Genomic DNA, 108,733 nt, shown 5'->3' with positions numbered 1-108,733 from the left:
TGCGTGTGCGTGTGTGTGTGTGTGTGTGTGTGTGTGTGTGTGTGTGTGTGTGTAGGTGAAGAGAGAGATGGGGTATGAAGTCAGAGCAGGCAGCTGTAGTTGGTGATCAGATCAGAGAGGGAATTATCAGTAAAGTTGTGACGTGTTAATGTAGAGTGTAGTGTTACATATTTCCTGTCCATGCAGTATTCAGTTACGTTCAATATGAATAACCCGATTTCTCTGTGCTCATGTAAACACCATAGGATAATCAGGTCCATGTAAATGCACTCTCAGAGTTATCTATGACCAGGAAATGTCCTCAAGTGCCACATAAAACTAAAAACAAGGACGAAGACAATGCAAGGCAAATGTATATTACACCTTCATAACATTACAAAAAACAGAGACGTGCCTCAAAAAGATGCAGAAAATATTGTCCATGCTCATCTCACTGGTCAGGCTCCGTCGTATCTTAGGGCGCACTCACACTGTCCTTCTGCACCATGCCCCGGGCTTTAGGGTCCTTGTCCCCCCTCCAGTCCCGTTTGTACTCACACTACCTGGGCCTCGCGCAAATGCTTCTTGCTGCTCATACGTCATCACGCCGTAACACGTCACACGCATTGATGACGTCATCACGATGCGTCACTTTGTTTACAAATCTTTCCTCAGACCTCAGAGTTTTTGTGCGTCTTGTCGACTGTTTTTGAATCTTTTCATCGACCAAATCTGCAGTAAACACTCCACCTCCGCATCACACCAACGTGAACCTTTCACCACCATTGTTGTTGTTGTTAAATGTCCGCGCATGGTCCCTCCTTCTTTTTTCTATGTCCCAACAGGCGCACATAAATTACGTCAGAACCGCCGTAGGCCTCATGCTCATGCTCAAACGGCCTGCAGTCCGCAGTTATGCGCGGAGCGGTTGCACTCACACTGGTCAAACGCACTAGGCTTTAGCCGAAAAACCTGTTTTGGCCCGGTGCGGAAGGACAGTGTGATTGCGCCCTTATTGGTCAGGCTCCGTCGTATCTTAAAGAGCTCATAGTACCGTATTACCCGACTAGATCGCTGCGCTCTGAGAGTGCAGGGCTACTCGGCGTTCCTAGAGTCTCCAAAAGTAGAAATGGAGGCAGAGCCTTCAGCTACCAAGCTCCTCTCCTGTGGAACCAACTCCCAAGTGCTGTTTGGGAGGCAGACACTGTCCCCATATTTAAGAGTAAACTTAAAACTTTCCTTTTTGATAAAGCTTACAGTTAGGGCTTAATAGCCCTTAATTCTGCTGCTATAGGCCTAGTCCGCAGGGGATAATACTGTTCCTGATACTCTGAGCTTTGACCCTCTCTATCTGTGTCATTCACGTCCCATTAATTCAAGGTACTAACCTCACTTATTCCCACTATACATGAAATGAAATGGAATTGAAATTGAATCTCAAAACTGGAAAAACCTGCCAGGAGGACTCATTTGTGCTTAAAGAGCGTATTAAACTCGCAGTAGGACGCAGGCGTAACTCTGAGGAAAGTAAAACAGTGAAACAGCTGGGAGACCATTCTGTTTGTCCTTTGGAAATTGACAAATAAATACCTGTCTGTGTGCACAAAATCCATCTTCTCCTCTGCAAGTGCCGTGATGGAAAATAGATTTTGTTGATTGCTACGGCGTAACAGATAGCCTCAGCCAGCGGGGATGACCTTCACTTTATCAAGTCTTGATCTCAGTTGTGACAATGGACACATCGCTTCAGACCACAGGATCAATTTGTCCCTGAGTTCATTTTGATTTAGAAGGTAAATAACAGTCATGTAATTATCGTTCCTATCAAAACATGCCAGGATGGGGAAAACGATTGATATATGGATTGGAAATTCCTTTGGATTCATGTTGAAAATAGAAAATCTATTTCCTAGCATGCTAAACTGTAGGAGTAGATGAAGCACGAGGCACTCAGCTGTACTTGGATGGAGGTGGGGGCCAGAGCAAAACCTCTGCGGTGTTGTCAATATATTGACGGAGGTGTTGGGGCTTACTAATTAACATATCAGATATAAAACAGCTTAGCAATGTTGGTTTCCGGAGAACACCCACGCAGACACAGGGAGAACATGCACACTCCACACAGAAGGGCCCCAGCCAGAAGACCTTGAACCAGAGACCTTCTTGCTGTGAGGCAACATTGCTAACCACCACACCACTGTATAGCCCCCAATGCTGTATAATTAATAAAGAAGAACCAGAATAAATGGTTGGAACCCGACTGTTACAGATGCCTCCGCACAGGCGATGAGATCTCACTGCATGGTTTCATTAGTAAGACATTACAGTCACCTGGGCCTTATTTCAGGAAGCAGGATTAATGAAAACTCTGAGTAGGTTAAACATGAGATGAGGGAAACTCTGGATTTTGGGTCCTAGAAAGAAAGATAACAAAAAATATCTGGGCCAGTTACCATGGTTACTGACTCTGTGCACCTAACCTGCTCCCTGGTAGATTTCCTTCAACAGAGTTCTCCGAGTCTCCTCCCTCTGACAGAGACGGACACACTGTTTCATTTCTTCATCCATTCAGTCAGTCACTATCACGGCCCATATTGAAGCTACTCAGGACTATCTAATGCTATCGTTTCTATGTGCCGTCTGTCTCTGGAAGTAAATCATCGGATTTTGAAATGAAAAGCCATCGAATTTCCTGCTGAAAAAAGGGCCCAGATCTCAACCCAATGACACACCTTTGAGATTTTGGAGCAACGTGTAAGGGCGCACTCACAGTGTCCTTCCGCACCGCACCCCGGGCTTTAGGGTACTTTTCCCCCCTCCCTCTCCCCCCGCGCCCCAGGCCCGTTTGTACTCACACTACCTGGGCCTCACTCAAATGCTTATCGCTGTCCATAAGTCATCACGCCGTAACACGTCACACGCATTGATGACGCCATGGCGATGCGTGGCTTTGTTTCCAAATCTTTCCGTAGACCTCTGAGTTTTTGTGCGTCTTGTCGACTGTTTTTGAATCTTTTCATCGACCAAATCTGCAGTAAACACTCCACCTCCGCATCACACCAACGTGAACCTTTCACCGCCATTGTTGTTGTTGTTAAATGTCTGCGCATGGTCCCTCCTTCTATTTTCTATGTCCCAACAGGTGCACAGGAAATGACCTCAGAACCGCCGTAGGCATCGTGCTCGTGCTCGTACACGTGCGCGTGCTCATGCTCGTACATGTGCAAACGCACTCTACAAAAGCCCACCTCTCTCAGACGGGCCGCGGAGCGGGTGCACTCACACTTGTCAAACGCACTAGGCTTTAGCCGAAAAAAACCTGTTTTGGACCGGTGCAGAGACAGTGTGAGTGCGCCCTAAGACAACACTCTTCAACACAATCATCAAAACACAAAGGGAGGACATGTCTTGGAGAGATGTGGCTGATGGGGTAACAAAACTTTACCAACCTATCGCTAGTTATTTGGTATAATTTGGGTATATACTGTATATTTTTACTTTAAGCAACTTTTGAAAATAGGTTAGCCGGCAGAAGATACCTAAATATGCTGCTAATCAACCTTCGTCTTTACGTAGTTCTATTCTTCTTTTTAGTTCGGACACTGTTTCCTTGCAACTGTTCTGTGTCTGTTCGAGTAAGGGCATGCCGCTCTCCTGGGTCAGCTGGGTGACTGCAGGCCATCGCTAACTGCTGCTTTTTCCGGATACACACTGTTCACTGGAGAAGCCTGACTGTATATCCAGCTGTTGCCACACTGCGTCTCCATTCTGCTTTGATAAACACGGTGTGCGGTAAAGACGCGCTTCAGTGTGAGTGAGAGGGGTGTTATTCTGCACAAGAGAGTAGGACAGCTTGTTGAGAGATGAGTGGAGGAGGTAGACTGTAGGAATCGGGGCTAATGAACAATGGACGAAACACAAATGTAGGGCACACATACAAAGATGATAGTGCCTGAGGGAGAAAGAGAAGGGAGCTACGAGGGACGAAACAAGGACAGATGTATTTCCCCCTTTTTCACTCACATAAAAGGGAACTTTGGTATTTTTCAAATATTTTTAAAATAGGTTCAGTATTGAGCTGTCGTCCATTTTGACAGCATGCATCTGCATATAAGGTTGCAGGTTAATAATATCATTAATAAACAGAAAGAACAGAAATAGCAATAGGAAAGGGCAAAGTTGGACTTTGAGGTATCCACACTGAAACTGGAGGCTGCGTCATTATCGGGGCCAGTGAGCAAATGTGTGTGTGTGTGTGTGTGTGTGTGTGTGTGTGTGTGTGTGTGTGTGTGTGTGTATGTGTTTACATGCAAGCTAAGCCTTGGGTTTGTCTTAAAGGGTCAATATGAAGTAAAGAAACTTTTCCCATTTCAAATAATACTGTTATCGGCCCTGCACAGAGAAGGGTACCCGTTCATGCGCTGCCTCCCTTGCAAGCAGATTATGCCAGTCTGTGACTGAGTTTTTGTGCGTCTTGTCGACTGTTTTTGAATCTTTTCATCGACCAAATCTGCAGTAAACACTCCACCTCCGCATCACACCAACGTGAACCTTTCGCTGCCATTGTTTGAAATGTCTGCGCATGGTCCGTCCGTAAGCCTCGTGCTCGTGCTCGTTAACATGTGCACGCTCGTGCTCGTACATGTGCAAACGCGCTCTACAAAAGCCCACCTCTCTCAGACGGGCCGTGGACGACCAGCTGAAGGCAGGTATGAGCGGTTGCGCCGTTAGAGATCACTATTTACAGTGTAGCTGCAGTATATTGTAACTGTTGCAAATTTAGGACGGGGACAAGTGAATTTAATGACAAGAAATTATATGGACGTTACGGTTACATTTGGCTTTATATCAAGATGTAAAGAATACACACTGAATGAATGCATGGCTGACACAGTTTGTGTCCACACACACACACACCATGTAATCTGTGTCCCAGTGTTTACTTGAAATAATGATGAGGCTGTGTTGTCTAGACTCAGCATGTCATGGCACTGCTATTGGCATATATTCATTTATTGGCTTGTTTATTTATTCATTAGTCTATCTTTCTGTCTCAGGAGTCTCTGCCAATTACTGTGACAGTGCACTCAGCATAAAGTCTGAGTCCACAGAGCAGTTCCTCTACAGACTTGTGCAGACATACAGTATCTTGCTGCTTCAGCAACAGCAGGAAAATAGTGTTTGGCGTAACATTATAAATGATTTGGGAGGATGGTTAATGTGTGTGTGTGTGTGTGTGCGTGTGTGTGTGTGTGTGTTATTAAGTATATTAAGTAGGATGTGTGACCTCCCGTCAGTGATTGGTGCAGCGGCCGGCCCCTCCCGCCTCCTGGTCCTGAGTGGAGCAGCGGCCTGCAGCAGCACCTAACCTGACTCTTCCCGGATGACTTTTGTTCCGCCTTGCCTCCGTCTTGACTCCGTCTAGCTCCACTCAACCATCTGGATTTGCTTCATAGGAAAGTGATTTCAAATGGTCGAGCCAATCAGAACCGCTGGGTGGGGTTTTATAGATGTGACGTGTTGTCCGATCTAAACACCAGAGAACGGCTCTGAAGGCCTTTGGTGGTGGAAACCATTTTGGCTGTTCTGTTTGGCTTTTCCCTGCGTCACTCATCAGCGTCACAGGTTGGTTTCAACGTGAGTGGTTGAAGTAGGACGTCAGTAAAGATGATGGACAAGTGTTTTTTTGATAAGACCCAGCCTCCTGCAATCCCTTTCCTATCACAGATGGATGAGTGAAGCAAGGCGGCGTCAGGTTAGCGGCGCCAACCCTGACAGCGGAATCCAGCAGCGCCTGCTCACCTGGTAAATAGCCCGTGTTTGTCACTGGGCTGGGCAGCTGTGATTCACCTTGGTCAGCTCGTCTCGCGCTCTGTTGTATTCTATGAATTCTGTCGTGTGCTCATAATTGATTATCGTACTTGTGCCGCAGAGATTTAAGATTTAATAACTGCTCTAGCGTAGTTAATCGGTTGTCTAGAGACAATAGGGATAGGGGTGCCGCTCAACCTGTGTTTTGTTTTGTGCTTGTTTAAAGAGGTTTTTTTCAGTTATGTTGGTTTGATGTTTTAGTAGCACCTGTGGGCCCTTTTCTTCTGTTGTAGTAAATCAATTCTACTTGATTTGAACAGTATCTAATGGGTTGTGGCCAAATGAATATTACAGCTAGATAAACTGGGATAAACTGAAGCAAATTGCTGTTGATTCACGGGTCATGTCACATGTGAGGGTGTTCACGGTTATCCTGATAATTGAAATTGAACCTATTGTTAACCTGTGAATGTTCTCATTTGTCCAGGTCATCATTATCCCCAAAGCAATTTCAGTCAAAAGCCACTTTGCTTTTGACTTTTTTAAACACAATCCACAATAAAAACAATTGTTATCCCATCCCTTTTCTGCACATAACCTTTTCAACATCTGCCCTCTGGAAGTGTGCACCAAAATAACCAGCACAGTTTCTTTCCACATGGCATCACTCGATTGTGCAGTTTGAAGTCAACTCCACTGGACACATCACAATCGGTGGAGTGAGTATATTATGGGTGTTGGGAAGTCCTACTACACATGTGAAAGAGTAACATACAGTGAAGCCTTTAATGGTTCCATAGTGGGATTGCTGCCACGCCATAAAAAGCACATTAGAAAAAACATATATTGCCAGACATGCATCTTAAATACACAAAATAAGATAGAGGCAACATGGACAAGGCTTTGTAAAGTATGGATAAAACTGAATTGACAGGGCTCTGTGTTTCTAATGAGCTCTCTGGCAAAGAGGATTAAGTTATCAAATCAAATCAAATCAAATCAACCTTTATTTATACGGTGCTTTTCATACAGAAAAGTATCGCAAAGTGCCTCAAAGAGACGTACAAAAGAAGAGAAACATCAAATCAAATCAGGAGAAGAAAGTGAAAAGAACCCTCAGTCATGCACAGAGACACACACACACATATATATACGTTCATACACACATTCACACACACACACACACAGCCACACTGACACACAGACACAGAGACACACACGCCTACACAAACACTAGCTGTCACTACAGAGACATGGCCGGGCAGTGAGACCTGAGGTACAGAGGAGTCTAGAGGAAGCTACACTTGGGGGGGGGGGGGGGGGGGGGGGGCAACCACACCGGGAGAGATCACAGTCCAAGGTCACAGGGAGCACCGCCACAGAGACCCCCCCAACCCGGGCAGACAGGAGCCTCCACACCAAGGTGCAGAGCCATCTAGTCGCCCGGGCCGGAACTGTCCACGGGACAACACCCCCCCCCCCCCGTGGCCGGACCAGAGACAACTCCCAAACTGGCAAGTTATGATGAGACAAACCTGTCGCCATGTTGAAAGATTTAGTTACTCTCAGGTTCGTTGGTGAATACCAGATTGAGTTTTTCATGATGAAATAATTTTTAGGTATCAACCCCAATGCAAGCATTTAATTGTGATTCTCATTGATGAAAAGCCATAGTAAGTCCTCCACACAGTATATAAACGAGGGCTTATAGCCCAATTTGGATGTGGACCATACTCCTATTTCCCCAGTTTGTGATCAGCAAGCGTAGACTTTTGAATTTTTAAATGTGTTAGAGACTTTACTGATGCTTTTCCCTGCACTGGCATATCTAAAGTATCCCTGCTGTATTTCTCTTTCCCTTAACATTATTCCCTGCAAAAAAAAGACATGAATACACAATTTTTAAGCATTGTTATTTTGCCTTTGTGTGAGTGAGAGAGAGAGAGAGAGAGAGAAAGAGAGAGAGAGAGAGAGAGAGAGAGAGACTTCCTGTTGTACTGCGACACATACACTGATCTCAGAACCCTGATATACACTAAAATCACAGGTTCAACCCCAGACATCCCCAAACTATCAGACCAAGAAAAACTACAACATTTACTGGGAGAAAAAAGTGGCACTGCTGTAGATGCAGCAAGATATGTGAACGCCTGCCACAGGAGAAGAGACGACCTGCACAACAACACCTGGCATGATTTCCTCCACATGAGTTGACCTGCACACTGATATGCTGCTTATTATTGTTATTGATATCATCATTATTATTATTATTGTTGTTGTTGTTATTGTTATCATCATTATTATTATTATTAATGTTGTTGTTATTGTTATCATCATTATTATTATTATTATTAATGTTGTTGTTATTGTTATCATCATTATTATTATTATTGTTGTTGTTGTTATTGTTATCATTATTATTATTATTGTTGTTGTAATTATTATTATCATCATCATTATTATTGTTACTTTTTTCTGTAATTCTGTACGCTTTGGCAATATTGTGAACCACAGTCATGCCAATAAAGCTTGTTGAAATTGAGAGAGAGAGAGAGAGAGAAAGAGAGAGAGAGAGAGATCCAGATGAAAAATGCATGCCTAGTCACATGACCCGCAGCTAATCAGGAAGTGATAAGAAGTTTGCCAGTTCCAGTAGTCAGCACTTGCAGATGAAAGAGCCGGAGGTAAAGTTGAATCACATTGGAGTGTTGTATCGCAACTGCATGTTCATTCAGGAGGGAGGTTTGTTTGCTACACTGTAATTAAACACAATTTGAAAAGCTTGAAGTTTTGGATTTGGTAATATATTGTTATATTGATTACCAGGATAGGTGAGTGGGGTATATTGTGTCAGGGTATTGGCTGACAGCGTGTACAGGTCAGGTAAACAGTGATCTGGCACTATTGCTGTTGCAGAGAGGGAAGCGAGAGAGTGGGTCCAGTGATCTGGAGGCGAGTGGGAGAGAGGAAAGCAAAGAAAGTGTTGATAAATAAGATAATAATAATGTGAAACTGTGGGTGCACAGGGTAGTCCCAGGGGGAACGGTCATAAAAGAAAGAAGAGAAATACTGGTTGATTAGAGAGTGGGGACAGGTTAGCACTGTCGCCTCACAGCAAGAGGATTATTACTTATTACTATAATCATTATAGGGCTGCCCCCTTGAAGCCTTGAAGACTTTTCATTTGAAGGGCCAGATACAGGAAGTCGTGACACTCACTCACTGTCAGTTTTCTTTTTTAACACAGCAGCTCCCTTGGCTGTACATCGCGGTTGGACAGTTAATAGTTAATAGCCAATCATGTCGGGAAAGACCCTCCCTCAGTCATGCACAGAGACATACACGAATATATATATACGTTCATTCACACATTCACACACACACACACACAGCCACGCTGACACACAGACACACACACTCACACCTACACAAACACTAGCTGTCACTACAGAGACATGGCCGGGCAGCGGGACCTGAGGTACAGAGGAGGCTAGAGGAAGCTACCTTTGGGGGGGGCCGACCACGCCGGGAGAGATCCCAGTCCAAGGTCACAGGGAGCTCCCTTGGCTGTACATCGCGGTTAGACAGTTAATAGTTAATAGCCAATCATGTCGGGAAAGACATGATAAAACATGGGATCACTTTGAAAAGAACAAGAATGACCCCAAGAAGGTCACATGCAAACTTTGCAAGAAAAACAATGTCTATCACTCGTCCACAACGAACATGACCTTGCACCTTAAACATGTATGTAACGTTAGACGAACATGATAGCTACCTGAACATTGCGGCCGAAGTTTGAAAGCAAAGAAAACTGCATTGATAGTTACTCTCACAGTCAATAAGCAGTATATAAAGACTATAATATTTGAAAAGCATAAAATTAGGAATTCAAAAGAAATGTACGTATGTGTGTGTTTGTGGGTGCACGTGCGCGTGTGTCTCAATTTTCATTGGAGGGAATATTACCCTTAACAAATAGAAAAATGTGCAAAATATAAGTTGTATATATACACATAAAGAATGTATCTGATTTACTAAACTTGAGTGACTGCATATATTGTGCATAATAAAGAGCAGCTGTCAGCAAACAGCAGCACAATCCCACTATGAGCAATACAATGAGGAGGGCTCATCTCAATGACTTTGTTGACATCAAGCCATTCTGCATGCCCAGTTCCCTAATGGTGAGATTTAATGTTGGCAGATGGTATTGGCACAGAGGTGTCAGCAGTCAACAAAGCTCTCTGTACCTAATTGTGTTGCCTAATCCTAACCATGTAGTTTGAATGCCTAAGCATGTAGTTTCTTAGGCACTCTCTTTCCTTGGCTCTCGGTGAAGGCAGTCGCATCTTTCTCGCTCTCCCTCCCTCCCTAATCTTTCCTGCTTTGCTTCTTTTTCTTGTCTCATACTTTCGAGCCTCTCTCCGCATTGCTCTCCAACTTAAATCCAACTTAAATCATAGAATTGGTCAACTGGTCAACTACAGAGTGCTACATATAAGAGCTTTTTTTCCCCATCTTCTCATCTTCTAAACCAAGGTGCAGTCGAAAGAGATGCTTTTTTAGCCTGCAGCGGAAGATGTCTAGACTTTCTGCTGTCTGAATGTTGATGGGGAGCTCGTTCCACCATTTGGGAGCCAGGACAGCAAACAGTCGTGACTTAGTCGAGTGACTCTGTGTTCCTCTCAGTGACGGAGCGGCAAGTTAATTTGCAGATGCACAGTGGAGAGGGCGAGCTTGGGGGGGGGTAAGGTTTAATCATGTCCTGGATGTAAGCTGGGCCTGATCCATTAGTAGCACGATAAGCAAGTGCTAGTGTCTTTAAACGGATGCAAGCAGCTACAAGTTGCCAGTGAAGGGAGCGGAGTAGCGATGTAGTGTGCGAGTACTTAGGTAGGTTGAAGACCACTAAAGCCGCTGCATTCCTAATGAGCTGCAGAGGTCGGATGGCACAGGCTGGTAGACCAGCAGGAGGGAGTAACAGTAGTCAAGGCGTGAGATGACAGGAGCCTGGACCAGAACCTGTGCTGCCCTATGGGTCAGAAGAGGATGTATCCTCCTGATGTTGTGCAACATATATCTGCATGATCGCGTTATTGCAGCAATGTTGGCAGTAAGGGAGAGTTGGTCGTCAAGTGTCACACCCAGGTTCTTTGCAGTCTGGGTGGGGACTGCAAAGAACCTTGTCAAGGGGGATAGTAAGGTCTTGGGTGGGAGAGCGACTCTGTCTTGTCTAGGTTGAGTTTCAGGTGGTGTGCGGACATCCATTGGGAAATGTCTGTCAGACAGGCAGAGATCCGTTTTGCTGCGATTGTGTCGGACTGAGGAAAAGAGAGTAAGTTGGGTGTCATCAGCATAGCTGTGATAGGAGAAGCCATGTGAGTGAATAACAGAACCAAGGGAGATGGTGTACAGAGAGTCTATAACAGAAAGAACTTGTAGCAGCCTTGAAATTATAAGACCAAATGAATCAATTAATTGGCAATAAAATCAGTGTGGCAATGTCGATGTGTTTACAGCTCTCAGTTATTACCTTGATGTGAAAAATATCATAACAACTATTATGAAATAGGTGAGAAATGAGATCCAAGTTGTATTGATGAAGAGAAATTGACAGAGAGGTGTGTGAGCAAACTGCATAAGTGGAGCCAATCGTGGTCTACAACGTGTGTGTGTGTGTGTGTGTGTGTGTGTGTGTGTGTGTGTGTGTGTGTGTGTGTGTGTGTGTGTGTGTGTGTGTGTGTGTGTGTGTGCATACGGTTGCAGCAGCCAATCGTGGTCTCACTGTGCAGACGCAGAGGCTGCAAGCTGGCAGAGCAAGAGAGAAAGAAAATACAAACATATATTATATACAGAGAGAGAGAGAGAGAGAGAGAGAGAGAGAGAGAGAGAGAGAGAGAGAAGGCAACAGAACAGAGGAGGAGGGGACAGAGTGAAGAGAGAGAGGTGGTGACAGACTGAACAGAAGCAATCTTTTATTCTCAGTGCTACAACCAGAGGGAGAGGGAGGGAGAGATATACACTTGCTTGTCCACAGTGGTGGGCACTGAGTGGGATCGAGAGAGCGCGAAACAGACAGATGAGAGTAACACAGCATGAGGAGGGGTACTCTGAAAACATCCATCTGCCCGAGGTAAAGACCATCACTCCATCCATCTCTTCCTCTCTTTCTCTGTTTTCCTTTCATCTCTTTCTTGGTCTCTGTCTTCATCTTTCTTTCACTGCTGCTTCAGTGCTGAGGAAATGCTATTAAGCTGCTGCAGCTGTTTCTGCTGAGTGTGTATGTGTGTGTGTGTGTGTGTGTGTGTGCATTATTTAAGACTGTGTATGCGTGTAGATGAATAGAAATCCCGTAAAGAGCTTAAAACTCCATATGTGGATCTGGTGGCTTTGGCCAAAAAAGATATTATTTATATGATTGCAAATATGCCCTCTCCACACCCAAACACACACACACACACACACACACACACACACACACACACACACACACACACACACACACACACACACACACACACACACCCAAAGCTCTATAAGCCCGCTGTATTGGTGGTTTGACTCCAGGCAGAGCAGAGCTTAACAGAAATCATTTAAACAGTGGATTCAGATCAATTAACTTCTGCAGACTTGCATGCAGAGCAGGCAGCTGGATGAATGCAGACTTTTAAAACATCCACCCATTATCTGCATTTTTTTAAGCCTATAAGAGTATGATATTTCTAAGCCTTAGAGATGGTGTCCCATCTACAGAGATGGGACTTTTCCCAGGGATGCAAAGCAGTAAAATGTGTAAATCACTTGGTAAATCATGGTTTGGCTTTTCATGTGCAAATGCAGCCGACTTAGACTAACTAAAAAAGTTTAATAGAGCATCTTTTGCTCATGTGATTTTGCCAGTGATCTCTCAGATGATGTTGTCTGTACTGTTAAGTTCATAGTTACTCCTCTATTCATACAATCTTCCATCCAGTGTATTGCTCCGTTCTTTACTCAAGGAAAACCAGACTACTTCTTATAGTTTAAAATGTTTATTATAAAAACAGCAAAGAAAATTCTGCTTGGCCAAGGACTCTCTCTGGGGTCAGAAATCACAGTCATCCTGGCTTTCAACCAAGCTGTTGCTGCAACCAATGAGCCAGAAAGAGCCCAGAGCCCTTCATTCACAAATAACTTATACAGCAATAAAGTTCATTGGGTTGTTGTGATTGGTTCAGAATGTTGCTGAGGTAGTCCCTGGTTCAGGTTTTAGACTGTCAATCACTACCAGACTGACTCTCATTCCTTCACAAGTTGAATCTCCCGCCCTCTGGTCACGCGGTTCCTCTAATAAACCACCAATTCCTGTAGAACACTCTCTACTCTAAGGGCGCACTCACACTGTCCTTCTGTACCGGGCCAAAACCGTTTTTTCAGCTAAAGCCTAGTACGTTTAAGCAGTGTTAGTGCACCCGCTCCTCGCATAACTGCGGACAGCTGGCCGTCCACGGCCCGCTTGAGAGAGGTGGGCTTTTATAGAGCCCGTTTGCACATGTACGAGCACGAGTGTGCGCGTGTGTACGAGCACGAGCACGAGGCCTACGGCGGTTCTGACGTCATTTATATGCGCCTGTTCGGACATAGAAAATAGAAGGACGGACCATGCGCGGACATTTAACAACAACAACAATGGCGGTGAAAGGTTCACATTGGTGTGATGTGGAGGTGGAGTGTTTACTGCAGATTTGGTCGATGAAAATATTCAAAAACAGTCGACAAGACGCACAAAAACTCAGAGGTCTATGGAAAGATTTGTAAACAAAGCCACACACATGCGATCAATGCGTGTGACGTGTTACGGCGTGATGACGTATGGACAGCAAGAAGCATTTGCGCGAGGCCCAGGTAGTGTGAGTACAAACGGGCCTGGCGTGCGGGGGAAGAGGGAGGAGGGACAAGTACCCTAAAGCCCGGGGCGCTGTGCGGAAGGACAGTGTGAGTGCACCCTATCTAACTTCCACTTCCTGGGGCAGATCCCTTTCCTCAAAATAACCAAGGCACTTAAAAAAAAAAAAACTTTTTCTTATGAAAAACAACAAAATTAGAGAACAGTAACCATTGTGTCAGAAGAGAAGATTTCAACAGTGTTTTCTTCTCTAGGATTCAAACATGAACAGGAAGTGTAGAGGCCACAGCTTTGAATGACTTCAGCACATCTGAGCCCACAGGGCATTACTAGTTTCTCACACTGCTCTGCTTTGATCTGCGTCCATCCTGACTCAGTCTCTTCCACAGTTCACTAACTGCAGTGGGTTTTCTAGACATTACTTTGTTGCCAAGGATTTTCCAGAGATTCTCTATGGGGTTTAGATCTGGACTCTGACACGTCATCCTCCGAATTCAACTGACTTCTTTACACACTTTGGGTTCAGTCTTTCCCAGTCCGACGCTGAACATAATGTTTCCCATCAGACCCAAATAAACTGAACTTTAGCAATGTCATGTCGTGGTTTGGGGGATGTTTTCTGCAGCAGGAGTTGGGCCTATTGTATAGCTACATGGCAGGTGAATGCAAATATTTATGTAAACCTCCTTCAGCAACATGCAATTGTCACTGCAATCATCTCCCAATCAGCTGCAACAACACACACAACACTTTTTAAGTGGTATTTGTTATAGCAGGCATGTGCTCTCAATTAAGGGATGGTGAACAACGCAAGCAACAAATATTAGAGCTTTCTCTGCAGCTACATGTAGTTAACAGCAGCACATTTTGGAGCCTGTAGTAGCTGACCCAGAAGTGTTGGTGTCAGACCACTGAAGAAGTAGAAAAGACTTTCTGAAAGAAGGCGGTATCCTGAGCCGATCTGCGGTCAGACTGCTAACCCATAAACACGTTTAATTCGTTATTTGAGACTTTGGTAATGTTTAGCATGAACATCTGACATTATAACAATTCATACATGACAGAAACTAAGACAAACATAATAGATCCCCTTTAAAAATATATTGTATTTCCTGTTACTTAGTATAACATTACATATTTGGATCCAAATGATCTTGTTGATATCACAGATACATACAAATCATCCACATCATCATCACAATGATGACCATCACAATCACACTCATTAATAACGGAGAACAGAACATTTAAATGCATGTGGCTGAGCATAAATGTGTGTAACCTTTATATATGTTGAGATAGACAGACAGACAGACAGGTAGACAGATCGATGGATAGATATATATACTGTGCTACAAAGAGAATATTAGACATGAAAGGCAGAAACCTTTTCAGTATTCAAGTCACAGCCTCAGCGTCCAAAGGTCCGCTGTGTATTCCCCTCCAATTAGCATCATAATTAGCAACATTGAATGCTAATCCACGTTTAATTGGTTTTGATAGATCTCCAGAAAGCAAAGGAAACTGCTTCTGCCCTTGGGTTGGAGCAGTTTCACTTAGTTATACTGTTTTATATCTGGGTGTTTAAAGGGTAGGATTAGTCGAACATATCCCCTCAAATAAAGTTCACTGTTTTAAGTACAGGCAAACTCTAAAAGGTCACAGTTGATTTTAAACTGTTTTATTAAATATGATTATTTTTCATTAGTTTTTCCCTTTCAGCTGGACACTGAAGATCACCAGGCTTTGTTTAAAGTACAGAAGGTTGTTGAAATGTATATATGTACTAGTGTACTGTCCATTGGGAGCCAAATTGCTTGGCTCCCAGCATTACTACTTGCAGAGTTGTTGGTGGCCTATCTGTTTGGAGCACATGGGTTTTCCGAATGTTTGCCCACCTGGGGTGTGCTGTTTGCAGCATTCTTGAGAACTGCAAGTGATCACCTTCACACTCTAGACTACACTCCCTTGGGTCCTCAGCAACACACCTGCCAAGTGTAAAGCTGATTGAATTAACGGTTCTCGAGACATGTGTAGGACAATTATGCTTGCATACATACACAGACAGAATTTCCTTCCTTTATAGTTAGATGTTGGTTGTGCCTTTAAATGGATACAAATGTTGCTCAGTTAATCTTACTGTCCCCATGTCCTTCCACAGCGGTACATTGCGATGATAAACAGAGGTTTAAGTTTTAGCTGCACTTGATAACTGTAGATGCTAAGGGTCGTCCTCGCCGCAGCAGCCAGAGTTTGATTCACACCCTTTGCTGCTTCGCTGCAGTGTCATTTTAATGGCGTCAAACGCTTATTAACTAAAGAGGGAAATTCTGCTGATTTTCAACCAGCGATAAGATGTAGGATTGCATATTCCCTGCATATTACATATTCCCCGGATTAATGAGGAAGGCGGAACCATCGAAACCATCACCTTATCGTGGTGGAGAGGTTCGTGTGTCCCTGTAGGTGGGTGCCTCGGGAGATACTGTGGGAGGTGCTGCAGGAGTATGGGGTGAGGGGGTCACTTCTGTGGGCCATCCAATCTCGGCAGTAAGTCGGATTCGTTCCAGGTGGGGGTTGGCCTCTGCCAGGGGTGCGCTTTGTCACCATGTTCAGAGTCAGAACTAAAGATGGGACAGGTCTGTTCTGTGTCCCCAGAGTCAGGACTAAACATAAGACAGGTCTGCTCTGTGTCCCCAGAGTCAGGACTAAACATGGGACAGGTCTGCTCCGTTTCCCCAGAGTCAGGACTAAACATGGGACAGGTCTGCTCCGTGTCCCCAGAGTCAGGACTAAACATGGGACAGGTCTGCTCTGTGTCCCCAGAGTAAGAACTAAACATGGGACAGGTCTGCTCTGTGTCCCCAGAGTCAGGACTAAACATGGGACAGGTCTGCTCTGTGTCCCCAGAGTCAGGACTAAACATGGGACAGGTCTGATCTGTGTCCCCAGAGTCAGGACTAAACATGGGACAGGTCTGCTCTGTGCCCCCAGAGTCAGGACTAAACATGGGACAGGTCTGCTCTGTGTCCCCAGAGTCAGGACTAAACATGGGACAGGTCTGCTCTGTGTCCCCAGAGTCAGGACTAAACATGGGACAGGTCTGCTCTGTGTCCCCAGAGTCAGGACTAAACATGGGACAGGTCTGCTCTGTGTCCCCAGAGTCAGGACTAAACATGGGACAGGTCTGCTCTGTGTCCCCAGAGTCAGGACTAAACATGGGACAGGTCTGCTCTGTGTCCCCAGAATCAGTTCATTTGTCATTCTACTGTTCTTTAAAGGCTTCCTAGTTTTTTAGTTGATGTGTATATACTGTATGTGTATAGGTTTGTACAAGCTTTTGCTTTGCCTGTAAGGTGCTTTATAAAAAGTCATTATTCTAGACAGTTAAAGCTTTAAATACTTCATGTACAGATGTGGCCGTTTGGCCCCTTGACTGTCAAATGTATTCATCTAATTGTAGTAATTTGGCAGTTGTGCATACACAATGGGAACATGAGCAGTATAATAGGCCTTGACAGAATGGCAGCCATCGAAGGAAAAATAGCATAACTTAACTGAAAGTTATGTAATCTTTTAGCGATAATGTGTTTCCCAAGACAGACAGTTAGCATGCGTTAATATTTGATGGAGATATAATTTATTTAGTTATACTTCATTCAAAACTAACCCTTATTAGCTGAAAAGATCAATTATAGCATTTCAACTATGGAGAATCTACCAAGGACATTCCCCTTGTCCTTGTTTTGTTAATATTATCAGAATCAGAATCAGGTTTATTGCCAGGCAATTTTCATTGCAAGGAATTTGACTTGATTTGACGGTGCCTACATAAATACAACCATGAACACAAGCAAACTAAACATATGGCATTGAATTATATACATGAAATATAAGTGAGTGTATTTGCATGACCAGTGCAGGCTACGTGGTCTCATGGGAGGGCGTATTAATAGCACGCCACTTTTAATGACTTTTCGCGTGCATGTCTACGCATATTAAGCTTATTCGCGTGTCATTTAACGCCCGTCATTTCAGCCATCCTTCACATGAAATATTGATTTAAAAACAACGCTCTGACAGAAAGCTCCACCACTTCGTATTTCTCCGCAAGTTGGCGGAGAAATACGAACACGTGGGTTTTCCCTCTATGACATTTGTGCGTAAAATGACAACGCCATCTCTGCACAATACAAGTCAATTGAGACTAAATGGCGTGAAATGACACGCTAAAATCATGAAATACGTTGTAATTATACGCGAGATGGCTTGAGAAATAACGTGTCATTCACACGCCTTTTGGTGATACCAGGCTGGTGCAGGTGGTAGTGTGCAAGTTTAAGTGTCCAGTGAAAAGGGTGTTAATATAACACCTGTGATCTGCGTACGTTAATATAACATGTGAGTTCCAGATGTCGTTAATATAACGAATGACCGTTAAGTGTCTTTAACAGAATTCCAAAGCCTGATGGCCGAGGGGAAGAAACTGTTCTTGTGGCTGGGGAGGTTTTGGTTCTGATGGACCGCAGCCTCCGTCCAGAGGGGAGAGGGTCAAACAGGTAGTGTCCAGGGTGGGAGGGATCAGCAGCTATCTTCCCTGCTCTCCTCAGGGTCCTGGAAGAGTAAAGTTCTGGGAGAGGTTGCAGCCAATCACCATTTTCTGCAGAACGTACGAAGCAGCTGTTTTAATGCACCTCATGACAGTAACAAGATTGAGCAAATTCACTCAAACATCTAAATCCCAACATTTATTTCACTGTGGAACTAAAAGTCTAATTTTACTTATGGAGAGGAAACAGTAAGCAAACCTGTATGCTATCATTTCAAGAGTAATTTCCACCAGCACACCCTCATCTTGTATATTTCATTCATTCATTCATTCATTCATTCATCTTCAACCGCTTATCCGGTCGGGGTTGTGGGGGGTGCTGGAGCCGATCCCAGCTGACATCGGGCGTGAGGCGGGGTCCACCCTGTACAGGACGCCAGTCTATCACAGGACACATAGAGACGTACAGAGACAGACAACCATTCACACCTACGGGTGATTTAGAGTCATCAATGAACCGAACACCTGCACGTCTTTGGACTGTGGGAGGAAACCGGAGAACCCGGAGAAAACCCACGCAGACACGGGGACAACATGCAAACTCCACACAGAAGGACCCAGGCCGGGATGCGAACCTGGAACCTTCTTGCTGTGAGGCGACAGTGCTAACCATTAAATTGTTGCCTGGTAATAAACGTTGTATTCTCTCTTTATTATAATTATTTCATTCTAAATCAATCACACAAAACCGAGAGGGGGACGGAAAACAATAAGAATCATTTCTGCAGAAGCGTCCTCAGCCAGGCTCCATCACCGATGAAACATTTATCTCTTGCATATTGTTTATGCTTTGTTTGCTTGTAGATGAGGCTGCTGCAGTTCTGGCAGGTGCACTAGTTTAGACTGAAAGTAATGCAAATGAATCCTGCAGGTTTCATGTTCAGTACATTCAGTCAGTAAGGACAGAAGATCCAAAACAAGCCAAACAACAGGCTCGCTGGCTCAGTTATTAGCAGCATTTCTCAGTCGACAGACCAGCACATTCTTTGACAGGAGGATTTGAAGCATTGTTAGCTGCTGTTGTTCTCAAGTGTCCTTTTGTGCTTGAAGTATGCTAATGAAAAGATCCTGAATATGAGACGCTCCTTCCACATTCGTTTCTTTCTCCTTTGGATTGAATTCTGAGGCCGTCGGAGCAGAGATTGTCTCGTCATACTGATCCTTTGTAATAGTGACACATGCAGAGCTATTTATTTGTGGTGTTCCTCTCCCAGTTTGGGCTAGAGTGTGAGAAAATATTAAATATTTAGAATATGAAGGGACATCACACACACGCCTGAACATTGTGTAGTTTTAAACACAGCAGACTTGAAATGTAACACACTACTCTACACTAGAGAGGGTACATGGCGTGGCGAGTTGGCGAAATGTGTCAGGCTCTTGGTACTTGAAATGTAATGACGCGGCGTGTTGTGACATGAACATGGCATTGTTCATGTTAATGTCTTGATTTCAGGGACGTGCTGCTTGGCTCAAGGGATGGTAGTGGTCGTTCCGTCAATCCACCTCTTCAGACTAAAATATCTCAACAACTTTTTTATGAAACAAAATTTGTATTTAGTATTCATCAACAACTTAAATACATACATTTTTCTTCTTTTTCAGCTGTACTGTATCAACAGGGGTGTCACACTGATCCAGTAAAGAGTCGCTGTGGTTGCAGGATTTCCTGCCAAAGCAAGAACACACCTGATCCAACAAATCAACTGTGTGAAGGCAGACACCTGGATCAGGAGCAGCCCTGTACTGGATCAGTTTGACACCCCTGGTATATGGCATCAGTACACACTATGTTTGAATAGTAAACATGGAACACAGGAGCCATTTCTTAATCTGCATTCTTGTCTGTACTTTCCACTTCAACAGTCCGCATCTGGCCAAGTACAGTCCAAATGCCGAATGAGACTTGCTCCGCCCATTTTGTTGAGGATGCATCGGAAGTGATTTGTGTGGACACCCAACTATCCAAGAATGCATTTCACATTAACAGCTGTACTGCGTCCAGCCGTCCTCCGGAGTGTGGACTCCCGAGTCGAACTTGCCAAGCCTGAACTACTAAGCCAAATAACTGGTATTGAGGAATGGCTCGGCTGCCGCTGCAAGATTCTATGTGCGGCTTCAGAATTGTATTAAATGTCATTAAGTCAAAATTACACGAGTCTGCAAGGGCTTTTAATTTGACACAACAGTGACGTCATATCAGTGCTTGCTCTAGAACCTGGGAGACGCAGACAGGAGAGAGGGCATGAGGCCTCTAACCAACAGGGGCTATTTTCATGAGATTCATTTGCATTTAACATATGATCCATAATCCATAATGAGACGTATCCTGAAAAATCTTTAATATCTTTAAAATCCATCCTCAAAAGTTACAAATGCAAAATCACATACCATTTTCATGTTGTTGTTTTTTTCATTTTTTCACTGTTTTATTGCTGATTCAATCCATCAGCAATCAAACCGTACACTATTGGTTCTTTCATCAGTATTATTGTTGCTAAATATGGTTAAATTCTTAATAACAATGTAAAACTTAACCCTGAACCACCCTACTGCACTCGGAAGCATAGCTAATCCGTATGGCCATATCGATGTCAGTCGCAAAAAGCCTACACACTTGCTATGAAGACAACCCATGAATTTAGAAAACACACTCCCGTCTGTGTATTTTTGGAAAGTGATTACAGAGATCTCTCATCCTGTTCAAACTGGCAAATAGTATCGAGCTATAATTTAATAGGCTTAAGATAAATTGACGAGATCGTCTTTAAGGAGAGCTTGGCGTTGATGCTTGCTCTACTTTTACAAAACAGTTCTCAGAGATTGTTTATTTAAACAACATTGCTGAGTGGTGCAAGTTTATTTAAATGAGCCTTCCCCCAACAGAGAGATTTCCATATTGCAGGCCTGCCCAATCCTGGTCCTGTAGAGCCACTGTCCTGCATATTTTAGGTTTCTCTTTGCTCCAACACACCTGAATCTAATGATGTGCTCGTTATCAAGAGGCTGAAGCTCGTCACAGGTTTGAAAGTTGTTAGACTCAAGCGTATTAGATCAGGGAGAAACCTAAAACATGCAGGACAGTGGCCCTCCAGGACCAGGATTGGGCATCCCTGCCATAGAGTGTGCTACTGTAAATGAATGTGGCCAGGCAGAGTCCGTTCATGTGTAGTGTAACTTTGTTCTTATCAGTTCAAAACTCTTGGTTCATGGATTTTATCTTCTCTGTTTCAGGAAGCGGACACCTTTGATGAGCCCCTGACCCAAGAACCAGCTTTGACTTTCTGCTTTAAACATGAAGAAAATTGACTTCAGCTTTTGGTCGTACAGTGCCGAAGCATAGGTTTGCAATGGACTTTACTTGCTGTACCAACTTCCATGTTGATTTAAGATACAACCATGTTTCTGCTCTGAATTTTTCAAAGTAATCCATTGGATGTTTGAACAACGTTGGGAGGAAGAAATCAACATATTAAGAAACATCTCATGTCCACACAAGGTTAATCCTACTGAACAAGACTATGGAGTTCTTTTTCATTTTTCTGAGGGAACTGTATGAAAGGATTATTTGGACTGCACACTGTGGACACTTCTGGCTCCCCAGTACTCTGAAAAGGACTGCAAACATGTGTGTTTGAGTGTATTCGTGGGTTAGTACAGGTGGTTGTGTATGACCAAAGTGGTATGACACAGCGAAAGTGAGAGGGGAAGACATTTCCGGACCGTTCTTTCTTTACAATGAGAGTTCCAGCCGGCGTGGCTGCAATTTCCCGTATTTGTCCTGTAGTGGTCTTCCTATGTGTTGTCTCCCAGAGTTGTTATGGGACCCAGGTCGATCTGAGCCCCCACACTAACAGCCTGTACCCAAATCCACGGCTCAAGTCACTTCCTGAACCAACTCCACTGCCCAGCTCCAGGCCTGAAAAACGTATGTCTCCACTGACTCCCTCCAGCAAGAGCCAATGGAGCAAGTCTCAGTTAAAGCCTGGGCTTGACACAATGTCCTATCTTACTGAGATCCAGAGGGTCAGCACAAACTTGCCATTGGCCATTTCCCCGGCCACATCAAGCTCAAACAGTAGACTCAAGCTACAGCATGCACCCAAACAGAGCTCTAATTCAAGGTTTCCAATGCAAGGGTTGGCGTACAAATCGAACTGGAATCAGGAGACAAGAAATACCTTAAACAATCCCAAAAAATCTACTCAAATCAACACCCAAACCGACACAAAATCAGGGCTGCAGGCACTGTTGCGGGCAAATCCCAACACATTATCCAACTCTAACGTAGTGACCAGGCCAAAGACCAATTCTGAGTTAGTACCCGACACTAAAGGACCTTCACCACCTAGTCTTAATCAAACGTCTGACTCATCTGGTACAATGATACCCAGTACCTACTACAATGCCAGCCCTGCTTCACTATCCAATCCTAAATCCCGGACCAACTTCCGACATTTACAAATAAATACAAATGCAAAATCCGACTCCAGAGCACCCACAAGAGTACAAAGGAACGAGGACATCCACCATAAGCCCAAGAGAGGCTGGATCTGGAACCAGTTCTTTGTTCTGGAGGAACATATTGGACCTGAACCTCAGTATGTCGGAAAGGTAGGATATATTTTGTTTTTCTTCCAATGCAGTTGATGGATCCACTTAGTTTTCCTGAACCTTCTTTTCTGAACACATGTTGAGCAGAAAGCATATACTTGGTGCTTGTTTAATGCATTTTAATGACATGTCCTGAGCTTGCTCCTTCATCTCATCTCTCATCTCATCTTCAGCCTCTTATCCGAGGTCGGGTCGCGGGGGCAGCAGCTTTAGCAGGGGACCCCAAACTTCCCTTTCCCGGGCCACATTAACCAGCTCTAACTGGGGGATCCCGAGGCGCTCGTTCATGTCTTGTTGAAATAATTACTATCTTGAGAACAAAATGCAACTTTTAGTGCCTTCAATTTATAACCTGACTCTGGCCAGATGAATTTCGATCCGCTTTGCTTCACTCGTCCATCTGGGATCGCTCAACTGGAAGGCAATTTCAGGAGGCTGGGCTTTATCAAAAATCCTTGCATATGATTGGATAAACTACTTGTCTTCCATCTTTATTGACATGCTACTTCAACCACTCACATTTAAACCAATGCTGATGAGAGTGACAAGCAATAACATCGTTTCCACCAACAGAAGCCTTCAGAGGCGTTCTCTGGTGTTCTTTTAAAGAAGAAATGGTCTCATGGATGAAAAAGCAGCATCAATGTTGACGCCTGCTTCCTTGATGCGAGTCGCCATTGTTGTCTGAAGTCCTTCTGCAATGCTCGGCAGAATCTAGATGGAAGCAAGTTGGAACGAAGGTCATCTGGCGATAGTCAGGTTATGCAATTTACAGCAGTGTGAAGCTTATGCACTATTCAGAATACAGTATTTGAAGGGACATACCATATGTTTTTGTCTGATTATAGCGTTTTGCATAAAAATTCTTTATGAAGCTTAATTTGTAACATCATTACATCACATTTCATTTAGCTGATGCTTTTGTCCAAAGCGACTTCCGATAAGAGCATTCAACAATTAAGGTACAAAGCAGCAGAGCAAGAATTAAGTAAGTGTGATTGCTTCAAATAAGCATATCTACAGAGTGCAACATATAAGTGCAGGATGTAAGTACAACCTTTTAAAAAATAATATTTAATAAGCCATCATCATCAGCCAGCAACAATATCATTCATTTGGAGTCATGTTTCAGGCCACCTGGCAAACGTGAGCTCAATATTCACTCCTTCTAGCTCTGTTTTGATCTCGACACAACCTTGGGGAAATATCTGTCTCACAAGCGAGTCTCTAACTGTGTGTGTGTCTGGTGTTTGGTTCTAGTGTGCAGTTTGTTTTTCGCTGCTTGCCGTGGCCCAAAATGACGCTATGCGAGCAGTGAGAGTGAACCAAAACAGTAAAGTTGCAGACTGGACTGCTACACTATCCTATTATTATATTTGATAATTAATGACAGAAGTTTTTTCTGGAGAACTCACAGTCGACCACTTCTGGCAAATCAGTAATTTAACTAGAAGTGCAATGATGATTTGTAATAAACCCTGTTGTCCCCATGATAGTGACAGGGTAGAGGCTTAGGGCGCACTCACACTGTCCTCCTGGAAATGTTAGGACCAGCCACAGAGGAACAATCAAGGAAATATGCCTAAACCTTTAATCAAAAATAACTAACCGGGGAAGTCTCTGTCTGTGTGAATCTGAGGGAGGGATTTAGTCCTGCTTTCTACAGAACTATGAATATGAATGTAAAAAACAATAAAGCATGTGTGGTGTTCAGATAGGATGGCTTATCCTGGCAAATGTCAGTCTTTTTATCGCAAGACACAAAATTCCTTTGTACCAAGTGTCATGAAGTTGTTGTATTTCAGTTATTTAAAGGCTACATGTTCTTGGGCGGGAGAGGATGTTTAAAGGGTTGGTAATCCAGTTAGTGGGAAAAGTCATTCAGCGAAGCACATTTTGCTGGAGAAACACTAACATTTAACTTCATGTACTTCACTTTTCAATCTAAAAAAAGAGTGGTGCATGCTTTTCACTTTCTCTGAAGTATTTAGCAAGGCTAAGGCGTTATTACTGCAACCTCACCGTCCTTATGATTGCCCCATTGAGCTGTTGCCCGGGTCAACCTTTCCTACTAGTCGTGCCTATAACCCGTCAGGGCCAAAACGTGAGGCTATGGAAACATACATCAATGACTCACTTAAATCAGGGATCATTCGTCCTTCTTGATCCCTGAGTTTTTCTTCGTGGCCAAGAAGGACAAGTCGCTAAGTCTCGGTATTGATTACAGTGATCTTAACAACATCACGGTCAAGAACAAGTACGCCCTCACTTTGATCATTTCAGTGTTCGAGCCGTTGCATGGGGCAACGGTTTTCTCCAAGTTAGATCTCCGCAACGCGTATCATCTTGTGAGGGTAAGGGAGGGGGACGAATGGAAGACCGCATTCAACACTCCACTTGGACACTTCAAGTACCTCGTCATGCCGTTTGGTGATTTTACTGTAAAAAAAAAATTGTGATATAATATTATATCCATATGGCCCATCCCTAATATGAACACATTTGTATTTTATATAACTAATTGATCAAAACTCCCATATCAGGGTGTGTTAAACCTGCTTTTTGGAACAGGTCCCTGGTTGTTGAGAGGACTGGACTTATATTAGTGTTTCAGTGTTGAAGATGTCAGCCAAGAGGCTTCATCAGTCACTCAAAGGCATTTTAACCTCTGCCAGTGGTCCACACCTTGATGTCACATATCATTGATGTCACATGTGGCGATGCAGTAAATCATTCAGGGGCTGTGCCTACCGAGCCTCCCTGTCCTCTCTTCACTCCCAGTGTGGTCACAACACAGAAGATGAAGACAGAATATGAAATGGCAGCAGCACTTAAAGCTATGGTTTTATTTTTTTAACACAAGGCAGCCTTGCTCGCTTCACTCACAGATAAGACTGAAACAGTTGGCACCATTTCTCCTGGAGAACCACCGCCTTCCTCTGAATGGCTCTTTAGAAGTACACAAAGTGAAAGAGTCTTTAGACAGGGAAAGTAGCAGCAGAGCAGGCGGATGGAAAGAGAAAAAAGTACATGGAGAGCTAGCGTTGTAAACATTTAGAGTTCAATTCAATTCAATTCAATTTATAGTGCCAAATCATAACAAAAGTTATCTCAGGACACTTTACAGAGTAGGCATAGACCCAACAATATCCCCCGTAGAGTACAGTGGCAACGAAAACCTTCCCTATAACAGACAGGAACGTCAGACAGACCCAGCTCTGTGGAGGACGGACATCTGCCTGCACCGGAGAGAGGAAGAGGAGAGAGAAAGAGAGAAACACAAAGAAAGACAAAAGACAGAGAGACTGACACACTTCCAGAGATGCAAGCAGCCAGCGAGTAACAGTAACTATAACAATATCTATAGTAATGTGAATATGACCCACATGTTATGGCGCTCTACACAGCAGAAGAGCAGGAACACACACATCTAAGGTGACAGAACATGAAAATGATAGTTCAGTCCAAAAGTACCTACGGGCACCTTTATGGCAGCTATTTTTAAGCCATTTGATAATGCCTCAAATCTATACACACTTGGAAAAAAACATCTGAGAAAAAAAAAGTATCCTGTAGAGCTTGCATCTTATTTTGTATCTAGTTGTTCTGTCTTATTCTGAACTGTCTTCATCTGATTCCAGAACAATGTTGAGGATGACTCATTTCACTCCTGCTTCCTAAAAAGAGGCAAATACCGTCTGATTTGAGTCACATAACATGGGTCGGGTAGGAATTTGTCATAAACAGCATTACTAATCTCGAATAGGTACTATTTTCGTTTAACGAGGCCGGAGTAGAGTTCACAAAGTGAATGTTTAGCTGTCCAAGGAAATTTGGAAGTAAAAATGCAAATTGAGGACTCCCAGCAATGCCAAATGATGAGGTCTTCAAGTCTCTGACCTGAATATTAGACCAAAAGAACGTTAGTCAATTGACCCTTCAAACTCGCCTCCCTTAGGGCGCACTCACACTGTCCTTCCGCACCGCGCCCCGGGCTTTAGGGTACTTGTCCCCCCTCCCTCTCCCCCCGCGCCCCAGGCCCGTTTGTATTCACACTACCTGGGCCTCGCGCAAATGCTTCTTGCTGCCTATACGTCATCACGCCGTAACACGTCACACGCATTGATTGACGTCATGGCGATGCGTGGCTTTGTTTCCAGATCTTTCCGTAGACTTCTGAGTTTTTGTGCGTCTTGTCGACTGTTTTTGAATCTTTTCATCGACCAAATCTGCAGTAAACACTCCACCTCCGCATCACACCAACGTGAACCTTTCACCGCCATTGTTGTTGTTGTTAAATGTCTGCGCATGGTCCCTGCTTCTATTTACTATGTCCGAACAGGCGCACATAAATGACGTCAGAACCACCGCGCGCTCGTGCTCGTACATGTGCAAACGTGCTCTACAAAAGCCCACCTCTCTCAGACGGGCCGTGGACGGCCAGCTGGCCGCAGTTATGCGCGGAGCGGTTGCACTCACACTGGTCAAACGCACTAGGCTTGACCCGAAATACTTGTTTTGGCCCGGTGCGGAAGGACAGTGTGAGTGCGCCCTTAGTTACTGTTGCAAGGTTTTCACTGATATTGGTGAGAGATAACCCAAAGGAAATAACAGGCACACTATGGTGAGTGCAAATTAAACGCTTGGGAGTTGAGATGTAGTTTTGTTGGAATGTCATTTTCAGGAGAGCAGGCAGGCGGGTAATATAAGACGAGGACAGTGTGTCGGCGTTGCTCCACCATTGTATGAAATGTGAATGGAAACACATCCAACACAGAGCGAAGGGTCGATTAGATTTATTTCAGGAAAGGCATAGTAGTAGAAGAAGCAGTAGTTGTAGAAGTAAACTGTATAACGTTTCATTCCATTAGCGCAGCTTGAAATGAGCTCCTGACAGAAGATGGAACAGCCCTCACAGGAAGTTGCATTTACGCTGTCCAGACAGAAGATCAGGCCAGGAGCGGGAGGATAATTACCATGCTACAGCCCTAACAGAGTGTGTGCATTAATGGTGTCGTGGCTAGAGTGGCCAGTGTTCCTCCTGTCCAGTTGCCAGCCCAAAGCAATGAGGCGGCTCTAATCTGCTCTGACAGAGACATTGGCCGACATTGACACAGCGCTCTTTATGAAGGTGAGGACTTGACCCTGGAGGGTTCAAGTGTGTATGTGTGTCTTTGCATGTGTGTACTGTATGTGATCGCGTGGCTTATTATGTGGCCGGCTCACTGAAGGTGGAAAGAGATGTGCTTAAGGTGCAAAGAAGCACACAGGAAGACAGAGTCAATACACACAGTCAAAAACGGAGCTCCCTGGGGCGCACTGAGTCATTGTTCTGTAGGGTGCTGTGACAGCTGAGCTACGCTTTTTCTCACTGTGATGAAGCCTCGCTTTCTATCGATTGCTCTGAGCAAAACAACAGGGAGGTGAAAGTACAGGCCGAGCACCCACGACGCAAACACATGCACACACACACAGAAACTCATATAGTGTGCACTGAATTTGACTGATGGAGAAAGTAATTCTGCTCGGAGGGAGGTGGTAGAAAAGCACAGGTGAGGTAACGTGAGTAAAAAATAGTATAGAGGAAAGGAGCAAAGGGGGAAGCTAGGAGGAGGAAAGAGGATTAAACACTAAGCCAGCTAAATACGAAAATGTCCACACCAGTGTTTTTAGGACATCTTTGCAAAGACACCTTGGCCCCTAAACGTTGTATCTTCCCACTAGGAGGACTCCTGAACAGTACTGAAAGTTCCTCGATAAGAGTGATTTCTTCAAACCTCTTCACAATACTGCTATGACCAAGTGACCAACTGATTGGCTGTCCTGGATCTTGGGCTGTCGTGGGTCTCTTGATAGAAATACAGGAACAAAAGCGTTCATTCTTAAAGTTCATCAGTGATGCATCAAATATTTGAGTTTGCTGGGATCCCAGTCTGTCTTTTTGCCTGTTTTGAACAGAGACCTACTGTAGCGAGCCAGCTTTACCCAGCATGCCCTTAAGCGTTTTAACTACTGTTTCCTCAGGGCGCACTCCCACTGTCTCGTACCGTGCCCCCCCTCCCTCTCTCCCCACGGGCCAGGCCCGTTTGTACTCACACTACCTGGGCCTCGCGCAAATGCTTCTTGCTGTCCATACCTCATCACGCTGTAACACTTCACACACATTGAGGACGTCATGGCGATGTGTGGCTTTGTTTCCAGATCTTTCCGTAGACCTCGGAGTTTTTGTGCGTCTTGTCGACTGTTTTTGAATCTTTTCATCGACCAAATCTGCAGTAAACACTCCACCTCCGCATCACACCAACGTGAACCTTTCGCCGCCATTGTTTTAAATGTCCGCGCATGGTCCCTCCTATTTTCTACGTCCCAACAGGCGCACATTAAAAGGACGTCAGAACCGCCCGTAGGCCTCGTGCTCGTGCTCGTACATGTGCAAAAGTGCTTTACAAAAACCCACCTCTCTCAGACGGGCCGTGGCTGGCAAGCGTGTCGCTCCTAGGCGCGGTACGGTTGCACTCACACTGGTCAAACGAACTACACTTTAGCCGTGAAACCTGTTTGTGCACGGTACAGATGGACCGTGTGAGCGCTCCCTTAATCCCACCTGCTCCAGCTGGATCTCTGACCATTACTTCCCTTCAGTAAAATTCTAGGTAGGTAGGATTTTCTGTTTTCTGCTATTTTACACTTCTGCTCCACTACACTACAACAAGGTTATTTAAACTGCAGGTTCTGGCACATCCGTAATTGATCAACCACGAAGCCGCTGTGGTTGGGGCTTGGTTCACACTGCTAAAAATATGAGGGACCATGTGGCTCAAACCAGAGTTTCACACTGAGTGCACTCACTCCTGTGCTTAGAGCTGTCCACCTCAGCTGATCACTCAGGACGGATGTTAGAAACAGGTCTGAACTAAGAGTGCACGCAGCTTCAGATGGCGCCAGAGCAGATCTGTGCATCTCTATTTGCCAGTGAAGCTAATTCTGATTCTTTGGTGTCATACCAGTCCAGAGTCTTTGATCTTACATACTCATCAATAATAATTCTCGGTGTGCATGAACTTTGTGGTAGTTGTTACCCTTTGGTTGAATTAATTTGAAGCTGTCTTACTAATGGATCCGTTACGCTGGAGCAGCATTACTGCATTTCATTTAACTGTGTCATCGTCACCTGAAGCAGCACTCCTCTCCCTCGCAGCCCGTTGCATTTCTTTTACTTTCTAGCACCGTGCTATTTTTGGTTTTAACACCCAGTTAGTGTGGACGCACTCCAATAGGCCAGGCAAAGGGATGAAAGGTGAGAAATTGTGAGCAGAGGAGAAGTGAAGACAGCGAGAGGAATGTTGGCCAGATTTTGAGAGGGTGAGAAAGCAGATGGAGTGAAAGGAAAGGAGGACGGATGAAGGTGAAGAGAGGAGAGGGGAGAGTGGATGATAACAGGAAAGGTGATGAACTGAGGCAAGAAAGATGGCAGCAAAGTAGAGATGAAAATTGAAAAAAAAGACTTTGACTCTGAAGTGCAGTGTCATCACTCCTTTCTCTCCTGGTATTCATCTCTAGTGGATATTTCTATCCCTCTTCCTCAAGTGCCAGCATATCAGTTGCTAAGCAATGAAGCAGAACTTACTAGGTAAACCTGAACACGTCCCCAGTCTTACTCTCCTTCAACTCAATCCGGCTGTTAAGTCTGACGTGACGCCCTTTCAAAATAAGACTTCCAGGTCCAAACGCTCCGTTGAAACAAAACAGACAACAACGGCCTAACGTGAACAATTACGATCACCTCTTTTGTCAGTTAAACTCAATTTCAATCATCAACAATTCCCCCGTTAGCAGCAAGAAGTCACACTATCCTTAATTCAAAATAGTACTATTTATTATAGTTATTATATACAGTATTAATCCGGCAATCTTGTGCAAACCGTGGCAACGAACACCTTCCCTATAACAGGCAGGAACGTCAGAAAGACCCAGCTCTGTGGAGGACGCACATCTGTCTGCACCGGAGAGAGGAAGAGAAGGAGAGAGAGAGAGAGACAAAGACACACTTCCAGAGATGCAAGCAACCACAAAAGTAACAGCAACTATAATAATATCTATAGTAATGTGAATATGACTTATATGTTATGGCAGTTAATACAACAGAATAGTAGAAACAAGCACAGCTAAGGTGACAGAATATGACAATAATAATAATTGTGGTGGTAAATATGATCAATGATGAGTAGTGGTGATAACAGCTGTGATACAATGAGATTTATTACAGGGCCTGTCGGTAAATAAATTACCTTATTTTAAGGTTAATAAAATGGACTCAAATTCATTAATATGCGGATGTATTGCTACAGATATTCCTGTAATTTTGTCGTAACATCATCCATTGATATTGACAATTTCGGAGAAACTCTCGAGTGGATAAACACATTTATTTCTTATAATTTTTCCACGGCAGGTAAACATCGTTATCTACATGTCATTATATAACACATTAACAAAAATGATTTCAGTCAAATATGTAGCTTATCTATATCCTAAATGGAAATTATGGACATTTTGATTTACATACAGAGCGGGTAAGTGGAATCAGATCATAAGTGGTCACTAAAGATGCATGTGGATAGGCTCGTTATACAGCTGATGATGCACTTATCCAGCTCTCTGGAGCTTTCCACACTGCTCCAGGGACCGACGTTGAACAATAACCTCATGTAAAGGTTAATAAGATGGGCCCGAATTCATGAATATGTGGATATAATGCTACAGACATTCCTATGCTTTCCTATAAACTATCAGCCGTCGATATTGACGATTTGGAGCAGCTGTGAAATGGATGAACACATCAGATGATAACATCCAGGTGGGAACAGCCTCTTTTATGCAATCTGGCACCTTATTTGCATTCAAAGTTAAAAAAAAAAAAGAAGATATCCCACTGTAAATCAGTTTACGTTCAGTGTTTATTAGAAAATGGTCACTGATATACAGTAAGTCATAAGCAGAGGTGTCAAAGGAAAGATAACTTCGGAGTCTGTTGATACTAAAGTATTTCAAAATCTTTCCCCGGGGCAAATTTAGAACCAGGTTCCGGTTCCCGTCCCTAGTAATGAGATCTATTTTTAATGTAAGGAGTAGAAAGTACAGATAACTGCGTGAAAATGTAACAAGTAGAAGTAAAAAGTTTACTCCAGTAAAAGTATAAATGCCCAAAACCTCTACTTACGTAAGGTAACAAAGTATTTGTATAAGTATAAGTATTTACTGTATATATATATATATATATATATATACACTGTGTGTATATACCTTTTAATTTACCTTCCCATCATGGCACCACAGACTGCGTCTTGTGTCATCCCTTAGTTAGTTAAAGAACATTACTTATGAATGAATGCAGCGGCCCTCCTTGCTCTGCAGTGAGAGAAGCCCTTAACATGGTTAGTCAGTAATCGGGCCCCGGGGCTGACACATGTAGACATTGTAAATGGAGAAGAAAAACTAGTGTTAGCTTATCCACATTTTATGAGAATACTGGTTAAGATTTCAGGCTCACTCCAATATTTAACACTTTGGCAGAGAAATATCTCCCTGCTTTCTCTTTTGGTATCGCTGCCTTGTCAAACCCTAAATACTGTAGCAGTACTTACAACTGGGATCATCAATTCAATAGGCACGAATGATCTGTTAATGGCTTATTCATAATAACAGGGAGAGAAAGTATGGACAACAGTCAGAGTTAGTCCATGAAAGGAGGAACCATGCGCGGACATTTCAAACAATGGCGGTGAAAGGTTCACGTTGGTGTGATGCGGAGGTGGAGTGTTTACTGCAGATTTGGTCGATGAAAAGATTCAAAAACAGTCGACAAGACGCACAAAAACTCCGAGGTCTACGGAAAGATCTGGAAACAAAGCCACGCATCGCCATGACGTCATCAATGCGTGTGACGTGTTACGGCGTGATGACGTATTAGCTGGATTAGTCGCCAATCCGATCTTCCTTATATTAATCACTACAAACAACTATTACCACCACATTGCCTCTGTATCACATACACACACACACACACACACACACACACACACACACACACACACACACACACACACGCAAACACACATGCAAACACACACACACACACACACACACACACACACACACACAAACACACACACACTAATCCTTCCTCTCCCTGCCTAACTGGGACCTATCTTGTCAGATAGCTGCATCACTGCTGTAGAATCGACCTTTCCATGAAGCAGCGTGCTGTAATTTGGGTTAAGTAGAGCGGAGGATACAGAATGTTTGCTCTAATCAGGATCTGTAGTTCACAGTCACATGTTTTTAGTTGTGGAGGAGGGTCAGGAATGGTTGACTCGCTGTATTTGAAGTGAAATTCCAGCGTAAAATCATCCCAGGGTCTTTTTCGGCAAATACACTCAAATAAGCCATCGAGTCAGTTTTTTTCATGTAACAACTATTAATGGAGAATACCCGGACAGTCGCTAACAGTTATTACTGTAACCTAATGCGGCTAACACTGATTAGCTCTGGGTAGCATGGTGGACGCATTCAAAGGTCTTTTTTAACCACTAATTCTGCTCAAAATAACACCAAACCTCTGCAGTAGCATGAGAAGAGTCCTTACGCATAAAACTAAGCACCAACAACGTAGCTAGGGAACCCAGACTTTATTAAAACAGTGTTTTGAAAGACATAGCTACTGGCCCCTGTACCAGCTCCTCTCATAGTAAAGTCCATTCAAGTAGATTACCAAATGCAATCCAAGCCGCCTCGGCTGCTACCTGCGATTGAACCGATGATCAAAATTGTGATAAATGTGATCGAGCGACACAATACTCGCGTTCCAGGCAATTTAATCGCCTCCACCGCTTTTGGTCTGAATGCACAGTCATACGCAGGACTCAGAAACAGAGCAGTTGAAAGCAATCAATCCTTTACTTTGTAAGAAGTTCGAGGCAGTATTCAGTAACAGAAGATCAGTCAGCGATAGTGTCTGAAGCAGGATAGAGAGAGGCAGGCGAGACACTAACGCTAAAACTGAGTAGTACATTGGACAATCTGGCGAAAGACTGGGGGAAATGTCTGCTTTATATGCAGAGGGAGCTAATAAGGGAATGGGGAACAGGTGTGCATGTGAGTGAGGGGGTCTGGTAACTGGCAATGGTGGCAACACTGAGAGGAACTACTGGGCAGCTGGGGAATGGGAGGTTTCTGTAATGAAAGGAGAGGCTGATAAAATCCATAGGCCATGTCGGGTTAAAACATGGGTGTCAAAGTGATCCAGTAAAGGGCCGTGTGGCTGCAGGTTTTCATTCCAACCAATCAAAAACACACCTGGTCCAACAAATCAACTGTGTGAAGACAGTTCAGGTGATTGAGTAAGTCCAGTCAGGTGTGTTCTTGCTTGGTTGGAGTGAAAACCTGCAGCCACACGGCCCTTTACTGGATCACTTTGACACCCCTGGGTTAAAAAGTTAATTGAAAGCCCTGGTCTGTTCACACCCAGCATTAGAACGTAGTGATGGGAATAAGGGCTCTTTGATGGGAGCAATGTTCAAAAGACTGGCTCATCTTTCTTTTTTAAAATATTTCTTTAAGAGACAGACTTACTACTAAACTGTGGACATCGATCTGTCGTTGTGCGCAGACACCTGCCTGTCACAAATGTTGGGGAAAAGTTTCAATACACAGTAAGTGAGTTACTTTGGTGTGTTTTGAGTGTACAGGCGGTCAGCTTCTGCTGTCACTGTCACAGCCACAGGAGGAGGGGGAAGTGCCACAGAGTGCTGGAGCGATCATTCACAAAAATACAACACAATAAAACAATAACATAATCCTAACTAATCACATTCAGGCAGAAAAAAATTGAGTCAATAAAACATTCAACAGTAAAACAGTAAAACTTGAATTGAATACAAATGCAAGAGACTAGCTGAGACCTCCATACTAAGCTGCATGTTATACAGGCTGATGGATTAGGGAATTCAAGAGTTCTTGTATCTGCTTGTTCTGATTTTATTTTGTAGCAGTCTTTTTTTTAAGGTGTCTGGTTGAAGCTGGGGCGACACGGTGGTGTGGTGGTTAGTACTGTCGCCTCACAGCGAGAGGGTTTCAGATTCACATCCCGGCTGGGGCCCTTCTGTGTGGAGTTTGCATGTTGTCCCCGTGTCTGCGTGGGTTTTCTCCGGGTTCTCCGGTTTCCTCCCACAGTCCAAAGACGTGCAGGTGTTCGGTTCATTGATGACTCTAAATCACCCGTAGGTGTGAATGGTTGTCTGTCTCTGTTCGTCTCTATGTGTCCTGTGATAGACTGGCGTCCTGTCCAGGGTGGACCCCGCCTCACGCCCGATGTCAGCTGGGATCGGCTCCAGCCCCCCACGACCCCGGGATAAGCGGTTGAAGATGAATGAATGAATGATAACACCTGCTGTCAAGAACAAAATGGAAGCCTCATGCCCGATGTCAGCTGTATGCAAATAAGCACGTAGTTAAGACACGGCTAATACAGCAGACGTTACAGTTGGTGTATTTTACAGACCTAAAAATTGAGGATATTCTCTTCGGGCATTATTGTCCCCGGGGACGGCCAGACAGGTTTCAGATCTGTGCAGAGCGCTTGGCTGTTGGCTCTGTTTGTCCCCTAAAACGATAAGCAGGGGGCCAGGGTTGTTTTTCTCACTTACATAGGCTGCTGTTGGGAATAGAATAAACTGACGTTAAAACTGTGGCATCTGTTACACAACCTTCTTTCATGTAAAGCAGATGCCACAGTTTGTTTCCCTGATGCTCCTGGTGAACTGTAATACCCAGGATGTGCTCACAGAGTCAGTTTTCAGCGAAGCACAGGGCAGCAGATCTGCAATCGTCAGCAATCGCTCTGTTGAGGAGCCTCAGTTCTTCCATCTTATTTTCCAGACAGCAGACATTGGCCAGATGGATTGAGGGGAGCGCAGTTTGAAATCCCCACTGGCTTAGTTCAAGGAGCGCTCCAGCTTGTTCCCCGTGTCTGCATCTAGATCCCATAGAGAGCTACGCGTCCTCCAACTAAAACTTAGAGTACAAGTTTCCAAGTAGATGAGAAAGGGTTCGTTATTTAAATTTAGAATCAATGCAGCAGAACCAGAAATATTGTGCTTTTTCACAAGCATTATCCACAATGCAACTCAGCGTCAAGGGTTCAGTCTGATACAGTATACGGGTGTGTTACGCCAGTAGCAGCTAATGAAACCTTGCTACGTGGTCTCATGGGAGGGCGTATAAATAGCACGCCACTTTTCATGACTTTCATGACTTTTCGCGTGCATGTCTACGAATATTTAGCTTTTCGCGTGTCATTTAACGCCCGTAGTTCCCCAGGGTTAGGGTTAGGGTCAGGGTTAGGGGTTAGGGTCAGGGTCAGGGTTAGGGTCAGGGTTAGGGGTTAGGGTTAGGGGTTAGGGCATTTCACGCCCGTTATTTCAGCCATCCTTCACATGAAATATTGATTTAAAAACAACCCTCTGACAGAAAGCTCCACCACTTCGTATTTCTCCGCAAGGTGGCGGTGTATATGTAAAGTTTCAGTATTCTTGAAATTACAGAGTGTGAACGCCCATCCTCTCTCTGATGGCTGAGAGGGTCATCCCTTTGGCCTTCATCTGGACAACCTGCTATCTCAGGGTTTCAGTCACCTTAGAGCAGCTCGCCATCTTGCAAAGTCCCCAGGAGAGCTGCAGATAAATAGGGTGTGTCCAACAATTAAGTAAATAGTCACCAGGTGCAGATTAACACCAATAACTAGGAGGGTTCTGAAAGTGCTTTTTTACAACATAAAGGTTTTTGTTGAAGTGCCTTGGTTATTTAAAAAAAAACATTCGAGTACAGCGTCGGTAGAGGCAGCGATATTTTATCAAATTATGAACAGTAAAAAATAACAGTCTTTAGAATAAATCAAGAATAATACTTTGTTCTCTAATTTTGATCTCCGCTGCATGTAGGCCACAGCGTTTGCTGCAGCACATAATACAACTCACAGCTGAGCAGAGTCAAAGTATCAATTAGTATCCATGGTGACAGCACGTCCCTCTGATTCCCACAGTTTACCTGTTCATTTATAGGGACACTCGTGCAGAGTGAAGTATTATAGAGAGGGATCTATTGAGGGAATGGCCTTTGTTTGAACATATTTGTTTTACGTTCAATCCATTAAAAAACCTGGAAAACTGCCAGGAACTCTGAGGGCGCACTCACACTGTCCTTCCGCACCGCGCCCCGTGCTTTAGGGTCCTTGTCCCCCCCTCCAGGCCCGTTTGTACTCACACTACCTGGGCCTCGCGCAAATGCTTCTTGCTGCCTATACGTCATCACGTCGTAACACGTCACACGCATTGATGACGTCATGGCGATGCGTGGCTTTGTTTCCAAATCTTTCCGTAGACTTCAGAGTTTTTGTGCGTCTTGTCGACTATTTTTGAATCTTTTCATCGACCAAATCTGCAGTAAACACTCCACCTCCACATCACACCAACGTGAACCTTTCACCACCATTGTTGTTGTTGTTAAATGTCTGTGCATGGTCCGTCCTTCTATTTTCTATGTCCGAACAGGCGCACATAAATGACGTCAGAACCGTCATAGGCCTCGTGCACGTGCTCGTACACGTGCTGAGCTGGCCGTAGTTATGCGCAGAGCGGTTGCACTCACACTGGTCAAATGACTAGGCTTGACCCGAAAAACCTGTTTTGGCCCGGTGCGGAAGGACAGTGTGAGTGCGCCTTTAGAGGAACATTCACATTATGTGTTAATGTGTGTGTGTATTCACTGTTAAATTCATACACAAAGTGACGCATCACCATGACGTCATCAATGCGTGTGACGTGTTACGGCGTGATGACGTATAGGCAGCAAGAAGCATTTGCGCGAGGCCTAGGTAGTGTGAGTACAAACGGGCCAGGGGCGCGGGGGGAGAGGGAGGGGGGACAAGTACCCTAAAGCCCGGGGCGCGGTGCGGAAGGACAGTGTGAGTGCGCCCTCAGTCAATACTGGGCTATGCTAAGCCTGGAAACGACTATATTTTTTGCGTGTGTTGTTTGTAGACGAGATCTGGAGTGCTGATGTTAATTGCATGAATCATGTTAAAGTACCTTAACCATGATCTGTCTGCTACAGCCACTGCTGCTGAACTGCTGATAGAGGTGGTCATCTGGTCAAACACTAACTTTGTATCCTGATTCATTTACATATCTCCATCTATATGTTGAGCAAATATTCTTCTTCCTCTCTTTCATCAGTTTAATAATGGTTTGATTGTGGTTGTGTGTGTTTCCCCATGGCAAACATGAGTCAGGATCTATCCTCAGCACATTAGGCTGTCAGAGAATAAAACAACTTACATCCAGCACTGAATGCAACACACCTTCCTCTCCCTCTTCCTCTCTGCAATGCTCTAAATCACTTTGAGTGTCAGTGTGGATTTATGATGCCACTCAATTATGTGCCTCTCTGGGTATTTTCCTTTGTGTTGGTGTTTTCTGTGTGTCAGTTGTTTTTTCTGTCAGTTGGTGTTTTTCAGTCCCTGAGGGGTTACCTTCACCTGACTCGTCAGCTGGTTCATTACACAGAACCATCTGAGAAGCTGTCACTGGGAACTCTTTAGGAAAAGGGCAGACCCTTTCAAAACTCACTTGGCAGGTGGTTGGATGAACCATCCGTCTATAAAACTCTTGCCAAAGTCAGTTTGGAGAAGAGGGAAAACATATTTTTCACTAAGAAAAGCCTTCAATGCCAAAATTTAGCTCTGATAAAACTGATGCAATTGCAGAGGACTGTGTTGTTGTCACTGCCTGCTCCCCCCTCGCCCTATTAGCTCCTCACAGGACACTGATTGGCTGGATCACCATCCCTAATCTATTTATGACACAAACTTTTCTTCGTCGTTTAGCAGGGGACCCCAAACTTCCCTTTCCCGGGCCACATTAACCAGCTCTAACTGGGGGATCCTGAGGCGTTCCCAGGCCAGTGTGGAGATCTAATCTCTCCACCTGGTCCTGGGTCTTCCCCGAGGCCTCCTCCCAGCTGGACGTGCCTGGAACACCTCCCTAGGGAGGCGCCCAGGGTTCATCCTTACCAGATGATCCTGAACCACCTCAACTGGCTCCTTTCAACGCAAAGGAGCAGCGGCTCTACTCCGAGTTCCTCACGGATGCTGAACTTCTCCCCCTCTCTCTAAGGGAGACTCCAGCCCCCCAGCTTTCATGACCACAGGTGAGGGTAGAAACCAGGACTGAGCGGTAGATCCAGAGCTTTGCCTTCCTCAGCTCTCTTTTCATCACAACGGTGCGGTAGAGTGACTGCAGCTCCGCCCCCGCTGCTCCGATTCTCCGGCCAAACTCACGCTCCATCGTCCCCTCACTCGTGAACATGATCCCGGGGTCCTTGAACTCCTTCACTTGGGGTCAGGACTCATTCCCTACCTGGAGTAAGCAATCCACCGGTTTCCTGCTGAGAGCCATGGCCTCAGATTTAGAGGTGCTGATCCCTATCCCGGCCATTTCACACTCGGCTGCGAACCAATCCAGTGAGTGCTGAAGGTCACTGACCGAACATGCCATCAGGACCACGTCATCTGCAAAAAGCAGAGACCAGATCCTCAGCCCACCGAACTGCAACCCCTCCTGTCCTAATATACACGATAGATTATAACATGAAATGACACACGACAATAATGAAGGGGCATGGTAAAAGCTACGATATGGAAATGCAATTTCTAATCATACCTTTATGGAAAGTAAAGTTTAATATCAAATAACCAGTGGTCACCAGTTCTGCTCATTAAAGTACCAACAACGTCATCTCACCAAACCCAGCTTTGAAGGGGGATCCAAGAGGAAGGAGGTGCATTTCAGTACTTTCTGCGGCAGCTTTGAGTTAGGTGGATGAAAGAGTCAGTTGGTCTGTTCTTGCGAGCTCTTGGTAAAAACTGGATTTTGATATAAACTTCAAAAGAGTCACTTGCGCTGTTGACAAGACTAAAAAGGGAGAAGTCTGAGGAAATCATCCGAGGAGATATTCTAGAAATCTGCAGAGACAGCTTGGGTCTGCTATCGTTAAGTCCAAAGGTGGGGCCTGGATATTGAGATGCATTCATTTCCCCGCCTAAAGTGGGGAAACTCCCTCTTTCCTTTGTCTCAGAAGACAAGAGATCAGTTTTATATAAATATACAAATCAGGCCAAGTGTATGCATTTAACAGTGAATACACACACACCATCGAGACACATATATCGTGTGTGCGTGCGTGCGTGCGTGTTTGTTTTTGTAAATTCCACTTTGGCTTGACTCACGACTCGTGCGTGTGTGTGTGTGTGTGCGCGTGTGCGTGTGTGTGTGTGTGTGTTGGAGAGATCAGTTAACTACATGCACCCTGTTCAGGGAATACACTTGCTGCCAAGAATTAAAAAGAGCTGCAGTGAGTGTGTACAAACTGTCTGTTTGTGTGTGCTTGATATCTTGCCAGGCGAGCGTGTGTGTGTGTGTGTGTGTGTGTGTGTGTATAGGCATGTTCTCAGACGTGTTCCTGTTTGTCTTCAAGTTTCTTACTGAGCGCTGCTGCCAAACATGGCTATCCAGGCTGGTGATGGCTGATATATCTGTTTGATGTATTCATTCATTTAGCTTTTCACACTCACGGAAATACATATTCACGTCTGGGATCTCTCTCTCTCTCTCTCGCTCTCTCTCTCTCTCTCTCTCTGAAATGCAGCGGCGTGTTTCTGATGTGTAATACTGATAATCACTGATACATGTCGTGATAAGACCATCCAGTAACCTGGCATTTCTACTTGCTTGCGTTGTATCTTATCATCGGTGACACGAACATCAATTTGCAGGTCGTTCAGAGAGGGAAGGATCTCTGGAGTTTTTATATTTTTTGTGAGGGAATAAAAATGGATTTGTGAACCTGGACAGGGCTACAGCTCCACCAAGAATAACTATAGTCTGATTGTAGCCCCGCCAGGAAAAGATCTGACATTTGACGGACAACATCCTTTTCTCTTATTCAGCTTCTGTTTCCCACGTTCTCCAATTCATCCGATCCAATAAAACTCCCTTTTGTTAGTGCGACTTTTTTACAGGACGCACAGGAATCACCGCAGAGGTCACGCTTCTCACACAAGACGTAGAATCTTTGGCATGATTTCATAAATCAGACCCAGGAAGGAGCTGGCTGAAACGCGTCAAAAGCCTTTTTAAAGACAAAGACCTACCAACGACTAACGATTATGAAATGTATTACAATTGTTGCCAACAGACACAACTAAATATTATCATGAAGGGGCGGACATATTACAGTTTCAATGCATCTTGCTCAACGTCTGGCAGGTGCTGAACATTAAGCAGCTAAAGAGCCCGGCCATGTCCGTAATGGACTTACATCCGTCAGGCCTGCAGGAGCACAACTCTGCTCTGAGTCTGCTGATGTCTAAATAAATTATTGTAAGATATAATATGGCACATATTTTTGTGTGGTTGACAGCTTGTTGTGGGGTTATATTGCCCACCAGTGGCCAAACATCAATTCATCTAGCTTTAAATTACTTTAACTGTACTCAGAGTACAGCATAAAGCCAGTAAATATGCAGTAGGTAGGTGTATTTGTACTTATCCTAAGTAGCTATCCAGCTGGGAGTGGAGCATCCATCATCCTGCAGTACACGCACACACGCACGCACACACACACACGCACACACACACACACACACACACGTGTCTTTAGAAGTATTTTTCTTCCTGTTTGTTGATATCTATTCAACATCTTGGGTGCTGCACTTCTGGTTATTTTTGCACTCAGTGGGGAACGTTTCTCATTGCACGAGTTCCCGCCCGGCTCGTATTACTGACGCAGAAGTTCTCTGATGACTCTGCGGTTGTCGGCCTCATCAGCGATGGGGATGATGGGGAACTAAACCTGTGCCAGCTGAACCACCGCCAGATCATTTTGGGGAAGACTAAGGAGCTGGTGGTGGACTTCTGCATGTGTCAACATCCTCCACCCACACCAGTGAACATCCAGGGGGTGGACATTGAGACTGTGGACTCATGCAGGTACCTGGGTCATAAACAATAAGCTGGCCAGAGCAGACTATCTGCTGAAGGGACTCAGGTCCTCAGGAGTGCCCCCTCACCTTCTATGACTCTGTGGAGGCATCAGCCGTCTGTTCGTTGTGTGTTGTGCTGGAGCAGCAGCATCACGGAGGCTGCTGACAGGAAGAGACTGAACAAACTCATTTAAAAAAAGCCAGCACCGTTCTGTGGTGCTCTCTCCACCCGGTGGAGGTGGTAGGTGACAGGAAGGTGATGGTGGAGCCAGCATCCATGTGTTCATGAGACACTGACATCACTGAGCAGCTCCGTCAGTGACAGACTGAGACACCTGCAGTGTGTGAAGGAGAGGTACCGCAGTTCTTTCCTTCCTGAAGCTGTCAGACTCAACAAGCAGCACTGCTCGCTCACACACACACACACACACACACACACACACTGTTGACTAGTGTGTTTATTCAATTCAATTCAATTTTATTTACAGTGCCAATACAAAACAAAAGTTATCTCAGGACACTTTACATATGAAGTGGCTATAGACCACACAGATCCCATTCACAGATTCCCCACCAGCTGTTCAGCAGTTACTTTAAGAGGCCTCATAAATAGGGAGGATTTCAAAACCAAAGCAGGGGGTCTGGTTTCCCACCAGAGAAATGTGAGTTTCAGTGACTTTTAGCATTCTGGTCACTTCTAAATAAGAAAAAGCCTGAGCCGGCTTCACTTCCTGAGGAGGCTCAGGTCCTTCGGGTCATTTTCACCTTTTATTGTGGTTGATGTTCCATAAATAGCCTCCACATCCGTCCGTGTCAATACTGGCTTATGACTCTGAACGTCCCCGGTCTGATAAACGACTTTGTCAACACATGTTGGGGGCGCGTTGTTAGGAGGTGATAGTGCTGGTGGTACATTTTCTATATTGTTAACCAGAGCAATTAGGGCGCACTAACACTGTCCTTCCGCACTGGGCCAAAACAGGTTTTTCGGGTCAAGCCTAGTGCGTTTGACCTGTGTGAGTGCAACCGCTCCGCGCATAACTGCGGCCAGCTGGCCGTCCACGGCCCGTCTGAGAGAGGTGGGCTTTTGTAGAGCGCATTTGCACATGTACGAGCATGAGCGTGCGCACGTGTACAAGCACGAGCACGTTGCCTACGACGGTTCTGACGTCATTTATGTGCGCCTGTTCGGACATAGAAAATAGAAGGAGGGACTATGCGCGGACATTTAACAGCAACAACAATGGCGGTGAAAGGTTCACGTTGGTGTGATGCGGAGGTGGAGTGTTTACTGCAGATTTGGTCAATGAAAAGATTCAAAAACAGTCGAAATTCATCACTTCATTGATTAATTAAAGATTTATATTTTGATTTCTTCAGACTTCACCTTCAGGGGCACCATGGTGATTTTATAGTAGTGGGAAAGGATTATAGAATAAATCTTACCTGTAAATATCTTGGATTTTTATTAAGAAATGAATTTCTTTATTTTGTATCTCTTCTGATAACTCAGTGATCATGGCTCTTTGCATCAGACAGGATAAGGGATTGCAGAAAACAACTTGGGTTTTGTCATTTTATCTTCTATATCTATTCAATAACACAATTCAATTTTATTTACAGTGCCAAATCACAACAAAAGTTATCCCAGGACACTTTACAGAGTAGGTAAAGACCACACTCTATGACTTATTCATAATTTACATAGACCCAACAATTCCCCCATTGAGCACAGTGGTGTTGAAAACCTTCCCTATAACAGACAGGAATGACAGACAGACCCAGCTCTGTGGAGGACGCACATCTGTCTGCACCGGTTGAGGAGGAAGAAAAGAAAAGAGAAATCAGATGGCTAGAGAAAATCAGCAATAACAATAGGAATTAAAACAGTTAATAAGCACAGTTGTTCCTATGCTGTTGACTGGTAAATACTGGGTTCATTAGCTGGTAGAGCAGTTGGCTTGTTGCTCTGACTCCTGTCTGTTCTGCACACGGATGCTCGTGGGCTTTAGTTAGCCTGCCACACCTCCCTCTATGTATGATGTTCTAGGAAGCAAAGTGAAGTGAGAGCATCTGAGACGAGCACTTGAAGCCCTGTGAGAGTCGCATTGGAGGGCGTGCAGTGGTCAGAGGTGTGAAGCCTGGATAAAGGTGGTGGCAGGTGCACAGCCTGTCTGGTAGCATGAATGTCAAAGGTGGGTGTGTGTGAAAAAGATCCACTGTCAAAGCGACTGGGAGGTGGTCATTAAGAGCCACAGTCTCGAGTGCAGGACACTGAGCGTCACTGGCTTGTGGAATGGCTACGGGCAGTGGTCAAGAAATTTGTGTCCAGAGCTTTAAGCGCTTGAAGTCAAGCAATGCTTCCAATCGCAGAGCCATACAAATGGACTTGTACTTATATATCGCCTTTCTAGCCTACTGACTACTCGTCGCATTCACCCGTTCACAAAGACGTTCACACTGATGTCAGTGGACATCTACATACCATCTAATCTAACCATTCACACCACATTCACACACCCATGCACGGCACAGGGGGCATTTCGGTGTTTAGTGTTTTGCCCAAGGACACTTTGAAAATGCGGACTGGAGGAGCCGACATCGAACCACCCTTCTCTCGTGTGGATGATGACAAGCTCTACCTCTGAGCCATAGGTTTCTATAGCAATACAAACCCAAAATGTAATTTATTAATTTCATTGCGATAATTATGATGAAAGATTGCCAAAAAAACGCAATCAAGAGGCCAATTTGTACAAAAAGTCTTAATTGCTGCTTTGTCAAGTCTGTCCGCAAGACAGCAAGCAAACGACTTTTGAAATGCTTGTTTTTTTAATCAAGTTTGGATCAGTCAGTGCTGTGCGACGCAGGGAAATATCAAGTGTGCTGAGAGTGAAGCAGTGAGGAGACCATCCACACCACAGCCAGGTGACGAAACAGGAAGCTTTAGGCAGCTCTTTGTCAAATGTCCGCTGTGTTTGACACAGTAAGAAAGGTTCTTCGTCCCAAATGCTCTGTTATATATTTTCTCTTTTAGGACGATGTTTTTACACAGAGAAATATTTGAAATACTTGATATTGATGATATGATATTTTTGCCATATGGCCCACCTGTGCAGCCACAGGGCCATGGATAGGGGCCAAGTCCAGTTCTGAGGACCGCACTGCTCGAGGCCAAAGACGGAGAAAACCTGGAACTCCACACAGAAAAGCCTCTCTACACTACAATTCTTGTTGACACAATGATGCACTAATGCTCTATAAACTGAATAAAGTCTATCAATTCAGGGTCATTATGTCTCTGCTCTCATGTTTAGTGATGGAGAATAGTGTAGCATGTCCTTTCAATCCCCTCAGAACCTGTTTAAATGAAAAAATGTGGCCTCCTGCAGCCTACGTGCTTTCTGATTCTTACTTCACACCGTCACATGCTTTTGTCCTTCTAGCTGGAGAGACACGCACAGGGGGAAACACTTTAGCCTCAAAATGTCAGTCGCAGCTCCCTCTTCACCAGCTGCTGCTCTGTAGCTGCATTTGTATCCTCCTCCCCTTCTTTTCCTTGTCTTCTCCTGTCTCCTCTTCTTGTTTTAAATGTTTTATTTTGTGCCAGGGAGATGGATGTTCTTTGTCTTTACACTGCAGCTTTGTTCCAGCTCATACTGGCAGTGTTTTTTCTCTCTGTGCAGCACATTCGCGGTGCGTTGTCACATTCTGTTTCATTTTATGGCGCCGACTGTCAAGATTTGCCTCCTTTGACTCATTGTTCTCTCCAACAATGTTTGGGGAAAGCACGGTGTGAGGAGGCATGCGGATTTGAAGCAGATTCTCCTCGTGGCCTGGATAATATTCAAATCATCAAATAACTCCACTCCAACTCCCAATCGCAATCGAGTGATTGTTGTTGAGCTAGAAGCGTCACAGTCGGAGAGAGATGTGGGCGACCTGATCAGATACCCCCAGAAGATTTAAGGGTCCCAGTGGAAAAGAACAAACAAGTCATTTTTGCCATTCATGCTGGAGTTTTATCCACTCATTGAATGCATGGACACAGTGGAAAAACACAACATTTATTATGACCTTATCTACAGTACGCAACTTTTAAGCACCATTACTGTGTTGACATAAAAACTTTTCTCCAACTTGACAGGATAGATGACAAGAGTGGTGTGTAGTGATTAAGCCACGGCCTGCATTACTTAGAGAATTAGCTAAGTTTGGTGAAAGGGTTCCTGGTTTGAATCCCTGCTGGGGCCCTTCTGTGTGGAGTTTGCATGTTCTCCCCGTGTCTGCGTGGGTTTTCTCCGGGTTCTCCGGCTTCCTCCCACAGTCCAAAGACGTGCACATGCAATTGATGACTCTAAATGCCCGTAGGTGTGAATGTGAGTGTGAATGGTTGTCTGTCTCTATGTGCCCTGGTGTCCTGTCCTGTATGCTGGCGCCCGATGTCATCTGGTATCGGCTCCAGCCCTGATAGGAACAAGCGGTTGAAGATGGACTTCTTGCATCCATCACAAAGGCTGTGATGATCACACCATTACCCATAGAAATAGAACTGGACAGAAAGATGAGCTGTGGTCATTTGACGAATACACAACAAAATGGTGATTGTTGTTAGTTTGGGGTTGTAAAGTGTGTTGTAGCTCGCCGGTAAGACAACGGCCCAACGCAGCTCAGGAGACATTCTCCGGAGTGGCAGGTGGTGAGGAGGAGGAGCTGAAATCCTGGTGTAAAATCATCCCAGGGCAAGTTGGGTCATCACATAAGCACATGCTGTGAAAACAGCCTGTTTAACATGGGGGTCAATGAGAATTTTCTCTATTATGAAACCTGCCCCTAGTGGACACTCAGAGAACTGCAGTTTTTGACACTTCCTGATTGGATCAACCAGAAGTTTGTTTGATGCTTGGCAACAGTACAAATGGGAATGTCCATCTATGGTCTGGACCTTGTCCATGTTGGGATCAGAACAATGAGACCTGAACAAATCACCAAAGTGTTTGCTCTTTTAAATGTAGATGAAGACAACAAATAAAAATGTATGCTGTTAACCTGGTCCATTTCATTTACTGAAGCCCAGAGCACACACACACAGTCTGACGTACTATGATACCAAACTTTACCATGATACTAAAATACTATGTATCACTGTGTCTCACTATGCTGCTCAGACATGACAGAAAGCAGAACGTGGGCACAGTAAATAGAGTCTCCTGCAGCAAGACGCGGCAGTATCCAGATGACAATCAATGCAGAGCATGCAAACACAACAAGGGAGCACTTAGAATAAAGTTATGAAAAACAGGATAGGCTGATTTGGGGAATCCATAAAGCAAGGATGATGATGACAGTGTGGGCCCAATATGCTGCAGTTAAGGTTTCCAGACCCTATAGAAAGCATCTATTTTGGGGTGAAGCATTGCAGTCCATAACGATGTTGTGCCATGACTTCTTTTTTGTTGGAGCAACCTTCTTGATCCAGACGAGTAGAATATTCTTTCTAGCAGCAAAAGTTAGTATATGGAAAAGTCTCCTGTGCTTACTGTCAGTGATGTGATCATCCGGGAGACCAAGTATCAGGCGCATAGGGTCAATCCGTATTGAGACACGCAAGCTAGCAGTTAGTTCATTCGCAATACTAGACCAGTACATTTGTAACTTCCCACAAGTGATCACCAGTCTCAGCAAAGCAGGGAATTATTAGCGTCCATTTTGTTCTTGACAGCAGGTTATCATTCATTTATTCATCTTCAACCGCTTATCCCAGGGTCGGGGTCGCGGGGGGCTGGAGCCGATCCCAGCTGACATCAGGCGTGAGGCGGGGTCCACCCTGGACAGGACGCCAGTCTATCACAGGACACATAGAGACGAACAGAGACAGACAACCATTCACACCTACGGGTGATTTTAGAGTAACACGTGCACGTCTTTGGACTGTGGGAGGAAGCCGGAGAACCCGGAGAAAACCCACGCAGACACGGGGAGAGGCAGGTGTTATATGTTTGGGAAATACAATTCTGAACTGTATGGATTTGGTGCAATTACACACAGAGATGTTCATGGCCTGAGACCAGACTTCCCGCCAGTCAGCATCATCTCTGGCAATACCAAGATATTCTCCCTTCACCTTTAATTTGCTCTGTGGCACATCGAGCTCAGGAATACGGCATGTTCTGGAACATCTTCTGTCACGCTCTCCTTTTTCTGTATAATGTGACACTAACTTTAACTTCTCCTTCCCTCATTGGATAGCTGCTCCTCTCTTTGCCTGTTCCTCACCATTAACTGACCACTCATCCTGACACTTGGCTATTACTCTGTATCACGTACATGTCAGACACTTTGCTGCTCCCTCCCTTACTCATTTTTCTCGTTCTTACATCCCCAGCTGCACTCCAATTCTGACAAGGGTGATGATTCTGTGAGCTACATCCTGTCTGGTGAGGGCGCAGGGTCTGTCTTCCTCATTGACGAGACAACGGGTGACATCCACGCAGCAAAGAGCCTGGACCGTGAGGGCAAGTCCCAGTATGTCCTACATGCAAGGGCCATCGACCGGCAGACAAACCGCTCCCTGGAGGCAGAGTCAGAGTTCATCATCAAGGTCCAGGATGTCAATGACAATGCTCCAACATTTCCTGATGGACCGTTCTCAGCAACTGTGCCTGAGATGTCTGATGTTGGTAAGCCAGGAGTCTATCACACCCTTTTTCTAAAAGACACTGACAGAAAAGAACAGAGGGGGACACACAGGGGTCATAACATTAATAATGGTTAAGTTTTAGGGCGCACTCACACTGTCCTTCCGCACCGGGCCAAAACAGGTTTTTCGGCTAAAGCCTAGTGCGTTTACCAGTGTGAGTGCAACCGCTCCGCGCATAACTGCGGCCAGCTGGCCGTCCACGGCCCATCTGAGAGAGGTGGGCTTTTGTAAAGCGCGTTTGCACATGTACGAGCACGAGCGTGCGCACGTGTACGAGCACGAGCGTGCGCACGTGTACGAGCACGAGCGTGCGCACGTGTACAAACACTAGGCCTACGACGGTTCTGACGTAATTTATGTGCGCCTGTTCGGACATAGAAAAAAGAAGGAGGGACCATGCGCGGACATTTAACAACAACAACAACAACAACAGCAATGGCGGCGAAAGGTTCACGTTGGTGTGATGCGGAGGTGGAGTGTTTACTGCAGATTTGGTCGATGAAAAGCGACGCATCGCGATGACGTCAATCAATGCGTGTGACGTGTTGCGTGGATGACGAGGGAGGGGGGACAAGTACCCTAAAGCCCGGGGCGCGGTGCGGAAGGACAGTGTGAGTGCCGCCTTAGGATGAATATGAATAATGAGCAGAACACCGCCATCTAGTGTCTCAAGATCGTAGTCGCAACAACAAAAAATAATTCCAGCAGTCGGGTTGCCAGGTTTGTTGCCGATTGTGTCAGAGATCAGCCTGCTCCATGTCAGTGATGAATCAAACAGGGTAACCACTAATTGGGACTAATCAATTAATTTGACAACAGTATTTAACGTTAGCTAGTCTTTGTGTGGTGTGTAAACGTTTAGCTAGCTCTCAACTCAACATGATTCTTGTTTCTGTAGCAACAACAGGCAACCCTGGCAACGCCCAACGCTATTGTCTGCTACAATGGAAACAGAACGTGACAGAGAGTCATTGTCAAACCAGTCAAAAAATGTTTAAATATTAATTCAGACTAAATATATGTTTTTATGGAAGAGCAATACTTTCATTCTGTACCCCCTTTTTTCCAAACAAACCTCTGATTGGTTGTGGGTCTGGATGAGTTGGACGTATTGTCAGTGATTCTGTTACTGTATTAAATATAGCTGACATAGTGTTTTCAGAAACATGTTTCGAGCTATAAATGCTTAATTGCAATACGTTAGCAGAATGAGATTGCCAGATGCCGCACCAATCAAATCACCGGCAGAACCAGGAAGTAGGTAGGTCTCGTCAGCAAGTCCTGCTTAGCATAGATACACAGATACACAGATACTGGAGGAGGCCGTAACGGATCAGCACTGTCTTGCTTCAGACACTGATCAGAGTTTCCCTCGGAGTCTACTCCTTGGCTCTCATTAGTTGCCAGTCTGGTGCAGTGGATGACAGATGACATTAGTAGCAGACAGAGAGGTTGAGCAACATGCATTTTCCACAGGGCATCTGTCTCATCGTGCTGTCAGCATATAGTGACATTTTCAGCAAAATGAAAAAACAAAAACATCGCCTATTTTCATAGAAATGTGCCCCGAATCCAAAAATGCTGTAAATGCTAAACGTCTACAAAAGTGAGAACACAAAAATAAAGAAAATACTCTACATATACTCTGCACTGTACTATAAAAAGTTAAAACTGCATACACAAAAGTGAAAACACAAACTTTTAGAGAAATGTGCTTCAAACTGAAAATGCCAAACCTCATGGAAAAGACGTGAGGATGGTGATAGACCAGTTCCTCGGGCAGATTCAGGCCATTTTGAGATAATTGGCTTTGGCTGGTGTCTGCGCTCGCAAGGCTTATTAACAAAAATGTCTGCAGACAGCCTCGTCAGAGTGGCCTCTTTATAGGCGTCACTCTGCAGACGTCATGGTGGCAAGTCCTCAACCAGCTAAACTAGCTACCAACCCCTACTGCCAACGAGTTAATCAGACGTGTCATCTGGGATGATTGTGGGGTGGTAACTGAAGTTGATTAGGCGCCGTCACCACGGAGTCACAACCTACAACTAGATACAGACGAAATAGAAATAATGCAGATAATAACGTTAAATAAATGTTCATTTAAGTTCAGTGTCTCTTATAAAATTCAACACTATATATCCGCCTTGCTCTCTAAATATCACCAGCCATTATAAAACTATTGACATGCATTGACCCTTATACAAACACATATGAAAACATAACTAAAGTCAATGACAACAAAGACACTTGACAGACTGGGGCTAATCTCACTCTCTCTCTCCCTCTCTCTGAGTCCCTTTCATCGCTCTCATGACCCCCTCCCACTCTGCTCTTCATCACCTCACATCTCTCATTCATTTCTGAACCTCTCTCGTTCGATTGTTGCTCTCCTGTGTTTCACGTTTAACACTTTAACTCTGTTTAACCTGCAGTGTTCAAGGGAAAGTCAGCAACAGTATAAAACGACATGTGAACAAACAGATCACTGCTGTGATTGTGAGGCTAGTTGTCAGGATTAGCATGCTAACTCCGTCATCTCCACCTGGACTGCACACTGTGGTGACAATAGCCGCACTTGCACCATGACTTGCAGTACAGTTTGCTCGCTATGACACATACACTAGATGCTAATCTGGAGCAGTGGGAGGATTAGGGCTGTGAGGGCCGGTGTTTTACAGTTTATGGGCATGGTACTGTGTAGAATATCAGTTTAAATCATTGATCATAAATGCTGCCAGCACTTCACTCCTGGAGCTGGTGTAGTCTCCGCTAGAGACACGGAAGTGCCTGCACTCGACTCGCCGAGTCTGTTTTGTTTTTCCAAACTTTATTTCATATCATAGCCGGTGTAGTCTCTGCTAGAGACACGGGACTCCCTCTCCCGCTAATGTGGCTAACTCTGTAAATGTCACCCAGATGGACATATGTCCCTCCCTCCAACGTCACATCAATGCCCTTTTTTGGTAAGAGGAACAGGCCCTGGCGGAGAGGCTACGTCCATTTTTTTATACAGTCTATGGGCCGACGATATATTTCTCCCTTTTCCCAGATGCTCTGAATAAGTTGCTAACGTGGTCGCTAGTCACTTTTTATGAATAAGTGTCTCTTCTTCTCCGTTGTTGGTGTATTTCTGTGGCAGTTACAGCACAACACCCAGGACTGGCATGTGTCCTACTGCGTTTTGAGTCAGTTTCACTGGATTAATGTGGACGCAGATATTTCTTGAGTCGAGGCCGTGTGGACAGAAAACTATAAAGAACGATATAGAAAAAATAGTTTACTATGGCGTGGACGTACCCTAACTGTCCCGACATAAGGGCTTTACAGCTAAAGAGGCAAGGGGCAAAACTTCCATAGAGAGGGAAGTTGAGACGGTGTCAGGTCAAAAGCCTACCTATCACAGGAGCATCGATGGCGTTGACCACGTCTTGTATAGTAGTAAATGTAGCTGTCAACATAAATCTAGTGAAGTAAAAATACAACAGTTCACTAAAAATAGACCTAGTAGTACAGTAAAATGGAAATGCTGAAGTACACTACAACTACCTCAAGGGATTCTCGTGTGTCAGTATCAAACGCTGATGGTCCTTTCAGACCAAACGTGGCGACGGCTACACTGCGCCCTGAAACCAATTATTCCCAATGACTTGTACTGCAACACGATGGTTTTGCTGCACCAAGCAAACTAAAACCCAGTGATAAGAACATTGTTTGTACTCAAAGAAGATGTATTGGTTAGTGAAGGGTTGTAAACACTCCAGAAAGCTTAGTTTAACATGAAGTGAACATTTGGCATCGTCTTGCCATGAGAACAAAAACAGGGCAGGTCTTTGATGATAAACGAGATGGATAAAAGCTTTGGCATCTCCTGTCTGCACCTACATGGTCAGGCTAATGGGCTGTGGCACTTTACAACAGCATGACTGACCACGCACACACACACACACACACTGGGTTTTACTGCAGCTCATAGTGCTCATTCATGGGGGAGTTTCGAGTGTCACATTTACATAGAAACTCCTACTGTTGAAGAAAAGCGATCGTGGCTTGGTTTGCCTTTCAGATCCCAATCCGAGGCCAGTGTATCAGCAGTGACATTGACATTATGGTTAGTTTTTGGGCTGCCTCGGGATCTAATGTGTTTGGGATAATGTTTTTCTGAGCATAGAATGAGATGTTAGCAGGACCGGATGGGGATAATGATTCAGCAGTCCAGGCCTCACACATCACGTACACCTGTACAATCGATTGCAGTTCAAAATAACAGCTCTACCAGAAATCCTACAACGTACTATACAACATTTATAATGTTCAGTTTTTGTTGACATTGTTTTAAATGTGAAATAAATAGGGATGACACCCTCAGTTCCCTCAGACACAAGAGACGAGATATTAACACGATTTTAAACTCTAGGTATTTTCTTTACAGCGCGGTAGATTTTAGCGGAGTGCTGTGTGTCCTCGCCTACTGCGGTCACGCCAGCTACGCTTCTGAAAGGCTTAGTCGCGCCATCTTGACTTTAAAATCGTGTGCCTGTCTACATCGCCTCGTACACTAAAGCTTTCCGTACACCTGTCCTTACTTCGTTGTTGTTTTACTACATTATTTTTTATGATCAAAACATATTGATTAAACAAAGTTATTGCATCAAAACCTACCATCCATTCAAAATCAAAATAATTTCTGCATAGAAAAGAAAATTAAACTTCTTCTTATCCAGATTATTGTTCTACATGATCACAACCACCTCTGTGGTCCTTTATTATATAGGACAGACATGAAATGGGGTGAAGAAGAGGGGGGGAGACATGCAGCAAAGGCCTGCAGGTCGGAGTCGAACCCACGGCTGCGAACCCTACGGCAACCCCGTGACCGCAGGCTTTGACTGGTGCTTGTGTTTGCCGCAGCTTAGCCTACGTTACTCAAGCCTGTGTATACCGCACCCTCGGCTCAGGAGCTTCAGTCACGGCAGAGGCCGTCTGTCTCCCACCTCGTCACATACGGAGTATTCGAGCTTGTCATGTTATGATGAACAACAGAGGTGGAAACCAAATGCACGACTCGACTCAGGTGATTCAGTTCAAGGTGATATTTATTGTGACCCGGTGAAAGTACCACGGTGAAGGCAAAGCTCAGAAAATAAACATGTCGGTAAAGGATATTTGTCGTTTGTGTAACACAAATTTACGGATAAAAGGCACAATAATTTTAGGTGCCCGGTCCATATTCCAACATTAGGATCCAAGAGAAAAAAAGGGAGCCGCTAACAGAGTTAGGTCTACCGCTGTCTTAAATTGTGTCTCGATCAGGTCGCTGGCATCGCACTTAAACTCCCCTCAAAAGCAACACTGATTGGATGTTCACTTGGCAAACAGCTCCAAATTTTCTCCATCGCACGTTACCAGACTGATCGGCGAGTAAAGTACAATGGAGCATGCAAGATCAGGATGGTCTTACGAGGCTTACCTGTTAAAGTTGGATAAGGCGTGTCCAAACATTTGATTACTGGTACTTTAGATCTCATGTTTATCTTCTTAAATCACCTGAAAACTACAGCAGACTGCTAAAACACACAGACCTCCTGTGAAACAGCCATGTCCAGACGCATTAGCTGTGATGTACAAGTAATGTCCAGGTGTGTACATAACACATTAGGCAGGTTTACACCGCCTGCAGGCATCATCATCACTTCATCCATGGACTTGAATATTAAGCAGCCATGTGGAACACGCAGTCTCTTCACAATATGATTCCATCAGACCATATATCTAAACTGTTTAACCCAGGTCAGCACCTTTGCACAGTCCTATAATGTTTTACGGACATTTGTAGTTCACGAATAAGATAAAACATGTAGTTTATGCTGCATTTTGCTGAACTTTACCTATTTTACTTTACTTTATTTCCTAGAATTTGTCAGTAGTCCTGAACACTCCCTCTGTCCCTTTGTGATGGCCAATGCTTTGGGCTGCTCACTATCTGAGCACTTATTTGTTGTTATTTGTTCACTCTTTGTGCAGGAACGTCAGTTTTGCAAGTGACAGCCTCTGATGCAGATGATCCGACCTACGGGAACAGTGCCAAGATAGTTTACAGCATCCTGGAGGGACAGCCCTACTTCTCTGTTGACCCCAAGACAGGTAGGAGCTGCTTCTGGGTTCACTTTAATGAGAGTAAAAACAATTACAGCAAACAATAAAACTCAACATGCAATAATCAATAAAATCACGACAAAGCAAAAAAATATTCACACTAAAAACCATCACAAATGCATCTACATGTAGCTTGTATTGGACTATACTCGCCTAGTGATATTGTCATGTAAATATGTGTGTCGTCTGCGTAGCTATGGTAAAATGTATGGTTGTTTTTATGATCTGATGCAGTGTAAGCATGTAGATAAACAGAAGAGGCCCAAGAATGGAGCCTTGGGGAACTCCACATGTAATGTTTGCCCGCCCAGATGTGTAATTACTTCAAGTAGGACTCAAACCATTTCAACTCTGTGCCAGCTAGTCCCACCCAGTTTTCCAGACTGTCCAGTAGTATGTTGTGATCATCTTTGTTGAATACAGCACTGTGATCATTGTTTGTGGTTAAGTGGATGTCATTGAAGACCTTAACAAGAGCCGTCATGGTGCTGTGGTGTGGTCTGAATCCTGACTGGAAAACATCGAACCAGCCAATGATTTTACTGAGAAATGGGAGGTTTGATATTGGTCTATAATTGTTCACTAGTGTAGAGTCTAAATTGTTCTTTATCAAGAGAGGCGTAATAACAGCAGTTTTCAGGGCCTTCATTGCAGGCCCTGGCGGAGAGCAGTTCAGGGGCTACTGACACAGGAGGGTTCGTTAACCTGTCGACCGTAAAAAAACAAGGCACGTGCATTATAATTGTTTTTGGCAACGATGTCAGAGCAGAAGGATTGTCTTGCATCTCTCAGTTTCAAGTTGTACATTTGAAGTCTTTCTTTATAGACGTCATAGTGAACCTGGAGATTTGTTTTTTGGCAAACACCCCAAAACAAGTTAACTGCTATTTGAATGCACCCTGTGCCATCGACATGCATGTCAAACCTCTATCCTGTTGCTAGCACAACGACCTGTCAATCACAAGGTAACCAGGCTCTTAAGTATCCCCTGCTTTCTGGTCTATTTGACTCTAAATGGGACCATAATTGACTAAAGGAACATCATGCAGCATTGAAGAAGACTTAACACTAGTGGTTGAGACCATAAACTCTTTAGGAAAATGTTTACTGAGGAAATAATTCAAGTAAGAAGTCAGCTCATTTTCTCATTGACTTTTATACAATCACACTAGTTCTTAGAGCCAGTGAAGTCGCCCCCTGCTGGGGTTAAAGGGGATGCAGGTTTAAGGCACTTCACTTTTTAGGCCTGGAAGATTCAAGATTCAAGAAGCTTTATTTATTTATCCCGAGGGAAATGATTGTGCAACAGTTTCAATACAAAGATGGGAAAAGATCAGAGTAACAATAAGCATAAAAACATAATCAAATCAAAATAGAGCTAACATCAAATAAAGTGTGACAGAGAGCAACAGACATTGTGGTTAACATGTACGCAGCGTGCAGTTTAGCAGCAGATTGAAATAAAATAAGTACAAACTAAATAAGTGAGAAGGAGCGATAAGTGAAAACATTGTTAAAAATGATCATCTCTATTACCGGTACATACGGTATATACGGTATATTATGGCTGGGAAACTGCCAGGCTGCTTCAAAGCAACAAAAAGAAACATGATTACACCGGAAGAGAAAAATGTCTTCCATTAAGTCATTACAAATCGTCATCATCCCGTACAATCAAAGATGCTGCAGGGCTACTTCCTTCCTCTCTACCTGAAAACTCCAATCCTCCTGCCACCAGTGGCAGCACTGACTGTTTTTAAGATTTCAGTGACTTTGTATTTTTAACATTCTTCCCGTTATGAATTCATGAATGGATCAGTGACTTAGATAGCCAGCCAGCACCGTGACATGTAGTTTACAAAGTCCTGGATTGGGGTGAGTTATGACTTATCTTTGGACTTAGTTATGACTTATCTTTGGACCATGAATGGAGCGTGGACTGGTGGCTGGAGAGGTGCCAGTTCATCTCCTGGGCACTGCCGAGGTGCTGTTGAGCAAGGCACCGAACCCCCAATTGCTCGGGGCGCCGGTCACTGGCAGCCCCCTCACTCTGACATCTCTCCTTAATTGCATGTATAGGTCCTGTTTGTGCATGTGTGTGTATTTCTGGCCTGAGTGTGTAACATGATTAATAATAAGAGTGAAAAAATTCAATTTCCCCGTTGCGGGATAAATAAAGTAATTCTTCTTCTTCTTCTTCTTCTTCTTCTTCTTATAATCAGAAGTAAATGTCAGTGTTGTTTTATTCCTTACTCACATTTCATAATTAACTGGATTTGCCTGTGAAATACTTAGTGCTCTACCCTAATGCATCAGGGGATTACTCTCCACTATTACTCACCTCAAATTGAATTATATGCTGTAGAGTTTCACAGGATACACTGCAGCTGTTAATCCACACACAGTGGAGATACGAAGAGAAGGAAACATTGCTCATATTTTAATTAAAGATAAAAATGATATATTTTCTTACTCTCAATGCTCTTAGACACAGCAGTGAGCTAAGTGCATGGTAAATCACATTACTGCTGCTGCAGTTGTCATGTCAGAGCAGACAGACTTCAGAAGAGAGACTGTATGAGAAAAGCTCTTGTCCCTGTACCTCAGTCCTTTGGATACTGTTGTTGGCCATTTGCTGGGATCATTCAAAAGATCCTCACCCTGCTCGGATGCTAAAATATGCTGTTTCCTATGGAGCAATGTTGCTGCCTAAGTTGGCAATCTCCTGACTTGCTCTTGGACTTGACGGAGGATTTGAAGGCAGGCTAGCGTCTGCTCTTGTGGTGCTGCTGCTAGCCCCCACTGTTTCTCGTTCTGGAGAGATGCCAGTGGTTGGTTTGGCAATCTCCAGTCATGGTGATAGACTAGCACCTGCTGTCTTCTGTGGATCAGCGTCTGTGGTAGTTGTGGTAATGCTAGCAGGACTAGACGTCTCTTGTTTTGGTCAGAAGACAAGAAAGGTGCTGTACAAGTCCATTTACCATTTAATGTTATGACTGTAGTAACAACTGTGCTTCTGTGGTCTCCTCCCTGGGGATCCCTAAAATAAACAAATACCCACATTTGCAGCTATTTAAGTTATTATCTACAGCTGTTAGGAGCTAATACTCATTCTAGTCCCATTCTATAATTAGTTTATTTTCAGTGAAACAACAATAAAACATTTATTTTCATTATTTCTGCCAGTAGCAGAATCCACCCGTCCCTGAGCTTTAAGTACACGACAGAAGGCAGAACCTGCGTAAACAAGAACTGTGAAGATTACATCTGATTGTTGTTGTTGTGAATTCATCACTGCAGCTTTGTGCTTGAGTGTCTTATCTTTATTTAACCAGTCATCCGCAGGAGTACGTGAAATACAGCAGCAGTCAAAACAATGCACCCAGAAGTACAAGGTTTATAGATTCAGCTCTGTCTTCGTGGGCCTAGGAGGGAAACGCATACAGGGAATTTTAGCTTTTAGCTTTGCTGTTTGTGTTGTTAGCTGCATGTTTATATGTAAGTACACTGGGCCACCTCCAGCTGTATTTAAGAAATCGTCTTCTTAAAACCAACTCACGCAGTTTGCAAAATACTCTGACATTCACCAATGTTTTTTTTTATTATTATTCTAAGGGCGCACTCACACTGTCCTTCCGCACCGCGCCAAAACAGGTTTTTCGTGTCAAGCCTAGTGCATTTGACCAGTGTGAGTGCACCCGCTCCGCGCATAACTGCGGTCAGCTGGCCGTCCACGGCCCGTCTGAGAGAGGTGGGCTTTTGTAGAGCGCGTTTGCACATGTACGAGCACGAGGCCTACCACGGTTCTGACGTAATTTATGTGCGCCTGTTCGGAAATAGAAAATAGAAGGAGGGACCATGCGCGGACATTTAACGTTCATTGATTACTCTAAGAATTGCCCGTAGGTGTGAATGGTTGTCTCTGTTCGTCTCTATGTGCCCTGCGATAGACTGGCGTCCTGTCCAGGACGGACCCCGCCTCACGCCCGATGTCAGACCCGACCCCGGGATAAGCGGTTGAAGATGAATGAATGAATGATTGAATGAACAATGGCGGTGAAAGGTTCACGTTGGTGTGATGCGGAGGTGGAGTGTTTACTGCAGATTTGGTCGATGAAAAGATTCAAAAACAGTCGACAAGACGCACAAAAACTCAGAGGTCTATGGAAAGATCTGGAAACAAAGAGACGCATCGCGATGACGTCATCAATGCGTCTGACGTGTTACGGCGTGATGACGTATAGGCAGCAAGAAGCATTTGCGCGAGGCCCAGGTAGTGTGAGTACAAACGGGCCTGGGGCGCGGGGGGAGATGGAGGGGGGACAAGGACAGTGTGAGTGCGCCCTTAGATAAGAACAGAATCTACAGTTTCAGTGCTGACGTGTGTAAAATAAACGGTTAATGCATTTTCTTCAGTTATACAGTTGTACAATGTTTTAGTTTTTACATTACAATCATATTTGCAGCAATTATATATATTTTTATTATTATTATCATTATTTCACGAAGCAATATGGTCTCTTAAAATAAAAACACACTCTCCAAAGTAGGTCTATTTTGGGGCTTTTCAGCCTTTATTGGAGAGTGGAGCAGAGTGACAGGGACAAATGGAGAGAGAGAGAGAACAACATGCAGCAAAGGGCTGGATTCAAACCCACAAGGCCAGACACAAGGACAGACATTCTGCTAAATAGGATCATCAGCACGAGCTTTGAAACCACAGTGGGATTCATCAGTATAAGATCAAGTCTACGGTTTAAGAGCATGTCATGAGTCTGGGGTTTTTTTAATCAGGATTCATCAGAAGAACAAATGAACAAATCAAAGTCAAAGTCCTTGTATGTAAATGGACTTCTGACTACTCAAGGTGCTTTCACAGTGTTTGTCACATTCACACTGATGACAGTGGACATCTACATATCATCTAATCCAACCATTCACACCACATTTACACACCCATGCGCAGCACGGGGAGCAATTCGGGGTTCAGTGTCTTGCCCAAGGACACTTCGACATGTGGACCAAGGAAGGTGGGGAGCAAACCGCCAATCTCTCGAATGGAGGACGACCCACTCCGCCACTAAGCCCCACTCTGCCACTAAGCCACAGTCGCTTAGTGTGCACGTAAATGGTCAATAAAGATGAAAAACCACAACAACGATTGGGTGTTTATTATGGTATTAAATCATTTGCGCTGGATCATTTCCCTGGAGGGAGGTTAAATGATATAAAGCAGCTGCCCTCCCTTCTCTTGCCACAAACATACCTGCTCTCCTCTACCTTGTTCTCTAATACCCCATTCCTCTTCTCTATCTCTCCCCGCTCTTCCCTCACCCTCATCCCATTATTTTCTTTGCTCTCCCGTCTCATTGTCAGCATATGATTGCTTTTCACCTGGAGGGATTTAGTGATTTGCTCTCTTTTGAAGCCGTGGTGCTATTTAGGGAATCAAAAGGTGCGATTCACAGAGAGAGGATCCGTTAGGACTCCAGAGCAAAGTCAGACACAGTTAATGTCTAGGTGGTCTACAGAGACTCCCCTAGGGTCAGTGAGAGCTCATGCACACGAGCATTCAGAAAGCAAGATAACGTCACACACACACACGTACACTAGTGAAGTACTGGTGTGCGTGTGTGTGTGTAGTTTTTAGTAGTAGCCTAGTTCTTCAACTTGAACGCTGTTGCATGTGGACTTGTTAAGATGTTTGAGACAGAGAGGAGCGCCTGACCCCTTTACGACAACCCTTCATCACCCCCCCCCGTTACCTTGCCATGTAGGCCTCATTCCCATCCTCTTACTGTTATTGTGTCACAGCTAGTAGAATAGTTGTGACACAGGCGGTTGAACTGCAACTTTCAGCACAATTTCTCTGCATTTTAAAAAGTTGAATTCTTGAATTTCTTAGCATTTGTTGTATGTTGAAAAAAAAATGTATATATATATTTAATAAATATGCCATTGGCCTAACATTGACTTCACCTCAGTTGTTTGTGTGTGTGTGTGTGTGTAGGGCGGGGGGGGGGGCTTCATCTGCATTACTTTCACAGTAAATTACCGGCCAATTGTAGCACGACTTCCACAGTTTACATTGTAAATTCACAGTAAATGAATGTCAACCTGTACATTACTTTCACAGTACACACTGTAAAAGTACAGGGCCTTGTTGTAATGATGCACTGCACAGTAATTGCTTTAAAGCTGTAAAGTTACTGTGTACAGTTGTGCTTTTACAACAATGCATTGTTGTAATATCACAGATGTGAAGTTACAGTAATTTGCTGTGAGTATATTTCACAGTGTATTGCTGTAATCCTTACTGTGAAAGTAATGCAAAACGTATCCAATTATTTATTGTAAATTCACAGTGAAAACAATTACCCTGTAGTTATCATGATGGAAATATGACTTAAAGTAGAGGAGGACCAGTATAAACTTTTTGGAGACATGTTTGAACTGATGTAGTTCAGGTTGTGTCTAAGCCGCACACTACACAGAAACTAGAAGATGTTATCTTTCACACGATGCCTCGCATTGATATTGGCTTTACACAACCATTCTGGCACTTGAACTCCTTCACTTGGGGAAAGGACTCATGACCGAAAGAACGAGGTCGTGGGTACAAGCGGCCGAAAATGTGTTTCCTCAGGAGGGGGTCTGGAGTCTCCCTTAGAGAGAGGGGGAGAAGTTCAGCATCCGTGAGGAACTCGGAGTAGAGCCGCTGCTCCTTTGCGTTGAAAGGAGCCAGTTGAGGTGGTTCAGGATCATCTGGTAAGGATGCCCCCTGGGCGCCTCCCTAGGGAGGTGTTCCAGGCACGTCCAGCTGGGAGGAGGCCTCGGGGAAGACCCAGGACCAGGTGGAGAGATTAGATCTCCACACTGGCCTGGGAACGCCTCAGGATCCCCCAGTTAGAGCTGGTTAATGTGGCCCGGGAAAGGGAAGTTTGGGGTCCCCTGCTAAAGCTGCTGCCCCCGTGACCCGACCCCGGATAAGAGGCTGAAGATGAGACAACCATTCTGTTATATTTTATGTCAAATAGGCAAAAACTCCCAATGGAAATATATTGTTTATGATCCATCTGTCATGGAGCAGAGTTTCCCTTAGTGACCACAAGAACATTAGAAGGTAAATGTGCAGACAGAGATCATCTGTGGTGCTTTGAGTGATTACAGATGGGATGCTTCTCTCTTGCAGTAACATTTCATGGACGGACAAGTTAATTTTTACTCTAAAATCTTGCCCATGCCAGCTTTAAAACCCAGTGTAAGACTCTCACCTGCTCTTCATCTTCGTCAGTATGATAAGCATGACAGTTCTCCTTTATACTATACACACACACACACACACACACACACAGACAGGAAATTAATTCTCAGCCTTGGCCAGTCTCTGCCAGTGTGTCTCCGAGGTAAGCTGCTGAATGCTAAATGCTTGTTTAACATATTGCGGAGCATCTCTCTCGACAGACGGATGAACTCAGTGGTGCAGGCTGGTGGGAGCACAACATGTTTGCTGGAGTTTACTTGTAGTTGGAGAAGAAGGGAGTTGACGAAGGAAGGGGATTAAAAAGAGAGAGGAAGAAGTGAGGGGCAGGAAGCTGTGATAGGAGAAGGAGAACACAGGGTAAAGGAGAGGAGGATGATTTTTGCAATATTTTAGGGACTGTATGCTAATAATTAAGGGGGGGGGGGCGAATGTCCAGTTCTAAACAGAGATGGGAAATATGTGAGATTCAATTCAATTTTATTTACAGTGTCAAATCATAGCAAAAGTTATCTCAGGACACTTTACAGAGTAGGTAAAAACCACACTCTATAGCTCTATGACAAATACAATTGTGTATCATCAGCATAGCAATGAAAATGTATGGAGTGCTTCCTTATAATATTTCCTAAGGGTCGATATATAAGGTGAATAAAATCGGTCCAAGGACAGAACCCTGTGGGACTCCATGACTGACTTTAGTGTGCATGGAGGTTTTGTCATTTACATGTACAAACTGAGATCTATCTGACAAATAAGACTTAAATCAGCTTAATGCGGTTCCTTTAATGCCAATTATCCTGTCTCTGTAGCAGGATACGATGGTCAATAGTGTCGAAGGCCGCATTAAGATTTAGTAGAACAAGCACAGAGACAAGTCCTTTGTCTGAAGCTATTATAACGTCGTTAGTAAGTTCTACCAGTGCTGTCTCAGTGCTAGATCAAAGGCCCGGCCCGCAGATAGTGGTGGGAAATACAGTCGAGTCAGGGTCGGGCAGAGAAGCTAAATGCTAACCCAATCCTAGTAAACAGCGGCCATGCTGAATGTTAACTTATATCAATGTTCAATGAGTCATCATATTTATTAAATATCACGGTGGCATGTGTCCTCACATTACAACACCTAACTTCACTGTTGTCCTGCTCTAGGTGTCTATGGAGAGAGAGAGAGAGAGAGAGACAGAGAGAGAGAGAGAGAGAGAGAGAGAGAGAGAGAACGTTCAATCGCTAATAATTAGACTCTTTTTATTGATATTAATTAACCATCAGTGGACTGTGATGAGGAAAACAAAGTGCACAGAAGTGATTGCTGTCCTCTTATGGTATTTGGCAAAACGCACCTTAATGACACACGGCACAAAACCATCTTTATTTAATCCAATTTAAGAAAATAAACAGATTTAAGTGGATGAAAATGAGTTAAAGAGGCTCTGCCCTGCCTTAGGCATGAAGAAAATTAGCTTTTTTAATAAGGGGGATACATAAAGACACAATCCCAGCAGCTGCATGTGCTCAGTGTTTCTTTCTTTGCATAACACAAAAAGACACCCCATGTTGTCATAAGCTGCACCAAACATTCATTCTCTCTTGCTCTTATCTGTGCCATGCTGATATTACACAGTCGTTTCCTCTCTGTGCGGCTCTCCGGTGGCCTTGGAGAGGAGGCCCAGCTCTGTGCCTTCATGCTTGTATGAGCACATGAATTATCAGGAGGGGAGAGGGATGGCTAACCTTGGACTTTCTGAAGTGGAGAGAATCTCAGGATGAAAGCCAAACATTCAGAGTGACAAAATGGCTGTGTGTGTGTGTGTGTGTGTGTGTGTGTGTGTGTGTATGTGTGTGTCTAACGCCATGTAAAATGTCCTGTTAATAGAACGTAAGGGTTCTCATAACTTATACTTCAGGAGCTAATATTGAACTTTTTACACCTTTTTATTAGTGCCATGAAAAGGTATTTGCCTCCTTACAGGTTTCTTCTGTTCTTGCGTTTTTGTCACACTGACATGTTGATATCACACAACCTGAGTAAATAAAAAAGGCTGTTTTTAAGGGCGCACTCACACTGTCCTTCCGCACTGCGCCCAGGGCTTTAGGGTACTTGTCCCCCCTCCCTCTCCCCCCGCGCCCCAGGCCCGTTTGTACTCACACTGCCTGGGCCTCGGAGAATGCTTCTTGCTGTCCATACGTCATCACGCCGTAACACGTCACACGCATTGATTGACGTCATCGCGATGCGTCGCTTTGTTTACAAATCTTTCCGTAGACCTCGGAGTTTTTGTGCGTCTTGTCGACTGTTTTTGAATCTTTTCATCGACCAAATCTGCAGTAAACACTCCACCTCCGCATCACACCAACGTGAACCTTTCGCCGCCATTGTTGTTGTTGTTAAATGTCCGCGCATGGTCCCTCCTTCTTTTATGTCCGAACAGGCGCACATAAAGGACGCCAGAACCGCCGTAGGCCTCGTACACGTGCGCACGCTCGTGCTCGTACATGTGCAAACATGCTCTACAACAGCCCACCTCTCTCAGGCGGCCCGTGGACAGCCCGCTGTCCGCAGTTATGCACGGAGTGGTTGCACTCACACTGGTCAAACGCACTAGACTTTAGCTGAAAAAACGGTTTTGGCCCGGTGTGGAAGGACAGTGTGTGTGCGCCCTTAATGATGATTCCATTTATTAAGGGGGAAAAAGCTATCCAAACCAACCTGGCCCTATGTGAAAAAGGAATTGTCCCCTAAACCTAATAATTGGTTTTGCCACATCTGCAATCAGGCGTTTGTGATAACTCTCACGTCGCTGTGGAGGAATTTTGGTCCACACTTGTGGCAGAATCGTTTTAATTGAGCCACATCGGAGGGTGTTCAACATGAACGGTTTGTTTAAGGTCATGTCACAGCATCCAAGTCCAGACTCTGTGTGAACAAAAAAGGCTGGAAACGCAACAAACTCAAACATGCAATGGACAACAAAGACACACAAAGTACTGAGATAGTGTTTGTATTTCCACTTGACAGCAGGGGGACGCGCTCACTACCTCTGATGGTGAGATAATGAGTCAGCACAGAGCACTGGAGACTCAGGGTGTATGAAGACTCCCCACACCTGGGCTTAATCAACGCCAATCAGTGCCACACACACACACACACACACACCTGACTGCAGTGAGTTGATTCATTCACTTCTGAAAAAGAAAACAAGAGAAATAACATAGTAATCCTGTATGAAGCTGGGGTATCAGAGGAAACTACGGAGGATCTTCAACAAACACTGAATCCCTGTGTATTTTAAACCCAGTAACACTCAGACAGAGACTAGTGCATCCCAAGGACACACCACACACCCACTAAGTAATCTGGTTCATGATGTCTAATGCAACAGTGAATGCAAAGATCTTTACATTAGAGAAACAAAACAACCACTGCATAAACGCACGGCCCAACACAGGAGAGCTACCTCCTCAGGCCTGGACTCTGCTGTCCACCTACATCTCATCTTTATTCAAAAAAATGTTTTATTGACGTTTGCAGATAAGAACACAGAAACAGGTACAACACATGTACAGTATGTCTGCTTTAAAGTGAAAAAAAAACCACTCTATTCACTCTGCGTCAGTGCTTCTCTGAACAGTGCTGCTCATATGACATCAGTAGCATGCTCCGCGGCAACAACAAGCCAGATTGCCCGCCATTAAACAGAAAAGCCACAACAGAACAAAGGATATGTCTGATGGTGGGGAACATTGACTTATACTGTATGTCTATGGCGGAAATTTTCAGCCCGCATTTGAGGTCGAGCTAATTAAACACCTCGGCTTCTGCAAGAAAGGTATAAGCTAGATAAATCACTCCTTGTGTGTAGGGTTTGTAAAAAGTCAGATTAAATACAGACCTGGGTTATACAGTGTAGATATAAGCCATTATTAAGTAGCCATGTGGACCACTGAGAGAAAAGTCCACCATGCAGTCCCCTTACAATATGATTTCGACCAGACACTGATCCTGATCCTCACCTTCATGTCCAATATCCAGGTTTTATGCAATTTCGGGAAGAACCAAATAACGTCCCTGAATGGTATCGAACCCATAGGAAATGATACTTATCGTATTGTTTTAATCAGAATCAGAAATACTTTAATAATTATTATTATTATTTTCGTTGCAAGCTCCAGCTAAAACCGTATCGTTACACCCATAGTTTCTGCTGAAGAGTTTGATAGCTAAAAAAAAAACTTTACCTGATCAACAACATCATGACTTTTAGCTATTTTCCTGTACCTTCAATTTAAAGGCTTAGCACCACGTGACAAACAGACAAAGGCGCTATACATAGTGGAGCATTTAGCAACTAAAGAGCCAAGAGACAGATTTTTCTCAGGAGTTTGTGGAGACCAATCCAGAGCTTAGGAGAGTGAATATTAGACTTGCTTTCAACAGGTAAACACAAACAAAACCCTTTATTTCTGCTCCATAACAACTTTTGGAGTCATTCTGCCCCAACTGGCCAAAAATGTGAGATGTTTCCATGTAACATCAACAACAATTACAGAGAATGAACGCCATAGAACTCTCTTTTATTTTCTAGTTGAAGTTAGTCATAACTTGCTTACTCCAGGTCGGGAATGAGTCCTTACCCCAAGTGAAGGAGTTCAAGTACCTCAGGATCTTGTTCACGAGTGAGGGGACGATGGAGCGTGAGTTTGGCCGGAGAATCGGAGCAGCGGGGGCGGAGCTGCAGTCGCTCTACCGCACCGTTGTGACCAAAAGAGAGCTGAGCCGGAAGGCCCAGTTAGAGCTGGTTAATGTGGCCCGGGAAAGGGAAGTTTGGGGTCCCCTGCTAAAGCTGCTGCCCCCGCGATCCGACCCCGGATAAGAGGCTGAAGAACCCATTACAAATCCATGTACATGTGACTGTACTATAATCAGGACTATATGTGACAGTATTCAACAATTTATTTCTAGTTTGGTGGTGAGCAGAAACCACCGCAATGGTCCGGTCCCCTGAGTGGCATATGGGCCTGAGAGCTCAGGTGCATCATGTTCAGTACAGTATGGAGGATCAAACTGCTCAGTCTAGTGTGATTGACCATCCCTGTTTCTTTCTAACCTCTCATCACTGCTACAGTCAGATTATGTTGGGAGACTGCAGCATCTTTGCTTTTTACTACATTATTTATTACTTTAATTTGATATTTATGTCTAACTTTTAGTTACATGCAAATAGCCAAAGCAAACCTAATCATACAATATAATGTAGAGAACAACTTCTGCACATTAAATCACACTTTTTCACCACCACCCGCAAACAATGGTGATCTACCGTGACTACCTGCTGCTTCACCTGGGCAATGCAGGAGACAGACGAAGCGAGTCGCGGGTCGGAGTCGTGGTCAGGCTGAGAAAATATGAGAACCTGCCTCCTCTCCTCCGTATTCTCCTGGCGAATGCCCAGTCACTGGACAACAAGCTGGATGAACTCCAGAGCAGGATGGCGTTTCAATGGGACATTTTTAACTGTGGCCGACCCTTCGGCTCCAGACTGCTGCATTGTTCCACACAGACTCTCCATTCATAGCCAGAACAGGACAATAACATCCCACACACACACACAACACACACACAAACACAATCCTATGCTGGATGCTTTATTCTTTCTATGTGTTTTTGTAGTCAATGCTTGGGCTAAAATAAGACCACGTTGGCTATGTAATCGCTGACAACTTGCACCATGACTTGCAAAATGACTCCGGCTCTCAGCATTGACTCCTTCTCCCATTTATCTAGTAGTGTGTTCTGTAAGCCTAGCTCCAAGGAGGTGGTGCTAACATGGCTAATTCAGTAAAACTCAGCCAGACAGACGTATCTCCCTCCCCCCAGCGTCACATACATGCTCTTGTTTGGTAAGAGGAAATGAGGCGGCTTCAAAGTCTGACAATATGGCGACTCGAAGAGGCGAGTACCATTGGATCAAGTTGAGAGATCGGACCTCGACGGAGAGATACTTCCATTTTTTATACAGTCTATGGCAGAAACAGGAAAACCCTTGAGCCCTTGCAGAAAAGTTGAACCATTGTGAGTACGCTTAGCTTTAAACCCTTTGCTTTTTGATGTCTGTCGGTCTCTCTGAGCTGAAGCGGAGAAAAAAGATTCCTCTTATCGGCCTTCTCTTACGCACTCGCCTGTGTCTGTGTGTGAGGGATTACAGCTAAAACTGAGACGAGGCCATGCCAAAGAAAGCGGAATTTATTATGTCAAGCCTGTAACCTTCCACGATACACAGTCAAAAATAATTCCTTGGTACAATCCTTGTATTATTTGTGCTAAAGCGTGAAGCGAGGGGAGGAATGTGAACAGCTCATGGTGGTTTTACTCTGCTGGTGCGGCCGGTTCTGTGTCATGCTGTCAAAAAAGACTGAAGGTGGGATTTAACTGAGACTTCTCAATACGTCCCTCCCAATTACATTCAGTACCAGCACAAAATGATTGGTTTTGGCCTTTAAAAAAAACCTTACCTGCGTGAAAACTAATTCTAGGAGTCTGAAATCGTGTGTGTCCCTGACAGCTAGTGTCTGCCTCCATCTCCGTCCCTGTAACACAGAGGCAGGATCCCTCCGGTGCCTCTCGCCTGTTCCCCATTCTTTCCACTCATTGTCAAACTCTCTACTTCCTTTTGTTGTCTCTCTCTCTCTCTCAGTCTATATGTGTGTCTCCTCCGGTCGCTCTCTGTGATACAGGGGCATAATATGTGCTGCCTGTACTGTCTGCCTGCACCGGGTTCTGTGCTCATTCTAAAGGGGCTGATAAAGCCAGATGGCGCTCTGCTTTGTTCGCCTCTGAAGCGACTAATGCAGTGGAGCAGAGCCTTCAAGCTAAACACTGTCTGTATCTCCTGAGTGTGTGAGTGTGTGTGTGTGTGTGTGTGTGTGTGTGTGTGTGTGTGTGTGTGTGTGTGTGTGTGTGTGTGTGTGTGTGTGTGTGTGTGTGTGTGTGTGTGTGTGTGTGTGTGTGGTGGGGATTCTTTCCTCGATAGAACCCTTATGAGTTCAGACCCTTTTAGGGCGCACTCACACTGTCCTTCCGCACCGCACCCCGGGCTTTAGGGTACTTGTCCCCCCTCCCTCTCCCCCCGCGCCCCAGGCCCGTTTGTACTCACACTACCTGGGCCTCACGCAAATACTTCTTGCCTGTCCATACGTTGTCACGCCGTAACACGTCACACGCATTGATGACGTCATGGCGATGCGTGGCTATGTTTCCAAATCTTTCCATAGACCTCTGAGTTTTTGTGCGTCTTGTCGACTGTTTTTGAATCTTTTCATCGACCAAATCTGCAGTAAACACTCCACCTCCGCATCACACCAACGTGAACCTTTCACCGCCATTGTTGTTGTTGTTAAATGTCCGCGCATGGTCCCTCCTTCTTTTTTCTATGTCCCAACAGGCGCACATGAAATGACGTGAGAGCCGCCGTAGGCCTCGTGCACGTACACCTTCGCATGCTCATGCTCGTACATGTGCAAACGCGCTCTACAAAAGCCCACCTCTCTCAGACGGGCCGTGGACGGCTGCAGCTAGGTGCGGAGCGGTTGTTCTCACACTGGTCAAACGCACTAGGCTCTACCCAAAAAACCTGTTTTGGCCCGGTGCGGAAGGACAGTTTGAGTGCGCCCTAAGTGTGAACATTTTGCAAAGTGAGGTCATTTTGACCAGTCTTCACTACTTCAGGCCACGACACACACTAATGTGACAAAAAGAAAAAAAGTGTGACATACACATACATATATATATATATATATATAGGAAAATATGTGTTTTCATAATGCTAACTCTTTGTGTAATTATCACCAAAGGTTTGTTTAAGCATCATTCTAAATGAGTTAAAACGGTGCATTCAATGGCACACGACCATAACCAGAAGAAGCATACTGTAGTTGTGGACCAAAGATTGTAAGCAACCTTACAAAAATAGCTCCATGAAGTTTTCTCAAATACTGATGTGGTTGTTCTCTCTTCATCTATACCTCAGGTATCATCCGTACAGCGATGTCCAACATGGACCGTGAGACCAGGGACCGCTATGCTGTGGTGATCCAGGCCAAAGACATGGCGGGCTCGGTAGGAGGACTGTCTGGATCCACCACTGTCAACATCACCCTCACTGACGTCAATGACAGCCCTCCAAAGTTTTCACAGAGTAAGTGATCCTTTCTGACAGCAGCGGGTCAACAAGTGTTGCCTCTTCATCATGCTTCAGCCCTTTCTCCACCTGCTTTAATCTCGGAAAATTCCCCTTTTATTTGATAAAAATATCGAGACTATACATAGATTACACATCAAGCCCCTGCCAAGTGATCTGATTTAAAGTTATTTGTTGTGAGTGGCTAATTTACGTGACAGGATTATCCAAACACAACATACGCACATGGCTGAGGCGTTTAATTTATTTGAACAGCTGGCAAAAACATTTGAGCTATTACTCTACCTTTATAACCCTTTAATGGTTTCTGTGTCCTGGAGGAAACAAACAGTTGACAGCCTGTGGGAGGAGGGCCTTTAGATGGGAGCGATTTGTAACTGGATACACACTAAAGGGGCACTCACACTGTCCTTCCGCACCGGGCCAAAACCGTTTTTTTGGCTAAAGCCTAGTGCGTTTGACCAGTGTGAGTGCAACCGCTCCGCGCATAACTGCGGCCAGCCGTCTGAGAGAGGTGAGCTTTTGTAGAGCGCGTTTGCACATGTACGAGCACGAGCACGAACGTGCGCATGTGTAAGGGCACGAGCATGAGGCCTACGCCGTTTCTGACGTAATTTATGTGCGCCTGTTCAGACATCGGTTCACGTTGGTGTGTTCGGGGATGGAGTGTTTGCTGCAGACTTGGTCGATGAAAAGATTCAAAAACAGTCGACAAGACGCACAAAAACTCAGAGGTCTACGGAAAGATCTGTAAACAAAGCGACGCATCGCGATGACGTCATCAATGCGTGTGACGTGTTACGGCGTGATGACGTATAGGCAGCAAGAAGCATTCTTCTCCCAGGTAGTGTGAGTACAAACGGGCCTGGAGGGGGGGACAAGTACCCTAAAGCACGGGGCACGGTGCAGAAGGACAGTGTGAGTGCGCCCTAAAGGGGGATGAGGTACAGGGCTGAGGTAATGTGACTTTACCCCGACATTAAAAAATATGCTTTTGTTTCGAAATGAAAAATGGCTGCACGAAAAATAGACTTGTGGTAAGTGTTATTTTATTCTATTGTTTGTGCTTTGTAGGGATATTTTTAATGAAAAGTTGTTGTGTACACATGTTTTAAAGGGAAATTTGTCTGAAAGTCTGTAGCGTTGTGACCCTCAAAGATCATCATCACGCGGGGTCCCACCCACCCTGTGACAGTTCTGAGGACAGAATCTGCAGTGAACAACGCTCTAAAGCCTCCAGAGGAAATGTCGTCGATGCAGTTTTGAGTGTGCAGCAGGGACTCTGCTCGTTTCAAAGCTGCTCACGTTCAGTCTGGGAAGTTTAAAGCCCTTGTGTGCAAACTCCAACTGAGATTAGAACAAACCTTAGTGACCTAGATGTGAGGTGTAGTGTTGTTGCACCCTGCTAAGGAACCAGATTGTCCAGTGAGCTTCACCTGCTTATTCATTTGTTCACTTGTTCAGAGCAAGAGTCTGAAAGGAAGCAGTGAGAGAAGCTCTGCATGTACAAAAGCACTAAATATTCTTACAAGGTTAAATGATAAAATAATAAAAACCAGCAATGCTGTGTTGCTGTTGCAGAGAGCTACCAGCTGTATGTACCGGAGCTGGCTCCAGTAGGGGAGGCAGTGGGTCGGATCAGAGCCAACGATGAAGATGAAGGGCAGAACGCTGAGATGACCTACAGCATCACTAATGCCGACGCGGCTGCCATCTTCACCATCACCACTGATGCTGACCACAGGGAGGGAATCATATCCCTCAAGCAGGTATGAATCAGAGATCACAGCACACAGGCCAGCACTGATGCTTATGTAAGGGCGTAATGTTGACAAGTGAGAGCTGCAGTTTGCGGTGCGCCTCCCTAGGGAGGTGTTCCAGGCACGTCCAGCTGGGAGGAGGCCTCGGGGAAGACCCAGGACCAGGTGGAGAGATTAGATCTCCACGCTGGCCTGGGAACACCTCGGGATCCCCCAGTTGGAGCTGGTTAATGTGGCCCGGGAAAGGGAAGTTTGGGGTCCCCTGCTAAAGCTGCTGCCCCCGCGACCCGACCCCGGATAAGAGGCTGAAGATGAGATGAACTATGTAGCTCCTCATGTTAGAGGCACCAGATTTATCAGGTGCAAGGTGCCACAAAGTTATATTGTGCTTTCACACTTTGAAGAGTTTCCTCCCTCTTTTAGAGCAAACTGTAATGAACTTGACATGAAGGGGAATTGGATCAAACTCTGCATGCATGGCCGGTGCTCCAAGCTTTAGCCAAGCTGAAATTCTTTGAGACAGTGGAGTGTGTCTGATTTGGCTGCAGCCTTTGAACTGTGACAACAGGGAAGCCTGTGCTCAGCAGGAGTGAGCTGCTGTGTTTTTCAGAACCACAGGTTAAAAGTCTTTTTGATTTTCTTCGTGCGTCTTCTTCAGCTGCTCAGAAACTTTAAAACAGCTCACTGCACAAAGGGAGACCATCATTGTTTTGATTTCTTTTCCCCCACAGTACGACGTTTGCTTTTGTCAGCGTATTATTTGATTCTGGGTAATCTTTTTGCGAAGAACACTTTACTGTGGATTTCCACTAACAGCTGGCGGTTCCCATAGCCAAAGCACTATGAGAAGCTCCTACAGAATACACATTTACTGAAGTCAGTTTTGGGGAAGTTGCATAGACTTAACATTAATTTCCTGCAGACTTACCCTAACTAGAACAAATAATACACTGACTTACATTAATTTCCCTCAGACTTTCCCTAAAAGCTCATTTATGCTTAACAGTATATATATATATATAGATATGCACGGAGCCTTCTGTCTGTACTCTGCATTCATTCTGTCAATATTTCTGTTTCCTGAAAGCAGAGCAGTTCACTTGTTCTACCTCACATCTGCTCCTTTACAGAAAGATAAATATCTTCCCTGTCTGAATCTGTGTCTTCCTCCAGAGAGACTGCTTCTAGTGATTGTAAACGTTTCCATGTGTGTTGTAATATCACTTCAGAAAATATTGTGGGTCATGTAAGCAGCAAAATCAAATACTGTAGCTTGACAGCTTCATTTTTGGTGGTAGTAGTGTGAGCCGACCCAGAGGAGGACCACTGCCCCTACTAAAGCAGAGGTAATGTCCAGCGCCTCCACAGAACAGCCACGGTCTCTTAGCCCCGGGCCACACACTGCTTATGCAGGAAGTGTAACCCTTACCTGTGCTAAGGGGCTCTAAAACATACAGTATAGGCCATAAAATCACTGCGATGGTAAGGGAACTCCACCCCGCTCCAAGTGGGAGGGACGGAGAGAAACACACACACACACCCTCACCGCTCAAAGTAGGGAGAGAGAAACAAACACATGCGTCCAAACGTCCAGCCAGGTGGTCACTAAATAAAACTCCTACAACAATGCACAGACCCACGGAACAACGTTGGCATCCTGTGACCAGTGTTCTTAACAGCTACCGTATAAATACATAGAGACACAATGGCAACAGTTTTATAGACGAGGCACTCAGCATTCATGTTTACAGTTGGGCCCACAAACTGGCTGAGCTTTAGTTCACAGCGAAACACACACAGAGCATGCATTTGGCAAGGTTAACAACTCAAAGATGACAATTTTCTATTCGATATTGTCATGATTGAAGCGATCACCTTTGAATGTGTCCTTTGTTGAGTTGTGCTTTCTGTCTCCTCCCCAGCCTCTGAACTATGAGAAGAGAAAAGTTCACACGCTCAACATTGAAGGCTCTAACACTCATCCAGACTCCCGCTTCTCCCACCTGGGTCCATTTAAGGACTCCACATCGCTGCGAGTCATTGTGGGTGATGTGGATGAGCCTCCTGTCTTCTCCATGGACTATTACATTATGGACATGTATGAAAACTCACCTGCTGGCACCCAGGTTGGCACTGTAACTGCCTCGGACCCTGATAGCACCAACAGCGCTGTCAGGTAAAGCAAAATCAAGTCAATGATGTGATGTGTGTGTCTTTGCATGTGTGTGTCTGGTAGTGTTCGGGGTTCAGGTGAACCTGCATAAAAAGAGTCTTTGCAGCTGTGTCAGAGCTGTGTCACAGTGAGTGTTTACATGGACATGAATAACCCATTCATGAGCCGTATCCAGGTTCTGATCATATTCAGTGTATGGTGTTTACATGAGCACAGGAAAATGTGGCGCTACGACACCTGCTTTGACTCCTGGATGGAGATGGCTCCCATGAATGTAGCTCGCTCTGAGTTAGGCCTGGTGATGCTGGACGGTTTCGTGTATGCAGTGGGAGGGTGGGAGGGACGCTCTCGTCTGGACTCGGTCGAGTGCTGCAACCCACACACAAACTCCTGGCAGTTCACAGAGTCTGTCAAGATGGCTGTCACGAGTCCCGCTGTGGTGGCTCTGGATGGACTGCTCTACGTCACTGGCGGTGCAGTCCTAGAGGATGGTGACGGCACAGACCTCGCTCAGGTGTACAACCCAAAAACCTCTGTATGGACAGAGGTTTCCCCTATGCAGATCGCCCGGTCTGGTTCAGCTGCTTGCACACTCAAAGGAAAGATTTATGTTAAATATCTTACATGATAAATATCACCACACAAGCAAGACGTGGCAGAGGCAGTGTGTTGGTTTACGGTTATCGGCCACAACCATTGTTAGTTGTTTGTTTGGCAGGACCGTTCACTTCACTGGACTCAAAGATGAATTGTTTTTGGGCGGACGGTGGAACAGTGGTTAGAGCAGTGGTCCCATGTAAGGAGGCTGAAGGCCCTCGAGGCAGCGGCCGTGGGTTCGACTCCAACATGGGGCCCTTTGCTGCATGTCTCCGCTCGGCCCAGTAGCTACAGGAGAGTGTTTACTGCGCGTTTGCACGTGTACGAGCACAAGGCCTACGACGGTTCTGACTTAATTTATGTGCGCCTGTTGGGACCTGTTCAAAAACAGTCGACAAGACGCACAAAAACTCAGAGGTCTATGGAAAGATTTGTAAACAAAGCGACGCATCGAGATGACGTCATCAATGCGTGTGACGTGATGACGTATAGGCAGCAAGAAGCATTCGCCGAGGCCCAGGTAGTGTGAGTATAAACGGGCTGGCCAGCGGGGGTAGAGGGAGGGGGGACAAGTACCCTAAAGCCCGGGGCGCGGTGCGGAAGGACAGTGTGAGTGTGCCCTTAAGAATCAGATTGTAATATCAGTTGGAAGTAGAGCTGGGCAGTATGGCCAGAACCATACTCATTCAGAATAGTCAAGCAAAGCACAGACATCCACTTTAACAACCAGTTTCAGCACAGACAGAGTAGAAAAGTCAACACACTAGCTGAAGCCCTTTTGATTCCGACGTTACATCGGTCAATCTGCACTGCTGGAGCAGATCAGTGCCAAGGGCCAAAGAGGCTAACAAGGACTTTCTATCCTCAGCCCAGCAGCTGGCTGCACAATCCCTGTCAGAGCTCTGTCAGAAGGATGGGGGGACTGAACACTGTGACTGCAGGGCCTTCAGTGGTTGAAGCCTGTGAAAAACAGGATTGTTATACTACTTTAAAAACAGATACTCTATATAGCAGTGCTATGACTATTTACTGTACTTTTTACCCATGGATAGCCAGTGGGAATGTTTTCTATGATTTATAGTTCATAGTTTTTGCAGATATGGCTTCATAACCATCAGTGTACAGTTTATGTTTTGTAGACTTCTGTGCTCTCAGTAAATGCACAAGCATCATTACCTGGCAGGGTCTATTGTACTATATTTAAATAGTATAATAAACATATAAAAATATGTTTCAATGTCTGTCCATCCTCTTTAATGTCCATGTCATCCCATATCACAGGTACTTCATAGAGAACGAAGAGGAGAGACCTTTGTATTTCATCATTGGGGTGAACAGCGGCATCATCAGGACTACTCAGGTTCTGGACCGGGAGGAGACTGCGTGGCATAACATCAGTGTGATGGCTGCAGAGGTTGGTAAGTTCACAGCAACAGCAGACCACACCAAACTGTCGCTATCTCAAGATTGGTATCATATGAAACTAGACGATCGAAGGAATCCATTGGTACCATGTCATGTTAGCTTGTCAGAAAGGAGGCTAAGGGTGCACTCACACTGTCCTTCCACACCGCGCCCCGGGCTTTAGGGTACTTGCCCCTAATGTTATGAAGCCAGTTGTGTCATCACTCAGCCAATAGCTCAGTGAGATCAGCACCTTCTTTAGAAGTTAAAGGCTGTGAGTTGCAGGATGAACATCTTATACCTAAGCAGTCATTGTACTGTGGAGCCCTGCCCTCCAACAACACATCTGACTGAAATGATCAGCTCACTAGTTTGTGTCCTGGGTTAACATGCTATTGTGTACTCTAGCATTATGCTGTAGGGATTGGAGACACATAATATTAGAGATATTTTAATTTGAGAACATTAAATTAATCACCAGTTCTGACAGTTGTTCTAAAGACCATGTATTTGTTCTTTGTCTTCTTTTCCTGCTCTGCACAATTCTCCATAGTTTCAATTGGCTTAGCCTTTATGTGTAGTTTGACCTTTGGGGCTTCTGTAGACCAATAGTTTTACTTGTTTAACTTTACTATTTTGTACTAAGTGTTTTGCTGTTTTCTTCACCCTCAGTTAGCTGGAAAGTGCTCCAGATGCAGAATTTCTCAATAAGGGAGACAAAGTAGATGTGCTTCCACTCCGGTCTGGAGTGGGACTTTTAAAAAAACATTTTTTTAAGGACTCCTGCAACATTATTGTTGAATATTAATGGCAAGTCAGTAGCAGCAGAACTATGACCTAAGTACCAAAGTTTCTGCTTCTGTGGATGCCAGATCTGACGGAGAATGATCCAGGCGACATTGAACAGTGGATCCACATTTTAATATTGAAAAAGGTGGTTTCATCATTGTTTTGATGACCTTGATTGACCACAGGTACTGCTTCAGATTCACTGATGTGGGTGTTCATTGTTCCAGCAGTGATGGAGGCATATTTGAACAAAGTGCCTTAGGCAAAGCCATTAGAGATGGCACAGCACCACTTCCTGGCTGCTCACAGCCGGCCACCCATGTCAACGTGGGGGAGGAAGCCTCTCCCCTCCCACGTAACGTAATCCACCTCTGCCCTGGAAAGGACCTAAATGAGGCTAAGAGGGAAAAATCTACAGGCTATCGGGGGTCAGGAGGGGGCTGGAGAACTCATTTGGGATCCTTGCCCCCAAGTGGGAAATATCCCATTAAGGGCCAGGTTGCAGCCTCAGAATAAAGTGATAAAGGCCACTTGTGTCTTACACAATTACATTAGTAACATCTCCACCCAACAACTCAACACCAGGCAGCAGAGAGGGTGGCACTTCTGAGAGCAAGTGGAGCAGTTGAGGATCTACCACTGTGTGGGAGTCATCCATCAAGGGATGCTTTTCTTATGGGGGAGGCCTATAAGGACTGTTTCATGTGAACTTATGGAGCAGTCACATGGCAGCAGAATGCCTTTTGAGTGGATCAGTAGAGTGAAGTCACTGGATAGTTCATATAATATTCATAATATACGTAGAGAAATATAGACTTTTGCCGTTGTGCAAAATGATTAACAACATAGATTGTAACTGGCTACTTATTATCTTTGCCTTGTTCTAATGATGTTCTTGGCTCATCATTTGGTCTTTTAAGGGTGCACTCACACTGTCCCCCCTCCCTCGTGCCCCAGGCCCGTTTGTACTCACACTACCTGGGCCTCGCGCAAATGCTTCTTGCTGTCCATACGTCATCACGCCGTAACACGTCACACACATTGATTGACGTCATTGCGATGCAACGTAGTTCGGATTGCGGAAGGACAGTGTGTGCGCCCTTAAAGACATTAAAAACAATGTAAAAAAACCTATATTCTTTATCTACTTTATTATTTCATACAGCCAGTGGAACTCTATGAGTGAACACTGTACTCCATGTTACTGTCCCGGGTCCATGCCTGTGTTCCCACATTTTAGATTTATCAAGCTGTGTGACGGTCCAAAGCTTTTTGTTGACGTTTTAAAACCTTTCTGTTAACTATAGAGTTTAGCCTGCTGTCTCATCTCATCTCATCTCGTCTTCAGCCTCTTATCCGGGGTCGGGTCGCGGGGGCAGCAGCTTTAGCAGGGGACCCCAAACTTCCCTTTCCCGGGCCACATTAACCAGCTCTAACTGGGGGATCCTGAGGCGTTCCCAGGCCAGTGTGGAGATCTAATCTCTCCACCTGGTCCTGGTTCTTCCCCGAGGCCTCCTCCCAGCTGGACGTGCCTGGAACACCTCCCTAGGGAGGCACCCAGGGTTCATCCTTACCAGATGATCCTGAACCACCTCAACTGGCTCCTTTCAACGCAAAGGAGCAGCGGCTCTACTCAGAGTTCCTCACGGATGCTGAACTTCTCCCCCTCTCTCTAAGGGAGACTCCAGCCCCACTCCTGAGGAAACCCATTTCGGCCGCTTGTACCCGCGACCTGGTTCTTTGGGTCCTGACCCAGTTTTCATGACCATAGGTGAGGGTAGGAACCAGGACTGAGCGGTAGATCCAGAGCTTTGCCTTCCTCTGCTCTCTTTTCGTCACAACGGTGCGGTAGAGAGACTGCAGCACCGCCCCCGCTGCTGTTCTGCAGAAAAATACAGGTTTTTACATGGCTTTGAACTATTTGGTAATTGGCTCAGCAGGTGCACATTAATTGCTTCGGACCAAATAACATAAAAGATGAAGGCTATTTTTAGAAGGCATCTTAATTCTTTGAATTTTTACGGAATACCCTTTAAGACACATTTAGTGATCCGACCTGTGATCAGGACCTCTGTGTAGATGAGATTGTGCTGAATGCATCTGTGGAATAGTCCTCTCCTTTCATTTCTCCCCGGTCAATGCTTATCTTGCCAATTACCCTTTCTCTTACCCTTTACTGCACAATAGTGTTAGTAATGGACTGAGCGGGGCATTCATAAATGCCAGGCAGCTCAGTCACCCTGCTGCTGATTCTCTGGGGATTCAATCCAAACCTCCTGTGCAGGGAGGACACCTACCATATAATTTAAGAAGCAAACAAGTTACTCCAGCCTGTCTCTCCTCATGTGAACCATTGATTCAGCTGATCCCAGCTGACATTGGGCGTGAGGCGGGGTCCACCCTGGACAGGACGCACATAGACACATAGAGATGAACAGAGACAGACAACCATTCACACCTACGGGCAATTTAGAGTCATCGATGAACCTAACACCTGCACGTCTTTGGACTGTGGGAGGAAACCGGAGAACCCGGAGAAAACCCACGCACACACGGGTGAGGCGACAGTGCTAACCACTACACCACCGTGTAGCCCTCATGTGAACCAGTGTGACATTAACTTCAATACTCACATTTGTCTTTTTGCAATCTCATATAGCGCACATACATCTTGCTGATGTATGTATATACATCTGACAAGCATCGGCCTATAGCATTATTTCTTCCACTATATGTACTCTACTGTAAAGTTTCAGGCAGGGGGTGGTGCAGTGGTGCAGTGGTTAGAGTATTCACCCCATGTAAAGAGGCTAGAGGTCCCCAAGACGGCGACCACGGGTTCAACTCCAACCTGCTGCCCTTTGCTGCATACACCCCCCATTTCCTGTCTTTCCTTTATAATAAAGGCTTTTAAAAACTAAAAGAAGTTTCAGACGGATCTATTTTAGGTCTGCCCCCCGCAGCTTTTAAGTGCTGCCACTGTGCAGCGCTGAAAGGCCAGGACTATTAGTTTTCAGGTGAGCTGTCGCTTGAAGTAATTTGACAATAAATACCATGTTTTTTTGTCATTCTGTGACACAAGTTGGAGATTGTTGGAACGGTGGAAAGACTCCAATTTAAATGAAGTGTGTTTTTACGACGATCCACAAGAAAAAAATACTGGTTTTCTAAATGGAGTCTGGAGCCGTGAGCTGTTAACGACTTGCTATTTACATTAAAAGTGTTTAAAAGGTGTTTCTCTGAGGCTCTATGGTGGACGCACGAGCACAGCTGCCACTAACATTAGCTTGATTTTGGTCATAGTCCATAGTTTAGGATCTCTCCCAAACAAACGCCAGCAAAGGGTCTGGAGATGTCAGTTGGGGCTGATGGAAAACTGTGGTACAACCATAGACTGTTTAAAAGATAGACGGAGCTCCCAGGTCGGAAAAACTAAGCCAACACGGAAGTGCCGGCAGGGGGCGACCATAGAGTGTATAAAAATGGACGTATCATCTATGTCTATCTACTTGATCCAATCGTACTCGCCTATGGGAGTCGCCATCTTGTCAGACTTTGAGTTTGATGGCAACATATCCAGCAAAATATTGAATTTATTGATTAATTTGAGTCGTGCCTCTTTGTTGTACTCACACACACAATCAGAAAGCCTTTTGGGTGGTCGAGCATATTGTTTCTCCTCTTCTCATTATGTCCCCATCAAATCTGATCTATACATTTTCATTTCAGTAATAGGTAGGGATATTACACCTATGAAAGATGCGACCTGAATCCATAAATGTCTTATACTGTATGTAGAGCAGCGGGGCAGTGCAGCTTTGATGGGGTCTGCATTTCAGTGAGACAAACATTGACGTGAGTACAATCGGGCTCATTAACGCCACAAAAGTCTCAGCTTTCCAGACATGCCCAATTTATTCTCAGCTTTCCAGACATACCCAATTAATGCAACTTCAAGGCTGTTCGTGGTTCCCAGTGTGCAGAAATATTCAAATGCTGCCAAGTAAATGGTAAATGGACTTCTATAGCGCCTTTTTGACTACTCAAGGCGCTTTCACAGTGTTTGTCACATTTCACACAGACATTCACACTGATGGCAGTGGACATCTACAGACCATCTAATCTTATCTAAACATTCACAGCACATTTACACACCCATGCTCAGCACGGGGAGCAATTTGAGGTTCAGTGTCTTGCCCAAGGACACTTCGACATGTAGACTGGGGGAGGTGGGGATTGAACCGCCAATCTCTGAATGGAGGACGACCCACTCTACCACTGAGCGACAGTCGCCCAAGTCCACCCTCTGTTAGACACTTGAAAATGGGCAGGTGGTTCCCTTTCAGCATGACAACGACCCAAAACACACCTCCATAAAAACAACACAGTGGCTAAAGGACAGGAAGGTGAAGGTCCTAGAGTGGCCGGGTCGGGGTCGCGGGGGGCTGGAGCCGATCCCAGCTGACATCGGGCGTGAGGCGGGGTCCACCCTGGACAGGACGCCAGTCTATCACAGGGCACATAGAGACGAACAGAGACAGACGACCATTCACACCTACGGGTGATTTAGAGTCATCAATGAACCGAACACCTGCACGTCTTTGGACTGTGGGAGGAAACCGGAGAACCCGGAGAAAACCCACGCAGACACGGGGACAACATGCAAACTCCACACAGAAAGGCCGGGATGCGAACCTGGAACCTCTCCCTCTTTGGGCGCTTTGCCTGGAGGGAAATAGGTTCCTCTGATAGTGATGGCGGCTTCCGAGTATTCACCGATCCTGTAAAAGTTTATGTATTATCATTTCAGGCTGTAAAAAAGAAAAAATGTCACTATCTCAAAAGGGTATTGTGACTTTCTATAGGCACTGTATAACACACCCACATTAGAGCAGATACACCAAGCCCAGTGGTGTATGCCAGCACAAACCGTAGAACACACTCTATAGTTAGAATAATGATAGGAAGATTTACCGTATGTGTTCATTCCTCCGTCTACACCTGCATACCCCCTTCTCTGCTCCCTCATTATTAAAGCCCAGCGTTCTATATCTGCTTTGCTGTGGCTTATAGCAGTAAGGTCAGGAGCAAAGGTCATCTTCATTATGTCTGTAGGTGGGACTGGATGAAAAACTTAAGCCCTCTAGTGAATTCAGCAGAGAGAAAAGAGTTTTTTTTCCCGGATATGGTATCTGACCTTCACCCCTGCCTATTACCCTGAGGTTTGATCAGAAAATGCATCTCTTGCAGTGTCTCCCCAAATACACTCTAAGCCTTCTCTAACAGGATGAGCTGAGAGGAGCCCAGCAGAGCAAAGCACACAGAGAGATTTAGATGATGAGCTATGACAGGGATAAGGACAGGAGGGTATGGAACAAGATGTCAGCAGTTTGAAGTTAAAACAAAGTTTACTATCCAAGAACTAGGGAAGGGCATACTCATTCATTCATCTTCAACCGCTTGTCCCTATTGGGGTCGCGGGGGGGCTGGAGCCGATCCCAGCTGACCAGTACTCTATTTGGACGTCAGTATTCATTCAATAGGTTGAGTAATTGCATCTCCGTTTTTTTGCTTTTTAACAATCAATATCTAATCAGCTACTTTGACAATTGGCTATTACAGGCAGCAAGCAATGCGTCCGGTTACTGTATAACAAAACAACATTCAACACACTAATTAAAGGTTATTTTTAGTTAGATAACAGTGCTGGGCTGCCCAATGACTGAATGACATAACACATAACATTAACTACAGTAGATGGGAAGTTGATTCATCAATGGTAATTTAGCTAGTTGGCACATTCCATTGTTCCTTCGCATCTCCCCACCGCTGGAAGACTTCACGTTGAAGACAGCTTGACGGCAAGTCTGTAAAGTAAAACCTTTAAGTAATGTTAGACGAACATGACCTACCACCTTAAAACATGTAAGTAAACGTCTGCTGCAAACCACAACATTTACATGTTTTCCTGGGATAAATCATCAATGGGCTCCTTCAATTTGGATGCATTTGGTAATTGACTTGAATGGAGCAGCTGGTACAGGGGCCAGTAGGTAAGTCTTTCAAAACACTCTTTAAATAAACTCTGGGTTCACTAACTGTGTTGTTGGTGTTTTGTTTTATGTGTAAGGACTCTGATCATGCTACTGCAGAGGTTTGCTGTTATTTGGAGCAACTATACTGCCCATACTCACCATACTGCCCCGAGCTAATCCGTGTTAGCAGCGACAGACTGTTAGCGACTCTCCAGAAAAAACAACGTTAATAGTTCATACACGAAAAAAATTGTCTTGATGGTATTTGATGCGCAATTCGCCTAAAAAGACCCTGGGATGATTTTACACCAGGATTTCACTTGAATGTGGTGTTTTGGAGGGATTGTTGTCAAATGTGTGTTACGAATGGTCAAATTATTCTTCCATCATGGAAGTGAATTATATAGTACATTCACAATTATTTTGAAATCATTCATTCATCTTCAACCACTGATCCCAGCTGACATCAGGCGTGAGGGGGGTCCACCCTGGACAGGACGCCAGTCTATCGCAGGACACATAGAGACGAACAGAGACAGACAACCATTCACACCTACGGGTGATTTAGAGTCATCAATGTGCTAACCACCACCGTGCAGCCCAATTATTTTGAATGATTAGTTATTTTTTATTACAGAGTTATGACTAGAAGAACTTGACCATACTGAGCTGCATCTCAAATGAATCTTCAGACGATGGACACTATCAACACTATGTTCCATGTGTCATCTGCTTTTGACCTGCTGTCTCCCACTAAACACCCCACCAAAAAAGTGTACACAACAACAAATGACTACTTCAAAATAAGTGAAAAACTGATAAAAGTCAGCACTTGTTCACTACTTTATCTATTTTTAAGGACAGTGAAAACATGAAGTAAGTGACATTACTCTGTCAGTAGGAAAAACAATGAATCTGTCTTTTCAATAAAATACAAAGATACTGCAGCAACTTCAACCTGCTTCCTCTCTGTCCTTTTTCAGATAACCCCCGTATGGTGAGTCATGTCCCAGTTACCATCCAGGTCTTGGACGTCAATGACAACATTCCAGCCATCTCTGGGGGGCACGGTGCCATCACAGTGTGTGAGGGCACCAAAAATGGACAGGTGGGTTGCTAATGCTCCAGCCTAGGAGAACAAAAGTACTGTAGCCATTTGCAATGGCCCCTGCACGTAGATGACGGTGTCTTGACCTTGAGGCCTTGACATTGGATTGAGAAAATAAATCCAAAATATACCCCATCAGAGTCTGATTCCCATCACTGTGACGCAAAAAGACACACTGGAGACCCAGTGCATCACTAAAGCCTGTAGTGAACATGTACCAAATGCACCACAGTGTCTCAAACTGATAGGACCTTATAGCGGACTATGAAGCATCATGTAACACACAGTGGAGACATTGTACACATACTGTCAACCTGGATTAAGGAAACTTGTGTGTGTTGTTTCACTTGATTTCTCACCTGAAGAGCCAATCTCTCCAATTGGCTGACTGTGTGTTCCTTTGAGAAAAATCATCTTTATGATGCCAAGACTGCGGCTTATAAAGGTCCAGATATACATGTAAGCAAAGTCTCCATCCACAGATTTTAACCAAATTAACCCACAAAGAAAATGCAGATGAATGCCTGTTTCCATCCACGACTGTACAAATAATAGGACTTGGGCACATCGAGATAAACAGCTGTTGGTGCTCTCCAGTCCAATGCAGTTAAACTCCACTGTGGTAAAAGGGGCTGCAGATGGCGTCATTAAAGGAGCTCCAGTAAAACCCACTGTCTGTATATAAAGATGGACAGCTCGACAGCTGATGTTGCAGCGCTGCCTGCCTTTCTACATTGAGTTTGCCTATGATAATGCCCATACACTGGAGATCAACAAATGATAAATATTTGATTTATTCTTAAATACTGTTATTTTTTGTTGTTCAGAATTTGATAGAATATCAGCTGTGGCTATTCCTCTGCTGCACTAGCATGTTTTTTAAATTACCAAGGCACTTCAACAAAAGTCAGTTAAATTTGGAGGAAGAAGTGTCATGGTTTGGGGGGTGTTTTCTGCAGCAGGGGTTGGGCCTCTTGTACAGCTACATGGCAGGGTGAATGCAAATGTTTATGTGAACCTCCTTCAGCAACATGCAACACCTTCACTGCAGTTATCTCCCAATCAGCTGCAATTTTCATGATGACAATGCCCCGATGTCTCACTACAAAACAGGCGGAGAAGTTCCTTCAAGCTAAGAATATTTATCCAATGAAATGTCCAGAACACAGTACAGATCTAAACCCCATAGAGTACATGTGTCAAACTGATCCAGTAAAGGTTCACTGCTGCTGCAGGTTTTCATTCCAACCAAGCAAGAACAAACCTGTCTCGACTTACTCAATCACCTGAACTGCCTTCACACAGTTGATTTGCCACAGCAGCCCTATACTGGATCGATTTGACACCCCTGCCATCGAGAATCTCTGGAAAACCCTTGTCAACAAAGTAAAGTCCAAGAAACCTACTACAGAAGAGACTGAGTCAGAATGGACCCAGATCAAACCAGAGCAGTGTGAGAGAATAACAGAACCAAGGGAGTAGGTGTAAAGACAGGAGAGGCCCCAGGACTGAACCTTTAGGGACCCCAGTAGTAAGATGACAGGGTTCTGGCACAGAGCCTCTCCAAGTTACCCGGCATGTGCATTTTTTTTTAGGTAGCATGTGATCAGGGAGAGTGCAGAGCCTGAGATACCTAATTGCTATAGGGTGGAAACAAGGGATCTGGTGGTTAACAGTGTCAAATGTTGCCGAAAGGTCCAAAAAGATGAGTGAAGAGGAGAGAGAGAGGCTGCTCTCGCTGTGTGATGTCACTCACTGACAGCAGGAAGGGCAGTTTTTCCTGTGCAAAGTATGCAGCACATGTTGGTTTTATGTGTTCGGGATGAGACTGGTAAGGAGGGTTTACATGTAAGAGACATCACTTGCTAATGAAATTACACTGATTTTTGTTTTTATTCGGGCAAGTGAACACGACATTCGGGCAAGTAGAATATGACCTGTACTTGCGCGATGGGCAAGTGCTTTCGAAACCTTTGTGTCAACCCCTGCAGTAGCGTTACAGGGTATGTGTGTGTGTGTGTGTGTGTGTGTGTGTGTGTGTGTGTGTGTGTGTGTGTGTGTGTGTGTGTGTGTGTGTGTGTGTGTGTGTGTGTGTGTGTGTGTGTGTGTGTGTGTGCGCGTGCGTGTGCGTGTGCGACAAATTACACCTCGGGCTGATACCCCACTGAAAAAAATCTTCCTATTTTTCACAACCCAATGTTGGCGAGTCTGCATTCTGACATCTCAACATCACTCAGTCTTAAAATGTGTGTATAACCTCACGTTCAGCTCTCAAACACAAGCGCCGCTACTGTTCACACCCCTGAACACATGGATGAAAACACATCCATCCTCTGTCACTGCACACGCACTGGCTGGCACACATACACTCGTGTTGATCTGCAGCCTGTCTGTTGTGTGTCTGACACCATCACTGAGAGATTTATCAGCTGAGCTGCAGACATTGCAGCTTCTTGAACCCATAAATTATTCAGACTGTGGAGTGTGCGGATGCTTCCGCTGCTGGGCCAGGTAAAGACGATCGTATTAAACTCAAACATGGGCCTGTCTCCCTGCTGCATCTCCTTTGTCCCCCCCTCTTTCCCTCTCCACCTACACACTGCATGCCTCACTGCTCCACTGTAGGGCCAATTCTGAACCGAGGACGATAAAACACCTTTTTTTAGTGAAGCACAAAGGCACAGATCTACATCACAGCTATCCACACACGCACACATGCTGTCTCTTTATAGGTATTTCTCTCTCTTATAATCTGTCTGCCAATTCCTCTGTTTTTCATGCAAATTGAAGTGTGTGAGTGTGCATGAATGAGTGTGTAATTATTTAGCTCGGCTTAAGGCAACAGGCACACACATGCTAAGGAAGGAGTCTTTTTTCTGGCACTGCAATGCATTGAGGCTGAGATAGTTTGCATGCACGTTATTCTCGCATGACAATTTTTTATACTTAATTTGTATTATTGATTGCAAAACGATGGTGCTGGCTGTTTAGGTTGCGGGGCATACAACACACAGTACTAATTCCTTGTTTGCTGTGTTAAGTGCAGGGAGACGAGAGGCAGATACAAACCCGAGGGCTCAGAATACACTTCAGTGGAACATGGAGTTTTACACTTTTTGCATATCAACTACTGAATTTTCTACAGTAGAGAGTATCACCATATTTTGTTACAGTCATTCCACTGCTACGTGTAGCTACATGCTAATATCAGGGAAAGGTGTACTCTTGCTTACTGATGATGTTTCATTTCTCCCCAATTTTTGGATCATATCCCTGCTCGAACATGCTCAGCTCTGTAGTTTTTGGTTAAGAAGCCTTTATTGAGGATTTCCCACGGAAGAAAGTGCCACCATACTACAGTCCAGCTGCGACAGACAAGACAGAGAAGGCTAGAGCGCAGATGACTAGACTCATAGTAGACTCATAAATGCTGACCAATCAGGCCAGACTGGGCTTTTTCAGAATAGGGGCAGCATGAAAACATGAGTTTGTATGTTTTCAAAAACACAGAAACAAAAATGATCCAATCGACTATCCCTCCTAGGAGCGTTGAGCTAACATTAGCTGCAGCATGTTCACCGTGTCTGTGCTAACGTTAGCTGCAGCATGTTCACCGTGTCTGTGCTAACGTTAGCTGCAGCATGTTCACCGTGTCTGTGCTAACGTTAGCTGCAGCATGTTCAGCGTTTTCTGTGCAAACGTTAGCTGCAGCATGTTCATGTGCAAAATAAATTGTCACGTTATTTTTTCTGTAATTAATTAATTAATGGTTATTAACATGTTAAAGTCCCAGCCCTAGTTTAAATATCTTTAAATCCTTAGAAAGTTAAAGCGGCCGTTTTAACATTTAATAGCTTGACAGGATATGTTGCATTTATCTGTAATGAAATTTGTCCTCGTCAAAGAGAACATATGAATGTGTGCTTCCTCAAGTTGTTGACATGACCAAAGAACCACTGTGTTGAACAGATGCTGTGGCAACAACAAGACAATGCACAGAGCTCGTTGCCATTGTTACCAATGATAGAAAGGCAATCTGTCACTCTCTCATTAGGTTTGGTGAGCAGCTCTCCTGTTTCTGCCGATACCATGTGAAAGCAGAAGACAAGTGAGAAGCTTCATTTAAAGACTAAAGTCAGGACATAATCAGAGACAATTACTCTCCTACCTCTCCCCTGTGTTTCCAGCACCTCCCTGTCCTTGTCTCCTGACTCCCACACACACCTGCCTGCGATCGGCTCAACACCTCCCTCGGCTCTCTCACCTGCCATCAACACATCAGCTCTACGGTACTTCTACGCCCGATCTTCACCAGATCTCATCACCGGATTGTTGTTTCTGCTCTAGTTGTACACGTCCTCAGGCCCCAGTGGGTTCACTCTGCTGTGTTTTTGTGCCTGATGCTGACATTTCTTCCTCGCGCCTCACAGCCAAAATACGTGGCTGGCGTAAGGATGCCCGCAGCACGGCGTATCTATGATATCCAACTGAAGCTGCCGCATGGACCACAGAAGCCATGCACACGCGTGTGGGCACTGCTCTTTTACATGGACCTCCAACAGATACAAACTACAGAGAACTGAGTAAGATAAGTTTGTGTTAAAAATAAAAGGTTAACCCTTGTATGGTCTTCACTTTTGTGACCTGCTATCCCTCGGGTCAAAACCATTAACATAATGTCTCTATCTCAATTCCAATCAATAGAGGTAACGTGTGTCATGATTGCAATCAGTCTCTACTAGAACATGTTTTTATGTGAAATACTGCCCCTCTGGTGTGGGCCCCTGCCCCTTAGAGACTCTGTGCCACTGCTGCTTTCAGTAAACGTTTTCATGAGCGCCGTCTGGCCCGCCTTAGCCTGCCGTTAGGTCCCGGGGCTGAGAGGTCTTGTAGGCCCCCCCTTTCCTCTAACACACAGTAAAAAGAATACAATTGTGTGATATCCACATCAGGGCTACACGGTGGTGTAGTGGTTAGCACTGTCACAGCGAGAAGGTTCCAGGTTCCCCGACAGGGACAAGCGGTTGAAGATAGATGAATGAATGAATGATATCCACATCAGTTTCTCTCGGGAGATCCAGCGGTGACATGTCCCTCGATGAGTCGACCCAATCACTCGGGCCTCACCTCGACCGTAAACACAAAAGTCTGTCTAATCAATAACAAAGAACCAGTACTTAATAAATAAACCAGTAATAGTAATATAATAAATATGGAATTTACAACAATATAAACAACATTAAAGTGTAATAGCTTCTTCTTTAGGCGTCTGTGGGCCCCGTGAATCAATCCCAAACCCAATCTCTCTCTCACACACACACACGCACACACACACACACACACAGTGTACAGAACCTCAATGTCAGGTATCAGTAGATTGACAGTATAACACTAATCTAGGTTATACAGTAGGTTATATTGGCTTTGAGTCCAACAAAGAATGTCATGTTCAATGAACATCAGTGGGAGGTGACTGACTTGCTGCATGATTGATCGCAATCTATTTTTTACCAAGGCTGGTTTAGAGGAGGAACGCTCCCCACTGGCGTCGGTCAATGGGTTTTCTTCTTCTCAGCACTTTCAGTGACCCCACTGACAACATGCTGCTTCCCTTCCCATTCTGTACAAACTGTATGAAGTGTACTGCTTCCTCCGCACAGCCCTCTTCCAAGTCACTGTGGGATTGCACCTGAGGTGAGTCACGTAACAGGCCTCTGGTCTCTCCATCTCCGGATGGCTCTCGCAGCAGCCAGTGCTCATCCTCTCCACTAATTTCTGCTTGTTAAAGTGCTCGACTCGCCTTCATCTGTTACAGGTCAGCCGGTGGCTGAGTGGTTAGAGCAGTCACCCCGTGTAAAGAGGCTGAAGGTCCTCGAGGCAGCGGCCGCAGGTTTGACTCTGACCTGTGGCCCTTTGCTGCATGTCTCCCTCTCTCTCTCTTTCCCCATTTCCTTTCTGTCCTCTATAATAAAAGCTTGGAAAACTGCCAAAAAAATAATCTTTAAAATAGAAAAAGAACTAAAAGAAACAGCATTCAACTTTAAGCAAATAATCAGGGAAGTTACGCTGCCATTATGCTGCCGTTCCTTGTGCATAAGTGTGCAGTCTCTGCTGCTGCACGGAGCAGACGCTTCCCGTTTAGAATATTTATATTTTCATTGTATTTAATGAATGTGGGCGAGAGGGGGAGAAGTTCAGTCATCCGTGAGGAACTCGGAGTAGAGCCGCTGCTCCTTTGCGTTGAAAGGAGCCAGTTGAGGTGGTTCAGGACCATCTGGTAAGGATGAACCCTGGGCGCCTCCCTAGGGAGGTGTTCCAGGCACGTCCAGCTGGGAGGAGGCCTCGGGGAAGACCCAGGACCAGGTGGAGAGATTAGATCTCCACACTGGCCTGGGAACACCTCAGGATCCCCCAGTTAGAGCTGGTTAATGTGGCCCGGGAAAGGGAAGTTTGGGGTCCCCTGCTAAAGCTGCTGCCCCCGCGACCCGACCCCGGATAAGAGGCTGAAGATGAGATGAGATGAGATGAATGTGGGCACGGCTATGTGAGATGAACTGAATGGGTTTTAGTTCCATAGAAAAACAAACAGCATGGATGGGTCAAAACCAACGCTGGACTTCCACCCAGCAGGAACCCACGTGAAACCAAAAGTCAACTATTGTGTTTCTTCAACATGCTGTGGAACGAGCTGTCAGAACGTATTTTACTCCCCGTTCATTTATACGAAGAACGGGACGAGACACGTTAGTTCCAGTTGTTGAATGGACCCGCTTCCTTGGACTGGTGCGGAGTTCAGCCTCATTGAGCTTGTGATGCTCTTCAGTGTCCAGAAGGTTTCAGAGAGGAGCTTGGATTGACCCGAGGTGTACAACAGACCTGACCTAACCACACCCAGCTGTGATGCTGCGTGTTCAAGATAACACAGTATACCTTTCAACCCGTAGAGGTCAATGCAGCAGTGCTTCTTTTACCGATCAGGTCTGGGGTGACGCAATGCTGCGGTGACATTTGCTCATCCACCAAAAAAGGGTGGGGGCTGCAAGTTTGGTGACATAGTGACTACTTGCAGGGCTAATGTGTATCTTTTATAGTGGGAGCATCAATCAAAATACTATCAAAATAGTCTTACAGTACACCTACCCCTGTGTGTACCTGTAAACAAAAATAAAGACGTCGTAATACCGATGGAAACACAACACACACAAAAACAAACATGGTAGCATTTTCCAACAAGGTAGCATAAATTGTCCGAACGCCGGCACAGTGCTCACTCCACATAAAACCCACTGGGGCTCCATGCCCTGATGCGTTTATGTGCAGTGAGCGTGCACACCTCCTAAATCTTAATATGTCTGGGGCCCTGCCAAGCTGCTGCTGGATTTCTCCTACTTCTGGGAAGTGGGTTCGAAACAGAAGAGGTATAACAACAGCTACACTAATGTCCCCTGTCTAGTCCTGTGCATATTGCTTAAGGTGGAATATGTTCCAGTCCCTTGCATCTCTGACATGCGGTGAGGACGAGCTGGGGCCACAGCCACACACCAGTTTGCTTTGTATTTTTGGCCACTGCATATAAATGTCCTTTTTCTTTCGATCGTTGCATTCCCACCTGCACAAATGAGGGAACGCACTCAAGCTGGATTCAACTGAACTAAATAAGGCTGGTGTGAAAGCTCCCTTAGTGACAAGCCGCTCCTTCGAGATTTTTCTCAGCTCAACCTAAATCCAGGTCAACGTATCTTTATTCGTCCTCCTCTGGTTGAGTTCATGTGAACCGTGGGACCAGCCACTAATGACGAGCCACTGCTCCAAGTTTTGCCCTATTTATCCAGTCACTGAATTCCTCTGCACCGGTCAACAAGTGATTTTGCTTCCCTGCTGTTTTCTAATCTGCGCTGTGTGTGTGTGTGTGTGTGTGTGTGTGTGTGTGTGTGTGTGTGTGTGTGTGTGTGTGTGTGTGTGTGTGTGTGTGTGTGTGTGCGCTCTGCTGCGTGGCGCCTCCTTTGTGAACACCACAATCGATTATCATGTGATTATTATCCGACTGTGTGCACTGAAGAATTAAAGCAAATGCTTCATTCTCTGCCTCTTTGCGTCTTTATAATCTTGATGGCTTTGTTTCCCTCACTCCATTTCTTCCTTTCTCTCTTCCCTGCATCTCTTGTATTCTCCGTTGCCTTTGTTTTTATTTATTCTTTCACATCTCTTCTGCGTTTCTCCACCAGGTGATTCAGACCATCCGTGCAGCAGATCTGGACAACTTTGCAAATGGGAGGTTTTCATTCTATGTGCCTGCCGAGCTTCCAGCCAATCCAAACTTTACTGTGAAGGACAATGGAGGTAAGACTCTAGTGCGCACACCCTTTGTTAAATATGAGTACAAATATTGTGGTTTTATAAATGTATGTCCATGTACGACTGTTGTACAGATGGTGCGGGCCAATACACAGAGGAATCACATTCTTCAAGCATTAACAGATGGATTAAAAATGCATGTGTTCTGTCATGTGGCAATTAACACGGACTGGATATCAGATGTACAAACACATTGTCGCAGTATAAATAGGTACTATATATATATATATGTAGATCACAAACTGCTTCTTTTGACAGCCATCGTTCCGCCTCTTGTGTTAACTGTGAAATAAGACTTCATTAAACTAGCAGCTGTCACCAGTTTCTACACAGAAGCTCCATAACTGCAGCTGAATACCAACTCCGAAAACACAGTGTCATGGACTCAGACTCAGTACTTGCATTGCTCAGTAAACATTTATTGAGAACGGGGAATCAACAGGGATAACTAAAGCACCGCACGCCGTGCGTGGGAAACAAAACCATAATACTCTGTTCCAAGAGGGGATACTGTGTAACGAGGCAAACCAAAACAACACACGCCACGCGTGCAAAAAAAGGTGGGCAACTCAAAAATAGCAAAACACAGTCACTTGTTGGTACGAACCGGAACGGAGGAAAAGCACTGAGGCCAGGAGTTTGAACGCAAGGGAAAGGAATCAAGGCTCTGGGGAAATACACGGGATCGCTGGGGTTGTCTGAGTCAGTTCAGGAGTTTGTGAACAATCAACGAGACCAGACATCTGGGGCTTGTGATCAGCTGCTTAAAAGTCTGTCTGAGGGGGCGTGGTGCAATTAGTACTCAGGATATAGGGACCGTGTTGGGTGTGATTGGGGATTGAGCTCAGGTGATTCCGTTTGGGTGCAATTAGCACTCAGGGGATAGGGACCGTGTTGGATGTGATTGGGGATTGGGCTCAGGTGATTCTGTTTGGGTCAGTGTGGAGGTGGCATTTGGGCTAAGTGAAGGTGATTTGGGAATTGGGATTGGAAAGGGGATTGTGCACTTCTTGGGGAATACCAGACTCAGCCATGACACACAGCAACAGTCTCATTCAGACAAATGAAATGAACATTTGCATCGCGTGTACATCTGCACACGATGACATCTTCATGCTTGTAATGTTGTCCTTTTTACCAGCATGACATGAATCGACTCTCCAGGATAGCAGTGCGGTCATCACGTTTGCTCCCGGGATCGGCACACTGCGTACCTTAGAGGAGAGTTTCTGTATGACCAACACCATCTCCTCAAATCAGAACAAGGATAGAACAAACTCTATTGTCCAGCCAAGGCAGGAAAATGTTTTTTAGGTGTCACACGGAAGTATACTCACAAAACAATATCCACAAAATAAAAAATGTCACATTTGCAGCACGGTTGCAGTTTAAAAACCTGATTATAGTCGGGTTACGGCCGTACTCCGGTTTCTTAAACACCGTACCCCAGGTAAAATCGGAGTTCTCATACCGGGGTTAAAAGAACTAGAGAACTCCTTCAGTTCCCCGATTATTCACACATGTAAACAGCGTTCTCAAATTATTATCGCGTTTCTTGTTTGCGCACACTCCCCACTCCACTGCAGTGGCTTTTGGGGTATATTTTGGTATTTCAAAAACAGCCGTTGGTTCCTCCTTCTTCCACCCCCGCGCGTCGAGGTATCATCTGTTTCGCAGGACTTTCTTCTTTATCTGTGAAAAAGCACACACCCTCATCCTCCCTCGTACCCTGACTCCTTATATGGTGTTGTTTTGCGAAAGGCACTACTCTAATCTCAACTAGTTGCTAGGTGCGTTTGTGCAAGCTGGCTATTTCATCGTCTTGTGACCTTGAGTGTCCGCCAGGTTCGTGTGCTGGTGTTTTGCAGAAGGGCCTGGTTAAATAATAGCAGAGGCACACACCATCACACTCTTAAATGATTATACTTGTTGCGTCTTATTATCACACTCTCACTAATCACTACTAATACACACGCTAACACATGATTATGATACTTCACTCATTGATTATTCATTCTTCAAGGGGTTATTTGATGTATTTCCATGCTGAAAAAGACCATGGAGTCCATTTTGGCCGGACTTACTCTTTAATGTAAAGCATGGGTGTCAAAGTGATCCAGTAAAGGGCCGTGTGGCTGCAGGTTTTCATTCCAACCAATCAAAAACACACCTGGTCCAACAAATCTACTGTGTGAAGACAGTTCAGGTGATTGAGTAAGTCCAGTCAGGTGTGTTCTTGCTTGGTTGGAGTGAAAACCTGCAGCCACACGGCCCTTTACTGGATCACTTTGACACCCATGATGTAAAGGTTGGAACATAATGAAGTATGGAGTTGCTGCTGTCAGAAATGGAAACATACAGGAGTTGGGGTGTGTGTGGTTTTTCCCTGTGTACCACATTCTGCCGACATCATTACCAGAGAGTCTTGTCTCTCGCTTTTGATGGAACAGGTAGCACCCGGTGTTATTTTCCATCTTCTAATGATTCCCTCATCTCTCCTGGTGTTGCCTGAGATGGATGCAGGACTGAGTAGAGTTGACAGCACTTTCAGTAATGAGACACAATGACACGATCTAGCTAGGGAGGTTGGACAGCAGCCTATGGGCCAAATGCCACAGGCGCCTGGTGATGTTTACTTATGGTTCCACAGAAACATAAAGTCTGGCTGGAAAGCTGCATTCCTTCTGAAAGTTGTGCATCTGAGAAAATATCCCACAGTCTATAATATAAATATTTTTACTTCACTTTCACTTAAAAGTTCTCCTCTGGACCCTCTCACACATGCACTGCAAACCTGAAATGATCTAGACATTAACTGGGAACTATGTGTGAACGCAAATACCTGATTCAGTAGGACAGACTTTAAACCCTGCCAGCTCCTTAGTACAATGCAGCAAAGGGCCGCAGGGCGAAGTGGAATCGGCGGCTGCTGCTTCGCGGACCTTCAGCCTCTTTACATGGGGCGACTGCTCTAACCACTCAGCCACAGGCCGCCTCAGCATCTGTATTCTTTATATTCTAGTATTCTAGTAGCCTTTCGAAGAGTTAGGCTCCCTGTAAGATTCCAGTCTTCTGCACCAACATTATTGTGTCATTTTCATATTGGTTCATTTTAAAACAATGACAAAAGTTCCATATTTTCATTACTTTTTAGATTCAAACCTTTATGATGAACTCAGGAAACAGAGTTTGTTGAGTTTGTTCATCTGCGTGTCCTGATGGACGTCTGTAGACGTCATAGTGAATACGGGGAATACAACTTTAATACATTGTCTGTAATAATCCCATATTTGATTAATTAATAATGATTCAGACTCCAGATAGTTGTGAGTTTGTGTGTGTGTGTGTATGTGTGTGTGTGTGTGTGTGTGTGTGTGTGTGTGTGTGTGTGTGTGTGTGTGTGTGTGCGTGTAGCTTATCTGATATATCTACTCTTTAAATGCAGAACAGGCTGTCGGTAGGAGCACAGCTGAATCTGAATAATGAACAGTTTGGATGAGCTGTCTCATACATAGATAAGTGGAACTTGGAAACCTAATCTGACCGTGTGTTGTTAGTATGTGCCATCAGTCTTTCTGATATGACTGCATGAAGCAAACCCCTGACGATGCTAATCACAGAATACACGACACTCTCATCAGAAGCTGCCATCCGCAAAAATCTGGACCTACTGGTGCAGTGTTGAGTACACTGCAGGTGGGCGGGCGTGCAGAGAGATGTTATGCGGATTTTCTGACGTTCTTTTTTTTATATTGTAAATTAAAAACCAGTACAAGTTCTGTCCACCCGCCTGAGCCTGTTTTTCCTTTCACAATGCGACCCAAACCAGCTCTGGCAACACTGTACCAGCATTCAAATCAATGGAAGGACTGGCGTTTTCACCACAATCCATGATTTGGTGTGAATGCAGTCTGTTTCTCCTCTGCTTCACACACTATCCTCTTCGTGCTCATGCCTGTTTCTTCCTCTATCATTTCATCTCTCATTCCAGGATATTAAAACCTGCCAAGATGCAAGATACAAAGGTTGTATCACATCCTTTTCTCTCCCTCTCTAACTTCCCACTCCCATCTCCTCTTTTCTTCACAGTGGTTTCCTGTCATTAAACTCGGTGTATCTACTTTCTCTTCCTCACCTCCTCCCTCCAGACCTCCTCGAGAATCGATAGTGCTGTTGACAGCAGACCCCTCCTCCGCTCCCTGGCAATTATTTTTTGTTTACTAATTCAGTTTCTTTTCTTGCACCTTCTCCCCAGCGAGAGAGTTTTCACATTAACGAATCAATGGCGCGGAAGTGGAGGAAGCAACAAGATGACCTGCGCCAAGTAAAGAAAACTAAACAGAGTTTCCGAGGGAACAGAGCGAGACGGCTACAGTGGGTTGTTGAACAGAGAGCAGCAAGTAGACGTGTCAGTTAAACAATTAAAAAATGAACAGAAGAGGAGCTATACAGAAAAACTTGATACAAACCAACGCAAAATCTGCGACTATGCAACAATATCAGAAAATAAAATGTGGACTTTTAAACATCAGATCTCTGTCGTCTAAAGATGTATTAGTAAACGATCTGATATCAGATAACCATATTGATTTACTCTGTCCGACCGAAACATGGCTGTGTCATGAAGAATATGTTAGCCTAAATGACTCCTCCCAGTCATATTCGGCTGTTAAGTCGTGACGAAACGCCCTTTCAAAATATGATTTCCGGGTCCAAGCAGGTCGAAGCCCTGTATTTCTTCCACAACGCAGTGCCGTGTTCCCCCTTGTTTGAACAGATCTGAGTTTTTAAAAAAGCAACGTAATTGTCATTTTACCTTTTTCTTATGGATGAAAAAGGAGTTTAACTGACAAAAGAGGTGATCGTAATTGTTCACGTTAGGCCGTTGTTGTCTGTTTTGTTTCAACGGAGCATTTGGATCTGGAAGTCTTATTTTGAAAGGGTGTCACGTCAGACTTAACAGCCGGATTAATACTCATGTTCCTGGAGGCAGTGGTCGAGGAGGAGGCGTTGCAGCTATTTATGACTCAGGCCTATTAATAAACCCTAAACCTAAACTAAATTATAATTCATTTGAAAGTCTTGTTCTTAGTCTTTCACATTCAACCTGGAAAACTGTGCAGCCAATTATATTTGTTATAGTGTACCGTGCTCCTGGTCCGTACTCTGAATTTCTGTCCCCTTGCTTGACGGAAGTGGCGCAAAAGGTTTTTTTTTCAAGTGAGGGGCTTGTGCTCCGGGTCTGTAGCTGACACACTCTCAGCAGAACGGATCTCTGCCTGTCGGACATTTCTCAATGAATGTCCGCACCCCACCTGAAACTTGGCTGGGATTTTTTCACGGCAATATACAGTGACGAAAACCGCAGCAAATTCCACTTTTCCTGCAGTGTTTCTTCTGTCTACCTCCCTCCGCAGGTGACCATAGCAACTTTGCCGGTGTATGTGTGTTTGCATGTGTGTGTGCACACCCAGAGGCTCCATGCATGTCAACAGGAAACACAGTATGTAAATGAAGATATACTTCAGTCCCATGGGCATACCCTGAACACATTACAAAATCCACACAAATGAATCCACAGATAGAGAGAAACATGCAAATATCATCACTCAGAGCTGCCCAGGGCCGTTTGGACCTACAGAGATACATTCCTTATAGATATTCAACATCTGTATCTCTGTCAGTTTAGCTTCTATTCCTCTCAGCCCCGGCCTCCATTGGTTTTTCTTAACTATCATTGTCTCGATAACCAGAACACATGTACACGTGTTGGGCAGTAATCATATGATAACAAACAACAAATCCCAAAAATACACTGATACACCCAAGTGTGCGAAGGAGAGGTACCGCAGCTCCTTTAGCAACAGACTGATGCACCCTAAGTGTGAGAAGGAGAGGTACCGCAGGTCCTTCCTTCCTGCTGCTGTCAGACTTTACAATCAGCACTGCTCCCAATAGACTATTGACCTCATCCTGTACCCTGCACTGTGCAATGTGCCTGTGCTATGGTCACTTCTGTTTTTGCACTATTTGGTCACATTTACTCATATTTATTCACTACATATTACATTATTACAAAACAAACAAAACAAGAACAACTGCACTATATCATGTGAATATGTACATATGTCTATTTCTATTTCTTCCCTTTTTAAATGTAACTTTATTGCTTATTTTTTGCCATTTTTTACCTTATTTTGTAATATTCTGTCGCTGCTGTGACAAAAGAATTTCCCCGTCTGCGGGACATTAAAGGTTTTCTGATTCTGCATTTCTAAAATGAAGGCTACCACCCTGCTGTGGAAGACTGGACTCATATTATGTCACCTCATGTTTCATCACACATGCACACACATATTCTCAGGGCAGACATTAGTTTGTCCAACATTTCCTCAATTTTCTGAGCCCTTTGTTGATCAGAAAGCACCATCTGGTGGACTCTGTCATACAGCCTCATTTGGACATCACTAGCAGTCATTGCATTATTTTTAAATCACACAATAAAAACCCACGCAAATACCTTTGTTTCCAGTTTTTCTTTGACTTGCTTTTAGTGCCTGGATGCAGGGAGTGCATTCATCCAGCTATTTAATCCCCATGTCAACATCATACTAAAAATGTAATCATATTCAGACGTACTCGTGCCCTCGATGGAGCAGTGATATTATAAATGAAACAAGTTTTTCCTGTTTACTGTATAAACACTCGTAGCTAGATTGGGAAACCCTGGGTAGACTTATTGTGTTGATCATCACCGTCCTGTAACCGTTCAGTGTGACTGCAGTTGTGCAGCCCAGTTGATGGGAATGCCAAGAAAAGGGGTCACTGGCTTGATGTGAGTCAAGGGAATGGGACAGGGGAGGGAAGTCTGAGAGCCTGGGGAAGTGCAGATGTCATGTAACTTCTTTTCCAGCAGCACTGCTCATGTAGCTACCTGCAGCAGGTGTGTTTATGTCTAAAGCTGTTTGTCCTCTTTGCTTTGCTGTGTACACTGGACCGTCTGTGACTGATTATATAAGCAGTCATCATGGAGATATTTTACGTGGGTGTATGGACGTCCAATATGAGTAACCCTTTGCAATTACTCAGCTTCATTTGCATATGAATCTTAGAATTTTAGTGATTGTTTAAGTATTGTGTGTATTATTGTGTTCTGTATGATGTATCAGTGTTTCCCATACTTTGCGCTGTGTGTGCAGTTTGGCTCTAATTTCTGGTTGGTGCTGAAATCTAAGCTAGGGATGTAACAAAGCATCTTGAGACAGAGACAAAATTGATCAAAATGTGTGAAGATTCAAATTGGTTGAGATGGCGCTATGTAATTTTGGCTTTTACCTTCTCCGTCTCTCGTCTCATTTGACAGCGGTGCAAAGATGGCGGCGGTTGCAGCAGGTCACACCGGCCTATTTTAACAGTGTTCTAACTCAGATTTGTCTTTTGGAAGTGAAAGAAGTTGTGTATCTTCATGCACCGGTTTCCTGTCCTACGCGCTGTTAGTGACGCAGGCTGGCAGTGATGCTGAGCAAGTTATTACGTAGCTCATTTCAGGAATGCCTCAATACGCTACGGAGGCTCATCTGTGAATAAATAATAACAATAAAATAACAATAATAAATAAGTCCTCTTTGTTTGCTGGCCCTTTGGACGACCAATTGGTAGCAGTGGAAGTGGATAATAACCGCCCATGGCTTCCCCCCTGCAGGTGGCTTGGCAATGAGAACTCGATGTGCACGGTCCAGTTCGGGCGGCGTTTGTAGTGCTTGTCTACCCCGTAGTTCCATGAGCATGTCTGAAAAGGAAGTTGTCGGATGGGGCCCCTAAATAGACTCTGGCAGATTCTCCTGATATTACTCCTCTGGCTCAGACCCTCTAAGTTAGCTGTCTCAGCTGCCAGCCTACTATCGCTATCAGCAAACATGGTGCACTTCACCTCCAGTAAACAAACGCGTTCATTCATCAGGTTGGCATTTGACTCCACCGAGATGATACGTTGACCGTGATCTTCTACTGTAGCTTGGGTTTGGGTCAGTTTCTCTTCAGAAGATGAAAAAGCCATTTCAAACTCTGATGAAATAGCCGCTCCTTGCTCCTCTAGTAGCCCAGCATGCTAGCAACACAGGGGCTGCCACATGTGTCACGAGCTCCTCCTTTTTCGGCATCATCTTACTTTGAATGTTTGCCTCACCAGATTTACACAAATACCATGTTAATTGCTCGTTGGTGTGTGTTTGAAAACGTCTGGGGAAGTGGTTCGGAAAGTGAAGCTAGAGCAGCCACTACATACTGATCCCAAACCTGAAGCTGTTAGCTGGTCATTTATGGAAAATTGGCGATTTGCAACCGGATCTGTGTCACTGCAGTGAGTTGTTGAAAAACGCTTCCTTCTGTAGCGTTCTGCTTAGCACAGCACCATTTATATGACAGCGGTGTGCAGGTGCTTCGTACTCCATCCCAGCTCCACCCCTTGTCCAAATTTGGTCACGTCCAAAAACGTCCACAAACCAATGGGTGAGGTCGCTGTAGCTAAGTCCATCTCTTATATACAGTCTATGGGGTTGATCCATGATAATAAAGGATGATTCCTATTCAGAGGTTGTTGTTCCTGTGTTCCATTCAACCTTTTTCCGTTCTTCCTTCCTTTCCCTCCACCCTGTCTTCTCTGTCCCCAGACAACACTGCCAGTATAATATCTCATCGGAGTGAGGGCTTCAGCCAGGACAGGGACCAGGGTTTCTTCAGCCTGGTGCTGGTGGTCGCTGATGGTGGGGAACCTCCTCTCAGCAGCACTGCTACACTCTCCCTCAGGGTGTGTGTGTGTCAGAGGAACGCTAGGGGGCGCAACAGCAACAATGTCTGTCAGGCCCAGGCCTTCCTGTCTTCAGCTGGTCTCAGCACTGGGGCTTTTGTGGCTATACTGCTCTGTATTGTCATATTATTAGGTAAGTATATTAGTGCAACTGTCTAGTATTTCCCCAACCGATATAATATGCTCTGAAGTGGAGTACCACTGATAAAGCCCCTATGTGCCGCTCTTAAACATAATTATACTGTCGTTGTTGTGTTGGGCTTTTCTTTCTCTCCCCCCCTTTGGCCTGTCATCACTTGACTGTGACACACTTGTAATCTGATCCATCTACATTTGCTAAATGAAATCACTGATGCAGTGGAGTATACTCTTCCTTCTGTGTGGAGTTTGCATGTTGTCCCCGTGTCTGCGTGGGTTTTCTCCGGGTTCTCCGGTTTCCTCCCGCAGTCCAAAGACGTGCAGGTGTTGGGTTCATTGATGACTCTAAATCACCCGTAGGTGTGAATGGTTGTCTGTCTCTGTTCGTCTCTATGTGTCCTGTGATAGACTGGCGTCCTGTCCAGGGTGGACCCCGCCTCACGCCCGATGTCAGCTGGGATCAGCTCCAGCCCCCCCGTGACCCTGACAGGGACAAGCGGTTGAAGATGAATGAATGAATGTGTGGAACAATGCTTGTTGTGAGGATGGGATTCTTTGTCAATAAGTACCATTTCATTAGTTTGTAGTAACTAAACATAAAAGCTGATTCATCAGCTCCCACACTGACAGAACGCAGGGGGTTGCCACGGATTAAGTACCTGTTATTTTAAGTATTATAATATGTGTGGATTTTTAATCACTTAATAGTTTCTTAAACCGAAAGACTGTGTTTATTTCTCTTAATCTCTGTGTGTGTCTCTTTCCCTTTTACCTCTCTTACTCACCCCCCCCCCCCCCAGCCATAGTGATGCTATTCACCCAGCTACGAAATAAGAAAGCGAGCAAAGAGCCCCTGATTCTTTCTGAAGAGGACGTCAGAGAAAACGTGGTAACCTATGACGACGAGGGAGGTGGGGAGGAAGACACAGAGGCCTTTGACATTGCTGCACTTCGAAATCCCAAAGCCTCTGAGCCTCGCAGGAAGTTCCACGGCTACCTTGGCCACACGCTAAGCCCATATGGAGAGGAGGACGAGATAGAGGAGGACATGGCGGAGGACGAAGAGGAGGGGATTATGGTGGCAAGAAGGAGGAAACCACGTGAGGTGGATTGCAGGAACTACAGCCCAGAGTCGGAAACTACCTGGTTTGTCATTGACTGCGTTCCTCGAGAGATCAGCCAGTCGGCGCCTTCGCTTCTGCTAGATGGTCAGGACATCATTCAGCAGATCATCCAGCAGAAGGTGGCCGAGGCAGACTCTGACACACGGGGCCCACCGTATGATTCACTTCAAACATATGCCTATGAAGGCCACGGGTCCTTGGCTGGGTCGGTCAGCTCTTTGGGGCTGACAGTAGCAATGCCCGAACTAAACTATGCCTTCTTGGAGGACTGGGAGCCAGAGAGACAAACACTGGAACAACATGTCGGAGAGCCCCTGGACAGAGGTCAAGCTAACCCTGATAACTAAAGATTACTATCAGACGTGTTTGTTTTTTTCTACCTTCTGCCAGATTTGCTAAATCTGAATGCTTTTTACTTGTGCCATTTAAACCCGGGTGCAGGGATGCAAAAGGATTACTGCAAAAAGCTGGCATTTAGGAACCGTCACATGATGTGAAATCAGAGGATAAGAAAAGCCATTTCTGTGTTGCAGGAGACGAGAACACGCAGGCTGAAGGGAGGTTTGGGGGAAACATCCTAGTTCCAGTGCTTTGCCGAAATGAGAGACAAAATGCAAACTGAGAGAACGCCAGGGGCTTAACTTGACATGTCAATTTGCATATGGTTTTCTCCCTCTGCTCTTCTTGCTATGTGTGTTAGTTGAAAAGGTACAGCTAGTCCTCGGCCCAAAGGACGCTTGCCTTGATCTTCACCGTTGCTGAAACATTTGTAAACCCTTGCATAGCAGACCTACCCTGGAAATCCAGACGCACCACCAGCAAATTTCAATTTGCTCTGCCGCTGCTCATTCACTATGTCAGAAAATCCCAATCAAAATCCGTTATGGGTGGGCGTAACCGATGACGACAGTGCTGCGCCGTTTACTTACTCTGATTGGTCGTAGTCGGTCGTAATGCTATCCAATTGCATGCAGTGGTATTTTGAAATGCATGCGTTGAGTTGGGAAGATCTATTACTTGTCGTCAGACCCTACGTCTGGAGAGATGCTGGTCTGGATTTCCAGGCTACAGCGACCCTGGAGGTGAATACCAAATTTGCTTGGAGCAAGATGACCCAGTGTTTGAGTGTCAGGTCAACAATCATTCATTGGTTTGAATTATGCAAACACTGACTGTGATACATGTGTTATCAATAGAAAATGATCTAGAGAAAACAGATTCCTGACTGGAAGGCACACAAGTTGAAGATCAAGGCCAAAGAAAGATACAAACCCCTCCTCTGATAATTGGTGAATTCTTCTAATTTACTTATTCTGTGATTGTACAGAACCTCAGTTATGTTTGCATGCACACAGCGACATCAGGACCCCGACGCATCAGCTTCCCAGATTTGGATCAGTGCAGGTGAGCTCCAGTCTCATGATCATGTTCTGAGCCTTATAACAGACCAAACTGCCAAGAGTGCAAGGTGATCTCTCCTCGCCATTTCCCACTGCAGGAACATAATGACCTTAGCCAGTGGTTCTCTTTTTCAGTCATGTTTTCCCTTTTTTATAAAGATACAGCACTGTAGCATTAGTGTCTGATTAACACGGCTAAACAACAACCTGCAATCCATCACTACATTCATGGCCAAACATTTGTCATCATGCAACAACACTAAGGGCGCCCTCCCACTGTGCCTCCGTCCCGTGCCCCGTGCTTTAGGGTCCTTGTCCCCCCCTCCAGGCCCGTTTGTACTCACACTACCTGGGCCTCGGAGAATGCTTCTTGCTGTCCATACGTCATCACGCCGTAACACGTCACACGCATTGATGACGTCATGGCGATGCGTGGCTTTGTTTCCAAATCTTTCCGTAGACCTCAGAGTTTTTGTGCGTCTTGTCGACTGTTTTTGAATCTTTTCATCGACCAAATCTGCAGTAAACACTCCACCTCCGCATCTCACCAACGTGAACCTTTCACCGCCATTGTTTTAAATGTCCGCGCATGGTCTCTCCTTCTATTTTCTATGTCCCAACAGGCGCACAGGAAATAACGTCAGAACTGTCGTAGGCCTCGTGCTCGTGCTCGTACATGTGCAAACGCGCTCTACAAAAGCCCACCTCTCTCAGACGGGCCGTGGACGGCCAGTTGGCTGCAGTTATGCGCGGAGCAGTTGCACTCACACTGATCAAACGCACTAGGCTTTAGCCGAAAAACCCTGTTTTGGTGCGGTGCGGAAGGACAGTGTGAGTGCGTTCTCTACTTTTACATAGATGCTTCTTTTACTCCTCTTTCCAATCATCTGTCCAGGATTTGGAAATTGTTGTCATCAAAGGAGTGGGCTTTCTCCTTGAGGTGTAGGTGGACAGCAGAGTCCAGCCCTGAGGAGTTAGCTCTCCTGTGTAGGTTTCAGTGACATTATCGGCCTGTGAGAGGTTAAATACCTGGATCTAACACCAGTTAGTTGGACCAGTCCCAGCCTGGTCCTGGTCCAGGTCCTGGTCCAGTCCCAGCCTGGTCCTGGTCCAGGTCCAGGTCCAGTCCCAGCCTGGTCAGTTGCGTACATGAACTGATGAAGCCTCTTGGATAAGAGGTGAAACATCTTCCTAGACAAAGAACCAAGTACAGTTGCTTTTGACTGAAATTGTTTTGAGGATGACAAGTGACAAGGTAAGACCCCCCCCCCACACACACACACACACACACACACACACACAAACACACACCCCTCTCTGTATCTTTTCAGTGGGTTTGAATCAGAGAAATTAAAGCACCGATACATTTTCAGAGTGGAAATGAATAAAACAGTGGACAAGAATAACCAAGAAGATGGACGAAATGTTTTCCCTGGTGTATATTTTTGATTTGTGAATAAAATGGTTACGTGCTTTGATCAGTTCTGGATCCATATGTGCCAACGTTTGAACTCATTTTCTATTATTAGGTCTCATGAGGCCCATTTGGGATCTCCATTATGTGTTTGCTCTGACCCTCTGCCGTTTCTCTTCTCTTCAACTGGATTAACAGGCAAATAAATACCTCACACAAAGAGCCTGGAAGATTTTTAATTGGGGCCACAGCGGTTTTCTATGTGTAATAATTGGCTTTAAATGCCTCGCAGTGCAGCTTTTACAGCCATTAAGGGATTTGCAAACCTGCCTAGGAAACAGTTCGTCTGTCGGTGTACCTTCATAGCTCTTCCCTGGAGGTCCAATAGGGGACATAAATATATCCCCATTAAAGGATTCTTTTGTCTGTTGCAGGGTTGTTGTTGTTGTTGTTACTTAGCTGAGCTGTTTAACTTGGAGAAATCCAGACGTTTCACATCATATTTTGGTGCATTTAAAGCATGAAAAATTACCACATCACCTGTTCATTACATGGGCTTCATGCAGCAAGTCGCCTATTCTTAGCGGGGGTTTGGTTAACACTTCCTCGGGTTAAAAACACGGGAATAAAGGTTTCAAAACACATTATAAACACCCGATCTGCTTGTGCTGCTTTTTTATTCAAGTAGTAATTAGGTCTAAACTGTCTATGAAAACAACAGTGACCTCAAACTGAGACTGCAGTGTGGCTGGTGTAATAGCAGTGTTAGAATTATGAATAATTCATGATGAATGTAATTGGGATTCTGAGTGAAGACACCATTTAAAGGGCGTCATAGGGTAAACTGCAAATACCTACTTTAACCAGCGCACTTACAGCCTGTTGTCACCCCAAGGAGCGTCAAACACCGCCATTTTGTCAAGGCCCTCAGCCTTTTAAACCACATGCTTGGAGACCGGGACCCATCGTCTCCCTGGAGCAACGTAAACACTTCCAGTAAATCGTTTAATCACAGCAGGAGGAGAGAGAGAAAACGTCCATTCACTGGCATGCGTCTTAGTAGTCAACCAAGGTAGTCACTTCCTTGAGTTCCAAGCATTTCAGTTACAAAAATGTACCCTCGACCCCCACCCCCCTAGGACACCGGCCCCTTTTTTACCGTCCGCAATCTAAGGTAGTGCGGGTAGATCGCATGGCATTAAACAAATAGACGTCAGCCTTTCTTTCATCCTCACCATGACATTTGTCACTTGATTGACATACGGGACAACCAGTCTACCGTCTGATCTCATCACGCGCATGTGCGTTCAATGGCGGCAGTTGACGCAAAATTCCAGCAAGCGCAAGATAGCGAGTTGCATAGTTGGGGTCATTCCTATGTTCCCACAGCCTTATGGTCCCACAACCCTATGTTCCCACAGCCTTTTGTTCCCACAGCCTCATGTTTCCACAAACTTTATGGTCCCACAGCCTTATGTTTCCACAACCTTATGTTTCCACAACCTTATGTTTCCACAGCCTTTTGTTCGGGCTGGTCATCACGATAGAGGACGGAGGGAGGAAGAGGCTCTCTCCCTTCATAACATCCACCCACATTGAGGAGACCTGATGAAAGTGTGCTGATTTTTGTGAAGTCGCGCTCAAAATGTGTCATTTGGATCTTACAATCCCAAAAATGCCCCCTGGGCACCTCCCTAGGGAGGTGTTCCAGGCACGTCCAGCTGGGAGGAGGCCTCGGGGAAGACCCAGGACCAGGTGGAGAGATTAGATCTCCACACTGGCCTGGGAACGCCTCAGGATCCCCCAGTTAGAGCTGGTTAATGTGGCCCGGGAAAGGGAAGTTTGGGGTCCCCTGCTAAAGCTGCTGCCCCCGAGACCCGACCCCGGATAAGAGGCTGAAGATGAGATGAGAGATGAAATTTGTTTTCCTGTGGGTGGAGCCTAAATGAGTTCTGCTTGCATCATCAAAGGGTTGACATGACATCATACTCCTTGATGATGATGTCACAGGCTTCTCAGATCTTGCAGGCACTCACTCACAGCTGTGGACGATTTAAATTATAATTCAAGCTGTAATTTGAAGTTACGCACGGGAAAAACCATGGAAGAAGAGCCCAAGAAAGCCTACTCCATTGAACATGTGGAGGGCTGGCACAGGGCCACCGAGTCCAGAGTCCTCCAGATCATCGCTCTACAGAAAGAGCTGCAACTTAAAGGAGTCCAGATAACCTCTCTGCAGACTACAGTACGGGATCTCCAGGAAGAGCTGGACTCTGCCAAAGAAGAAATATCCTCTCTCACGGAACAAGTGGACACAATGAAATCCAGGATCCTTTATACCGGCTGTAAAGTGGTGGGGGGTCTGTTAGCAGTGGGCTTCGGGTTCTGGGCGGCTCAGAAAATGTTGTAGAGGCAGTGCAGGTCGAGGGACGAGGACAGCGGCACAGTGACCGTCTGTGAATGTGCGACAGAGTGGAAGATCTAACTGTATCGTATTTTTCGGATTATAAGTCGCTCCGGAGTAAAAGTCTCACCGGCCGAAAATGCAAAATAAAGAAGGAAAAATACATCTATAAGTTGTACTCGAGTGTAAGTCGCATTTTCTGGGGAAATTTATTTGATCAAATCCAATACCAAGAAATGACATTTCATCTTGAAAGGCAATTTAAAATAAAACTAAAACAGGCCTCTCCAGCCACCAGTCCACGCTCCATTCATGGTCCCAGCGACCCTCCAGTTCCCAGCCAAGTCACCTATGGACTGAGCTACTGCCGCCCTGAAGGCACTCAGCAGGTTATCTAGAATGATTTATTTAAGTGTTTATATAACTTAACACCCCCCCCCTTCTTTTTTTTGATTTATGATCTATTTGTTTATTTGTTTACCTATTTATTTGATTTCCTCTTTCTTTATATAGACTATTGACTATTGACCTCCTCCTGTACCCTGCACTGTGCAACATGCCTGTACTAAGGTCACTTCTGTTTTTGCACTATTTGGTCACATCTACTCATATTTATTCACTCCATATTATTTTATTAAAAACAAACAAAACAAGAAAAATGTGACATCATCTACTCCGCTGTTGCCCAGATACAGACGCTGCATCCTAACATTTTCTCTCTCTACTGTTTTTTTTTTGTTGTTTTTTTGTTTTGTTTATATTATTATTGTTTATTGTTTATAGCACACTGTGCACTGTATATATGCACTATGTATATATTGCATTCTATTCATGTTAGGTATAAAGTTTTTATTTGCTGACCCACTGCTGCTGTAACAAAGTCATTTCCCAGTATGGGATCATTAAAGTAATTCTATTCT

The 108,733-nt window shown here is 44.9% G+C and overlaps 1 protein-coding gene across 1 annotated transcript; it reads left to right on the top strand.

Annotated features, from left to right (window-relative positions):
* Window positions 1-22,025: 22,025 nt before the first annotated feature.
* Window positions 22,026-102,942, top strand: LOC310957833 (cadherin-18-like; the record flags this gene model as incomplete). Its single annotated transcript, XM_083928567.1, has 11 exons — window positions 22,026-22,901; window positions 48,383-48,677; window positions 54,719-54,838; window positions 70,136-70,303; window positions 71,888-72,075; window positions 73,989-74,242; window positions 76,118-76,254; window positions 84,048-84,172; window positions 92,398-92,512; window positions 101,197-101,466; window positions 102,272-102,942. 11 exons carry the CDS (start codon window positions 22,026-22,028, stop codon window positions 102,940-102,942), a joined length of 3,219 nt encoding a protein of 1,072 aa, XP_083784693.1.
* Window positions 102,943-108,733: the final 5,791 nt, after the last annotated feature.

Source organism: Echiichthys vipera (assembly GCF_963691815.1).
Source record: "Echiichthys vipera genome assembly, chromosome: 15".
In the NCBI taxonomy this organism is placed as follows: domain Eukaryota; kingdom Metazoa; phylum Chordata; class Actinopteri; order Perciformes; family Trachinidae; genus Echiichthys; species Echiichthys vipera.
This window is presented reverse-complemented; position numbering and strand designations above follow the sequence as displayed.